Raw genomic sequence first — 139,656 nt, 5'->3', positions numbered from 1 at the left:
GGGGGAAGTGTGGGGGGGGGAGGGGGAAGAGTGGGGGGGGAGGGGGAAGAGTGCGGGGGGGAGGGGGAAGAGTGGGGGGGGGAGGGGGAAGAGTGGGAAGATTGGGGGAGGAGGGGGAAGAGTGGGGGGGGGGAGGGGGAAGAGTGGGAAGATTGGGGGGGGAGGGGGAAGAGTGGGGGGGGGAGGGGAGGGGGAAGAGTGGGGGGGGAGGGGAGGGGGAAGAGTGGGGGGGAGGAGGGGGAAGAGTGGGGGGGGAGGGGGAAGAGTGGGGGGGAGGGGAGGGGGAAGAGTGGGGGGGAGGGGAGGGGGAAGAGTGGGGGGGGGAGGGGGAAGAGTGGGGGGGAGGGGGAAGAGTGGGGGGGGAGGGGGAAGAGTGGGGGGGGAGGGAAGGGGAAGAGTGGGGGGGGAGGGGGAAGAGTGGGGGGGAGAGGGGAAGAGTGGGGGGGGAGGGGGAAGAGTGGGGGGGGAGGGGGAAGAGTGGGGGGGGAGGGGGAAGAGTGGGGGGGGAGGGGGAAGAGTGGGGGGGGAGGGGGAAGAGTGGGGGGGGAGGGGGAAGAGTGGGGGGGGAGGGGGAAGAGTGGGGGGGAGGGGGAAGAGTGGGGGGGGAGGGGGAAGAGTGGGGGGGGAGGGGGAAGAGTGGGGGGAGGGGGAAGAGTGGGGGGGGAGGGGGAAGAGTGGGGGGGGAAGAGTGGGGGGGGAGGGGGAAGAGTGGGGGGGGAAGAGTTGGGGGGGGGAAGAGTTGGGGGGGGGGGAAGAGTTGGGGGGGGAGGGGGAAGAGTGGGGGGGGGAGAGGGGGAAGAGTGGGGGGGGAGAGGGGGAAGAGTGGGGGGGGAGAGGGGAAGAGTGGGGGGGGAGAGGGGGAAGAGTGGGGGTGGGGAGAGTGGGGGGGAGGGGAAAGAGTGGGGGGGAGGGGGAAAGAGTGGGGGGGAGGGGGAAAGAGTGGGGGGGAGGGGGAAAGAGTGGGGGGGAGGGGGAAAGGGGGGAGGGGGAAAGAGGGGAGGGAGGGGAGGGGGAGAGAGGGGAGGGGGGTGGAGGGGGGAGAGGGGGGAGAGAGGGGAGGGGGGTGGAGGGGGGAGAGGGGGGAGAGAGGGGAGGGGGGTGGAGGGGGGAGAGGGGGGAGAGAGGGGAGGGGGGTGGAGGGGGGAGAGAGGGGAGGGGGGGTGGAGGGGGGAGAGTGGGCACGGGGTGGTGGAGGCGGGGAGAGACGGCAGGGGGTGGTGGAGGCGGCGAGAGAGAGGGGAGGGGGGGTGGAGGCGGGGAGAGAGAGGGGATGGGGGGTGGAGGGGAGGGGAGGGGGGTGGAGGGGGGGAGAGAGAGGGGAGGGGGGTGGAGGGGGGGGAGAGAGAGGGGAGGGGGGTGGAGGCGGGGAGAGAGAGGGGAGGGGGGGTGGAGGGGGGGAGAGAGAGGGGAGGGGGGTGGAGGGGGGGGAGAGAGAGGGGAGGGGGGTGGAGGGGGGGAGAGAGAGGGGAGGGGGGTGGAGGGGGGGAGAGAGAGGGGAGGGGGGTGGAGGGGGGGAGAGAGAGGGGAGGGGGAGTGGAGGGGGGGAGAGAGGGGAGGGGGTTGGAGGGGGAGAGAGGGGAGGGGGGTGGAGGGGGGGAGAGAGGGGAGGGGGTTGGAGGGGGAGAGAGGGGAGGGGGGTGGGGGGGGTGGAGGGGGGGAGAGGAGTGGAGGCGGTTGGAGGGGGTGGAGGGGGGGAGAGAGGGGAGGGGGGTGGAGGGGGGTAGAGAGGGGAGGGGGTGGAGGGGGGAGAGGGAGGGGGGGTGGAGGAGGGGGGGTGGAGGGGGGCAGAGAGGGGAGGGGGGTGGAGGGGGAGAGAGCGGAGGGGGGTAGAGGGGGAGGGGGAGTTGGAGGGGAGGTGGAGGGGGAGGGAGGGGGGTGGAGGGGGAGGGAGGGGGTGGGGGAGGGAGGGGGGAAGGGAGGGCTGGGTGGATGGGGGGAAGGAGGGGGTGGATGGGGGGAGGGAGGGGTGTTGGAGGGTTGGGGGTGTGGAGGGGGGTTGGAGGGAGGGGGGTGCAGGGCGGTTGGAGGGAGTGGGGGGTGGAGGGGGGTTGGAGGGGGTGGAGGGGGGGTGGGAGGGAGGGGGGTTGGAGGGGGAGGGAGGAGGGGGGAGGGGAGGAGGGGGGTGGGGGGGGGTGGGGGAAGGAGGGGGGAAGGAGGGGGGAAGGAGGTGGGGGAGGGAGAGGGAGGAGGAAGGAGGGTGGAGGTGGGGGGGGGGGTTTGGATGGGGAAGGGGGGTGGAAGGGGGGAGGGAGGGGGTGGATGGGGGGTTGGAGTGGGGAGGGTGGAGGGGGGTGGAAGGTGGGTGGAGGGGGGTGGAGGATGGGGGGGAGGGAGGGGGAAGGAGGTGGGGGAAGGGGGGGAAGGAGGTGGGGGGAGGGAGGGGGGAGGGAGAGGGAGGAGGAAGGAGGGTGGAGGTGGGGGGGGTGGATGGGGGAGGGTGGGGAGGGGGTTTGGAGGGAGGGTGGAGGGAGGCGGGTGGAGGGGGGAGGGCGGGGGCTGGAGGGGTGGAGGGAGGGGTGTTGAGGGGGTGGAAGGGGGGGGAGGGATGGGTTGAAGGGGGGAGGGAGGGAGGGGGTGGAGGGGGAATGAAGGAAGAGGAGGGGGGTGGAAAGGGGGGAGAGGGGATGAGCGGGGAGGGGATGAGCGGGGAGGTGATGGTGGAGCAGCGATGAGGCCAGAGGTTTCTCCTGGCGGGGCGGGCAGGGGTTAAGGGAGCCTGCAATGAGGCCAGTGATGTGGATGGGGAGGATGTGTGCGCCAGCAATGAGGCCAGCGAGGTGTTTGGAGGGTTTGTGGGGGCAAGCAATGAGGCCATGCTCTGTGTGTGGGGGGGTGGCGGGTTGCGCTGGCCAGCAATGTCTCTGATGGGGTTGCGGGACCCAGCGATGATTCCAGTGATTTTTGGGGATTTGTTGGCAGTGATCTGGATGCTGAGAGGTATTTTCTGCGATCAGCGAACGATGTGCGCATGCGTGAGTTCCCGCTTCCTCCCGCTGAGTTCAGGCTCTTTGGCCCCGCCCCCCAAGAGTTTAATGAGATACATGACTGGGCCCTCTGCATTGCAGAGACTGCAGAGATTCAGGTGAGAAGCTGAACTGTCGGAACAGTCACGATGTAGAACACATTTGCCGCAAATTCAGCACATTTGGGAGAATTGCCCCTAAAATCTCAAAGGACAGAGTGATCCCTGCCAGGCCTGTGACACTGAACACAACGGACAGATGAACACACACAGGCCTGTGACACGAAATCTAAAAGGGCAGAGTGAACCCAGTCAGGCCTGTAACACAAACTCAAGGGACACAGTGAAACCAGACAGGAATGTGACAATGAATCTCAAAAAACAGACTGAAACCAGTCAGGCCTGAGACCCTGAATCTCAAAGGACACAGTGTACCCAGCCAGGCCTGTGACACTGAATCCCAAAGGACACAGTGAACCCAGGTAGTCTTGTGGCACTCAATCTCAACGGACTGAGTGAACCAAGGCAGGCCTGTGACTATGAATTTCAAAGGAGGGAAGGAAAACATCCATCCCTCTGACACTGAATCTCAAAGGACTCCTTTAACTCAGACCCCTGTTTATTGACTACAGCTCAACGTTCAACACTATTATTCCCACGAAACTCATCTCCAAACTCCGTGGCCTGGGCCTCGGCACCTCCCTCTGCTCCTGGATCCTGAACTTCCTTACTCACAGATCATAATCAGTAATGATAGGGAACAACACTTCCTTCATGATAATCCTCAACACTGGTGCCCCACAAGGCTGTGTGCTCAACCCCTTACTATACTCCTTATACACCTATGACTGTGCGGCCAAATTGTCAGCTATGACTCTCAGCAACTTATACAGGTGCACCATAGAAAGCATTCTTTCTGGTTGTATCACAGCTTGGTATGGTTCCTGCTCTGCCCAAGTCCGCAAGGAACTCCAAAAGGTTGTGAATGTAGCCCAATCCATCACGCAAACCAGCCTCCCATCCATTGACTCTGTCTACAATTCCCTCTGCCATTGGCGAAGCAGCCAGCATAATTAAGAACCCCACGCACCCAGGATATTCTCTCTTCCACCTTCTTCCTTCTGAGGTCACGTACCAACCAACTCAAGAACTGCGTCTTCCCTGCTGCTTTCAGACTTTTGAATGGGATTCCCTTGCATTAAGTTGATCTTTCCCTACACCCGAGCTATGATTGGAACGCTAGATTCTGCACTCTCTCATTTCCTTCTTTCTGAACGGTATGTTTTGTCTGTATAGCCCGCAAGAAACAATATGTTTCACTGCATATTAACACATGTGACAATAATAAATCAAATCAAAGGACAGAGTCATCCCAGCCAGACCTGTGACACTGAATGTCAAAGGACAGAGGGAATCCAGCTAGGCCTGTGATACTGAATCTCAAAGAGGAGACTGAATACAGACACGGAATCTCAAAAGACAGAGTGAATCCTGCCACGCCTGTGACACTGAATCTCAAAGGACAGACAGAAGACAGCCAGGCCTGTGACACTGAATCTCAAAGGATACACTGAACACAGACAGGCAATTGACGGTGAACTCAATGGCCAAAGTGAACCCAGCCAGGCCTGTGACATTGAATCTCAAAGGGCAGAGTGAACCCAGCCAGGCCTGCGACACTGAATGTCAAAGGGCAGAGTGAATCCACTCAGGCCTGTGACACTGAATTTCAAAGGCCAGTGTGGACGCAGCCAGGCCAGTAACACTGCATTTCAAAGGACAGAGTGAACCCAGCCAGGCCTGTGAAACTGAAATCAAAAGGACACAGTGCACCCAGCCAGGCCTGTGACACTGAATCTCAAAGGACAGATTGACCCCAGAAATGCTTGGGACCCTGAATCTCAAAGGCCACACTGAACCCAGCCAGGCCTCTGACATTGAATCTCAAAGGACAGAGTGAGCCCAACCAGGACTGTGAAACTGAATCTCAAAGGACAGAGTGAACACAGCTTGACCTGTGACACTGAAACTCAAGGCAAAAATTGAACACAGCCATGCCTGTGACACTGAATTTCAAAGGACACAGTGTACCCTGCCAGGTCAGTGACACAGAATCCCAATGGCCAAAGTGAACACAGCCAAGCCTGTGACACTGAATTTCTAAGGACATGTTGTACTTAGCCAGGCCTGTGTCACGGAATCCCAAAGAGCAGAGTGATCCCAGCCAAGTCTGTGACACTGAATCCCAAAGGGCAGATGAACCCAGCCAGGCCTGTGACACTGAATCTCAAAGGACACAGTGAATCCAGCCAGGCCTGTGAATCTGAATGACAAAAGGACAGAGTAAACCCAGTCAGGCCTGTGGGACTGAATCTGAAAGGGCAGATGAATCCAATCAAAGGACACAGAGTGAATCCAGCCAGGCCAAGGACTCAGGAATCCAGCAAGGCCTGCGATACTGAAGTTCAAAGGTCGCACTGAACCTTGCCAGGCCTGTGACATTGAATCTCAAAGAACAGAGTGAACATAGCCAGGCCTGTGAGACCGAATCTCAAAGGACAGAGTGAATCCACTCAGGCCTGTGATGCTGAATTTCAAAGGCCAGTGCAAACGCAGCCAGGCCAGTAACGCTGCACTTCAAAGGACAGAGTGAACCCAGCCAGGCCTGTGACACTGTAAACAAAAGGGCAGGTTGTACTTAGCCAGGCCTGTGACACTGAAGCTCAAAGGGCACAGTGAAGCCAGCCAGCCCTGTGACTCTGAATCTCAAAGGCCAGTGTGAACGCAGCCAGGCCAGTAACGCTGCACTTCAAAGGCCACACTGAATCCAGCCAGGCCTGTGACACTGAAACCAAAAGGACAGGTTGTACTTAGCCAGGCCTGTGACACTGAAGCTCAAAGGGCACAGTGAACGCAGCCTGGCCAGTAACGCTGAATTTCAAAGGACACAACGAACCCAGTCAGGCCTGTGACACTGAATCTCAAAGGACACAGTGTATGCAGACAGGCCTGTGAAACTGAAACCAAAAGGGCAGAGTGAACCCAGCCATTCCTGTGACACTTTGTGTCAAAAGCAGAGTGAGCCCAGCCCGGGCTGTGACTCTGAATCTCAAAGGATAGAACGAACGTAGCCAAGCCTGTGACACTGAATCCCAAAGGGCACAGGGAATCCAACCAGGCCTCTGACACGGAATCTCAGTGACCACAGGGAACCCAGCCAGGCCTGTGAAATTGAATCTCAAAGGACACAGTGAACCCAGCCAGGCCTGTGACGCTAAATCTCAAAGGACACAGTGAACCCAGCCAGGCCTGTGATGCTAAATCTCAAAGGACACAGTGAACCCTGCCAGGCCTGTGACACTGAATCTCAAAGGACACAGTGAGCCAGGCCTTTCCTGTGACGCTGCGTCTCAAAGGACAGAGTGATCTCAGCCTGGCTTGTGACAGTGAATGTCAATGGCCACAGTGAACCCAGCCAGGTAGGTGACACTGAATCTCAAAGGACAGAGTGAGCCCAACCAGGTACGTAACAGTGAATCTCAAAGAACAGAGTGAATCCAGCCAGGAATGTGACACTGAATCCCGAAAGACATAGTGCATCCATCCAGTCATGTGACACTGAATCTCAAAGGACAGTCTGTACCCAGCCAGGCCTGTGAAACTGAATCTCAAAGGACAGATGAACGCAGCCAGCCCAGTGACACCGAATCTCAATGGATGAACCCAGCTAGGCCTGGGACACTGAATCTGAAAGGACAGAGTGAATCCAGCCAGGCCTCTGCATGACCACCTTCAAGCCTCCTGCGCTCCAGGGAAAAAAGTCCCAGTCTATGCAGCTTGTCCTTATTACTCAAACCATCCCTGTAATTATTTTCTGCGCACTTCCTAGTTTAATAATATCCTTTCTATAATAGGGTGACCAGAACTGGTCTTACCAATGTCTTGTACAACTTGAACAAGACGTCCTAACTCCTGTATTCAATGTTCTGACCAATGATACCAAGCATGCTGAATGCCTTCTTCACCACTCTATCCACCTATGACTCCGTTTTCAAGGAGCTATGAATCTGTATCCCGAGATTTCTTTGTTCTATATCTCTCACCAATGCCCTTCAGTTTACTGAGTAAGTGTTGCACTGTTTGATCTACCAAAATGCATCACCTTGCATTTACCTAAAGAGAACTCCATCTGCCATTCATCAGTCCACTGGCCCAATTGATCAAGATCCCGTGGCAATCCTACATAACCTTCTCCCGAAGTTAATTTGATTTCGTTTATTTGGTTAGTACACTAAAATAAGTCCGAGATAACCTTCATCATTGTCCACTGTGCCACCAATCTTGGTGTCATCTGCAAACTTGCTCACCATGCATCCTAAATTCTCATCCAAATCATTAATATAAATGACAAAAAAACACTGCACCCAGCACCGCTCCCTGAGGCACACCGCTAGCCATAGGCCTCCGGTTTAAAAAGAAAAACAAAACGCTACAACCACCCTCTGTCTTCTGTCATCAAGCCAATTTGTATCCATTTGCTACCTCACCCTGGATCCCGTGAGATTTAACCAAATCCTGTCTGCTTTTGATTTTAAACTTTTATCTTTTTAAACACTCAAACCTCTGGCCCTTGTTGGGAATATCAGTGCGCTTTGAGAAAAGCAAACACTGATCCCACATTCAACACCCCCCAACACAGGACCGAGCAGAGAGTGTGAAATGTGACTGGTGTGAGTGTGGATTGTCTTTTAAAAGTGGGGAAGAAACACCCCTCCATTTTCAAATCTTTATCTTGCTTATGTAGCGTCTCGGACTCCCCTGACACTCACTATCCATCTGAATTAATCTCTATTCCTCACTGTCTAACTGTTATTCTCTGCATTGCTCCCTCTCCCTATCTCTTTGTTACTCTGCATTACTCCATCTCTCTCTCTCTCTAGTCCTCTCATCCACCATGTTGTTTATCATTAAGGGGTCTAATCATGGAGAATTCAAACACTCTTTCTGTTTCTCTCTTGGCAGACGTAGCAAGATGAGTGCAAATTTCAAGATAGGATTCACACAATGTCGACAGAATGGTATTTATATAATGGCTTCTGCAAATGCTGGTGAGCCCAGTACATGTGGTACCTGAATATTACAAGAAGATAGACTCTGTATTCAGACAACTGTTACCCTCTGCATGGCTCTCTCTCATTCTCTTTGCCTCTCTGTTACTTTGCACCTCTTCCTCTCTCTCTCTATCCCTCTCATCCACCATGTTGTTTATCATTAATGGGTCTAATCACAGAGACAGCAGACACACTTTATGTTTCTGTCTTGGCAGAATTAACAAAACGAGTTGATATTTCAAGACTGGATTCACACAATACAGATAGAACGCTGGTGAGTTCAGTACACGTAGTACCTTAATGTTACAATGAGAAATAATTTGTATACAGACAACAGTAACCCCCAGAGTCCAAATTTCACCGTGTTAATTTGAGTTATTATTGTCACATGTATTGGGAAAAAGTGAAAAATATTGTTTCTTGCAAGCTATGCAGACAAAACATTCCGTCCATAGAGTACATAGGGGAGAAGGAGAGGAGAGGGTGAGGAATATAGCATTGCAGTAACCGATAGGGTGTAGATAAAGATCAGCTTAATATATGGTAGGTCCATTCAAGAGTTGACATTCGGGCCAAGCACTAAAGCTTTCCTGAAATCAAGGCTCACAAATTCAACACCACTTAATTTTCTCCGCTTTCCCATCATGCTGTGTTTGGAGTCTCTGATCGAGGCGAAGGGTCTAGTATTTGAGGTTCTGAGCTGAACCCACAATCTGTCTGATTCTGAGAGAAGATTACTGCCCACTCAGACACAGCTGGCTGCAGTATCCCCTTGAAATATATCTGTTGTGTAAAGAGTCAGTTCTTTTTTTCGCTGTGTCTGCTACCCTAAAATAATTACTGAATAATCTTTAAACATCTGTATTAATTATCACAGAATAGAGCCAACATGGGGGAACCCAGTATCAGGGAGGGCACAGTTTTAAATTCTTACAGCTCCCATTAAAAATGGAGTTGAGAAGGAATAGTTTGTTATCTCAGGGGGCGGTTAGTGTCTAGAATTCAAAGTTAAAATTAATTTATTGGTCACAAGTCAGTCTTACATTAACACTGCAATGAAGTTAATGTGAAATTCCCCTAGTCGGCGCCTGTTCGGGTCAATGAACCTAACCAGCACGTGTTTCAGAATGAGGGAGGAAACCAGGGCATCCGGAGGAAACGCACGCAGACACTGGGAGAATTTGCAAACACCACACAGTGACCTAAGCCGGGACTCGAACTCGGGTCCTTGGCGCTGTGAAGTAGCAGTTCTAACCACATTCCCACTTTCTCCAGAGAGTAGTGGGCATTGGGACATTGGACATATACAAGGGAGTTGAGGGTTATGGGGAGACAGACAGCAAAAAGGAGCTCAGGCCACAATCAGATCAGCCACATGAGGAAATCAGTGCTCTGCCACCGGCCTCTCCGGCTGGAATAGGCTCCGCCCTGGATTTTTAAGGAGATTCACGCGAGTGCATTCTGCAGTGCGCAGAGTGTAGAAGATTTGAACATCCCGCTAAAATAAACCCCAGCGGGAATTACTCCAGTTTTTACGTGAATTCTGCACTTCGATTTTTTCCCAGCTTTTTAAACAGTGTTGTCTTTAAAAATCTCTGCCCATTTTCCCAAGTCTCTCTGTTTTGGGGCTGCCTTTCAAATTGCACCACAAATTATCATGAAGGATTTCAGTTGGAAGTGAAGCTGGGAGCTGCAGTTGAATAAATGGAGAGCAGCGGGTGGATACGTTCTTCATTTGTATTTTGGGAAAGGGGAAGCTGATGATTGCGGATCAGACAAGGTGATGGTTTTTAAGACTGTCCACGCTCCGTTGTAAGATCTTTCTCTTTTCTGTTCCAGTCATTCCTAATTGGGTAAATGTGTGAACTTGACTGCCGCTTTGAACCTGACTACTTCTCCATGGACATTAATATCTTCTTTTCCTGTCTGCCAGTCAGTGAACTGTAATTGTTAATTTGTATATGACTGCCTTGGTCCCCAGTTGGCAAATGTCTGGCTTTTAATTTAAACACATCAGAAAGAGTGTCAGTTGTAGACTGCATGGCCCCTTGACCCTGCTCTGCATTGAATACAATCGTGGCTGGTCTTCTGCCTGAACTCCACTTTCCCAGCTGCTCCTCGTATCCCTTCACTCTATAAGAGACCAGAAATCTCAGTCCTGAATATTTTCAGTGCTGGATCATCCACCTTCTCTGAGGCAGAGAATTCCACAGATTCACAACCCTCTGAGTGAAAACATTTCTCCTCACCCCAATTCTAAACAATCAACTACTTATCGTGAGATTTTGCACTCCTGTTTTCAATTTCCGAACGAGTGGAAAATGGAAAATAATTACTTTGTGTCCACATTGCCCAGCCCTTTCAGATACTTGTATGTTTCAGTGCAATCACCTCTCATTCCTCTCAACTCAGTGTGTAAGCTGAAATTATTCAGTTTGTCATCCGAGGAGAACTATCTCATCCTGAATTTCATATTCCTTTGGGGTCTCATTTCTCTTCAGCTCTGTGTCTTCTTCTGGCCCTAGAATTTTCAACCTCCTGTTCACATAGGTCCATGGTTTTTCCCCTCTGAGATCTCAGCATTCCTCCACGTTTGGCCTCCTGTGTATCTCCACTCCTTTGGACCCTGGCAGTTGAATGCTGTGCCTTCAAATGCCAAGGCCTGCAGCTCTGAAATTCATTCCCTAAACTCTTTGCTTTTATGTCTTTTACCTGGAGACGGAAATCATGTTTTCATCCAACATCCCTCATAACTTCCCACAGAGAAAATACTCAGAACTGAAGTGGATGGCCTCACACTGCCTAGTCATTGATTTCCAGTTTTTTTATGCTGTAGCTTTACCAACTCACTTAGTCCCTCTGTCTCCCTGATTTCTAGGAATTAAATAGGGTCAAATTCTGATTCAATTACAGCTAGTAGGTCAGGAAAATTAAAGTATGAGCCAAGTAAAAGTTCTGATGAAGGGTCATCCTGACTCAAAACTTTGGCTCGATTCTCACTTCATTTGGAGGCCCACACTGTCTGTAATTTACACACAGTAAAACAACAACCTGAGTTGTTGTCTTGTCCTGCCAGGTTGGTGCAGCAGAACCAGTGGACCTCGCCCAACAGAGATGGAGAGTTGGAAGCAGTGTTAGAGTGCACACTGCTCTCACCTGTCTTACGGTTATCAATCTGACATCAAAATTGATATTTAACCTCGTGTATCCGATCTAGAACCCTCAGCATATTGGATCAGGTTATAAATCAGTAATTTCCAAATCTGTATATTTAAAATCACTAGATAGCAAATCTTTTGTTCAGAGATTTTGGTTGAACCCAGAATAAGTTTAGGGGCCTGATTCCATAACTGGCACAGGATGGAACATTGAAAATGTTTTCACGAAAGTATCGTTTCTCAAGTTTGCCCTTTGAAACCGATTATCTGATCATTCTCTGAATAAAAATGTTGCACCATCTGAAATAAACAATCCAAGTTCAACTAATTAAAAGGGACGTGCAAATCCTCCAGAGGTTTCACACATCATTATTCAAGCAACATTTAAATACAGTAACAGGAGGCAATTATTCTGCCCCTTGAGCCTATTCCTCTATTTAATTAAATTTTGCCTAATCTGCATCTTAACTCCATTTACCCTGAGTAGATGTCATCCTCGATAAGGACAGTTGACGATGACCTGCCATTGATTCATTTCACTTATCATCCTGAGTTAATGAAATTCTGAGCATCTTCTTGAGTAACTCCATTGGGTCAGAATCCACCCTGTTTGGTGTCTCTGTTGCTGGTTTACAAGAATAGATGTAACTGGAGTGTTCGTGCTCATTGCCCAGCAGCTGCAACCATTGTTGCTCAGAGATCATTCAGTTTGGAAGTTAAATGGTTAATCTCCATGTAGAGAAACAGTCCTTCTCTCAGCTCATTGACAAGGAACTGGCTCCTGGGCTCTGGGGTGAAACCACAAATATCAGGAAATCAATGTTTGCTCAAAATTCCGATGGCTCGGTTTGAATTTGTTTCTTATCATTTGACTGATTTACTGAACATCTCTGGAACAAGAAGAGTTAAAGTAAAATTTCAAGTGAAACTTATTGACAGTTGAATTAGCCGCAGGTTGTCAAACTGGTTGAATTTGATCCCTGGAATGGGGCCGCTCCCTTCTCTGCAGTAAGTGGGGAATGTTTAAATTGAATTCCATGCTGAGGATGGGCAGCAGCTTTCACACAGAGGGTAAAGCTGTGAGCCTCACTGAAAAGGGAGACAATCACATTTCCAATTTGTTTCATTTCAGCAAGTTGCAAGAAATTTCTATCTCATTGATGCAGAGAATCAGGGATATAACTTACACACACTACACGGAAATTAAGAGACAGGGATTTTGTGCAGACAGAAGAAACGATTAATGTAACTTCTTACATTTAATGCCTTGACCAATATTCTGTACATGCAGCTTGTCCTGGACTCCAACATATCTCTGTTTCGTTGGTCTCTCTTTCCCCAATCCATCCATTTACTGTGTATTTCATCGGCTTATTTGCCTTTTCTAAATGCATTACCTCACACTACTCTGGATTAATTTTATTTGACACTTTTCTGCCCAGCTGTTCAGTCCACAGACATCTTCCTTCATTCTAAAGCTTTCTGTCTCACTGTTAACTACTCAACCAATTTTCATATAACTTGCAAACTTCTTAATCATGGCTCCTATATTTAAGTCAGTGTAGGAGGATCATTTTCAATCTCAGGAAGGTTGTTCTTCTGCAATTCATTCCAGCCCCAATTAAGTCTCCCATGTCGGGTTTATGAGGCCTGGCCAAAGGTGATGGAACCAGTAAATGTTTGATCGCAATATTAGAAGTGCTGGAACCCCGAGGTACAATGGCTGCTTACGGGTGGAGCTCTCTTCAGGAAGAGGACTTGTGTTTAGTTTACAGGAAGTCAGGAAACTTCTTCACGCCTTTCACTCGGATTATTGCTCGTTGACTTTGGAAATGGAATGCTCTGACGAATAACTACAGAGGAATATTCAGAACTGTGAAGAGTGGAGAAATAAGCAGAGGACCTTCCTTGTGCCGACCACTGCTATATTTAAGACTGAATTATTGATATTTACCACAAACATCAAGGCGACGAGTACGGAGTTCTCACTGGATAGTCATTCAATTACAAAAAATATCCATCCACCATTGCAATTTGATTCTAGCCATTGAGCCAGTTTTGGATCCAAATGACCACTTTCTTTCCCTTGGATCCAATGGCTTTTACTTTTCTGACCAGTCGTCAGAAAAACCTCACTAAAACCCCACGTAGACTGCATCAAACAAGTGTCTCTCTAATCTGAAAAAAATTCAGTGAGGATAGTCAGACATCACCTTTCCTTAACGAATTGATGCCTTTCTAAAGGATCATTTGTAATAATTGTCGGAAGGTCTTTGAATAATTTGTCCACCAAAATCAACCTGACTGACCTGTAATTACCCCTTGCTGCTTTTTAAATAACTGTACAACATTAGCAGTTCTCCAATCTGACAACATCGCGCTGTAGCCAAAGAGCACTGGAAAGTGATGGTTAAAGCTTCTTCTTTTTATTCCCTTACTCATCTTGGCAGCCTGGGATGCATTTCATCCAAATCTTTCAAAGATGGTAAATATCTGAACACTTCATCCCTCACTCAGTTTAACACATTCAATATTTCACAACCCTCATCTTTAACTGAGAAGTCTGCTTCGCTTCCCTGTTTTGTGAAAACAGACACACAGATCATTAAGAACCCTGTGCATTTCGTCTCTCTCCATCCACAAGTTTCCATTTTGTTTTTTTATGCTTGGTATTCTTGTCTTAGTTATCTGTTTGCATTTTTTGTCTTTACAAAATATATTTTGTCTTTCCTTTTTTTACTGCCCCCTTATTGTTTCCTGCCCTCTCTTTGCTTTTCCAAGTTCCTTTTTAATTCCACCTCTGTAATTGCAGACTGACACATTCCCAGGTTCAGGATAACGTACTGGGGGCCACAGTAAAATCTGGGGCAGCGACCACAAAGGGAAACGGCTGCTTTTTAAGACCCCTCACCGAGAGAATGAAAACTCAAAATAAACCCTTAGGCTACATGTTTGACATATGTTCACTATAAATGTTAACTGTGATTGTGAATGGAGTGAATAACATACAGAATTGGGAGAAACGTATTTGTTTTGCACTTTGTGTGCTGTCAGCTTTGAGTAGTCTTGTAATATACTTTTGTACACTTCATGTGTAGAGTATATTGTTGGACAAATGCATTTTGATTGCTCTTTGCCCCCTAACCTCAATTCATCTCAGTTAATTTTGGGACAGTTGAAATCCACTTTGATCGCTGCCATTTTGTTTCTGCACTTGGAAAGGCCAGGCCTATTCGGGAAAGTCAGCATGTGCCTGTGTGGGGCAGGTTATGTCTTACTCACTTGATTGGTTTTTTTGAGGGGTGATGAAGGTGATCGATGAGGGTAGAGGAGTGGATTTAGTCTACATGGACTTTAGTAAGGCTTTCGACAAGGCCCATCATGTTAGGCTCATCCAAAAGATTTACAAGCATGGGATCCACGGTGACTTGGCCACTTGGATTCCGAATTGACTTGCCCAAAGAAGTCAGAGTTGTGGTAGAAGGGTGTTTTTCTGGCTGGAGGTCCGTGACTAGTTATGTTCCACAGGGATCCGCACTGGGACCTATTGCTTTGGGATATATATAATTGACTTGGATGATAATATGGATGGGTCAGTAGATTTGCAGACAACTCTAGGTATGTGGAGTTGTGGATAGTACAGAAGGTTGTCAAAGGATACAGCGGGATATAGATCAGTTGCAGATATTTGCAGAGAGATAGCAGATGGAGTTTAATCTGGGCAAGTGTGAAGTGCTTCACTTTGGAAGGTCAAATGTTAAGGGTAAGTATACAGTCAATGGCAGGACCCTGGATAGCATTGATGGACAGAGGAATCTTGGGGTTCAAGTCCATAGCTCCCTGAAAGTGTCTATACAAGTAGATATGGTGGTAAAGAAAGTGTATGGCATGCTTGTCTTTATTGGTCGGGGTATTGAGTTTAAGAGTTCGGATGTCATGTTGCAGCTTTATAAAACTTCGGTTCGGCTGCACTTCGAGTATTGTGTTCAATTCTGGTTGCCACGTTGCAGGGGGGCGTGTGGAGGCTTTGGAGAGGGTGCAGAAGAGGTTTACCAGAATGCTGCCTAGATTACGGGATATGAGCTATAAGGAGAGGATGGACAAACTTGGGTTCTTTTCTCTGCAGTGGCAGAGGCTGAGGGGAGACCTGAAAGGAATCTATAAAATGATCATAGGGTTGACATTTACTCGAAGATTTTCTACCGAGAGTTACTACTAAGAGGCCTGCACTTAACGTGAGAGTGGGAATGTTCAACAGAGATGTGAAAGGCATATTTTTTACTCAGAGTGGTAGGTGTCTGGAATGCGTTGGCAGGGTTGTCAGTGTAGGTGTCTGGAGCGTGTTGCCAGGGGTGGCGGTGGTAGGTGTCTGGAACTTGTTGCCAGGGGTGGCAGTGGTAGTTGTCTGGAACGCGTTGCCAGGGTTGGTGGTGGTAGGTGTCTGGATCACGTTGCCAGGGGTGGTGGTGGTAGGTGTCTGGAGCGTGTTGCCAGGGGTGGCGGTGGTAGGTGTCTGGAACTTGTTGCCAGGGGTGGCAGTGGTAGTTGTCTGGAACGCGTTGCCAGGGTTGGTGGTGGTAGGTGTCTGGATCACGTTGCCAGGGGTGGTGGTGGTAGGTGTCTGGACCGCGGTGCCAGGGGTGGCGGTGGTTAGTGTCTGGAACGCGTTGCCAGGGGTGATACGATAGGGGAATTTAATAGGCTTTTAGAGAAGCACATGAATATGCAAAAAAGAGAGTTATGCGGACCACGGGCAGGCAGAAGGGATTAGTTTAATTTGGCGTCATGTTCAGCACAAAATCGTGGGCTGAAGGGCCGTTTCCTGTGCTATGTTCTATGCATAGAAACATAGAAGATAGGAGCAGGAGGAGGCCATTTAGCCCTTTGAGCTGCTCCGCCATTCACTACGATCATGGCTGATCGTCCAACTCAATAGCCTCATTCTGCTTTCTCCCCATAACCTTTGATCCCATTTGCCCCAAATGCAATATCCAGCCGCCTCTTGAATACATTCTTCTCAGCAATGTCACTAGATATTTGCTCTTTGACTTCCTTTTGACTGTCTGGGATAGATGTTATACTCCCAGAACTGTCAGTGTCCCTTTCTTGTTCTTCAGTTCAATCCATAATGACCTGATTTGATGATACCTTTACGAATGAAAATATTATACATTGATGTTAATATTAGTAGAAGAGTGGTAACTACTTTCACCTCCTACAGTGTTCATTGGTCAACTGTTGACACAATGAGAAATTTGGTAACTATATTCAAGTTAGAGCTTCAACCAGGGCACTCATCTCATGGAGATTGTCACTGTCCAGAGGAATCATATCCACGTATAATGTATAAGTGCAGAAATATAATTCATACATTACCAGAGCTTAATATCAAAACTTCATCAAATCAATCACATCAAACATAAATGCTAACATAGTACAACCCTGCCAGGCTGTTAAAAACCAAGTGAAGGATTATTTAATTCACCATTGATCACCAAACTCCACATTTCCCTTGAGAATATTCCCTGCCATGGGAATTAATCTGGTGTCATCCTGCACTGGGAGTAAATCTTTAACCAATGGGATTTCCCAGTGTGGAGTCTCAGTGAACAGGATCCCACCTGGATCCAGGTTGTGGAGACCAGTGGGACTCTCTGGATTTCACTGGGCAGCTGTCTGTGTCACACCGGCTGTGGAGAGTTAATGATAACTCTTGGGAAATGCCTGATCCCAGAGCTAACAGATGTTGTGTGATGGAGAGGTGTATTTATTCACTGGTTCGGCTCAAGGCAACACTTCACTCAAATTGATCTTAATCGTGCTTATCTCCAGATGAATGTGGATCTAGATTCACAACAATATTTGACGATTGTGACATACCAAGGGCTATTCAGATATACAAGACTTCCATTTGGCATCATGTCTGCACCTGTGTTGTTCCAATGTGCCATGGATCAAATTCTAAGCGGATTAGAAAGAGTCCAGTGCTTCATAGGTCATATCTAAGTTACTGGAAAGAATGAGGAAGAACATCTCCACAACCTAGCTGCCACACTCCAGAGACTAGAAGATCATGGATTAAGAGTACGGAAAGATAAATACAGAAGATTTCCAATCTTCTGTCGATGCAAAGAGACTGCACAAATTGCCTTCAAAAGTCAAAGCCATTTCTGACGCACCTGCACCTCAACATCAATCATCTTAGTTCTCCTTTGGGCTTATTAACGTATTATTCATGAAAGGGTTGTCACTAATCTAGCGACTATTCTTAAATATTTACACAACGTTTTGTGTCATAAGAGGAAACGGAAATGGAAATGGGTGGATCTGTGTGAGAAAGCCTTCGTGCAAGCTAAAGAGGTACTAGTAAAGTCAGAAGTCCTGGCACACTTTAATCCAAATTTATCTTTGCAACTGGCACATAACGCATCATCTTATGGGATGGAGGCAGCAGTTTCTCACACAATGCCCGATGGGAAAGAGAAACCGATAGCTTTTGCACCAAGACCTTGAACAGAGCAGGAATGAACTATGCACACAAACAAAAGGAAGCTCCAGGAATCATTTTCAGAATCAGGCCAACACCGTTGTGGAAGGAAATTTACTGAATTCATGGATAATCGGTCACTAACAATGTTTTTTGGGCCTCACATGAGGATTCCATTTTTCACAGTCAGTCAGACATACCATAAAATATCGTAAGTCAAGTTTCCAGAGGAAAGCTGAGTTATTAAAGAAGTTATTTTTGGTGGTCAGGGCTCGATATCCAAATCGAGGAGAGAGCAGCGATGTGTTTGTCTTGTTGCAAAAGTTCAGAGCCTGTTGCCACGAGCTCCATTTCACCCCTGGGAATGCCCGCAAGGAGCATGGTCAGCTCTGCTGAGGGCCGTTTGGCTCTATTCACTCTCCACAGATGCTGTCAGACCTGCTGAGATTTTCCAGTGTTTTCTGTTTAAGATTATTTATTTGTGTCACAAGTAGGCTTACATTAACACTGCAATAAAGTTACTGTGACAATCCCCAAGTCGACACACTCCGGCGCCTGTTTGGGTTACACTGAGGGAGAATTTAGCATGGCCAATGCACCTAAGCAGCACATCTTTCGGACTGTGGGAGGAAACCGGAGCAACGGAGGAAACCCAGGTCAACACGGGTTGAACGTGCAAAGTCCACACACAGTGATCCAAGCCGGGAATCGAACCCGGGTCCCCAGCACTGAGAGTCACCGGTGCTAACCACTGGGCCACCCGTGCCACCCTTTGTTTCAGATTCCAGCATCCACAGTATTTTGCTTTGATTTCAACAAAAGCAATTTGTATTCTTATAGCTCCTTTAATGCTATAAAATATTCCAAAGTCCTTCACTGGAGCAAAATCAGGCAAGGTTATGGTCTTACTGTCCTGACTGGGCAGGAGAGTAAAAGCTTGATAAAAGAGGCAGATTTGTAAAAGATTTCTAAGGGACAGAAGGGAGTAAATTCTGGAGCTCTGGACCCAGGCAGATGAAGGCACGGCTGACAATGGAGGGATGAAATAAATGAGGTACGCAGAATTGAAAGAACGCTGAAACTTTGGATGGTTCCAGCGTTGGAGAATGTTAAAGATATCGGAAGGGGTGAGATCATTCAGAAAATTGAAGATGGGAATCAGAACTTTAAAATCAAGGCATTTCTGGACTGAATCCCAATGTCGGTCAGTGAACACAGGAGGCAGGGTCGACAGGCAGCCTGGAGTGAATAAGATCCAGTTTCATGATATGAGTGAGCATGGGGAAATACATTTCTCTCTGTGCAGCCCCACTTCCATTCAGCAGTTAAACAGTTAATGTGTTCAGCTTTTAAGTTATCAGATCCTGCATTGAAACATTATGAGCGGCACGGTAGCACGGTGGTTAGCACTGCTACTTCAGAGCTCCAGGGACCTGGGTTTGATTCCTGGATTGGGTCACTGTCTGTGTGGAGTTTGCACATTCTTCTCTTGTCTGCGTAGGTTTTCTCCGGGTGCTCCAGTTTCCTCCCACACTCCAAAGATGTGCGGGTTAGGTTGATTGGCCATGCTAAAATTGCCCCTTATTATCCTGAGATCCGTGGGTCAGCGGCTAAATATGTAGGGATTTGGGGGTGGGATTGTAGTCGATGCAGACTCGATGGACCAAATAGCCTCTTTCTGCACTGTAGGGATTCTAAGATTCTATGATCTGACACTGGCTCTTAGTTTGAAAGTCCAACCATGAGAAAATTGATGGAGTTTTTAAACAGTTTCAGGTAGACACACAGTGATTCATTCCAGAGGCATGATTCCTATTGAACTGACTGTGTGACAGCAATTAATTACAAATTGTTTGTAACTAATTTTGTTCATAGTTCAAAGAGATTTTAAACTGGCTCAATAATGTATTTTCTAAATCGCAACTTCCAGTCGGAGGACGGGGACAGAGTCAGAGTCGTTTCAGCACAGCAGGAACCATTCAACCCATCGAGAAGGAATACAAATCTCAAATTACAGAGATCAGATCCAATTACTGAACTGTGATTTGCTGAAAGAAAACCAGGTACAACATCCCGTTTGGTGGCAACGAGTTTACATAGAGAAAACTAGCAGACTCCACGCGGAAGCAGAGAATCTGCAGGTCAAGGTAAGATTTGTCTGCTCCTGTACGTTATGTATGTCTTTATTTTAAACCATTTTCTCAGTCAGATTGTGCCACACGGGCTGTTGTAGCCATTCCCTTTCCTTGTGGTTTTATACAGTGACTGAGCTGGAGCAGTGATTAAGGTGATCTGTTTAACAGTGAGGCTCCCAGAATCAGACCACTCCTGTTCCACACCATTATTTTTCATTTTTTAGAGGGATGGAATGAGGTGAATCAGAACATTCCCACATCCCAGTTCATACCGGGCTGGGCCCTGGACCTTCCTCGATATGGGTTTTACCAGAACATTTACTGTATCTTTTGGGGTAGGTTTCATTTTTGAAATTACAGGTAATTAATTTTAGGATTTCTGGTGCCCTCAACATACAGAGTTTAGCTGCACAGTCTGCATCTCCCTGCTCCAAACAATTACTTTTGTAATGACAGCACACTCAAGTGTTTGGCTAAAAGTCAAAATATCAGATGAACACTGTGACATTTTTGTAATGTTACAGATAGAAATTCACTGCACTTACTGAATTGGAAATGATAACCTTTCTAACCAGCCTTAAACTTTGTTTCCAGCTGAATTGGGTGCGTACTTGTCAAACTGGTTCAATTGGCTTCTCTCTCCAATAAATATAATCTCTAAATATCTCATAACAGCTTTTACCAGAGGGTGAAACTCAGACACAGGTATTATAAACAGGGTCAGCTCAGATGATCGGTCTGATTTCTACTGAGATAACCAGGAATTGGCTGCAGTGAATTAACAAAGGCAGGACCTGCACAGTGACAGTAAAGCCGGTGTGATTGAGGTAGAGTGGGAATGTAGTTTCTGAACTGATTGTGAAGTATCTCTTTCTTTCTTACATTTAAATGTGTTGCCTCCCAGGGAGAATATTCTCCTCCACTCCTTGCAGTGAATCCATCCTTTGCGGCTGTAGTTATTATCTAACTGTGAGCTCCCCGCAGTGAATCCATCCTTTGCAGTTATAGCTATTGTCTAACTGTGAGCTCCCTGCAGTGAATCCATCCTTTGCAGCTGTAGCTATTATCTAACTCTGAGCTCCCCACAGTTAATCCATCCTTTGTGGCTGTAGCTATTATCTCACTGTGAGCTCAGGCAGTAACTGAGAAACAGTTTATTCAACACTGGGACCCCTCACAGCTCAACTTGTTTCTATTCCCCACCATCTCTCTCATTTTGAATAAGAGGTGATGCGATTAACCAGGGACAGGGAGCACAGGGTCTCCAGAGGCAGAGTGACGAGATTGTGGGAGGAGCTTCTTGGGGCACAACGTGAGATATTGCACTTTAGATTTAAAAGCGACAGATTTGAATTGAGTAGGAAATGAATGACGGATGGTCATGCTGAGACTGATTCTTGATACAGAAATCAGTAAATGTTGGATTCTGTTTGAATATGTTTTTACAGGCCACTATAATGAGGTTAGTTGTAGCTCTGTGTGTTCCGCTTTGAATTACATTCCAACCATCCACAATGGCTCCAGATGGAGATGAGCTGTAATTGTTAGGTTAATACCTGAGATGAAAGGACTGAGCTGCTGATAGACTCGTTCAACTGGTTATATTTCTGAGGATAAATCAGCATTGGTATAATTTAATATGCTGCCCCCATTTGTTGATTTACCTCAACTGATAATTCCTTCTCTATAAGATCCTGTCAATTCCATTCATTAAAATGATAATAAATCCTGTTAAAGGAAAGAAAGCACTGTTCATGTTCTGAAGGATTGTGTGGTTAGGAAACAAATACCCATTCAGTAACACACAACGGGTTACTTGTGGTACCATCAGGATTTAATTGTTAGATCAAACAGTGCGTTAAACTGGGAGGGGATGGTTTGGGCAGCGGTTCAGAACAGAACCCGACATCCTTCAATGGAATTAGATAAATGATTGAAGAAAAAATACGCAGAGTAAGAAAACTTTAACCTTGTTCTCATAAAAAGCCAATGCAGATATCGGAGCCTGCTCATTGAATTTAAAACTATTTTACTATCCATGATAATAAATAATATCAAGGTGTAGTAATCCTACCAAGGCCAGGTTTCCATCACCAAACACCCATTTATTTACAGTGGCAGTTGAGTGCTGTTCGACTGCTATAAAGTGTAAATAGGCCCTGAGTCTACAACTGCTGGCCTGAGTGGAGGCAACTGATTTTCAACCCCCCCCCCCCCCTCCACCCCGGCTGATCTCCATCTGTGGCTCGTCGCTGGCAGTGGCCATGCCTGTGACTGGTACTGACGCCTGTACTGACACAGGTTCTCTATTCCGGTGATGGTTCATATTTTTCCTGATTATCTTGACCTGCACTTGGACATTGTACAACATGGGCCCTGTCTTTTCTGTTATAATCTTGAGGACCCAATAGATGCCGTCCTTCAAGTACCTGACATGGACTGGGCCACAGGTCTTAAATGCTCTTTCTGTTTGCACAGAATCCTGGTTCGTCGTCTGGGTCTTCTGTTGGGACTCCACCCTCCCTGCCAGGTTTGGGAAAATAAAACTTTGTCTTGTTTGAAGCCTCCGTCCCATTAATAATTCCACTGGGGCGATTCCAGTTGTTGTATGAGAGGTTGGCCTGTAGTTGAATAGAAATCGCACCAGTTTGGTCTCTATGGACACCGCAGGTTGCTTCTTAATGCCCAGATTAAAAGTCTGCACCATTTGATAATGGGTGATAGGGGGCTGTCCTAATGTGTTTGATGCCATTGGAAAGCATGAAGGTGTGAGAGTCGATGCTTGTGAAGGCAGTGCCATTGTCAGAGAGCAGGATTTCGGGTATCCTGTGTGTGCTGAAACTTTGTCGTAGGTTCTCGGTGGTCGCCTGGGAAGTGGTGGAGTTCATCTGATGTATCTCCAACCATTTGGAATGTGCGTCGACCATGATCAGAAGCATAGAGCCCAAAAAAAGGTCCAGCGAAGTCTAACTGGACCATACCCAGGGCCTAACAAACCACTCCCATTGATGTAGGGAGTCTGAGGGGCAGTTTTTGATTCACCTGGTACAACTCGCAGTGTTGAACCAAGTCAATAATACCCGTGTCAAGCCCGGGCCACCAGACGTAGCTCCAGGCGAGCGTTTCCATCTTTGAAATCTCGGGGGGCTGCGATATCTCGGAGGGCTGCTAAATCTCAGGGTCCTGCGAAATCGTGGGGTGCAGCGATATCTCGGCGTGCTGCTAAATCTCGGCATGCTGTGGTGTAATTCCATAAGGATCCGATATCATTCTGGGTGAGGGACAACTATGTGGAACCCATAGGGTGATGCCATCCTCAACACTTGAGTTTGTCTTTCCTTGTCCAGTAATGTATCATATCGTCTCAGGGCTGCCGACTGAATCGCCCACAGAGGATTATGCTTTCAATTCTCAGGGAACTGGGTCTTTTTGTGTCCAGTCCTGGATACCGGCAAAGGCATTGTGGTTAAGGGAAACCATCGCATGTCAAAGTAAGGTCCTATTTGGAGTCAAAATGAATTGGAGGGCAAAAGTTGCTGTTTAACCTCCAGCTGCATCGCCGCCACCTCGCACCCCCGCCCCCCCACACCCCACCCCCCCCACACCCCACCCCCTCCCAGCCCCCAGACCACCTTTGATATGGTCAGACATTCAGGGCCCAGCAGGGAAGTTCAATTAGGAATAAACCTCCTGTAATAATTCACTAACCCCAGGATGGAATTCAATTCTATGGGGTGGACGGAGTGGGGGGCGGGGGGGGGCGGGGCTGGGTCAGCGGGGGGGCGGGGCTGGGTGAGCAGGGGGCGGGGCTGGGTCAGCAGGGGGCGGGGCTGTGTCAGCAGGGGGCGGGGCTGGGTCAGCAGGGGGAGGGGCTGGGTGAGCAGGGGGCGGGACTGAGTCAGGAGGGGCACGGTGTTGGGTCAGCAGGGGGGGCTAGGAATGCAGGGGGCGGGACAGCAGGGGGCGGGGCCGCTTTGGCAGGGGGCGGGACCGGGTCAGCGGGGGGCAGGGCTGAGTCAGGGTGTGAGGCCGGGTCGGCGGAGGGCGGGGCTGGTGTGTGGGGCTGGGTCGATGAGCTGACTCACTTTTACATTTCCACAACAGTGGAAGGAGAGGACAGAGACTGAGTTTGAATGGGTTGCAACTATAGGTCTAGACAGTGACACAAATAGAGAAAATGCAACAATTTGCATTTGTATAGCACCTTTACCGTAAACGTTATGTCACCAGTGGCTGTGTGTAGAAGTGATGTGGAGAAGGCATGGTATTTGCTACCAAATAAACCTGTTGGACTTTAACCTGGTGTTGTGAGACTTCATACTGTGTGTAAAAGGGCAGTACTTTCCCATAATATTCTCCAGTTTATTGACAGGATCCACTGCCAAGATGCCCACTGAATTCAACCTGGAAACCACATGGCAGACTGAAGAAGCATCCCTATCAGGAATCAGTGCAATGAGGATTCGCTGTGTTGCCTTGCTGGACTATATAAGCAGAGCACGGAGTCTTGCTAAAGAGGTAGGAGACTGAGTGAATGTGAGGAAGGTACCTGGGAGAGTGAAGAATTTGCTGTGAGCGGAATGTGTTTTGTTGCTGACCTTGGACTATGTGAAAACCCTCATTTGGGTTAAACTTTGATCTGAATGAGAATCCGCTCTGGTAATCTGACTGTCCATGTTATACACTGTGTTGAAGATTTCCCTGGGAAACTGCTTAGCTGTCCCAGTTTAAATAAGGGTATATTTGGGGGGATTTTACACCCTGGCTCGGGCGAGATTCCGGGGCGGGCGAGGCAGTAAAACTCCGGCCATTGTGTGTAAAGTTCGGATCAAAGAAGAGCTCGGTGTTTATTTCCTTTCTTTTCTGTTTTGCTGAGTACCTGAATTCCTTTCAATAAATGTTCATATTTATTATTGGATGTTGATAACTGTGTGAGTTGTTGAAATGAGTGAATTCCACTCTGCCGATCACAATCCCCACCCTCTTTAGACATCAGAGTAGTAAAATGATCCAAGTCAGTTACCAAGAGAAAGTTCAATGGGAAGCAAAGGCCCCGGGACAATTAAAGGAGCAGCTGGGCAGGTGACCAATTTTGTTCATTTTGTTCATCTTTTTAAGGCAAACCTGAGAGGAGGAGGGAAAAGAAAAGCGGCCGCGATATTTAGGGAGTGAATTCCAGAGCTCAGGATTTGCTCTCAGTTGTGGACAAATTATCCTCAACATGTCAGATTGGGGAAGTTGGAGGGCAGAGATGTCGCTGGCTTACAGGGCTGATGTAGGTTACTCTTGTATATTTATAATATTTTTAGTTGTTCCTTGTCAGCACCTTGCAGCTGAACAAGGGCACTTTAAGTGAGGGATTGCATGACGTCATTGGGATGATCCTGTCTGTCGTTTGCACAGGTAACTGGGCAGTGTAACATTACGACCTATCGTGTTAACAATTCCTGAATAAAGCTCTGAAGTGTTATCCAAACTCGAAACGTTGGCTCTATTCTCTCTCCACAGATGCTGTCAGACCTGCTGAGATTTTCCAGCATTTTCTGTTCATATTACGTGAACAGGAATGGATTTGCCGTGGAGAGATTTGAACATTTAAAATTGAAATGTTGTCAGGCTGTCAGTCGGTGTCAGTGGTGTATAAAGGTGAAGGGAATGAGACTTAGTGCGAGTTAGGATTCCGGAAGCAGAGTTTCAGAGCAGTGAGAACGTAGAGCTCGATATCAGCAGGTTACTTGTGGAACCTGCTTCCAGGTTGATGAGAAATAGAAGAGGGCCAATGATAGAGATAATGGTTTGGGAGAGACCAGTGTTACTGATTCACTGGATGGAAAGTAACAGGTAAAAATTGAACCAAGTGCCTTTGATGCATTTCTACTCAGCTGGACGACAAGAGGCAGGAATTGGAGAAGGTTGGCATGGTAAAGGCTGCAGACAGGTGAATGAAGATATTTCATTGACTTTTGTCAGAGTCGGATACGATAGTATTTGTGATTTTAAGAGGAGTGGTGGCATTGTGACAGGGTATAAACATGACTGCGTGGTGCTATTGCAAAAATAGCCATGGATTTGGGAGGTAACAACATGTTCAATTACTTGGAAGAGGGAAGGGGAAACTGGAGATGGGACAATGGCTTGTCAGGGTGAAGGGTGGATTTTTCAAGGAATCTGATGAGAACGACTGGTATTTTGTGAAACTGCTGTCAAATCTCAGAGTTTTCAAAGTTTATTTATTGTTGTCACAAATAGGCTTACGTTACATTGTAATGAAGTTACTGTGAAAGTCCGCAAGTCAGCACACATCTTTCGGACTGTGTGAGGAAACCGGAGCACCCGGAGAAAACCCATGCAGACATTGGGAGAACATAAAATCCCAATAGTGTAGAAGGAGGCCATTCAGCCCATCGAGCCTGCACCCTGGCCCTATCCCATATTTCCCCCGCTAATCCCCCTGACACTATGGGGCAATTTAGCATGGCCAATCAGCCTAACCCATACATCTTTTGGAGTGTGGGAGGAAAATGGAGCACCCGCAGGAAACACATGCAGACACGGGGAGAATGTGCAAACTCCACGCTGTCACCCGAGGCCGGAATTGAACCCGGGTCCCTGGCGCTGTGAGCACTGTGCCACCGTGCTGCCCAGGCAGCCGTAAATTGTACCGGTTTACAGGTTCTCAAGAAATCTATCCTGCACATCTTTGGAGTGCAGACCGTGCAGTGACCCAAGCCGGGAATTGAACCCGGATCCCTGGTGCTGTGAGGCAGCAGTGCTAACCACTGCGCCGCTACCACTGCTACTAATATCGCGGTAACACGTAAGATTGTAATATTCTGAAATATATCTTACACACCAGTAAAGATCTCAGCCCTCTGCTTCTGATTTCGTATTAACATCTGACCCTGACATTGATATTATCCTCATTACAGAGTCTCAGAATCAGGGAACGTCTGTCAATATCATGGCTGAAGGTTCAAACAAGGGAGAATATCCAACATCTTCAACAAGAATCAGAATGGACACAGGTAGGATCACAAAAAAATACAAATATCATTCCGATCCTGCCTGCAGTTCACACAGCAAGAGGGAATGTGACAGGGACTGAGTAGAAAGTTGGTGTGAGTGACCATCTGGAGCGGGTTTAACCAAGGTTTGGCCCGGGGGCCGGGTGTGACCCGTGAATCTCCTCTACATGGCCCCAGAGACCATTTTCAAATTGTTGTCAAACAGCTGAGTTCCAATTCAAATTAAGAGGTTGTTTCTCTCCCCCTTTTGCTGCTGATAGGCCGACTAGTGAGAGTATCAGCAGCTAATGAAGGAGAGAAGCAATCTATGATTGGTGGAGCAGTGAACAGTGTGCTGAAGGCTGGTGTTGGGCAGGCGCGGCGGGGCCGGGAGGATAAACTCACTGAGCTATTCGTGTTTAGAAATCCACATTCCCATCTATCCTCAATTACATTTGGCTCACTTGCAGAACAACAATCTATCCACCTCCAATTTAAAATATCTAATGACCCGCCACCTCCAACCTCTTCTGAGGCAGAGAGTTCCAGAGGGCCACATCAGCTCTGAGAGAAAAAATCTCTTAATCTTTGACCTAAAAAGGCAGATCCTAATGATAAAACAGTGCCCCCGAGTTCTGGACTTCTCCACAAGATTAAAAATCATTTTCATGTCCTTGTTGTGAATAGTGTACAGCATCTTAAATACTTCAGTTAAGTCACTGCTCACTTTTCTGAACTCTGATGGAAACAATCCCAGTTTATGCAACGTTTCTTCATAATACAACCTGCTCATTCTGGGAATCACCTCTTCTGAATCGCCTCGAATGCATTTACATCCTTTCCTTAAATAAGGAGCCCAAAAGCTGCATGCAATTTTCGAGATGTGGTCTTACCAATGCCCTGTATGACTAAGGCATAATATCCTTTTGGAGTTAAATTCCCTTCGTAATGAAGGAGAACATTCCATTAGCCTTCATTATTTGCTGCACGTGCATATTAACTTCTTGTAACTCATGTCTGCAGCTCTGAATTTTGCAACCGTTCTCCTGTTTAACAATACTCTGCTTTCTTATTCTTCCTGCCAAAGCAAACATCTCCGAATTTTCCCACATAATACTCCACCTGCCAGATGTTCCCCACTCACTCAATTATACGCAACCTCCTTTGGTGGAATTTTCCCGTGCTGCCTGCCACAGGAATCGGAGCAGGCAGGACATGGATCATGCAAAGGTCCATTGAACTCAGGCGGGATTTTCCGGCATTGGGGCGAGCATGGCAGGAAAATCCTTCACGACATACTTTCCCACCAATCTTTGTGTCTTCTGTAAATTTAGCCGTGATGCCTTCACTTCATTTATTGCATGATCTGAATTGTATCAAGTTGAGGCCCCAGAACAGACCCCTGCGGGACTCCACTTGCCTCATTCTGCCAATCAGAAAAAACACCCATTCATAAATATTCTATGTTTTCTGCCAGCCAATCTTCTGTCAATACTAATATGTTCCCCCTTCAACTGTGAGCTTTTATTTTCTGCAAAGCATTGACATGGCACCTTAGGAAATGGCCTCTGGAAATCCAAGTGCAGCGTGTCTACAGGCTCTGCTTTATCTACAGAGCGCATTACTCCTTCATAGAATGCCAATAAATCAGTTAAACCACAACTTCCTTTGTACAAAACCATACTGACTTTTTCAAATTTCCTTGAGTTTTTCAAGTACCCGGCTACAATCTTCTTAATGATCGATTTGTACGCCTTACCCATGACAGGCGTCAAACTAGCTGGCCTATCGTTTCCTGTTTTCTGCCTCCATCTTTTATTGAATACACAGGTTAAATTTACTGGTCCTTCAGCCTGATGGAAACTTTCCAGAAGCGAGGGAATTGTAGGAAATTAACAGCAACACATCTACTACCTCATTAGCCTCCTCTTTAAGATCCTGGGATGAAGTCCATCAGGACCTGGAGAGTTATCAGTCCATAGTTCCTGCAGTTTGCTCAGTACCAATCCTCCTCGTGACTGTAACTTCATCAAGTTCCGCTCTCTGTTCAACCTCTTGATTTAAAGCTGTTACTGAATGGTTTTTATACCCTCCAGAGTGAAGAAAACCGCAAAATATTTGGTCACTTCATCTGCTATTTAATTATTATCTTCTATTAACTCCCAATTCTCACTTTACACAGGACCAGCACCCACTGTACCTGCTTTTTCTTACTTAAATAATTATAAAAACTCTTGCTGACTGTTTTCACTGTCTTTAATCTGCTATCTGTTTAAGTTTAGAATAAAAGTCTCAGACCCACTGTTCTCCCCGAAACTGGCACTGGGCAGGAAACGTTCTTTTGCACTCTTGCTCTTTGCATCAGTGAACAGTGTCAATCCCCCTCACTGTATTCTCCTGGAACAAAGTGTCAATCCCCCTCACTATATTCTCCTGGAGCAAAGTGTCAATCCCCCTCACGGTATTCTCCTGGAACAAAGTGTCAATCCCCCTCACTATATTCTCCTGGAACAAAGTGTCAATCCCCCTCACTATAATCTCCTGGAACAAAGTGTGAATCCCCCTCACTATATTCTCCTGGAACAAAGTGTCAATCCCCCTCCCTATATTCTCCTGGAACAAAGTGTCAATCCCCCTCACTGTGTTCTCCTGGAACAAAGTGTCAATCCCCCTCCCTATATTCTCCTGTAACAAAGTGTCAATCCCCCTCACTATAATCTCCTGGAACAAAGTGTCAATCCCCTCACTATATTCTGCTGGAACAAAGTGTCAATCCCCCCCTCACTATATTCTCCTGGAACAAAGTGTCAATCCCCCTCACTATATTCTCCTGGAAGAAAGTGTTCAGCTATTTATTTCTCTGCCTGATGGTGCACATTGCCTGCAGTTCGGCTTCCAGATCAATAATCCTGATCCCGATTTCCTCCAGCTGCTTACACTTTCTGCAGACATGTTTGTCAGGAATCGCCAATCCACCTAATCCCCAACCCTTCCAGGGATTATTTCCCTCTATTCCCATACTATTTATGTATTTGTCCAAATGTCCCTTAAAACTCACTATCGTATCTGCTTCGATGACCTCCCCCAGCAATGAGTTCAAGACACCCACCACCCTCTGTGTAAAAATAACTTTCCTCACACATCTCCTTTAAATCTTGCCCCTCACACCTTAAACCTCTGCCCCCTAATAATTGACTCCTCCACCCTGGGAGACAGCTTCTGACAATCCACTCTGTCCATGCCCCTCATAATCTTGTAGACTTCTATCAGGTCGCCCGTCAACCTCCGTCGTTCCAGTGAGAACAAACCAAGTTTCTCCAAACCCTCTTCGTAACTAATGCCCTCCATACCAGGCAACATTCTTTCTGTACCCTCTCCAAAGACTCCACATCCTGCTGATAGTGTGACGACCAGAATTGAACACTATGTTCCCAGTGCGGCCTAACTAATGTTCTATAAAGCCGCAACATGACCTGCCAATTTTAAAACTCATTGCCCCGATCGATGAAGGCAAGCATTCCTTTGTCTTCTTGACTACCATCTCCACTTGCGTTGCCACTTTCAGTGACCTGTGTACCTGTACACTCAGATCCCTCGGCCTATCAATACGCTTAAGGGTTCTGTCATTTATTGTATATTTCCTCTCTGTATTAGACCTTCCAAAAGGCATTACCTCACATATGTCCAGATTAAACTCCATCTGCCATCTCTCCACCCAAGCCTCCAACTGATCTATATCCTGCTGTATCCTCTGATGGTCCTCATTGCTATCCACAAATCCACCAACCTTTGTGTCGTCCGCAAACTTACTAATCAATCCAGTAACATTTTCCTCCAAATCATTTATATATATTACAAACAGCAAAGGTCCCAGGACTGATCCGTGAGGAACGCCACTTGTCACAGACCTCCATTCAAAAACACACCCTTCCACTCCACTGTTACTCTCTGTCTTCTTTGACTGAGCAAGTTCTGGATCCAGCTTGCCAGTTCACCCCTGATCCCATGCAACTCCACCTTCTGCACCAGTCTGCCATGAGGGACCTTGTCCAAGGCCTTACTGAAGTCCATGTCGACACCATCCACTGCCCTACCCTCGTCAATCATCTTCACCACTTCTTCGAAAAACTCGATGAAGTTAGTGAGACATGACCTCCCCTTCACAAAACCATGTTGCCTCTTGCTAATACGTCCATCCTCCCCGTGTTACACACTGTCTGGTCACACTGATGAAGTTTCAACAAAATAATAAAATGTTGAATAAACAAGGAAAGAGGAACTTTAATAAACTGCTGCACTCCAACTATACCTTTCGAGGTATATAAATATTTACAAAGTAACATGTTATGAAATCCATTTAACACATTGATGTTCTCGATAAGTAAACAGTACATGTAAATCAGTAGGCAAACAGTGGGCAGATATACCACTCTCTGTAGCCAAGTGACAGATGTCTCCCAAGCAACTCTGTGGATTTTCTTTTATCAATCCTTCATTCTCAATGCTGATCACACTGAGGCAACTTTTTTTTTATTCATTCGTGAGACATGGGCGTCGCTGGCTGGCCAGCATTTATTGTTCATTCCTAGTTGCCCTTACTGAGTGAGTTGCTAAGGCATCTCAGAGGACAATTGAGAGTCAACCACATTGCTGGAGTCACATGTAGGCCAGACCATGTAAGGATGGCAGACTTCCTTCCCCAAAGGACATGAGTGAAGCAGATGGGTTTTCCTGACAATCAACAATGTTTCCATGGGCATCTGTAGATTCTTAATTCCTGATTTTTTTAACTCAAATTTCGCCAGCTGCCATGGCGGGATTCGAACCTGGGTCCCCGGAACATCAACTGAGTTTCTGGTTTAATAGTCTAGCAATAATAAAACTAGGCCATTGCCTCATTTGGACCCTGTTTTCCATATGCGTGATTCCAATCTTTGCTGTTGAAGAGTACGCTTTGGAATCTTCTCTAATTGATGCTTCTATTGAATGTCTTCATCAAGGATACACTGCCAGGATTTCAGCCTCTCTTTATTGTATCCATCTGCCCTGGATCAACAAATAGAGTAAGAAGTTTAACAACACCAGGTTAAAGTCCAACAGGTTTATTTGGTAGCAAAAGCCACACAAGCATTCGGAGCTCTAAGCCCCTTCTTCAGGTGAGTGGGAATTCTGTTCACAAACAGAGGTTATAAAGACACAGACTCAATTTACATGAATAATGGTTGGAATGCGAATACTTACAACTAATCAAGTCTTTAAGAGACAAAACAATGTGAATGGAGAGAGCATCAAGACAGGCTAAAAAGATGTGTATTGTCTCCAGACAAGGCAGCCAGTGAAACTCTGCAGGTCCACGCAACTGTGGGAGTTACAAATAGTGTGACATGAACCCAATATCCCGGTTGAGGCCGTCCTCGTGTGTGCGGAACTTGGCTATCAGTTTCTGCTCAGCGACTCTGCGCTGTCGTGTGTCGCGAAGGCCACCTTGGAGAACGCTTACCCAAATATCAGAGGCCGAATGCCCGTGACCGCTGAAGTGCTCCCCAACAGGAAGAGAACAGTCTTGCATGGTGATTGTCGAGCGGTGTTCATTCATCCGTTGTCGCAGCGTCTGCATAGTTTCCCCAATGTACCATGCCTCGGGACATCCTTTCTTGCAGCGTATCAGGTAGACAACGTTGGTTGTCCATTTGCATTGTTTTGTCTCTTAAAGACTTGATTAGTTGTAAGTATTCGCATTCCAACCATTATTCATGTAAATTGAGTCTGTGTCTTTATAAGCTCTGTTTGTGAACAGAATTCCCACTCACCTGAAGAAGGGGCTTAGAGCTCCGAAAGCTTGTGTGGCTTTTGCTACCAAATAAACCTGTTGGACTTTAACCTGGTGTTGTTAAACCTCTTACTGTGTTTACCCCAGTCCAACGCCGGCATCTCCACATCATCACCAAATAGATTCAAGCTTCACTTGCCACAGACTCTCTGTGGCACCTAGCCATGTCAACAGAACACAATTCTTTCTTAGGCCTCAATAAGTTGTCACCAACTTCTGATTATATCCGAGGTCCGGCTTCTTGTAAAATGAATTTAAGTTTCTTGCAGTTTTCTGTACCTCTTGGGACTTTCACTGCTCCTTTCGTTAACAACACTGAACATGACCTTGTTCACATTCCCACTGTTCGGTGGCAGAGTAGTTAGCACTGCTGCATCACAGCGTCAGGAATCGATTCCAGAATTAGGTGTCTGTGTGGAGTCTGCACAATCTCCCCTGTCTGCGTGAGTTTCCTCCAGATACTCCGGTTCCTCTCACACTCCAAAGATGTGCATGTTAGGTACACCGGCCATGCTACATTTTCCCCTAAGGACATGCAGGGGTGTGGGCGTAGTGGAATGCTCTGTCGGACGGAGGGTGCGGGGGTGGGGGGGGGGGTTGGGGTGCTGCAGACTCAATGGACTGAATGACTTCCTGCACTGTCGGAATTCTATGATTCGTTCTTACTTTGAGAATACAATCTTCCTGGAACTTTGATTGGTTCTGTTCCCTGGTTTCCAAAGAACATTTTTTTCTTCATCTTGGGACCAGCCACCCTGCAATCCCTATTCATGTTTTCCCTATCCTAGCAGTTTACTTGAAAGCTGCGGACCCGTGAAACATCAATATTTACGTCAAATCTATGCCCAATATTCGGCAGCACAATCACACTCAGACCTCTCTCTATCCCCAGCCACATTTTGTTCATTTTATTTCAGACCTAACAGTTCATCCCGCCCGAGACCCAGGTTATAGCCAAAACATAAATGCTGCCCGACCAATCAGCTTGCCCAGTACATGTAAAGGCAGATGAGCCATGTAAAACTGTATTCAATTGGCCCCTTAATGGGCTAAATTGACAGCTTGATTTGTGGCGAGAGTCAGAGGTGTGTCTGGCACTGGAATATTGCATGAGCAAGTAATAATGCTGAAACGCGCGCCCAATGTCTTCTCCCATGATTTCACACGCGTCTGAGTCAGGCACGTACCCACCTGCTCAACGTAAAATTCTGGCCAATGTTCATTGGTTATCGAAGTGAGGATGTGGAGATGCCGGCGTTGGACTGGGGTAAACACAGTAAGAAGTTTAACATCCTGTTGGTGAACAGAATTCCAACTCACCTGAAGAAGGAGCTTAAGGCTCCGAAAACTTGTGGCTTTTGCTACCAAATAAACCTGTTGGACTTTAACCTGGTGTTGTTAAACTTCTTATTGAACTGAGGTCAGGGGGAAGGGAGGGGACGGCCGCCATGGCCTGAATCTACCATCAACAACTCATTTACCGATAAGGTGAAGAGAACACTGTGAAGGATATCAGCTGATGTGACTGGACAATGAGAAATATCCAGATTTGAGACGATAAGCAGCATTAACCATCCAATTGGAATATAAACTAATGAGTACTAATTTACCACATGACGGTGGCCCTGTAGCACAAAATAAACGATGATATATATCACTATTTGGAAGCTCTGTCACTCAACTGGAGATGATGGTGTCCCCATACTTTCCCCACTTGTCCTGGGTAGTTGGATCTGTTAGCTCGGAGGCAGCTAGTTTTCAAATGGATTGAATTAAAATAGCCCTCTTGACCTTTTCGGGAAAGCAAAAAAATTCAGGAACATTGAAATTAAATAACAATAGAAACCAGTGAATCCCCAGAGTGCAGAAGGAGGCCATTCATCTCATCGAGTCTGCACCGACTCTCCGAAAGACCATCCTTCCCAGGCCCACACCACCACCCTATGCTCATAACCTTGCACGTTTATCATGGCTAATCCTCCTAACCTACACATATTTGGACACCATGGGGTAATTTTATCATGTCCAATCCATGTAACCTGCACAGATTTCGGACTGTGGGAGGAAACCGGAGCACCCGGAGGAAACACACACCGACAAGGAGAACATGCAAACGCCACACGGACAGTTGCTTGAGGCCCGAATTGAACCTGGGTCCCTGGCGCTATGAGGCAGCAGTGCTCAGACAAGAAATTCCCAGTGTTACATCAAAATAGAAATCTATCTGAAGCCAATAAACTGAAGCTGGGTTGTGTGACAAATTGTACATTTTTAATGAATTGATTATACAGATTAATGGAAAGTAGCACATGTGTTGTATCTGCCTTTCCACACATTGATTCTGGTTCTGGTTCTGCCATTCTCCTCTCTTCCCCTCTATGGAATTGACCCAGCAGCGAGGGCCTGCATGCAGAGTAGCAGAGAAATGTGAGAAAAAGTTTGAATGAAGTGGGGAAATGGTAAGGATGGTGGGGGAACTGCAAAGGCGAGTGGGGAAGCGGCTGTCAGGAAGCCACTTGGAAATTCTAACGAAACTCTTAGTTTTTCATATGTTTACCAATTACCGGTTCTTAATGCAGCATTGAGCTGGGACCGTGCCTGCATTGGGATTCTCCAGGTTAACTTGGAATTAAAGTGTTTGATACAGGATCTCCCAGGGATGTCACTCACTATGATGTCACAGGCTCTGATACCACATCTGAGCATGTGCAGGACATGTTTCCCCCAGGTGTTGTAGCAAAGCAAATAAACACAGCTTTAATAACCTTGTTCACAGGAGGACTCGGTTGTTCGGAATGAGAGGCAATGTGGCCGTCTGGGTAGAAAATTGATAATGTGTTGGTATTTCTTTGGTTTCACAGATCCAGACTCTACACTCACTGAGTTCTTCACAAATTGCGACGATTACCTGTTGTTCCAATTCACTAAATTTTACCGGGATAGACTGGAACAGGCGATTGAAGAAGGGGTGGAAGGTTTGGCTCTCATGTTAATCGGCGAGGACCATTTCAGTGGACAAGAATATCAGGTAAGATGTAGATTGAATTCCATCTCTTCACACATCACAAAACCTACAGAATAGAAACAAAGAAATAATGTGGAATAAATACCTCAGTCTGTCTACTACATCTTCCTACATGTTGTCGTTTGCATGATGTACTGAAAATTGAATAATCATGCCAATCGGTAGGTCTACAGCCGTCCCATGTTTGGAATGAGACAAACCCCAGTGTTTTAGAACTTTTGGAGCCATAAAAAGGCCAGAATTATTTTGTAAGTGGCAAGATCCCACTGACAGGAACCTTGCTTCAGCAGGTGGTGGGGATCCAGGAAGCTGCTGTCCTTATTAAAAGTGGCAGCTTCTACCCAATCCTGTCAGCCCAGTCAGAGAGCCGGTATCTCAGCAGCAACGCCATAAGCTGCATCTGGAGGGTGAGTGCAGATCAATGGCCATGAGCCCTGAAATTCAGATAAGTTAGGTCTGGGGGCCAGAGAGAGACCAGACCCCAGAAAGACCGGGTTTCTTTGAGGGCAGGCAGCACCGATGCCTTGGCATACCTATTGCCCCAGAGGATAGGCCCATCTGTGCACCAAATAGTGTCCAAAAAGAGGCCTTCCCGGAGAATCGATTTTGAGACCACCATCTGGAATGCCATCAAATGTCTTCCTCTGCCATTTTGCCACCATTCCAAGGTTGATCCTGCGTTTACTTTCCCCTCCAGCAATCACTTATTCTAACCCGAACCTTATGCTTACTATCTGTTAGTTAATATCCCATCCAGTTGGACCAGTCCTGCTTCTTGCTCTCCTTTGCTATTAATTAATTATCCAATATATCAACAAAATAAAATTAACTTCTACATCACAACAACATATTTTAACCACTTTACACGAAAAAAAATATCCAGTCTGACCCATAAAACTGTAAATGTGTGACCTCTGACTGAATGTTGGAAACAATCCGTGAACATGTCCTTCAGCGTAAGGCCACAATCGATTTGCCATTAATCTTCACAACTCTAGTCTAATTCTCAAATCTCTGTTATAACATCAATCCATTCATCTTCAGTAACATCTGGATATATTCTCAGGACAGTTTTCTAATTGCTTTTATTTTCCTATAATGGAGGGTCCGAAATAATCCGTAACTGAGTGAAACTCTGACCATGTGCTCTGGGTTTGGATGGCACTGCTCCCCAGGGAAACATCAACATCTTGAGCACATCTACTGTGTAGCTTTTTTCTTTAAACTGCTGAAGAACACCCTAAAGCCAGAGGGCATTGTGTGATAAAGTTACTGGAATATTATGGATCACATCTATAAGGAATGTTGTCACCAACAGTCTGAGTTTATTTAAGCAAAGCTCTTTAGGAGATGTTTAACAATTCTATTAAGTGTATTCTTTCCCTTATTTGAATCATTTTTTAACCTTAATGCAGCAACATCCCAATTGGCCTGAGCTTTTTCAGAAAACCTTCGCAGAATAGAAAAATTAAAGAAAACATTTTGACAGCTGTTTAAAACTTCCCTTTGCGGTTTGTGCAGCCTTCCATGTGCACTACCTCATTCAGATCGCCACTCACGGCTGAGACTTCAGATGTCTTACTGTCCCTTCTGCCTCTCGACTTTCCTCACCTCCTGAAGACATTTCTGTACACCCTGCTTTGTATTGGGTTCATGGTCCGATTTCTCCTCTTTTTGTATGTTGTAAACTCTGAATGTAAACTGGTGATGAATGTTAGAACTTTGTGAACATGGTTAGTGACATTTCACACTCACTGTAAACATGCAAAATAATGGTTTCAGATATTTCAGTTAATGATGTGAAAATGATTGAATTGTTATCTTTGGTCGATTCTCCTGACGGAGAAATCAACAATGTTTCGATTCATCTGTGGGAACTTCTGAGACAGCTGCAGCACGGGATTACTTGTGTGCCAAACTGAGAGCGGTATTCCATCTATTAAATTTAGTTTATTCTCATTAATTTGAAGGAATGATGGAATCAAGATATGTGAGGAATATACATCAATTTTCAGAATGACATTTCACCTAAAGAAGTCGCGGCTTCCTGTCCTCAAAACAACTGGGAAATCCCATCCCTGAGCATGTCCTTTCCTTCTCTTTCCCAGTGTTTATCTTTCACACCTCTCATCAATATCTTCATTATTATTCTTTACAGAAAGTCAGTGAGCTCGTGGAGAAGGGAAACAGGGCGGGAAGTTCCAAACTTCTCCTCAATCTGGTTATGGAGAAAGGATCTCGGGCTCGAAGGATGATGTGGGAATCCTTTGTGAAAATGCACCAGAGCTGACGGAAATTGGGCACAATACTGAGAGAAATACAGGAACTTGGTATGGTAAAATCACACTGAATTCAGTTTCAGACCCAAACACTGCAAACTTTACTACAATATTACACAGACCTGATTTCATAAGTTAATTCTTTTCAACAGGTTCTGATCCAATTAATTATATGAATGTTGGACAAGAATTATCAGAAATACCCAGCCACCTGAAAGGTAAGGGAGGAAATGGGGATTTCAGACAATTCATTTGACTTGTGAGAAGCTGGGTATTTGAAAATGCATCTTTGCCTCGAGGTTATCAGAATTAGAGATACAGAAATTCATAGGGTCGAGAAGAAATTGTTTGGAAATCATCAATTCTTGTAAATTCAGCATCGATGTAAGATTCAATCCTTGTGACTTCTGACATTTATTGTAATTATAGGGATATTGCTTCACTTCCTTAAATTCACAAAACCGCGTACATGCTTGGCGGGACCCTGATAGAGTTTTAAACCCTGTACTCACCTGGCAGGATCCTGATTCACTGAGAAACGCTGTACTCACCTGGCAGGATCCTGATTCACTGAGAAACCCTGTACTCACCTGGCAGGATCCTGATTCACTGAGAAACCCTGTACACACCTGGCAGGATCCTGATTCACTGAGAAACCCTGGACACACCTGGAAGGATCCTGATGCATTTAAACCCCTGCACACACCGGGCCAGAGCCTGATACACTGAAATGCTGTACACACCAGGCAGGATCGCGATACGTTGTACACACTTGGCAGGATCTGCACATGCTGTATGCACTTGGCAGGGTCCTGAAGCACTCTGCCCACCCGGCTGGGTCCTGAGGCGCTGTGCCCACCCGGCTGTGTCCTGAGGTGCTGTGCCCACCTGACTGGTTCCTGAAGCGCTGTGCCCACCTGTCTGGGTCCTGAGTCGCCGCACCCCCTGGCGGGGTGCCGAGATGGAGGTGCATTTCCATACGGTCGCATGTGGCATACAGTTTTCTCCCTCCGAGAGTAAACAGCACCACAGGTAAAAATAGTAAAAATCTGCTATGCTAGCATTTAGCCGCTGAGCAATCTGTGCTCCAACTCCTAACAATATCCAGAACTCTGCTGCAGAAACATCACTGAAGGATTCAAACGTTGAACGACTCGAATCTCCATTCTTGTGCAATCAGGATCACGTGGGGGTTTGTATTGTCTACAATACAGGGCAGCTTGGATAGTATTCACCATTAGAGAGAAAATATTACCTGCAAAGAAATCTGCATTCAGTAAATATAGAATCAAGTGAGGATATGAAAATTTTCCTGGCTTTTGTTCACTTTCAAATGAGATTTCCATTAACTTTTCAATCAATTAAATCTGTTTTCAGCAAAGTGGTCTTGAGAAGTTACTTATTAACGCCAAGAACAATAATAAACATTTTTTCTCTGTTCTGATTGAAGATGTTCAACAGAAACACAAGGAGACACTCCGGGTACAAACTGAAACACTGACAGTGAACACTATCCTCGTAAAGGAGAAGGTTAAGATTTTCCAGCTGGTTGATCGATACGCTGAGCTAACGGTTATTTCTACTGTTCGAGATCGGACACTTGTCGAACATGAACTGCTGGCAAGGGGCCGAGACCATGAAGAATGGAGAGAGAAACATCTCCGGAGAGAACTGGAAAAAATCCGAACTGATCAATTGTTCCAGAGCAGCTTTTCCCAGAGAAAATCCAAATCTGGGAATTCAGCAGCAGTGAGCGGAGTGCCAGGAATTGGAAAAACAACAATGGTACAAAAGATTGTTTATGACTGGGCCACTGGGAAAATATACCTACACTTTCAATTTGTTTTCAGTTTTAAATTCCGGGATTTGAACACTATTAACTGTAGAATAAACCTGAGGAATCTGATATTGGATCAGTATCCCTACTTTGGGAATATTCTGGGAGAGCTCTGGAAGAACCCAGAGGCATTGCTGTTTATATTCGATGGTTTGGATGAATTCAAGGACAGTATTGATTTTGCTGACAATCGGAGAAATACAGAACCTCAGTACATGTGCACAGATCCCGAATGCTGGTGTGAAGTGTCTGACATTGTGTACAGTTTAATACAGCACAAGCTGCTCCCAGGATGTTCAGTGCTAGTGACCAGCCGCCCCACTGCATTACATTTATTGGAAAAGGCTGAGATCAGTGTCTGGGCTGAAATCCTGGGATTTGTTGGTGATGAACGGAAGGAATATTTCAACAAGTTTTTTGAAGATCAGACGGTGGCAGCAGCTGTTTTCAAACACGTGGAGGAGAACGAGATCCTGTACACCATGTGTTACAACCCTTCCTACTGCTGGATCCTCGGTCTGTCACTGGGTCCCTTCTTTACACAAAGAGCCAGCAAACAGCAACAAGTTCCCAAGACCATCACCCAACTATATTCCTACTATATTTACAACATTCTGAAAAACCATGGCCGAGAGATTGAAAACCCCCGTGATGTGTTACTGAAGCTTGGTGAGATGGCCTTCACAGGAGTCTCCGAGAAGAAGATTGTGTTTAGAAATGGAGATTTGATTGAGTACAATCTGCAACCTTCCCAGTTCCTGTCTGGGTTCCTAATGGAACTTTTGGAGAAAGATGATTCTGCCCAGAGTGTGGTTTACACATTCCCACACCTCACCATCCAAGAGTTTGTAGCTGCACTCACACAATTCCTGACTCCAGATCCCGGGGAGATCGGGAAACTCCTCAGTGAAGCCCACAGCAAAGAGGATGGGCGATTTGAGTTATTTCTTCGTTTTGTTGCTGGTCTCTCCTCCCCACAGTCAGCTCGACCCCTGGAGGAATTTCTGGGTCAATTTCTTCATCAGGCTACCTGCCGAGTGATTGACTGGGTGAAGGAGAAGGTTGAAGGGCAGATTGGAGACACACAGACTGAAACTGGGGCGAGGAAGCTCCTGAACACATTCCACTATCTGTTTGAGTCTCAGAATAAAGCACTGGCTCGGAACACAGTGGGATCTGAGGAAACACTTTCATTTAGCGGATTGCGACTGACCCCGATTGACTGTGTGGTCCTGTCTCATGTCATTGGACTCTGTGATACAATAAAACACCTCGATCTACGGCAATGCTACATTCAGTATGAAGGAATCCGGCGGCTGGGACCCGTTCTGCACAAATGTCAGGAGTTGAGGTAATTGTTTGGTTTCATAGCGGATATTTTCATTGTTGAGAAGCCATTTCCTTTGTTCCAATAAAACAGAGGCATGTTCATTCGAGGACGTCAAGAGGGAAACAATGTCCAATGGTCACAAAGTGTGGGAGAATGGCACAAAGTAATAATGCTCATTTCAGAGCAGATGCAGATATGATGGGCCGATTGGCCGCCTTCTGAACCTGTAATAAATCTATATTCTCTGATAAAACTACGTCATTTCAAGAAGGCAGATTCTCGTGGGCAAATAGGTAAAATGTTGGCAAAACCACATTTCTTGAATGAATAAAAACATTATTGGGATGAATTTTAAATAATTATTGCTGTAAAGACCTCCCTCCAAAATCTGAAAAAGGATCATTCCCTCTCCCAACAGAAACCATCTCATTATGTACAAAGCTATACAGAAATTAGTTTCACTTGCTCGGTCTGTGGTTAATTATGATCAGGATTATTTTACTGCGCTCTACCTGTGTTATGTATTACAGTCGGTGTGTGTTATATTGGGACAATGTCCCTTTATAAGTCACGTGATCACTGGTGACATCATCAGTTCGGGTTGCTTTCTGAATGCCTGCATTGCGCTGCCTCTACTGGCAGCCTCTGTGAACTCCGTCTTGCTTCTTGGATTAACTGGTTGTAACTGAAACTCAGTGCTTCTATCATTCATTGTGGGCCTCTGAGTAGAAGCAACCATTCTTTTAAACCTCCATAACTCTTACAACGTCGTAAACCTTAAATTAAAATGCAGGGACAGTTTAAATTGAAACCAAAAACCCGCAAGCAGGCAGCTTTGTTTAACATGAAGTGAAATTAAAGTTTTGGCCCTTTCTGAGCTCACAAGCACAGAAACACAAATTAAACTTAAACTCATGAATTACTGTGTAATGCCCACAAACATAAATTATTTCATAACAGTAAAGCTCAAGATGCTGTACTCTTTATTAATTGCTACCTACACTTGCTCTGTCAACGGCAATGATCGATGCACATATGTGTTCAGTCCCTCTGCTCCTGCAATCCGTTAACAATTCTACCGATTATTTTATATTGCTTCCTCATGTGCACGTTTCCTGAAAGTATCACCTCACACGTCTCTGCATTGAACTTAATCTGCCACCTATCTGTACACTCCACCATGGTCTGTTTTTCAATCCCAAGCTTTCCTCCTCACAGTTTCCGATGCCTCAGACTTTTCTGTGATCAACAAACTTTGAAATTTTTCTCTACACTGCAAATACCTAGATGATTCATATATATCAGGGAAAAGCAAGGATCCCAATACTGACCGCGAGGGTTCTCCACGACCGACAGCCTTAAAAATACCCATTATTCATTGCTCATCCAATTTTGTATCCACGTTGCTACTTTCCCATTTATTTTATGAGCTTATGCCACAAGTCTGTTGTGTCACTGCATCAGATGATTTTTGAATAACCATGTATACCACATCAACAGCAGAACCATCATTGACCATTTCTGTTGCTTCCTCCAATTCACAGCAATATAAAGCCAGTCGAAAACGGCAATTTTTTTTACCAACCAATGAATTTAGTTTCCACTGCGTCAGTATTAGCTTCAGCATTTCCCTTTTGAACTCAGCGTGGGCCGGCTCAGAGTAGCTGAATGATCAACTGACCCTCCGACCCTCAGCTAAGTTTAACACTACTGCTCCAGGCTGGAGCCGTAGACTTGACTAAATTGGATTGACCCAGTCTTTTCGGTTGTGGTTACTGCCTCCTGGCCCTCTCTTCATCCACTCTGACAAACTGAGATAGCTGGGAATTAAACCTGTATCAACTGCTTGGAAAGCAACTATGCTCACAATTATATCACCGTCATTGCATTTAGGGACTCCTGTGGTGTAGGTGCACCCACAGTGCTGTGAAAAAGAGAATTCCAGGACATTTGACCCAGTCACTGTGAAGGAACGGCGATATATTTCCAAGTCAGGATGATGTGTATCTTTGAAGGGAACTTCCAGGTGGAGATGTTTCCATTTATCTGCTTGTCCTTCTTGGGATAGAAATCACAAGCTTGGAAGGTGCTGTGTAACGAGCCATGGTGAGTTGTTGCACTGCATCTTGTAGATGGTACACACTGCTAGCTCTGTACCTCTGTGTTGGATGGAATGAATGTTGAAGGTGGTGGGTGGAGAACTAGTCAACAAGCAGAGTTATCCTGGATGGTGGTGACCTTCCTGAATCTTGAGCTGCACTCATGCGGACAAGTGGATGGTATTCAATCAAATTCCTGACATGTGTCTTGTGGATGGTGGAAATGTATTTGGAAGTCAGGAGGTGAGTTATTCTGTGCAGAAATCCTGGCCTTTAACCTTCTCTTCGAACCATAGAACCATAGAAAATTACAGCTCAGAAACAGGCCTTTTGGTCCTTGTTGTCTGTGCCGAACCATTTTTTGCTTGGTCCCACTGACCTGCACTTGGACCATATCCCTCCACATCCCTCTCATCCATGAACCCGTCCAAGTTTTTCTTAAATGTTAAAAATGACCGCGCATTTACCACTTTATCCGGCAGCTCATTCCACACTCCCACCACTCTCTGCGTGAAGAAGCCCCCCCGCCCCCCGTCCCCCTAATATTATCTTTAAACTTTTCTCCTTTCACCCTTAACCCATGCCCTCTGGTTCTTTTCTCCCCTGGCCTCAGCGGAAAAAGCCTGCTTGCATTCACTGTATCTATACCCATCAAAATCTTATACACCTCTATCAAATCTCACCTCAATCTTCTACGCTCCAGGGAATAAAGTCCCAACCTATTCAATCTCTCTCTGTAACTCAGCTACTCAAGTCCCGGCAACATCCTTGTGAACCTTCTCTGCACTCTTTCAACCTTATTTACAGCCTTCCTGTAACTAGGTGACCAAAACTGTACACACTACTCCAAATTCGGCCTCACCAATGCCTTATACAACCTTAACATAACACTCCAACTTTTATACTCGATACTCCGATTTGTAAAGGCCAATGTACCAAAGGCACCTTTCTACGACCCTATCCACCTGTGACGTCACTTTTAGGGAATTCTGTACCTGTATTCCCAGATCCCTCTGTTCAACTGCACTCTTCAAAGTCCTACCATTTACCCGGTACATTCTACTTTGGTTTGTCCTTCCAATGTGCAATATCTCACACTTGTCTGCGTTAAATTCCATTTGCCATTTTTCAGCCCATTTTTCTAGTTAGTCCAAATCCCTCTGCAAACTTTGAAAACCTTCCTCACTGTCCACTACACCTCCAATCTTTGTATCATCAGCAAACTTGTTGATCCAATTTACCACATTATCATCCAGATCATTGATATAGATGACAAACAACAATGGACCCAACACCGATCCCTGCGGCACACCACTAGTCACAGGCCTCCACTCAGAGAAGCAATCCTCCACAACCACTCTCTGGCTTCTTCCATTGAGCCAGTGTCTTATCCACTTTACTACCTCCCCATGTATACCTAGCGACTGAACATTCCTAACTAACTTCCCATGAGGGGCCTTGTCAAAGGCCTTGCTGAAATCCAGGTAGACAACATGCACCTCCTTCCCTTTATCCACTTTCCTGGTAACCTCCTCGAAAAACTCTAATAGATTGGTCAAACATGACGTACCACACACAAAGCCATGTTGACTCTCCCTATTAAGTCCATGTCTATCCAAATATTTGTAGATCCTATCCCTTATCACACCTTCCAATAACTTGCCCACCACCGACGTCAAACCTACTGGCCTATAATTTCCCGGATTTCTTTTGGAACCTTTTTTTAAACAACAGAACAACATGAGCCACCCTCCAATCATCCGGCACCTCCCCCGTGAATATTGACATTTTAAATATGTCTGCCAGGGCCCCTGCAAGTTCTTATAGCCACAGAATTGATATGGCTAACCTGTTTCTGATCAATGGTAACACCCAAGATGTTGATGGGTTGGGGATTCATGGGATGATAGTCCCATTGAATGGAATGGGAAATGACTGTATTTTTTCGTGGTGGAGATGGTCATCGCCTGGCACTTCTCAGCCCTTCCCTTTATATTGGTCAAGCCTTGCTAAATATGGACACGTCCTGCATCACTATCTTGCGGAGTCGAGAATGGTGCTGAACGTTGTGCAGACTTCAGCAAACATCTCCACTTCTGACCTGATGATGGAGGAAGTGTAATTGATGAAGCAGCTGAAGATGGTTGGGCCGAGGGCACTCCCCTGAGAAATTCCTGCTGTGATTTCCTGGAGATGAGATGACCCTCTGTTCACCCACTCCGACAAACTGAGATAGCTGGGAATTAGACACACATAAACTGCGTGGAAAGCAACGATGCTCACTATTATATCATCATTGCATTTAGGGACTCCTGTGGTGTAGGTGCACCCACAGTGCTGTGAGAAAGAGAGTTCCAGGATTTTGACCCAGTCACTGTGAAGGAACAGTGATATATTTCCAAGTTAGGACGGTATGTATCTTGGAAGGGAACATCCAGGTGGTGATGTTTCTGTTCATCTGTTGCCCTTGTCCTTCCAGGGATATAAATAACCAGTTTGGAAGGTGCTGTGTAACGAGCCATGGTGAGTTGTTGCACTGCATCTTGTAGATGGTCCAACAACCACAACTATCTTCCATTGTGCTGGTGTTACTCCAACCAGCAGAGAGGTTTTTCTCTCATTTCCATTGACTTCAGTTTTTCTCTGGCTCCTTTCTGCTACATGTGGTCATATTCTGCCTTGAGTTCAAGGGCAGACACTCTCATCTCACATCCTGAGTTCATCTCTGTTGTCCGTGTTTGCATCAAGGCTGTAATGAGGTAGGGGGCTGAGTGACCCTGAGTAAGCACAAACTCAGAGTCAGCGAGCAGATCATTGCTAATTCAATGCCACTTGCTAGTTTCGTTAGCCTTACATTACTGTGCTGATGATCGAGAGTAGACTGATGGGGTGGTAAATGGACAGATTGGATTTGTTCTCTCCTTTTTGCTTCCAGTCATATCTCGGCAATTCCCCACTATTTTGGGTAAACATCAGTGCTGTAGCTCTACTGGAACAGCTTGGCAAGGAACAGAGCAACTTCTGGAGCAGTAATCTTCAGTACAGTTACTGGAATATTGTCAAGACCTATGGTCTTTGCAGTATCTAATGCCTTTAGCTATTCCTTGACATCATGTGGAGTGAATCGAATTAGCTCATGATATATCTGTGACGTTGGGGACCTCTGGATGGTTCAGCCACTGAAGTTAGTTACTAATATTTGAGCCATATCGTTTGCACTGATGTGCTAGTCTCTGCATCATGAGGATGGGATATTTGTGGAGCCTTCTCCTTCTGTTGTTTCATCATCCACTACCATTCACAGCTAAATGTGGCAGGGCTGCAGAGCTTACATCTGAGCCGAGGAAACCAGAATTTCTTGAATGAGGAAACCTGCTGCTGGAAAATCTTCAGTCAAACAGTCAGTGATATGAAACTGGATTTTCTGATAATCCTTTTCCTATGTGAGGATCTACCGGGAAGAGGGAACTCCCGGTAATTCCCGGAGATAGAACACTAGCCATACCTGCAGAAAATGTAGAGCCTGTTTACTGTGGAATGTAGCGGGAGACACTCCTCCCCTATAAACTATTCAAACAGAAATATTTCAACTTTCTAATGGGAGAATAATCTTTCCTTGTTGTATCAAATCTAGGGAATGAATCTTAAAGCAACAGTTAGCACAGTTTCACACTTTAACTCACCCTGAGATGCTATACAGATGATACAAAGTCAATAGTTAAGAAGCACAGGGAATCCCGAGGGATCCACTCTCACAGCTTTATCATTTAACTCTCAGTAAAATGTACAATTCTCAGAAAATCCTGGATTTATGTAACAGCAGAAATGATTTGAATTTCCGGAAACTTAGCAGGGTCAGTGAGATTCAGGAGGGTAATTCTGATGATCAGGAAATGAGACCAGAATGTGGGACATGTTTAAAAATTACTTGCTTGTTCACAGGATGTGGGCATCACCTCCTCTAGGGACCATTAGCAGCAGGAAATAAATGCTGGTCGAGCCAGCGACACCCATATCCCAAGAACAATTAAACAAAATATACATTTTGAGAGGTGTAAAAGTGATTTCCCCCAGTAGGCAAACCAGTGAGAGTGAATTGTTCATCATTTTCCAATGCTGACGATTGCCTTTTCCATTCAACAGAAAAGGTTTGATATCTGATTTAATATTGTCACATCTATTAATGCCAAAGTATACCGTACATCGGGAAGGAAAGGAAAGAGTCCAGAATGTAGTGTTACAGTCACAGCTAGGGTGTAGAGAAAGATCAACGTGGGTGAGGTATAGTGTCATAACTTGAATCAGTTCACCACTGGTGCTAAGTTTCTGACACAAAAATAGATCCAGCTATTTTTTCTGCTGAACATTAATCTGAATTTAATGTGTTTCTCACTTTCTCCATTTAGTCTGGGTCGCAATGCAGTGGGAGATTCAGGAGCGAAACTATTGTCTGCAGCTCTGAGGAATCCAGAATGTAAAATACAGAAACTGGAGTAAGTATCAAACTGTGTGAGATTGTGTTAATAATCAGTGGATGCCTGACACTGTAAATTATTATCAGTGTCAGTAATAGTGTCATTAATAACCATTCCACATCATTCCTGTCAGTATTTGTGTTCAACACCACGGATTCACTCTGATTCCTGAAATCCTTCTCTCTCTGATCTCCAGTTTGGAGAGTAACAGCCTCAGATATCCTCACCTCTGCTCTCAGTACAAACTAGTCAGTGAGGTGTCTGAACCTGAGTTACAATAAACTGCGAGATTCAGGAGTGAAAGATTTAACTAATCATTTATAATTATTCTCAAAACCATTCATGAGAATAAAAATGATGGCAAAACAATTCAATGTTTATAGAATTGCCAGATATGGCTGGTCGCATGTTCAAGTTAGTTTAATTTGTCATTCAGATTATAGATGTTTATGTTTGTCGGCTTCTCAATTTGATTAAACAGAGAAAACTGCTGTATATTGGTAAGGCAGATGACAAACTACATTGAATTCTGATCAGTTTTATGCCGAGGGATCCACTCTCAAATTTATGTCAAACGGAGCTTAAGGAGCACCTGAAAAGAGAATGCAGAGATCGAGGTGGGGAGGGTTATGAAGAGAATTCCAGTCCTTACAACCCAGCAGTTCAAGGCAGAGCTCAGGTGGCAATGGCAATAATCACAGTGCAGAATAGTCTGAATGATGTCCCTATTAATAATGGACATCGTTTTTAAGAACACAAATAATGACACAAAATATACCATTGCTATCAGTATTCGTGTTATTAAAAACATTATCCGCTCTGAGTGGACACATAATAAGCTTGGGTGCAAAGCTGGAGACTCAGGGACAGGACTGGATACTCCAGGTGACGGGATTCAGATGTTTCAGGAAGGACAGGGAGGGAGGCAAGAAAGGGGGTGGAGTGGCACTGCTGATCAGGGATAGTGTCACAGCTGTAGAGAAGGTGTATGCTGTGGAGGGATTGTCCACAGAGTCTCTGTGGTGGAAGTTCGGAGTGGGAAGTGGTCGATCACTTTGCTGGGAATTTTCTATAGGCCGCCCAATAGTAACAGGGAGGTGGAGGAGCAGATAGGGAAACAGATCCTGGAGAGATGCAATAATAGCAGAGTTGTTGTGATGGGAGACTTTAATTTCCCAAACATAGATTGGAAGATCCCTAGGGTAAGGGGATTGGATGGAAAGGAGTTCGTTAGGTGTGTTCAGGAGGGTTTCCTAACACAGCATATGGACAAGCTTAGAAAAGGAGAGGCTGTACTTGATCTGAAACTGACCAATGAACCTGGACAGGTGTCAGATCTATCAGTGGGAGATCATCTTGGGGATAGCGATCATAACCCTATCTCCTTTATGCTTACATTGGAAAAAGAGATGATCAGACAAGCTAGGAAAGCGTTTATATGGAGGAAGGGGAAATTTGAAGACATAAGGCAGGAAATTAGAGGAGTAAATTGGAAGGAGGTATTCTCGGGGAAATGTACTGAAGAGAGGTGGCAGTTTTTCAAGGAATGCCGGTCTAGAGTTCTACAGGACAACGTTCCGAGCAGACAGGGAGGTGTTGGTAGGTTAAAGGAACCGTGGTGCACGAAAGCTGTGCGGGACCGAGTCGAGAAGAAAAGAAAAGCATACAAAAGGTTCAGAGAGCTTGGCGAAGATCGGGATCTAGATGAGTGTACTACTTGTAGGAAGGGACTAAAGAAGGAAATTAGGAGAGCCAGAAGGGGTCACGAGAAGGCCTTGGCAGGTAGGATTAAGGAAAACCCAAAGGCGTTCTATAAATATGTGAAGAGTAAAAGGATGAGACGTGAAGGAATAGTGCCTATAAAAGGTGAAGGGTGGGAAAGTCTGTACGGAACCAGTAGAAATGGCAGAGGTGCTTAATGAGTATTTTCCCTCGGTTTTCACAGAGGAGAAGGACATGGGTCGATGTACAGCGGGCTTGTGGTGGACTGAAATGATTGAGTATGTGGACTTTAAGAAAGAGGTTGTGCTGGAATCTTTGAATGGCATCAAGATAGATAAGTCGCCGGGTCTGGATGGGATGTACCCCAGGTTACTGTGGGAGGCGATGGAAGAGATTACAGAACCTCTGGCGATTATCTTTACGTCGTCGATGGAGATGGGAGAGGTGCCAGAGGATTGGAGGATTGCGGATGTGGTTCCTATTTTCAAGAAGGGGAAGAGGGATAGCCCAGGAAATTACCAACCGGTGAGTCTAACCTCAGTGGTTGGTAAGCTGATGGAGAAGATCCTGAGGGACAAGATTTAGAGAGCATTTGGAGTGATTTAGTATGCTCAAGAATACTCAGCATTGCTTTGTCAAAGGCAGATCGTGCCTTACGATCCTGGTGGAGTTCTTCGAAAATGTGACGAAAGACCTTGACGAAGGGAAAGCGGTAGATGTGGTTTATATGGATTTTAGCAAGGCGTTCGATAAGGTCCCCCATGCAAGCCTTCGAGAAAAAATGAGAGGGCATGGGATCCAAGGGGCTTCTGTCCTGTGGATCCAGAACTGGCTTCCCCAAAGGAGGCAGGGAGTGGGTATAGATTGGTCTTTTTCTAAATGGAGTTCGGTCACCAGTGGTGTGCCCCAGGGATCTGTTCTGGGACCCTTGCTGTTTGTCATTTTCATAAATGACCTGGATGAAGAAGTGGAGGGATGGGTTGGTAAGTTTGCCGACAACACGAAGGTTGGTGGGGTTGTGGATAGTCTGGAGGGATGTCAGAAGTTACAGAGGGACATAGATAGGCTGCAAGACTGGGCAGAGAAGTGGCAGATGGACTTCAACCCAGATAAATGCGTAGTGGTCCATTTTGGCAGGTCAAATGGGATGAAGCAGGACAATATAAAGGGAAAGACTCTTAGTACTGTAGAGGGTCGGAAGGAACTTGGGGTCCGGGTCCATAGGACTCTAAAATCGGCCCCGCAGGTGAAGGAGGTGGTTAAGAAGGCGTATGGTGTGCTGGCCTTTATCAATCGAGGGATTGAGTTTAGGTGTCTGGGGATAATGATGCCGCTATATAAGACCCTCGTCAGACCCCACTTGGAGTACTGTGCTCAGTTCTGGTCACCTCATTACAGGAAGGATGTGGAAAAGATTGAAAGGGTGCAGAGGAGATTTACAAGGATGTTGCCTGGATTGAGTGGCATGCCTATGAGGATTGGCTGAGGGACGTCGGTCTTTTCTCCTTGGAGAGACGTAGGATGAGAGGAGACCTAATAGAGGTATATAAGATGTTGAGAGGCATAGATCGGGTGAACTCTCAGAGGCTTTTTCCCAGGGTGGAAATGGCTGCTCCGAGAGGACACAGGTTATAGGTGCTGGGGGGTAGGTACAGGGGAAATGTTGGGGGACGTTTTTCACACAGAGGGTCGTGGGTGAGTGGAATCGGCTGCCGTCAGTGGTGGTGGAGGTAAACTCAATAGGGTCTTCTAAGAGACTCCTGGATGAGTACATGGGACTTAATAGGATGGAGGGTTTTTGGTAGGCTAGGAATGGTAGGGATATGCTCGGCACAACTTGTGGGGCCGAAGAGCCTGTTTTGTGCTGTCGTTTTTCTATGTTCCTATGTTTCTCTGAAATAGAAGCGACAAAGGCTGCCTGGATATGAAGTTATCTGAGTGACAGGAAACAGGCAGGAGAGGTGAACTGTACCTTTTCATTTATAGGAAGCTGACAGTGGCTTTCCCCAGCAAACAGTACTGTGTTACTACGACTAATTTTCTTTACTTATACTATCAAATTAGAGTTGGGTTTATCTAAAAATGAGATGTGAACCTGGTGAAGCTCCAGCACACGGCCACCAGACCAGAGAGCGGACGCAGCATATGATCGACCGAGCTCAATCACACCAAAACCAATAGATCAGATCAGAGATCTGCTGTCTTGCCATATCCAGTCACAAAGTGTGTTAGACATGAAACAAATATTGGACAGGCCGGTTACATTAGGCGACACGGTGGCACAGTGGTTAGCACTGCTGACTCACAGCGCCAGGGACCAGGGTTCAATTCCGGCCTTGAGTGACTTTGTGTAGAGTTTGCACGTTCTCCCCGTGTCTGTGTGGGTTTCCTCTGGGTACTCCAATTTTCTCCCACAGTCCAAATTGGTGAACACTCGATGGGCCAAATGGTCTCCTTCTACACTGTGAGAATTCTATGATTCTATAAACATGCCACAAGAATTCCATCATTACTGACGAGGGAACCCAGCGCATCAGTGCCACCTTCAGCCAGAAGTGCTGAGTAGAATGATTAATCTCGGCCTCCTCCTGAGGTCCCCAGCATTACAGATGACAATTTGATTCACTGCATGTGAGGTAAAGAAATGACTGAAGGCACTGCGTACTGCAAACTCTGTCAGCCTGGCAGTACCTCTGCAATGGTACTGAAGAATTGAGCTCCATTACTAACCATTCCCCTAGCCAAGCTGTTCCAGGACAGCTACAACACAGGATCTACCGGACAATGTGGACAAAAACAGGGCAAATCCAATCTGATGAATTGCTGCTCCATTAGTCTGTTCTTGATCATCAGAAAAGTGTCATCCTTCCAGTGCCTCATGAACATCACTGCAGGAGTTCCTGAGGGTGATGTCCAAAGCCCAACCACCTTCAATTGCTTTATCAATGACCTTCCTTCCATTATAATGTCAGAAGTGAGGATGCTCACTAATGATTGCACAATGCTCAGTGCTGTTCACAATTCCTCAGAGACTGAAGCAGTCCATGTCCATAAACAGCAAGACCTGAACAAAACAGAAAATGCTGGAAAGGCTCAGCATGTCTGACAGCTTCTGTGGAGAGAGAACAGCTAACGTTTCGAATCTGGATGACTCTTCATCAGAGCTAACGTCTTAAGGTCTGAAGAACGTTCAGGCTTAACCTGATAAATGGCAAGTAATGTTTCACTACGCAAATGCCAGGCAAGGACCATCTCCAACAGACGGGAACCGAACCATAATTCCCTTTACATTGAATGGCAGCACCATCGCTGAATCCTCGACCATCAGCATCCTGAGTGGTGGGGGCGCACTGGGACCATTGAACAGACACTGAACTGTAAACACTATGGCTCCAAGGGTAGATCACAGTTTGGGAATTCGGAGATGAGGAACTCGCCTCCTGTCTCGCAAATTTTTCCCACCATCTCCAAGGCACAAGTCAGCAGTGTGATGGAATCCGCTCATCTTGCAGGATTGAGTGCAGCTTCAAAAACACTGAAGAAGCTCATCCATGGAAAAGGAGCCCACTGGATCAGCTGGCCATTAACCAAACTAAACATTGACTGTCTCTACCACTGACGCACAGTGGCAGTATTTTACCACATACAAGGTGGAATGTAGCAGCTCACCAAGGTTCCTGAGCCAGCATCATCCAAACAGGCACTATCCATCACCGAGATGGGCAAGGATATCAGAAGGATGGAACACCAACCAACTTCAGATTTCTTTCCAAACCACACACCATTCTGACTTGGAATATATTGCTTTTCCATCACTGACGCGGGATCATAATCCCGGATGTCCCTTCCTAACGGTTTTAAGAACAGAAAAACATAAGAAATTGGAGCAGGAGTAGGCTATTTCCCCCTCGAGCCTGCCCCGCCATTCAATAAGATCATGGCTGATATGAAGTGGATCAGTTCCACTTACCCGCCTGATCCCTATAACCCCTAATTCACTTACTGATCAGGAATCCATGTATCCGTGATTTTAACATATTCAACGAGGTAGCCTCCACCACTTCAGTGGGCAGAGAATTCCAGAGATTCGCCACCCTCTGAGAGAAGAAGTTCCTCCTCAACTCTGTCCTAAACTGACCCCCCTTTATTTTGAGGCTGTGCCCTCTAGTTCCAGCTTCCTTTCTAAGTGGAAAGAATCTCTCCACCTCTACCCTATCCAGCCCCTTCATCTTATAGGTCTCTATAATATCCCCCCTCAGCCTTCTAAATTCCAACGAGTACAAAGCCAATCTGCTCAGTCTCTCCTCATAATCAACACCTCTCATCTCTGGTATCAACCTGGTGAACCTTCTCTGCACTCCCTCCAAGGCCAATATATCCTTCCGCAAATAAGGGGACCAATACTGCACACAGTATTCCAGCTGCGGCCTCACCAATGCCCTGTACAGATGCAGCAAGACATCTCTGCTTTTATATTCTGTCCCCCTTGCGATATAGGCCAACATCCCATTTGCCTTCTTGATCACCTGTTGCACCTGCAGACTTGGTTTTTGCGTCACATGCACAAGGACCCCCAGGTCCCTCTGCACAGCAGCATGTTGTAATTTCTTTCCATTTAGATAATAATCCAATTTGCTCTTATTTCTTCCAAAGTGAATAACCTCGCATTTGTTAACGTTATGCTCCATCTGCCAGATCCTCACCCACTCACTCAGCCTGTGCTAATCTCTCTGCAGACCTTCTACGCCCTCCACACGATTCACTTTTCCACATCTTTTTGTCGTCTGCAAACTTTGTTACCCTACACTCAGTCCCCTCCTCCAGATCGTCTATATAAATGGTAAATAGTTGAGGCCCCAGTACCGATCCCTGCGGCACGCCACTAATTACCATCTGCCAACCAAAAAAGCACCCATTTATTCCGACTCTCTGCTTCCTGTCGGATAGCCAATCCCCAATCCATGCTAACACCCTACCTCCAACTCCGTGTGACCCAATCTTCTTCAGCAAACTTTTGTGAGGCACCTTATCAAACGCCTTTTGGAAATCCAAAAACACCGCATCCACCGGTTCCCCTCTGTCAACCACACTAGTCACATCTTCATAAAAATCCAACAAGTTCATCAAGCACGACTTTCCCCTCATGAATCCATGCTGCGACTGCTTAATCGAACCATTCTTATCCAGATGGCCTGCTATTTCTTCTTTAATGATGGATTCCAGCATTTTCCCAACTACAGACGTTAAGCTAACCGGCCTGTAGTTACCTGCCTTTTGTCTATTTCCTTTTTTAAACAGCGGCGTAACATTAGCTGTTTTCCAATCCGCCGGCACTACCCCAGAATCCAACCAATTTTGATAAAGAACCACGAGATGTACCAGATGCTCTGCAGAATTTAAGAAGATGGCTCACCACCTCCTTCTCAAGGGCAATTGGGGATGGGCTGCACGTGTTTGCATTGCCAGTGATACCATCATCCCATGAAAGAATTAATAAAGACAAGCGTTATCCACTGTAGGGATGGGTAATTGTGCCTGTGTGGAACCCAAACCCAGTCACAGAAGAGAGAAAAAACAGCTGCGACAGGAGAATTTGTGTGACCACTGAGCAGGCCAGAGGAATTCTGAAGGAAGATCTGGTGGAACTATTCAATATACTCAGCGAAGGTCTCAAATGTCCTGGTGTTTTGCTGTGCGCTAAACAACCTGGAGTTAGAGTGGAGAAGCTTTCAACAAAGTGTGATGCAATATAATGTTGATCAGATGCTTCGTGCTGAGGAACCCCATGGACCACTGACCAGGGACATGGGATATGTGTCAGGGAGGATGGAGATTCAGTAATACAGACATGTTTTCCATGAACCTTAACTCACACAGCCATTCAGTGTAATAAATCTTCCACCATCTCCAGCACTGTTGCTGTTTCTGTGAATGTTTTATAATTTCCCTGGGGCCGTCATTACATGAAACAAAGGTATTGGAATTGTATTGACCTCATTCAGTGCTGTACTTCCCGTCTCTCATTCCCAGTGAACTGTTAAAGACCTAGTAATGTGGTGAAGGATTTTTTTTTAGTGGTCCTCCATCTCTGGATTTATTAAAAAGACACACATTACAAAGTGACAGCTGACAACAAAGGAGAACCCTGTGAAAACCAAGGAAGCAGCCCCACCATGACAACCACCCCCATCCCCGCACTTTCCGCTGAGCGAGGGGCAGGATCTTTATCTCTCTCAAAGAACAAAGAACAATGCAGCACTGGAAAAGGCCCTTCGGCCCTCCAAGACTGCACCGATCATGTGTTCCTAACTGGACAATCCGTTTGTATCCCTCTATTCCCAGTCTGAACATGTGGCTATCTAGATAAGTCTTAAATGATCCTAGCGTGTCTGCCTCAACCACATTGCTTGGCAGTGCATTCCACGCCCCCACCACCCTCTGTGTAAAATACGTCCCCCGCATATCTGTATTGAAATTTCCCCCCCCCCCCCCGCCCCTTACATTGAACATGTGACCCCTTGTGTTTGTCATTTCTGACCTGGGAAAATGCTTCCAGCTGTTCACCCTATCTATGCCCTTCATAATTTTACAAACTTCTATTAGGTCGCCCCGCAACCCCCGTCTTTCCAGGGAGAACAACCCGAGTTTACTCAATCTCTCCTCATAGCTAATATCCTCCGTTCCAGGCAACATCCTGGTAAACCTTTTCTGTACTCTCTCCAAAGCCTCCACGTCCTTCTGGTAGTGTGGCGACTAGAACCGGATGCAGTTTTCCAAATGTGGCCTAACCAACGTTCTATATAACTGCAACATCACATGCCAACTTTTATGTGGGGGTAGGGCCTGGGTGGGATTGTGGTCGGTGCAGACTCGATGGGCCGAATGGCCTCCTTCTGCACTGTAGGGTTTCTATGATTTCTATGATTTCTATGATACTCTATGCACCGTCCAATAAAGGCAAGCAAGCCATATGCCTTCTTCACCACTTTTAACAGCTGTGCTGCCACCTTTAAGGATCGTGCAGACCCAGATCGCTCTGTGTGCCTATACTCCTGATGGTTCTGCCATTTATTGTATAGCTACCCCCTGCATTTGATCAACCAAAATGCATCACTTCGCATTTATCTGGATTAAATTCCATCTGCCATTTCTCCACCCAATGTGCCAGCCTATCTATATCCGGCTGTATTCTCTGACAATGTTCATCACTATCTGCAACTCCAGCAATCTTTGTGTTGTCCGCAAACTTACAAATCAGACCAGCTACATCTCCTTCCAAATCATTTATGAATGTCACAAACAGCAGAGGTCCCAGTATAGAGTCCTGTGGAACACCACTAGTCACAGACCTCCAATCAGAAAAATACCCCTCCACTGCTACCCTCTGTCTTCTATGGCCAAGCCAGTTCTGTACCCATCCAGCCAGTTCACTTTTGTTCCCGTGAGATTTAACCTTTTGCACCAGCCTGCCATGAAGGACCTTGTCAAATGCTTTAATAAAATCCATATAGACGACATCCACGGCCCTTCCCTCGGCAATCATTTTTGTCACCTCCTCAAAAAACTTAACCAAATTTGTGAGGCATGACTTCCCTCGTACTAAAGCATGCTGCCTATCGCTAGTGCGACTATTCAGTTCTATATGTGTGTAGATCCTATCTCTAAGAATCTTCTCCAACAATTTCCCTACTACGAACGTCAAACTCACTGGCCTATAATTACCCGGGTTATCCTTGCTACCCTTCTTAAATAACGGGACCATATTTGCTATACTCCAATCCTCTGGGACCTCGCCTGTGTCCAATGAAGAAACAAAGATTTATGTTAAAGGCCCGGCAATTTCATCTCTTGTCGATGACCGTGGCCTTTGTCCTCGGATTTCCTGAGTCCTGGAAGGATCCGGCCGACTTCGGCTCCTCTGCACAGATGCTGGAGTTGTCTCTGTCATCATAGCTTCGTAAGGTGCTTGTGTCACAGGCGCAGCAGAAGAGGACCCACTGCCCACACTAGGGGCCTCCTGAGAGGAGCTCCCAAATGCTGCAGGCAGCCGCTCCTATATTTATTCATGGCAAATTGGATCTTACCTGCTCAGCTGGGGAGGTCCTGAAAGTTACTCCAGGCACATTTTCCCACCCCTCCCGCAGCCTGTGTTCCACAGAGCTCATAGAGGTGATGAGAACATGCAGCCCATGTGTATTTCCTGTAGGCGATAGGCTGGATGTAACTCTCCATAAGGTCACCAATCTCTCTGTGGAGGATATTATTTGTGCTCATACCGGAGACATGGTAACACTGCTGGCCTGGATTGACTCCTCCATCCTTTGTGTATGGATACACACAGCCTTTGGAAACTCCACCGGATGTTAAAATACCTTACGCTGCAGCTCCAGTATCTGCCGCCTTGTTAAAGACTCCAGTCAGATTTAATTTTCCTGAGGCTGATTCTGACCTATCCTCTCGAGTGTGAGTGAACTCAGCTATTACTGCCTCCATCAGCTGCTCGGGTTTGTATTTGATACCCAGTGCTGCCAGATTGTAACCCCTTTGCTACTCGTGTGAGACAGTATCTGCTCTGCTGGACATTATGGGGAATAATATGACAGTCCATCCTCTGAAGACCCCTCCTCATCTTCAGAGGTGCACGCCCGTCACCCGCTCACAGCAGCTATTGTTTTTGTGTGAGAGAGTGAAGAATGTTAGAGGGTAATGCACATTTCAACATGTCTTGCAGACTGTTCCTAACCCACACTCCATGTGACCAAAGGTGAATGGACAAGCACCAGGTTTTGTACTCAGCAGCAGTGTCCCGGCTGTGCATATCCATTCACTCAATCTCCCTGGATCCAAAACCCATCTTACCATCAGCGATTGCCCACCCAGCCTCCAGGTCTCCCAGCTCCAGCACTTCATCTTCCATTGGCATAAGGATGGCACAATACAGACACTGTCAGTCTTGGCTCCTTCTCTGACGCTGTGTGCCCTCTTCGACAAGCACGTAAATATCCATTGTTACTCTCCCATCAAAGACACACAAGCCTATCGTGCTGCCAGACTGCCCATCATGGGACCACCAGGATGCTCACTCAGTGTCGGCCGTGCAGCAGTCATCTCTGACTGACCGGAACCCTTCACAGAGCGGATGACATTTTCCTGAAGATTAATGCTGCTGTTTGGACATTGCCAGTGTCTGGGTGGCGGTGTTGTTTTGACAATTTCTCTTTCATCCTTATTCACATATCAGCCTGTAAGTTTAACGCTCACCTTGTCAGAACATATCAGGTTATTGATCCTTTTGCCTCACTGCAGCCACGTGCTGCCTGCTCTGGCCCTCGGCAGTTTCTAACCAGACTTGCTTGGGTTGATGTGACAGGTCCCGTCCTCCACTCCTGAGGGAACAAAACCTCCCTCCAAACCGATATAGCCCTGAGAATTTCCAGGGAACTGTCAGTGAATTGGGTTTATCTGCCTTCTGCAATTTCAGCCCTTTGTTCGTTAACCAGGACTCCCTCACTGCTCCCTTCAGAGCCTTTAAAAGTGCAGGTGGCTGCCTTTAAATCTGGTGCCAGCATTGCCTGAATGGGGCCTTATCCTGCAGCGAGTAGTTACGCTCTGGAATGAACAGGGTTTTGGGGGAAGGTGGGGGAATGACACTTAACGAATTGCTCATTCGGAGAATCAGTGCAGACAGAATGGGCCAAATGGCCTCCTTCTGCTCTGTAATAATCCTGTGATTCGGCCTGTGCTGCCTGAGTGGACGGATTCCCCTAACCTGTCAGATATTAATGTGCCCGTTCTGGCTATGTGTGGAGTTGATTAGTCCATTTGGTTTGATGTAGAATGATGCTAATGTGGAGGGTTTGGTCTTCGTACCGGCTGTGGGGTTCATGGAGTCCCACCTCCTCCCATTGCCTCACGTTTACTAAGTTGTGTCCCTGAAGCTACATGTAACAAATTGTCACTCTCTTTTGGAGAGAAATATTAATATTCCATTGAGGACTAAGGCAAATAACACTGTCCACACTGCGACATCACTAACTTCGAGTTGAAATATCGACACATTTCCAATCATTATCTCCATAGACTTGTTACGGTGCACAATGAGGCCATTTGGCCCATCGTGTCTGCACCAGCTCACCAAATTAGCATTAGGAATTTGTGTCATTCTCCATCCTTTTTCTCGTATCCTCGCTCATTGTTTCTATTCAAATAATCATCTAATTCTTTTTTGACTGCTTCGATTCAGCCGACCTCCACCACACTTCCCGGCTGGAATTCCACACCCGAACCACTGGCAGTGTGAAGAAGGTTTCTCTCACATCATCATCAACCCCACCACACACTCCATTCCTGAGGCACTGATCATCCCATGTCCCTCCCTGTGACTTAGGGTAAGGACATGGGAATCCTGTGCTCTTCCATTTCACCATCATCCTTTTTGTCATTTAGTCACTCCGGCACTTCCAGTTTGTTCTTTCCTTGTCACCTGCCCATCCCAGCTCCCTGTCACTTAAAACAATTTAATTCACTGCTATTTCCAAGTTCTTATTTTAGCTAATTGAACTGAAGCTAATTCTGTTTCTACCTTCACAGATACTGCCTGTCCTGTTGAGAGTTTCCATCATATTTTATTCATATTTCTAATTTACAGCATGAAGAGTATTTTGCCTTCTGTATGAAATGAAATTGTGTTTCTTGATTGTCTCGCGCTGTACATTATTATTGTTAATGATCTTATTCTTCAAAACACTGGATTTACCCTGATTCCTGTTATTTTTCTCTCTCTGATCTCCAGTCCAAATGGTAATAATCTCACCGATTCGTGTGCCGAGGACCTGACCTCTGTTCTCTGTACAAACCAGTCACTGATCGAGCTGAATCTGGGTTACAATAAACTGGGAGATTCAGGAGCGAAACTGCTCTCTGTGACACTGAGGAATCCGGACTGCAAAATACAGAGACTGTAGTAAGTAGCAGGCTGTTTGAGATTGTGTTTATAATAACTGAATATTCAACTATATAACTTGACCATTGGTATTTGATTAAGAAACACTGCCCATTACTATTGGCGTCAGTTATGAATCAGGAAAATTGCTTTTCCTCTGACTCTTGTTGTTTGAAATGTGCCACCGAGTCAGGCTTAAAGGTTTCAAGAATACAGTTTTATTTTAACGAAACTTCGTGGAGAAAAGGCACGAACAAGCAGCAACCCTTCTCTCAATGAGACAATAAGAGCGGTCCACCTTTACACCCTTTACACAATAGATGGACCGGACACTAGCCATTATCACATCGTTGAAATCAAGCCGGTGATCGATCGTTAACACTTCGTTGTCGACAAATACAGACAGATACAGACATAAGCATGTTAACATCGCATTGTTCTATGAATGGGTACATTTTCTACGTCAGTGAACATCAATGGTTTTAGTTTCGGTCTATTCACATAATAATTTACAGTAATTGGTTTTCCTGCAGTTATGTATTCCCGATCCCACCTGTAGCTAATCTCTTTACCGAACCCTATTGTCCTTATCCTATAGAGTGCCTCAAGCCCTGGCTGGCTTCCTGCAGGATTTGATTCCTGCATGTTTAACTTTGAATAGCTGTCTGTCCTTTATGTTTTAATCTCAGGTGTCTGTCCGCAACAAGAGTCTGTGCCCCTTTAATGTCTCTTTCCCAGGTGACTGATTATGTGCCAGGCAGTTATTATTTTTTAAGTGTACTCATCTGTATATTTTTCCCACTTCACTCCTCTTGCTTCTCTCTCTGATTCCTGAGCAATGGTATGTCAGTCCCACAAATCCATATGTCCACAGTGTGGGGAAATAATGTCATGGTGCACCCTCTGAGGTGCTCTCCTCCTCCTCAGATGCGCACAGCTCATGCACACTTCTCCAACATTAGTTTGCACAAGAACAAGCTCACATGTTGCCGACTTCCAGCTTTTTATCATTACTGGACAGCCAACCGACAATTGTTTTCAGAGAAGGATGTCGTCTCCGCACAGTCCAACGGCGGAGAGGTAACCCCAGTCTCTGACAGCTTCCAACACAGCAACACATAAACAGCAAAAACTCCAAATTCAGAGGGGGAAACAGCACTGCTGTTTGTCTTAACTTCAAGCAGTTTCTGAAAGCAAAATTAAAACTAGAATGCTCTATGAAAAATAGCTGTCCCTCAGTCACATGACCTGTCAATCACCCGCAATCGAGCTCTACTCTGCCATCCCAGGGGAAACACTGAAACAACAGAACACTGAATTAGTTGAGATTAAAATCAACATGATGTCAATTATAGTGCTTCAGTAACAATAAAGGAAACCGGCGACAGATAGCACGGTGCCGACAACATAACCTGCAGAGAAACATGATTAAAATAGGGCGGCACGGTAGCACAGTGCTTGGGGCGGCACGGTAGCACAGTGGTTAGCACTGCTGCTTCACAGCTCCAGGGACCTGGGTTCGATTTCCAGCTCGGGTCACTGTCTGTGTGGGGTTTGCACATTCTCCTCGTGTTTGCGTGGGTTTCCTCCGGGTGCTCCGGTTTCCTCCCACAGTCCAAAGATCTGCGGGTTAGGTTGATTGGCCAGGTTAAAAATTGCCCCTTAGAGTCCTGAGATGCGTAGGTTAGAGGAATTAGCGGGTAAATATGTGGGGGTAGGACCTGGGTGGGATTGTGGTCGGTGTAGACTCGATGGGCCGAATGGCCTCCTTCTGCACTGTCGGGTTTCTATGATTTCTAGAAACTAGTAGCAAGAGTTGGCCATACGGCCCTTCGAGCCTGTTCCAGTATTCATTTTGTTCCTGGCTGATCATCGAATTCAACATCCTTCAATATTCAGTATATTTCTTCAAGACATAGTTTGTAACAATATGTACATTCCAACACGTCCTTCAGCCGGTTCCATGTGACCAGTGATGGGCAAACAAGCTCTATGTGTTGCGGGTACCAGAGAGTCTCCTGTGCCCGTCCATTCGACCGCACACTCTCAGCTCCAGAACCAATATCACATTCAGCGATTTTCCACCCTGTCTGCTGTTCGCACAGTTCCAGCGCCGCTGCTTCTAGGTGTAAGGATGGCTGTATGTGGACGCTGTCACCATTTTTAGTTCATTTTCTGACCTTTCGTGCTCTCTTCTACAGGCACATCATGTTCCATTGTTACTCTTCCATCAGAAAACACAAGCCTATGGTGGTGACAACCTGACTGACCATCATGTCTACATAGGGAAAGCCTCTTGCCTGTGACCAGCCCATTAACATAGTGAAAGACTTATCTGACTAACCAGAACCCTGCAGAGAGAGGCTCACATGTCTGATAGTCGATGCTGCTGTCTGGGGATAGCCTGTGTCTGTGTGGGGATGATCTTTCCACAATTTCGCTTCCATTCTCATTCGACCCCATATGCCTCAGCTTATATGTGATAAGATGCTTCACCATCTTGTCAGAGCATAGCAAATTATTCACCCATTTGTCTCATGCAACCACATAAACCACGCCTGCTCAGGTCTCCAGCAATCTCCATCCCGATATCCTTGGACTGATCTGGTAGATATTCTCCAGTCATGAGAGAACAGAAATTTGCTCCAAACTCACGTAGCCTGTGTTCAGTCACCAGGTCTTCCTCACTGGTCTCTCCAGAGCTGCTGCCTATGAAATTGCTGCTGGTGCCGGTATTGCCTGAACCGGAACGTCCCCTGCAGCGAGCGGTTAGTGGCTGGAATTCACTGTCTGAGAGTGAGGTGGAGACACGTTCAGTTGAAAATTTCCAAAGGGCACTGGATTATTATCTGAAAAGGAAGAATGTGCAGGGTTATGGGGAGAATTTGGGGGAATGACACTATTTAAATTGCTCATTCAGAGATTCAGTGCAGACACCGTGGTCCGAATTTGTCTCATTCCACTGCCTTCTCCTCGTATCTTTGCACATTGTTTCATTCGAATATTCATCGACTACCCTCTGTTATGCCTCGAATCAGCCAGCCTCCACCACACTTCCAGGCTCGACATTCCAGACCCGTACTACTGGAAACGTGAAAAAGGTTTCTCTCATATTATCTTCAACAAAACCACTAAATGCATTCCTGAGCCACGGGCCATCCCATGTCCCTCCCTACGTGGGAATTCTGTACTTTTCTCTTTTGCCATCATCCTTTTTGACATTTGATCACTCCGGCGCTTCCATTTTGTTCTTTCCTTACCAGCCGCCCATCCCCAGCTCCCTGTCACTTAAAACAACTTAATTCACTGCTACTTCCAAGTTCTAACTTTAGCTAATTACTCAAACTAAATCTGCTTCTTTCTTCAAAGATATTGCCTGACCTGCTGAGATTTTCCAGCATATTTTATTCATATTTCAGATTGTGGTATTTTGCCTTCTCCATTAACTGAAGTTGTGTTTCTTGAATGTCCCGCATTGTAGATTATTATTGTTAAACTTATTCTTAAATACACTAGGGATTTACCCTGATTCTGTTATTTTTGTCTCTCTGATCTCCAGTCTGTTTGGCAACTATCTCACCGATTCTTGTGCCAAGGACCTGGCCTCTGCTCTCAGAACAAACCAGTCACTGATAGATCTGAATCTCGGTAACAATAAACTGGGAGATTCTGGAGTGAAACTTCTTTCTATGGCCCTGAGGAATCCGGACTGTAAAATACAGATGCTGCAGTAAGTGCCAGACTCTGTGAGATTGTGTTTATAGTAACGGAATATTCAACAATGTAATTTGACCGCTGGTATTTGTACAAAAACACTGCCCATCACTATTGGCGTCAGTTATGAATCAGGAAAATTGCTTTTACTCTGACTCCTGTTGCTTCTCTCTCTGATCCCTGAGCAATGGGATGTCAGTCGCACAAATCGTTATGTCGAGGGTATGGGGGAATAATGTTATGGTGCACTCCCTGAGGTCCTCCCCTCCTCCTCATATGTGCACAGCTCTCCCCTGACACAGCATTTGTGAAAAGGGGGAAAGTGAGTGGATGACAGTTACTGGAGGACAGGACATGGTGTTGGAGTCTCGCTGTTAGTATCAGATGTCAGTACAGCAGCGAGAGGTGAACTTAGTTCCAATGATCAAGATGCAGAATCAGTTTGGATAGAGATAAGAATTAACAAAGTTAAAAAGTTACTTGTGGGAATCATTTAAAGGCTCCTAACAATAGTCACAATCTCCGACACATGAAAAATAATGGGGTCTTGTAAAAACATACTTCAATAATCATGGGTGATTTTAATCTTCATTTACAAAGAAGAACAAAGAACCATAAAACACTGGAACAGCCCCTTCGGCCCACCAAGCCTGTGGCGACTCCTAATCCTTATTCGGGCCCAGTACGTACTGCCCATTCGCGGTTTCTATTCCTCTGTTCGGCTCCTGTTCATGTGTCTGTAAAAATGCATGTTGGCCATTGGTAACATGCCTGCTTCCACCACCTCCTTTGGCAGTGCATTCAAGGCACCCACCACCCTCTTTGTGAATATGTTCCCATAATTGTGTGTACCTCCATCAGGTCACCCCTCAGCCTCCCTTTTTTCAGTGAAAACAATCCGTGTTTATACAACCTCTCCTCAAAACTGAACCATCCTTGACCAGGCAACACTCTGGTAAACCTTCTCTGCACCCTCTCCAAAGCATCCACATCCTTCTGGTAGTGTGGCGAACAGAACTGCAAGCAATATTCAAATGTGGCCAACTAAAGTTTCATACAACTGTAACATAACTTGCCAACTTTTATACTCGATGTTCCGGTCGACAAAGACAAGCATGCTATCTGACTTCTTGACCACCTAATCCATCTGTGTTGTCACTTTCAGGGATCTGTAGACTTGCATGCACAGATCCCTCTGCAGGTCATTGCTCCTATGGCTTCTTCAACTTACTCTATAAATCGCTCAGATTGTCAAAGGTTGAATAGAAGATTCGTTCACAGAATGTATTCAAGCAATTTCTTGGAAAAGCACGTTCCAGTGCCAAAAACACAACAAGCTGTTTTAGGCATGGTGATGTGCAAATGTCTGGCATTTCCAACAAAAATAGATTCCTTTCATTTGAAAAACAGCAGCACAAGTGTTCCAGCCGTTGCTAATTCAAGGACTGTATTAGGTTAGGCGAAGATGTGGCACCGGGGTTGGCACTGCTGCCTCACAGCGTCAGGGACCCGGATTCAATCCAGCCTTGGAGACTGTGGAATTTTCACGTTTCCCCGTGTCTGTGTGGGTTTCCTCTGGCTGCACCTGTTTCCTCCCACAGTCCAACAAATGTGCAGGTTAGGTGGATTGGCCATGATAAATTGCCCGTTAGTGTCCAAGATATGTAGCTTAGATGGGTGAGCAGTGTAAATATGTGGGGTTACGGGAAACCGGGCAACTGCAGATCTATTAGTCTGACATTGATAGTATGGAAAATCCTCTAGTAATCTGGAATAAAGGCAGTGATAACAGAACACTTCCAAATTAATGACAGGATTTGACAGGGCCAACATGGATTTATGAAAGGCTGGCACGGTGACACAGTGGTTAGTATTGTTGCATCCCAGCCAGGGGCCAGGGTTCAATTCCAGCCTTGGGTGACTGTGTGGAGTTTCTAAATTCTCACCGTGTCTGCGTGTGTTTCCTCTGGGGGCTCCTGTTTCATCCCACACTCTAAAGGTATGGCTGGTAGATGGACTGGCCATGGTAAATTTGCCCTTAGTGTCCCAAGATGTGTAGGTTAGGTGGATTAGCCCGAGCAGATTTGTGAGGTTATGGGGAACGGACCTTGGGAAGTTACTCTGTCAGTGTGTCTCGATGGGCCGAATGACGACTTCCTACACTAGGGATTCTATAGTTACATGATTCACACACAAGATGTTATGAAAGAAAATTGGAGCACATGGGATTGGGATGAATATACCAGCATGGATTGAGAACTGATTAGTGGACAGAAACGAGGAGTTGGAATAAATGATTTATTTTTGGGTTGACATCCTCTAACTAGTGGAGTGCCGCAGGGATCAGTGTTTGGGTCTCAGCTATTCTGAAGCTATATCAAGGATATGGATTTGCGGATCAAATATAATATTTCCAAATTTGCGAATAATAGAAAACTAGGTGGAAATCTGAATTGCGAGGAAGATGCAAACATGTTTCAAGGGGATGTGGAGACGCTCAGGGAATGGCCAAACGTTTGGCAGCTGGACGACAAGGTGGAAAAATGTGAGGCTATCTAATTATGTAGAAAAAACAGACATTAAGACAACTCCAAGGTATTTTGATGTCCTTGTTCATGAGGCAATGAAAGCTAAGCTGAGAGCAATTAAGAGAACAAATGGTATGTTAGCCATTATTCTAAGAGCATTTGATTTGAGGAACAGGATGTCTTCCTGCAATTATATGCAGCCTTGCTGAGACCAACCTGGAGTATTGTGTACAGTTTTGGTCTCCTGACCGAAGCAAAGATGTACTTGGCATGTAAAGAAGTTTCACTAAAATAGGTCCAGGGACAGATGTGTTGTCCTGTGAGGAACAAAAACACTTTATTCTCAGGGTTTTACAGGAATGTTAGCTGAACTTATTTAAACCTACACAATTTTACAGGGTTCAATAGGCCAGATGCAGAAATGATGTTTTCCCTTGCTGGAGGGTCTGAAACCTGGGACACAGTCTGAGAATAAGGAGCAGTTATTTAGGCTGAGATGAGGGGTATTTGTTTTCCATTAGTATTCTGGTGAGTCAAGGAATGCAGGGATAATGCTGGGAATGGTGTTGAAGTAGAGGATCAGCCATGGTCACATTGAATAATGGAGTGGATTTGAAGAACAGAATGGATGGCTCCAACTCCTGTTTCTTAATGTTCTTATTGCAATAGGAATGGAAGGTAAGAGTAAGAAGGTTTTGCTGCAGGTTTACACGACCTTCATTAGAACACAACTGGACTAATGTGTATAATGTTGAGCTCTTTACTTAGAAAAGTATAGAATTGTATTAGAACCAGTTCAGAGAAAGTTCACTCGGCTGATCCTGGGATGGAGAGGTTTATTTTATGAGGAAAATTTGAGCAGATTGGAGCAATATCTATGAAAGTTCAGGAGATTAAAAGATGATCGCATTGAGGGGATGAGACAGGGTAGTTGCTGAGAGGCTGTTTCTTCTTGCAAGATAGACCAGAACAAGGGGACAGATTTTAAAATGTAATTGTCAGTCCCTTAAGGCTGAGATGAGGAAAACATTATTTTTTAGATGGTGGCTGGTCAGTGGAATTCTCTCGAATATATTCAAGGCTGAGTTAAGAATGCTTTTGGATTGAGAAGCGAATCAAGGGTTACGGGTGAGCGACAGGGAGAAGAGTTGAGACTATAATTAGATCATCCGTGATTGTGTATGCTCGAGGGGCTGAATGGCCTTCTGCTGTTCCTCGTTATTTTTTTCCAATCTCAATACGTCCTTCAGACTGCTCTCTCTGACCTGTAATGGATACACAAGCTCTATGTTTTGTCCTCACCAGAAGCTTTCCTGTCCCCATTCATTAGGCCACACACTCAACCCATCTCACCAGCAGTAATTACCCACCCTGCCCCCAGACCTTCCTGATCCAGCACTTCATCTTCCATTGGTGTAAGGATGGCAAGACCTGGATGTTTCCACTCTTCTTCACTCATTCCCTGATGATGTTTGCTCTCTTTCCAAACACATAAATTGTTACTCTCTCATCAAACACATGCAGTAGCCCAGGGTTGTCCAACGTGTGGATCAAGGGGCGAATGTGACCCTCGAAGCCCCTCAATGCGGCCCCCGGAGCGAGTTTCCAGAATCTCAGTCACACAGTTCAGTTTGAATGGAAGAATCTGCATGGAGCTGCTCCTCCAATCACATCCCGTTTCTTTCCCATGTTTGCTGCTGATAGGATTTTGAGCCAATCTGCAGCAAATGTGGGAGAGAAACAATTTGTAATTGATGAGGATTAAACTCTAATAATCATCTTTATTTATTACTCATTATTGTGCTCAGCAAGTTGTTTCTTTTCATATCTCAGTTTAGTTTTCAATTGAAATTTCTGCTGTGCCAAACTTTATCATTCTGAAATTTACTCATCATTTACTTACTTGAGTGAGAAAAACATTGACATGTGTTTGCCCACGTGAACATGTTGGTCAACGCTGCTCTAGCCTATGCTGATGCCAGCCTAACGGACATGTCTCTGACAGTCAATGCTGTTGCCTTTGCATTGCCAGTGTCTGGGTGGAGATGTTCTTTCCACAATTTCCCTCTCATCCTTATTCACATATTAGGCTGTGCTGCACTCACCGTGGCAGAACACATCAGGACATTGATCATTTTCCACTCTGTAACCACGTGTCTCAAACCTGCTCACCTCCCAGCAATCTCCATCCAGACTGGCTTGTATCGATGGGATAATCTCCTCCCATCCTGAGGGAACAGGGCCACTCTCCAAGCCCGAACAGCCGGGAAGAGTCCCTCCAGGGAGGAATTAGTGATTGGAGAGCAACCCTTGCTCTGCTTTCTGTAATTTCAACCCCTCATTCAATAAGCAGAGCTCCTTCGCTGCTCCATCCTGAGCTGCTGTTTGAAAGTCCTGCTGGCTGCCTTTGGAGATGGTGCCAGCATTGGCTGAACCGGGACTGCACCCTGCCCAGGCTGCCTCAATGAGCAGCTCCCCCTGCCTGCCAGCCGTTAATATCTGACAATATCACCTTCATAACTCTGCCTCTTCTGCCACATGGACACAGCACCCATTTCCAATCCCCATGTTGGCACTTCAGAGCTTCTGGTAAAATCAGAGCCATTAAATTCAACCTCACCACAAACTGCATTCCCAAACCACTGGCCATCCCATGTCCCTCCCGAGCCACTCCGAGTGAGGACATGGGAATCCTGTGCTTTTGTCTTGTCCCATAATCACTTTTATCATTTAATCACTCCTGTAATTCCAGTTTGACCTTTCTTTGTTTCGTCCTCAGCCACCCACCGCTGTCACTTCAAACCTGTCAATTCACTGCCATTTCGCAGTTCGAATGGAAGCTCAAACATTAACCCTGTTTCTATTTCCCTAACCTGCTGAGCAGTTCCAGTTTATTTATATTTCATTTTCAGCACTGAGTATTTACTCATTCTATAGATGCAAGTTGTGTTTTTGGAATGTCTCATACGTTATTATTGTTATTAACAGTATTATATAAAACACAGGGGATTTAGCCTGATTCGTGTTATTTCTCTCTGTGATGTCCAGTCTCAGTATTAACGCTCTCACAGATTTTTGTGCTGAGGATCTCGCCTTCGCTCTCAGTACAAACCAGTCACTGAGATTTCTGTCCCTGGGATCAAACTCCTTCACAGATCACTCTGTCCCTGCACTCCGCCGACTTATGCTGACCTGCAAGAGTCTGGAGACGATAGAGTGAGTGTTTGTATTAATTCGTAATGTAATAATTAAAATATAAATGGATTTAAGATATATATGGGCCTGAATTTTCCAAGCAGCAGCAATGGTCAGCAGATTGCGGGTATGTGTGAAAATTCCCCCAACCTGAAACTGCTGCATATTTCGCCTGGGGTTTTCAGCACTGCGACCTCGGGGGCTCCATCTGAGCAGACAAGAGTCGGGGAAAAGAGAGCACACACCCTATTTACAGCACAGTGACCCCGGGGAGCTCCATCAGAGTAGAGTCGGGGAAGAGAGAGCACACACCCTATTTACAGCACAGTGACTTCAGGGAGCTCCATCAGAGTAGAGTTGGGGAAGAGAGAACATACACCCTATTTACAGCACAGTGACCCCGGGGAACTCCGTAAGTACTCGTTGATTGGGGGAGTGAATGGCTTTGTTTGTCGTTAGATGAATGGTCAGTCAGGGACCTGGGGAGAGGTTGGAGGATTAGTTCTCTTGTCGGGATGGTGGTCGAGTTGTATTGTGTTGGGTTGGAGGGTTAATCGGGAGTTTGGATGGTGGCTGGGAGTTGGTAATGTTGTTGGGTGTCGAGTCAGATGTGGTTGTGTGATTGGGGGTTGGGGTTGGTTAATAGCTTTGAAGAGGGTAGTGGGATGGGTTGGTTCTGGGATTATGAGTTAAGTCTGAGGCTTAGTCAAGAATGTATTCAAGAAGCGGCTATATATAGCACTTGGGGCGAACGGGATCAATGGTTATGGGGAGAAAGCAGGATTAGGCTACTGAGTTGGACGATCAGCTATGATTGTGATGAATGGTGGAGCAGGCGCAAAGGGTCAAATGGCCTCCTCCTGCTCCTATCTTTTATGTTCAGGTCAGGAGAGGTTGGGTCAGGGTGAGGTCAAGTTTGGAGGGTTGGTTCCATTTTTTTAAGGGCTAGTCGGGAGGTCGTCAGGCTGGAGGGGAGGCTGGGGTAGTTCAGATGAGTTGGGTGGAGTGTGTCTACTCCGATTGTGCGAGGTGGAGTATAGGGATGAGTGAGAAGTGATTGGGGAACTCGATTCTGCGGTTCAGGTATTAGCCCAGGTTGTAAGTTGTCTAACATTACCTGAATAACTATCCAGGTAAATGTTGTGGCTCTGTCCCAAGTATCTGACTCTAACTGCAGCAGGGGAGTTCCCCAATAGTAGTTAATACCTCTGGGACAATTCCCAGGTAGATCAGTGCGTCAGGACATCCACAGAGTCCTGATGCTCATCTTCAGATGTGTGTCTGGCCTCTGGCGATCCAGAGACCAGAAGAGTTGTCCCATTTACTCCAGTCTCCTGTTATTTACTCTGTTGTTCAATCTGTTTATTTCCTGTTTCACCTTTACTCTGTTTCAGGCTGATGTACAATCAGTTCAGTCCAAATGGAAAGAGACAGCTGGAGTTGCTGCGGGGATGCAGACCGGGACTGAGAGTGCGAGTGTGAACATTTCAATCTATAAACATTGCTGCTCCACCGGTTACTGTGAAATCCTGAATTGTGAAGATCTTCGACAGCTCCTTCCAAACCCTTCATTCCTGCCCCTCTCTCTCCCTATTCCATCAGCCCCTCCAGCCTGGCAGTGATTTCCCTGCTTACCTGGTTTCCCAGCTGGAAAACTGTTGTAGTTTTAGTCTCCACATTGAAGGAAAGATTGCTGCAACCCATTGTTTAAGCAGCAATGTGTGGTGAGTGTTCTCAGCAACAGAGTCTTCAACCTCCTTTCAAAATGGACCAGCAAAGATCATTCTCCAGAGAGGGAACAGTGTGTGTGTGTGTGTGTGTGTGTGATTCTGACAGTACCCAGCAGAGGGCAGATTGGTCAATCTTGTCAGAGTTTCCTCTCTGTCCCTGTGAATGAATTAAAGACTCCACCAGCCTCTCCTCAAAACCTCACAGCTACTGCAGGCGGTGCTCTTTGTGAGCCTCAGACAAATTCAGTTCATCCCAAGTCTGCATCTGGGAACCGGTTACTGCAGTGTGAATATTGAACAATATTGACAGGGATTGAAGTTTGCTGTAGGAACCTTGCCTGGTGTATTAATCATTTTATCACCAGACACTGTACATGAACTCTGTTCCCTCATTCCCTGTGGGAGATATTGTCTGGAGATTGTATTTGGGGATGATATCAGACTGGAATGTGTACATTTGGTGCAGTTATCAGACACTAATCCCATTCAGAATGGGAGTGGGGAAACTGTGTAATCTGTAATTCCTATTTCCAAGGTAACACATCTGCGTATATTTCCAGACACATTGGCACAAACTGACACCCACACGCTCACAAATTCACACCCTTGCACACTCTTACCCATGTACTGACACACAGAGAGACTTGGAGAGAAACACATTATCTCGCTTAAATACACACAACATGCAGCCATAAACCCACAGAAAAACAAATCACAAACCACAACAAGAAACAAACCCATGCACTACAGCGGTTCATGAATTCTCAGCACCCTGTAACCAAAAGAAATTTAAGTTGGACAACAGTGATAACATTGCCTTTGAAACCGACATCCCTAGAACGAAAGCAACAAAGGAACACTGGCGCATCACTGCACAGGAACGGAGCCTTGGAAATGCAATTCCCTCTTTCTTTGTTCCTTGTATCTCACTGAGCAGATGCAGAGCGATAGCATAGAAAGCTAGAATTTACAATTTGTCTCTGTCCCCGCACAGTCACCTCAGCTTTATTTAATTTCTGAATGTCTGATTTATTTTGGATTATCCCAAAGATCTCAGGACAGATGCATGATGTCAGATATTGCCATTATTTATCAAACTTTTTTTTTTACCATGACAGATATTACCTGGTGTTTGTCAGATTGTTGCTTTTCATCCACTTGCAGTTGCAGATGCCGGCGCTGAAAAGTGGGTAGATATTCCATACCATTAAAAGCATCACATTGAATCGAGGAAATTCTTCAAAGACTATGAATTAATCACTTTCAAATCAGTATCATTTCTTCAGAACAAACTATTCATATCATCTATTATTTCAATTTAAACTAACTTTATTGTGTTGTCTGGTCTGTGCTAGTTTTAACTTAATAATGCTGAGGATGTGACATGATCTATGTTATTGAGTCTTGGAAGAGAAAGGGTTAATGCTGCTGCTCTGTAATTGTAATGGATATTCCTAATTTATCATCTGTATAAGTGTAGTTATTTGCAATTAGATATTTATTGGTTAATTAGTTAAATGCTAATTGGGAATCTAATATGCTAATAAAGAGCGGGGGCTAATGTAAATACTGTAGCTAACAGTGAGCGTGAAACCAAAAAGACCATAAGATACAGGCGCAGAATTCAGCTATTCTGCTCATCGAGTCTCCTCCACCATTTAATCACGGCTGATAAGTTTCCAACCGCATTCTCCCGTCTTTCCCCCTGAACATTTGATCCCCTGACCAATCAAGAACATATCTATCTCTGTCTTAAATACACTAAATGAGAGAGAGAGTGAGCAGAAAGAGTGAGGGGGAGAGTAGGTGAAGAGTGAGTGAGGGTGAGAGGAGAGTGTGAGGGGAGAGGGCGATGGGAGATATTGAGGGAGTGGGTGGGGAATAGGTGAAGAGCGAGTGAGGGGGAGAGATAGTGAGAGGAGAGAGACAGGGAGATAATGAGGCGAGAGAGAACGAGCTGGTGTGAGAGTGAGGGGGAAGAGTGAAGGGGAGAGAGTGAGGGAGAAAGTAATGCGGAGGGAGTGACGGGACAGGGGGCAGAGGGAGAAGAGAATGAGAGGTCGAGTGAGGGGGAGAGAGGGTGAGGGAGAGGGTGAGGGAGAAAGAGAGAGAGAGGGTGAAGTCAGTGACGGGAGACAGTGAGTGTGAGAGTGTAGGGGAGAGAGTGAGGGGGAAGAGATTTAGGGGAATAGAGTGAGATGCAGAGATTGAACGGGAGATATTGTGAAGGGTAGAGAGGGTGAGGAGTGATTGTCAGGGGGAGAATGTGAGGTTAGAGATAGTGAGGGGGAGAGCATTTGAAAAGTGAGTGAGGGGAGAGATAGGGAGGGGCGAGAGTGAGGAGAGGGAGCAATGGGAGATAGATTGAGTGAAGAGGGGGGAGAGGTAGTGAGGGGTAGAAAAGGCGAGGAATGAATGAGGGCGAGAGTCAGAGGAAGGAGAGTGACGGGGAGAGTGGAAGGGGAAAGGGCATGACGGGGAGAGAGTGAGAAGAGAGTGCGATGGGAGATAGATTTAGTGCAGAGAGAGGGGAGGGGAAGTGGGGGGGGGGGAGATTGAGGAGTGAATGATGGAGAGAGAGTCAGAGGAGGGGGATTGATGGGGAAAGAGTCATGCGAGAGAGATTGACGGGAGAGAGTGCGAGGAGATAGAGCGAGGGGGAGAATAAGTGAAGAGCGGTGGGGGAGAGTGTGTGAGGGAGGGGGGAGAGTGTGTGAGGGAGGGGGCAGAGTGTGTGAGGGAGGGGGAGAATGTGTGAGGGGGAGAGTGTGCGAGGGAGGGGAGAGTGTGTGAGGGGGGAGAGTGTGTGAGAGAGGGGGAGAGTGTGTGAGGGAGGGGGAGTGTTTGCGAGCGAGGAAGGGCAGAATGTGTGTGAGAAGGGAGTGTGTTTGTGTGAGGGGGGAGTGTGTGAGGGAGGGGGAGTGTGTGTGTGAGGGAGGGGGAGGGAGTGTGTGTCTGAGGGAGCGGGATGTGGGTGTGTGAGGGAGGGGGAGAATGTGTGTGAGGGAGGGGGAGTGTGTGTGCGAGGGAGGGGGCAGTGTATGTGTGAGGGAGCGGGGAGAGTGTGTGTGAGGGAGGGGGGACTGTGTGTGTGAGGGAGGGGGAGGGTGTGTGCGAGGGAAGGGGGGAGTGGGTGCGAGGGACGAGGAGAGTGTGTTTGAGGGAAGGAGGAGAGTTTATGTGAGGGAGGGGGAGGTGTGTGTGAGGGAGGAGGGAGTCTGTGTGTGGGAGGGAGGGGGGAGTCTGTGTGTGAGGCAGGGGGAGTGTTTGTGTCAGGGAGGGGGGTGTCTGTGTGAGGGAGGGGGGAGTGTGTGTGTGAGGGAGGGGTGAGTGTGTGTGTGGGGGGGAATGTGTGTGTGTGGGAGGAGGTGTGTATGTGTCTGAGGCAGGGGGAGTGTGTGTGTGAGGGAGGGGGGAGAGTGTGTGTGAGGGATGAGGAGAGTGTGTGTGAGGGAGGGGGAGAGTGTGTGTGAGGGAGTGTCTGTGTGTGAGGGAGGGAGAGACTGTGTGTGAGGGGGGAGTGTGTGTGTGAGGGAGGGATGTGAGTGTGAGGGAGGTGGTAATGTATGTGTGGGAGGGGGGAGTGTGAGTGAGGGAGGGGCCGTGTGTGTGTTTGAGGGGGAGTGTGTGTGAGGGAGTGGGTAGTGTCAGTGTAAGTGGGGGGGAGTGTGTTTGTGTGGGAGGGGGAGTGTGTGTGTGAGGGAGGGGGAGTGTGAGTGTGAGGGAGGGGGAGTGTGTGTGTGAGGGAGGGGGAGTGTGTGTGTGAGGGAGGGGGAGTGTGTATGTGAGAGAAGGGGGATTGTGTGTGAGGGAGGGGGGAGTGTGTGTGTGAGGGCGGGGTAAGTGCGTGTGAGGGAGGGGCAGTGTGTGTGTGAGGGAGGGGGGAGTGTGTGTGTGAGGGAGGGGGGAGTTTGTGTGTGAAGGAGGGGGAGTCTGTGTGTCAGGGAGGGGGGAGTGTGTGTGTGAGGGAGGGGCAGTTTGTGTGTGAGGGAGGGGGGAGGGTCTGTGTGAGGGAGGGTGGAGTCTGTGTGTGAGGGAGAGGGGAGTGTGTGTGAGAGAGGGGGAGTTGTGTGTGTGTGTGAGGGAGCGGAGTGTGTGTGTGTGAGGGAGGGAGGAGTGTGTGTGTGCGTGCAGGTGTGTGTGTGTGGGATGGGAAAGTGTGTGTGTGAGGGAGGGGGGAGTGTGTCTGTGTAAGGGGGGAATGTGTGTGTGAGGGAGAGGGAGTGTGTGTGTGTGAGGGAGGAGGCAGTGTGTGTGATGGACGGGGAGGAGTGTATGTGTGAGGGAGGGGGGAGTGTGTGTATGAGGGTGGGGGGAGTTTGTGTGTGAGGCGAGGGGTGTGTGTGTGTGTGAGGGTGGGGGTAGTGTGTGTGTGAGGGAGGGGGGAATGTGTTTGTGAGGGAGGGGGAGAATTTGAGTAATGGATGAGTGAGTGTGTGTGAGGGAGGAGGGAATGTGTGTGAAGGAGGGCGGAGTGTGTGTGTGATGGAGGAGTGTGTGTGTGTGAAGGAGGGGTGAATGTATGCGTGAGGGAGGGTGGAGTTTGTGTGTGAGGGAGAGGGGAGTGTGTGTGAGAGAGGGGGAGTTGTGTGTGTGTGTGAGGGAGCGGAGTGTGTGTGTGAGGGAGGGAGGAGTGTGTGTGTGTGTGTGGGGTGGTGTGTGGGATGGGAAAGTGTGTGTGTGAGGGAGGGGGGAGTTTTTGTGTGAGGGAGGGAGGAGTGTGTGTGTGAGGGTGGGGGGAGTCTGTGTGTTTATGAGGGATGGGTGATTGTGTGTGCGGGGGGTGAATGTGTGTGTGGGGAGGGGGGACTGTCCGTGTGAGGGAGGTGGGCGTCTGTGAGTGAGGGAGGGGCGAGTGTGTGTGTGAGGGAGGGGAGAGTGTGTGTGTGAGGAAGTGGGGAGTGTGTGAGTGAGGGAGTGGGGAGTGTGTGTGAGGGAGGCGCAGTGTGTATGTGTGAGGGAGAGGGGAGTGTATGTGTGTGAGGGAGGGGGGAGTGTGTGTGTGTGAGGGAGGGGGAGTGTGTGTGAGTGAGGGGGGAGTGTATGTGTGAGGGAGGTGGGAGAGTGTGATTGAGGGAGGGGGAGTGTGTGTGTGAGGGCGGGGAAGGTTTGTGTGTGAGGGAGGGGTGAGTGTGTGTGTGATGGAGGGGGGAGTGTGTCTGTGAGGGAGGGGTGAGTGTGTGTGTGAGCGAGGGGGGAGTGTTTGTGTGAGGGAGGGGGAATGTGTATGTGTGGGAGGGGGGAATGTGTGTGTGAGGGAGTGGGGAGTGTGTGAGTGAGGGAGTGGGGAGTGTGTGTGAGGGAGGGGGGATGTGTGTGTGAGGGAGGGGGGAGAACTTGTGTGAGGGAGGAGGGAGTGTGTGTCTGAGGGATGGGGGAGAGAGTGTGTGTGTGTGTGTGTGAGAGGGGAGTGTATGTGTGAGGGAGGGGGGGAGTGTGTGTCAGGGAGGGGGGAGTGTGTGAGGGAGAAGGAGTGTGTGTGTGTGAGGGGGAGAGTGTGTGTGCAGGGAGGGGGAGTGTGTGAGTGAGGGAGGGGGGATTTTGTGTGTGTGAGGGTGGGGGGAGTGTTTGTGAGGGAGGGGGGAGTGTGTGTGAGGGAGAGGGAGTGTGTGTGCGAGGGGGAGAGTGTGTGTGTAAGGAGGGGGAGTGTGTGTGTGAGGGAGGGGTGAGTGTGTGTGTGTGAGGGTGGGGGGAGTGTTTGTGAGGGAGGGGGGAGTGTGTGTGAGGAAGAGGGAGTGTGTGTGCGAGGGGGAGAGTGTGCGTGTAAGGAGGGGGAGTGTGTGTGTGAGGGATGGGGGAGAGTGTGTGTGTGTGTGAGGGGGGAGTGTATGTGTGAGGGAGGGGGGGAGCGTGAGTCAGGGAGGGGGGAGTGTGTGTGAGGGAGAGGGAGTGTGTGTGTGAGGGGGAGAGTGGGTGTGTAGGGAGGGGGAGTGTGTGAGTAAGGGAGCAGGGAGTGTGTGTGTGTGTGAGGGAGGGCGAGTGTGTGTGTGAGGGAGGGGGAGCCTGTGTGTGAGGGAGGGGGGAGAGTGAGTGTGAGGGAGGGGGAGTTTGTGTGTGAGGGTGGGGGGAGTGTGTCTTTGTGGGGGGCTAGTGTGTGTGTGAGGGAGGGGGGAATGTGTTTGTGAGGGAGGGGGGAGAATTTGAGTGAGGGAGTGAGTGTGTGTGTGGTTGCAGGGAGTGTGTGGGAGGGCGGAGGGTGTGTGTGTGGAAAAGAGGGGGGGAGTGTGTGTCTGAGGTAGGGGTGAGTGTGTGTGTGTGAGGGAGGGGGAGAGTGTGTGTGAGGGAGGGGGAGTGTGGGTGTGAGGTAGGGGGGGAATCTGTGTGTGCGGGAGGGGTGAGTGTGTGTGAGGGAGGGGGAGAGTGTGTGTGAGGGAGGGGAGAGTGTGTGTGAGGGAAGCAGGAGTGTGTTTGTGTGGGGGAAGTGTTTGTGAGGGAGGGGGGAGTCTGTGTGTGAGGGAGGGGGGAGAGTGTTTGTGAGGAAGGGGGAGAATCTGAGTGAGGGAGGGGGAGTGGGTGTGAGGTAGCAGGGAGTGTGTGGGAGGGAGGAGGGGGAGTGTGTGTTTGTTGGGGGGTGTGAGGGAGGAGGCAGTGTGTCTGTTGGAGGGGGAGGAGTACATGTGTGAGGGAATGGGGAGTGTGTGTGTGAGGGAGTGGGGAGTTTGTGTGTGAGGCAGGGGTGTGTGTGTGTGTGTGAGGGTGGGGGTAGTGTGTGTGTGACGGAGGGGGGAATGTGTTTGTGAGGGAGGGGGGAGAATTTAAGTGATGGAGGAGGGACTGTTTGTGAGGGAGGAGGGAGTGTGCGTGAAGGAGGGCGGAGTGTGTGAGTAATGGAGGGGGGAGTGTTTGTGTGAGGGAGGGGGAGTGTGTGTGTGAGGGAGGGGGGAGTGTGTGTGAGCGAGGGGGGAGTGTATGTGTGAGAGAGGGAGGAGTGTGTGTGTGAGGGAGGGGGTAGTCTGTGTGTGCATGAGGGAGGGGTAATTGTGTGTGAGGGGGGTGAATGTGTGTGTGGGGAGGGGGGACTGCCTGTGTGAGTGAGGCGGGCATCTCTGTGTGAGGGAGGGGGAGTGTGTGTGTGAGGGAGGGGGGAGCCTGTGTGTGAGGAAGGGGGGAGTATGTGCGTGAGGGAGAGGGGAGTGTGTGTGTGAGGGAGTGGGAGTGTGTGTGTGAGGGAGGGGGGAGTCTGTGTGTGTATGAGGGAGGGGTAATTGTGTGTGGGGGGGTGAATGTGTGTGTGGGGAGGGGGACTGCCTGTATGAGTGAGGCGGGCATCTGTGTGTGAGGGAGGGAGGGAGTGTGTGTGTGAGGGAGGGGGAGTGTGTGAGTGAGGGAGTGGGGAGTGTGTGTGAGGGAGGGGGCAGTGTGTGTGTGTGTGTGTCAGGGAGCGGAGAGTGTGTGTGTGAGAGGGAGGAGGGAGTGAATGTGTGTTTGAGAGGGGGGAGTGTCTGTGTGAGGAAGTGGGGATTGTGTGCGTGAGGGAGGGGGGAGTGTGTGTGTGAGGGAGCGAGGAGTGTATGTGTGAGGGAGCGGGGAGTGTGTGTGAGGGAGGGGGGAGTGTATGTGTGAGGGAGGGGGAGTGTGTGTGTGAGGGCGGGGGGAGTGTGTGTGTGAGGGAGGGGGGAGTGTGTGTGTGAGGGCGGTGGGAGTGTGTGTGTGAGGGCGGGGAGAGTGTGTGTGTGGGGAAGGGGAGAGTGTGTGTGAGGAAGGGGGGAGTGGGTGTGTGAGGGAGGGGAGAGTGTGTCTGTGAGGGAGGGGGCAGTGTGTGTGTGTGTCAGGGAGGGGAGAGTGTGTGTGTGAGAGGGAGGAGGGAGTGAATGTGTGAGGAAGTGGGGATTGTGTGCGTGAGGGAGCGGGGAGTGCGTGTGTGAGGGAGGGGGGAGTGTGTGTGAGGGAGGGGGGAGTGTGTGTGAGGGAGGGAGAGTGTGTGTGTCAGAGGGAGGGTGTGTGTGTACGGACGAGGAATGTGTGTGTGAGGGAGGGGTTAGTGTGTGTGTGAGGGAGGGGGGAGTGTGTGTGTGAGGGAGGGGGAGTGTCTGTGTGAGGGAGGGGGGAGTGAGTGGGTTTGGGAGGGTGAGTGTGTGTGAGGGAGGGTGGAGTGTGTATGTGAGGGAGGGGGGAGTGTGTGTGTGAGGGAGGTGGAGAATGTGTGTGTGAGCTGGGGGGAGTGTGAGTGAGGGAGTGTGTGTGTGTGAGGGAGGGGCCAGTGTGTGTGAGGGAGGGTGGAGTGTGTGTGTGAGGGAGGAGGTGTTTGTGTGTGAGGGAGGGGGGAGTGTGTGTGTGAGGGAGGGGTGAGTTGTGTGTGAGGGAGGGGTTAGTCTGTGTTTGAGGGAGGGGGGAATGTGTTTGTGAGGGGGGGAGAATTTGAGTGAGGGAGGAGGGAGTTTCTGTGAGGTAGCAGGGAGATTGTGGGAGGGAGCAGGGAGTGTGTGTGTGTGAAGGAGGGGGGAGTGTGTTTATGATGGAAGGGGGAGTGTGTGTGTGAGGGAGGGGGGGATTGTGTGTGTTTGTGAGAGGGGAGTGTATATGTCAGGGAGGGGGGAGTGTGTGTGAGGGAGGGGGACTGTGTGTGTGAGGGAGGGGGGAGTGTGTGTGAGGAATGGGGGAGTGTGTGTGTGAGGGAGGGTAAATTCTGTGTGAGGGGGGGTGTATGTGTCTGTGGGGAGGGGGGAGGGTATTTGTGAGCGAGGGGGGAGTGTGTGTGAGGGATGGGGGAGTGAGTGGGTGAGAGAGGGGGAGTGTGTATGTGCCATGGAGGGGGGAGTGTGTGTGAGTGAGGGGGGGAGTGTGTTTGTGAGCGAGGAGGGATTCTGTCTGTGAGGGAGGGGGGAGTGAGTGTGAGGGAGGGGGAGAGTGTGTGAGGGAGGGGGAGTATGTTTGTGAGCGAGGGGGGAGTGTGTGTGTGAGGGAGCGAGGAGAATTTGTGTGAGGGAGGAGCGAGTGTGTGTGTGAGGGAGGGGGGAGTGTGTGTGTGTGTGTGTGTGTGAGGGGGGAGTGTATGTGTGATGGTGGGGGGAGTGTGTGTGAGGGAGGGGGGAGTGTGTGTGAGGGAGGGAGAGTGTGTGTGTCAGGGGGAGGGTGTGTGTGTATGGACGAGGAATGTGTGTGTGAGGGAGGGGTTAGTGTGTGTGTGAGGGAGGGGGGAGTGTGTGTGTGAGGGAGGGGGGAGTGTCTGTGTGAGGGATGGGGGAGTGTGTGGGTTTGGGAGGGTGAGTGTGTGTGAGGGAAGGGTGTGTGTGTGAGGGAGGGGGGAGTGTGTGTGTGAGGGAGGTGGAGAATGTGTGTGTGAGCTGAGGAGAGTGTGAGTGAGGGAGTGTGTGTGTGTGAGGGAGGGGCCAGTGTGTGTGAGGGAGGGTGGAGTGTGTGTGTGAGGGAGGGGGTTTTTGTGTGTGAGGGAGGGGGGAGTGTGTGTGTGAGGGAGGGGGGAGTTTGTGTGTGAGGGAGGGGGTAGTGTGTGTTTGAGGGATATGGGAATGTGTTTGTGAGGGGGGGAGAATTTGAGTGAGGGAGGAGGGAGTGTCTGTGAGGTAGCAGGGAGATTGTGGGAGGGAGCAGGGAGTGTGTGTGTGAAGGAGGGGGGAGTGTGTTTATGATGGAGGGGGAGTGTGTGTGTGAGGGAGGGGGATGATTGTGTGTGTTTGAGAGGGGGAGTGTGTGTGAGGGAGGGGGACTGTGTGTGTGAGGGCGAGATTGTGTGTGTAGGGAGGGGGAGTGTGTGTGTGAGGGAGGGGGGTGTGTGCGTGTGAGGGATGGGGTCGTGTGTGTGTGAGGGAGGGAGGGAGTGTGTGTGAGGGAGGGGGGAGTGTGTGGGTTAGGGAGGGGGAGTGTGTGTGTGTCATGGAGGTGGAGTGTGTGTGAGTGATGGGGGTGTGTGTGTGTGAGGGAGGGGGGAGTGTGTGTGTGAGGGAGGAGGGATTGTGTCTGTGAGGGACGGGGGAGTGTGTGTGAGGGAGGCGGGAGAGTGTGTGAGGGGGAGAGTGTGTGAGGGAGGGGGGAGTTTCTGTGGGCGAGTGGGGTGAGAATGTGTGTGAGGTGTGTGTGTGTGTGTGTGTGTGTGAGGGGGGAATGTGCGTGAGGGGGGATTGTGTGTGTGAGGGAGGGGGGACTGTCCGTGTGAGTGGGACCTGTGTGTTTGAGGGAGGGGGGTGTGTGTGTTTGAGGGAGGGGTGTGTGTGTGTGTTAGGGAGGGGGGAGTGTCTGTGTGAGGGGGGTGGGAATGTGTGTGTGTGAGGGGGGAGCATGTGTGTGAGGGAGGGGGGAGAGTCTGTGTGAGGGAGGGGAGAGTGTGTGTCTGTGAGGGAGGGGAGAGTGTGTCTGTGAGGAAGGGGGAGTGTGTGTGCGAGGGAGGGGGGAATGTATGTGTGAGGGAGGGGCGAGAGTGTGTGTGAGGAAGGGGGGACTGTGTGTGTGAGGGAGCGCGGGAGTGTGTGTGTATGAGGGGAGGGAAGTGTGTGTGTGAGGGAGGGGGGGAGTGTCCGTGTGAGGGGGACGTGTGTGTGTGAGGGAGGGCGGTGTGTGTGTGAGGGAGGGGGGAGTGCGTCTGTGAGGGAGGGGGGAGTGTCTGTGTGAGGGGGCGAGTACGTGTGCGAGGGAGGGGGGAGTGTCTGTTTGAGGGGGGAGTGTATGTGTGAGGGAGCGGGGAGTCTGTGTGTGAGGGTGCGGGGAGTTTGTGTGTGATGGAGGGGGGAGTGTGTGTGTGAGGGAGGAGGGGAATGTGTTTGACGGAGGCGGGGGGGAGTGAGGGTGAGGGACGGGGGGAGAGTGTGTCTGAGAGAGGGGGGAATGTGTGTGTGAGGGAGGGGGCAGTGTGTGTGAGAGGGAGGGGGGAGTCTGTGAGTGAGGGAGGGGGAGAGTGTGTGAGGGAAGGGGGAGTCTGTGTGTGAGGGACGGGGGAGTGTGTGTGTGAGGGAGCGGTTGTGTGTGTGTGAGGGAGGGGGGAGTGTGTGTTTGAGGGAGGGGGGAGTGTGTGTGTGAGGGAGGGGGAAGTGTGTCTGTCAGCGAGTGGGGAGTCTATGTTTGACGGAGGGGGGAGAGTGTGTGTGCGAGGGAGGGGGGAGTGTGTGTGAGGGAGGGGGGAGTGTATGTGTGAGGGAGGGGGGAGTGTGTGTGTGAGGGAGGGGGAATTGTGTTTGTGAGGGAACGGGGGGCTTGTGTGTGAGGGAGGGGGGAATCTGTGTCTGAGGGAGGGGGGAGTGTGTGTGTGAGGGAGGAGGGAGTATGTGTGTGTGAGGGAGGGGGAGTGTGTGTGTGTCTGTGTGTGAGGGAGTGGGGAGTGTGTCTGTGAGAGAGGGGGAGTGTGTATGTGAGGGAGGGTGGAGTGTGTGTGTGAGGGAGGTGGAGTGTGTATGTGAGGGCGGGGTGTATGTAAGGGAGGGGAGGTGTGTATGTGTGAGGGAGGAGGGAGTGTGTGTCAGGGAGGGGGAGTGCGTGTGTGAGGGAGGGGGGAGTGTGAGTGAGGGAGGGGGAATTGTGTTTGTGAGGGAACGGGGGGCTTGTGTGTGAGGGAGGGGGGAGTCTGTGTCTGAGGGAGGGGGGAGTGTGTGTGTGAGGGAGGAGGGAGTATGTGTGTGTGAGGGAGGGGGAGTGTGTGTGTGTCTGTGTGTGAGGGAGTGGGGAGTGTGTGTGTGAGGGAGGGGGAGTGTGTGTGTGAGGGAGGTGGAGTGTGTATGTGAGGGCGAGGTGTATGTAAGGGAGGGGAGGTGTGTATGTGTGAGGGAGGAGGGAGTGTGTGTCAGGGAGGGGGAGTGCGCGTGTGAGGGAGGGGGGAGTGTGAGTGAGGGAGGGGGGAGTCTGTGTGTGAGGGACGTGGGAGTGTGTCTGTGAGGGAGAGTGGGGGGAAGACAGTGTGTGTGGGGGGAGGCGGGGATAGAGGAGGTGTGTGTGGGTGGGAGGAAGTGTGTGTTATCGGGGCAGAGAGGGATAGTGTGGGAGAGTAAGGGGAGAGAGGGGGGAGAGTGATTGAGGGGGAGAGTGATTGAGGGGCGAAAGAATGAGGGAGAGAGTGCGAAGGGCTGTGAGAGAGTGTGAAGGGCACAGAGCAGCGGTGGACAAAGTGAGGCGTACAGAGAGTGAGGGAGGGAGAGTAAAAGGAGTGAGGGGGAGCGAGTGAAGGGGAGAGAGAGGGTGAGGGGGAGCGAGTGAAGGGAGAGAGAGTGGAGGGTATAGAGAGAGAGTGAGGGGAGAGAATGAGGTGGAGGAGGAGGGAGGAGGGGAGAGAGAGAGGGAGAAAGAATGGGAGAGAGGGAAGGGGAGTGAGCGGGAGGGAGAGAGGGCGAGCGAGAAACGTGTGGGTCCCTTGTCCACTCAATTTCTCGCAGTCCTTCCCGCTCCTCCATCCATTTCTATCAATGTTACATCTTGCATAAATGTCTGAGAAAATCCCAATGTGATTTGTTGTTTTAATGGTGAGGTAAGGGGCGAGGGGGGGGGGGGGTGGTGAGGCGGATCTGGGGAGGGCTCCCTTTTCCCTCTCTCTCCTTCCAGTCGTGTCTGGGGCAGTTTCGGGGCTGGAGACGAGTGTCCTCATTCACTGGGGGAGGCGGGAGAAAACTGTTCTCTGTCCCCGAGGTTCAATGCAGCCTCTGTGACTAGGCCTCAATTCAAGGTCTAATCTCAGAGGGCCCTCAGAATGTCCTTTTGTATTTGCTTCATTCCCGAACAGTGTCAGTGCTGAAGTGGGAGAACTCGATGGTTAAAAAAACCACTTTAATTCATTTTATTCAGAATGTGATTGTGGGTTTTCCTGCTGTCTCTCTCTCTCTCTGTCCCTCTCTCTGTCTCCCATCATTCTCCTTTTATTTGTGAGTTATCGGAGAGAGAAATGGGAAATGGAGGGTAACAGTGAGAAGGGGTGGCGGGGGACTGGAGGTTAACAGAGCAGTTTGCTTGTGGGATCTTGCTGTGCGTATTTTCCCTGCAGCCTATCCTGCTGTGAGACCGTGGCTCCGCTCCCCAAATTCAGTGTACTGGCAACCGACTGTGATTGTTTCCATCTCCCACCACTGCCCCGAGCCTCATTTCTCAATGTGAATCGTGATCAACACAAACAGAGGTCACAGGGTGACATGATTTTAAATGATCAGACAGAAACCTTTCAGAGAGCATTTCAATCCAGATTCATCGTACTCTCTGGAATTTAGAAGAATTAGGGGGGATCAAATTGAAGTATTGAAGATGATAAAAGGTATGGATAAAGTAGCTTCCGCTGGTGGGGCATTCTAGGACGAGAGGTCATGGTATTAATCAGCGAATTTAGGATTTAGAGCAAGTTTTGAAATCAATAAAATGCAAAACAAATAACAGGTCAGGTGCCCTTGGGATTTATGTGTTTACGTCAGTTAAATCCAGAGATCGGCGCGATTCCACGGGCCGAGGTTAGCATTGTTTTACTGGAAGTAGCATCACATTGTCAATCCATTGTGGAGCAGTTTTCAGATATATCGGGGCAGCAGTTCTTTGTTAAGGCTAACCAGCAGCTGACTGCCTGTGAAGTGCTGATTAAAAGACTTTCCTAAAATGGGCAGAAAGTTGCGGATCGGGTTATTAAGTAACAGACTCATGCTGCTTTACAGCACAGAAGGAGGCCCTTCGGCCCATCTTGTCGCTGCCGGCCATCAAGCACCTATTTCTTCTCTTTTCAATTTCCAGCAATTGGCCTGCAGTCACCTCTGTTATGGCTTTTAAATTGCTCGTCTAAATGCCGAAACTTTGAGAGTTCCCCGCCTCATCCACCCTTTCAGGCAGTGAGTTTCCAGATTACCATCACCCTCTGGATGAAAACAGTTCTTCTCAAATCCCCGCGAAATCTCCTTCCCCTTATGTAAAATCTTCCCTCTCTTTTTATTGAATCCTCTACGAGGAGAAACATTTCATCCTATCTCCCCAAACTCTATCCCTCCATCTGTGCTCATATATTTCCTCAAGATCATATCAATAACTTCTTCAACCAACAATGCAACTCCACCATCTCTTCCTTTCTGGCGCCCCTTCCTAAACACCGAATACACCTCAGTGCTTATTTCCCATTCTTGGTCACCTCGGAGCATTGCCTCTGCAATATAAAATATATCATGCCCCGTTTACATCTATCCACACAACTAATTCTTCCATGAAGTTTGGGAAGCTCCGAGCGTCCAGGTACAACACCTTAAGGTAAACATTTCAACGTTTCTTGTCCCGTTCCTACAATTTTTACTGTGCCCTTCTCTGTCTCTGGCTCTTGATTTATCTGCCTCTCACTGTTATTATTCACCTTGCTGTATTTTCCACTTGTTTTTGTTTACCCAACCTCTGAACAGTCACATTGATTCCCATCCCCCTGCCAAATTAATTTAAAGCCTGGCCAATCATTCTATCAAGTACTTTCCAAGGACAGCAGTCCAGTCCTGCCCCGATGTAATTCATGTGGTTGTCTAAAATGATCAAAGGGTAAAAATCAATTGAAAATGAACTTTAATGTAATTTATAAGGAGCTCATTATGAGAAGGTATGGTTTGGAGTGATTATGAGTTCATCATAACTTCTTGTAGTTCAGAAAATAATGTCTGACATTCGGGGCACCCGAACTACGGAGTCATCTGAAGCTGTCCTCACCCGGGCCCAGAGGTGCTCAGATGAGCATTCCAGGCTAATATCCCAGGACGTTCAATTTTGATGCATTCCCTCTCAAGTCTCTGGTGGACTTGCACTCTGCAGGGATAGACATTGAGTAATTTCATTCCAAAACGTGTCGGCGTCAGACAAGAATAATAACAGAATATTGAAGTTAACTACTTGTAATATTACTGTTCAGAGCTAAGACTTAAAAAAATGAAATATCGCATGTAACGAAATAGGGACCATCTCCAGGGCATTCCAATCATTACTCTACTGTTAGTTGTTAAACTAATTTATGAAGGAAACTGCACATATTCAAGACTGTATAAATGAGGTAATATAATAGATACCTGATACCGAGATAAATCGAGCCAAGATGCAAAGATGCAAAGAGAGATAAAATTGTAGCAAAATAGAATGAAAAGTCTAATGCTTAAAAGCAAAGGTTTTTTTATAGCACGCATTTCAACCATTTCCTACCTTCTGATGTTTGAACAAAATAAAGGAACAATTTATTTGCACATTGCTCTCTCTGGATGTTTATATCCAAATAATAAAGACATTATACAGTGGGTAATAAAATAAGGAAAACTTCAACTCTAACAACTGCGTACTGTGTCTCTGTAGCTCTGGTAGTGCTGGGGAAGGTATCACTGCCAACAGGCACGCAAAATGACTGATTTTGTTTAAACTGATCAGTGAATTATCAGAATAAGTTAATATAAATGAGAATATGAGTGATTCAGACCCAGCACTAAATTAGGGAAAAATGTGATGAGGAATTGTACTGAGCAGGCTGAAGTTCATGTTTATGACTCACCTGTGTGACAAACATTATCAAATTTTAAAGTAGCGACATTGTGAAATATTTGACTTTCTGGTACAGTCGTTATCTATCTATCTATCTATCTATCTATCTATCTATCTATCTATCTATCTATCTATATATCTATCTATCTATCTATCTATCTATCTATCCATCCATCCATCCATTTATCTATCCATCGATCTCTCTATCTATCTATCTATCTATCTATCTATCTATCTATCTATCTATCTATCTATCTATCTGTCTGTCTGTCTGTCTGTCTGTCTATCTATCTATCTATCTATATATCTATCCATCTATATATCAATCTCTCTATCTATCTATTTATCTATCTAACTATCTATCTATATATCAATCTATCTATATATCTATATATCTACATATCTATCTATATATCTAAATATCTATCTATCTATATATCTGTCTATCTATCTATATATCTACATATCTATATATCTATCTATCTATATAACTATCTATATATCTATATATCTATCTATCTATCGATATATCGATCTATATATCTATCTGTCTATCTATCTATCTATCTATCTATCTATCTATCTATCTATCTATATATGGCCTAGTTTCGGGAGCAGTTCGGAGGAGGAGGAGCAGTCTCTGGGTGAGTATAAAAACTCACTTTAACCCGGGGATCGAGGCCTAGTTTCGGGAGCAGTTCGGAGGAGGAGGAGCAGTCTCTGGGTGAGTATAAAAACTCACTTTAACCCGGGGATCGAGGCCTAGTTTCGGGAGCAGTTCGGAGGAGGAGGAGCAGTCTCTGGGTGAGTATAAAAACTCACTTTAACCCGGGGATCGAGGCCTAGTTTCGGGAGCAGTTCGGAGGAGGAGGAGCAGTCTCTGGGTGAGTATAAAAACTCACTTTTACCCGGGGATCGAGGCCTAGTTTCGGGAGCTGTTCGGAGGAGGAGGAGCAGTCTCTGGGTGAGTATAAAAACTCACTTTAACCCGGGGATCGAGGCCTAGTTTCGGGAGCAGTTCGGAGGAGGAGCAGTCTCTGGGTGAGTATAAAAACTCACTTTAACCCGGGGATCGAGGCCTAGTTTCGGGAGCTTTTCGGAGGAGGAGCAGCAGTCTCTGGGTGAGTATAAAAACTCACTTTAACCCGGGGATCGAGGCCTAGTTTCGGGAGCTGTTGGGAGGAGGAGGAGCAGTCTCTGGGTGAGTATAAAAACTCACTTTAACCCGGGGATCGAGGCCTAGTTTCGGGAGCTGTACGGAGGAGGAGGAGCAGTCTCTGGGTGAGTATAAAAACTCACGTTAACCCGGGGATCGAGGCCTAGTTTCGGGAGCTGTTCGGAGGAGGAGGAGCAGTCTCTGGGTGAGTATAAAAACCTCACGGTAACTTCCTGTTTTCCACTTTTTCTTCTTCATAAGTGACGTCAGAGGGAAGCTGTGATCTGATTGGTTGACAGCAAATCTGCCCCAAATTTAAAAAAAAACACAGCTAAACTCGTAAACTTAAATTAAACTAATTAATTAATTAGAGATGGCTGGTCAGGTGATGTGCTTGAGCTGCTTGATGTGGGAGCTGGCAGATCCCATTGCGAGCTACAGCGACCACATCTGCAGTAAGTGTTGGCTGCTTGAAAAACTCCGGCTCAGAGTTGATGAGCTGGATTCTGAGCTTCAAACACTGAGGCACATCCGGGAGGGGGAGACTTACCTGGACGCTGTGTTTCAGGAGGCAGTCACACCTGTCAGAGTAAATAGTTTAAATCCTGCCAGTGGCCAGGGACAGAAGGGTGTGACTGCAAGTCAGGCAGGTAAAGGGAACCAGCAGTCAGGAACTCAGGAGCCTCAGCCCTTGAACCTGTCCAACAGGTACGAGGCACTTGCTCCCTGTGTGGATGGCAAACAGGGCTGCAGGAAGGATGAGTCAGCTGACCAAGGCACCAGGTTTCAGCAGGCCATTCAAGGGGAGGAAGTAAATAGGCAAGTTGAAGTTCTAGGGGATTCTATTATCAGGGGGATAGATAGTATCCTTTGTGAGCAGGATAGAGTGTCCCACATGGTATGTTGCCTGCCCGGTGCTAGGGTGCGGGACATCTCTGACTGGCTTGAAAGGATACTGGAGAGGGAGGGGGAGGATCCAGTTGTTGTGGTCCATGTTGGTACCAACAACATAGGCAAGTCTAGGTAAGAGGACCTGTTTAGAGATTATAAAAAGCTAGGATTCAAATTAAAAAACAGGTCCTCAAGGGTCATAATCTCCGGATTTCTGCCCGAGCCACGTGCTAATTGGCATAGGGAGGCAAGAATAAGGGAAGTTAACACGTGGCTGAAAGAGTGGTGTGGGAAAGAGGGGTTCCTTTTCATGGGACACTGGCATCAGTTTTGGGGCAGGGGGACCTATACCGTTGGGATTGTCTCCACCTGGACCGAGCTGGGATCAGTGTTCTGGCGAAGAGAGTCAATAGGGTGGTCAATAGGACTTTAAACTAGAGATTGGGGGGGAAGGGAAAGTCAGGGAACCAAGAGGTGAAGGAATCAGTGGGAAGCGTAGCTGCTTAGGATTACAAAAAATCACGAAAAGACAGCGCTCAGGAGAGGTTGCGATAGTCCTCATCTCACAAAATATGACACAGTGTCTGGAAAGGCTCAGTAAACCAAGGTCCACCACACTACGAAAACAAAAAGGGACGGTCAATAGGGAATTAAAGGTGCTATATTTAAATGCCCACAGTGTCCGGAACAAGGTAGATGAGCTTGTGGCCCAGATTGTGACTGGCAGGTATGATGTGGTAGGCATCACAGAGACGTGGTTGCAGGGGGTTCAGGACTGGCAATTAAACATCCAGGGATTCACAACCTATCGAAAAGACAGAGAGGTGGGTAGAGGGGGCGGGGTTGCCTTGTTAATTAGAAATGAAATTAAATCAATAGCTCTAAACGACATAGGGTCAGACGATGTGGAGTCTGTGTGGGTAGAGTTGAGGAACCACAAAGGCAAAAAAACCATAATGGGAGTTATGTACAGGACTCCTGACAGTGGTCAGGACCAGGGGCACAAAATGCACCACGAAATAGAAAGGGCATGTCAGAAAGGCAAGGTCACAGTGATCATGGGAGATTTCAATATGCAGGTGGACTGGGTAAATAATGTTGCCAGTGGACCCAAAGAAAGGGAATTAATTGAATGTTTACAGGATGGCTTTTTGGAACAGCTTGTGATGGAGCCCACGAGGGAACAGGCTATTCTGGACTTAGTGTTATGTAATGAGCCAGACGTGATAAAAGATCTTAAAGTAAGGGAACACTTAGGAAGCAGTGATCATAATATGGTAGAATTCAGTCTGCAATTTGAAAGAAGGAAGGCAGAATCAGATGTGAAGGTTCTACAGTTAAATAAAGGTAATTACAGGCGCATGAGGGAGGAACTGACAAAAATCGACTGGAAGCAGAGCCTAGTGGGAAAGACAGTAGAACAGCAATGGCAGGAGTTTCTGGGAGTAATTGAGGACACAGTGCAGAGGTTCATCCCAAACAAAAGAAAGGTTATCAGAGGGGGGATTAGGCAGCCATGGCTGACAAAGGAAGTCAGGGAATGCATCAAGGCAAAAGAGAGAGCCTATAATGTGGCAAAGAGTAGTGGGAAGTCAGAAGATTGGGAAGGCTATAAAAACAAACAGAGGATAACAAAGAGAGAAATAAGGAAGGAGAGGATCAAATATGAAGGTAGGCTAGCCAGTAACATTAGGAATGATCGTAAAAGTTTCTTTAAATACATTAAAAACAAACGGGAGGCAAAAGTAGACATTGGGCCGCTCCAAAATGACGCTGGTAATCTAGTGATGGGAGACAAGGAAATAGCTGAGGAACTTAATAAGTACTTTGCGTCAGTCTTCACAGTAGAAGACATGAGTAATATCCCAACAATTCAGGAAAGTCAGGGGGCAGAGTTGAATATGGTTGCCATCACAAAGGAGAAAGTGCTAGAGAAAGTAAAAGGTCTGAAAATTGATAAATCTCCGGGCCCAGATGGGCTACATCCTAGAGTTCGAAAGGAGATAGCTGAATAAATAGTGGAGGCGTTAGTTATGATCTTTCAAAAGTCACTGGAGTCAGGGAAAGTCCCAAAGGATTGGAAAATCGTTGTTGTAACCCCACTGTTCAAGAAGGGAACAAGAAAAAATATGGAAAATTATAGGCCAATTAGCCTAACCTCAGTTGTTGGCAAAATTCTAGAATCCATCGTTAAGGATGAGATTTCTAAATTATTGGAAGTGCAGGGTCGGATTAGGACAAGTCAGCATGGATTTAGTAAGGGGAGGTCGTGCCTGACAAACCTGTTAGAGTTCTTTGAAGAGATAACAAATAGGTTAGACCAAGGAGAGCCAATGGATGTTATCTATCTTGACTTCCAAAAGGCCTTTGACAAAGTGCCTCACGGGAGACTGCTGAGTAAAATAAGGGCCCATGGTATTCGAGGCAAGGTACTAACATGGATTGACGATTGGCTGTCAGACAGAAGGCAGAGAGTTGGGATAAAAGGTTCGTTCTCAGAATGGCAACCGGTGACAAGTGGTGTCCCGCAGGGTTCAGTGTTGGGGCCACACCTGTTCTCTTTATATATTAACGATCTAGATGACGGGACTGGGGGCATTCTGGCCAAGTTTGCCGATGATACAAAGATAGGTGGAGGTGCAGGTAGTATTGAAGAGGTGGGGAGGCTGCAGAAAGTTTTAGACAGTTTAGGAGAGTGGTGCAAGAAGTGGCTGATGGAATTCAACGTGGGCAACTGCGAGGTCGTGCACTTTGGAAAAAAGAATAGAGGCATGGACTATTTTCTAAACGGTGACAAAATTCATAATGGTAAAGTGCAAAGGGACTTGGGAGTCCTAGTCCAGGATTCTCTAAATGTAAACTTGCAGGTTGAGTCCGTAATTAAGAAAGCAAATGTAATGTTGTCATTTATCTCAAGAGGCTTGGAATACAAAAGCAGGGATGTACTTCTGAGGCTTTATAAAGCACTGGTTAGGCCCCATTTGGAGTACTGTGAGCAATTTTGGGCCCCACTCCTCAGGAAGGACATACTGGCACTGGAGCGGGTCCAGCGGAGATTCACACGGATGATCCCAGGAATGGTAGGCCTGGCATACGATGAACGTCTGAGGATCGTGGGATTATATTCATTGGAGTTTAGGAGGTTGAGGGGAGATCTAATAGAAACTTACAAGATAATGAACGGCTTAGATAGGATGGACGTAGGAAAGTTGTTTCCATTAGCAGGGGAGACTAGGACGCGGGGGCACAGCCTTAGAATAAAAGGGAGTCACTTTAGAACAGAGATGAGGAGAAATTTCTTCAGCCAGAGAGTGGTAGGTCTGTGGAATTCATTGCCACAGAAAGCTGTGGAGGCCGAGACGTTGAGCGTCTTCAAGACAGAAATTGATAAATTCTTGATTTCTCGAGGAATTAAGGGCTATGGGGAGAGAGCGGGTAAATGGAGTAGAAATCAACCATGATTGAATGGTGGAGTGGACTCGATGGGCCGAATGGCCTTACTTCCGCTCCTATGTCTTATGGTCTTCTGAGGATAGGGCAGTGAATGTTTTCTACATGAACTTCAGTAAGGCCTTTAACAAGGCCCCTCATGGCAGACTGGTGCAGAAGGTGAAGTCGCATGGGATCAGAGGTGAGCTGGCAAGGTGGATAAAAAACTGGCTCGGTCAAAGAAGACAGAGGGTAGCAGTAGAAGGATACATTTCTGAATGGAGGGCTTGACAAGTGGCGTTCCTCAGGGATCAGTGCTGGCGACTTTGCTGTTTGTAATGTATATAAATGATTTGGAGGAAAAAGTAACTCGTTTGATTAAAAAGTTTGTGGATGACACAAAGGTTGATGGATTTGCGGATAGTGATGAGGTCCATCAGAAGATACATCACGATATAAATCGGTTGGAGACTTGGGTGGAGAGATGGCAGATGGAATGTAATCCGGACAAATGTGAGGTAACGTATTTTAGAAGGCCTAACACAGATAGGAAATATACAGAATATGCCAGGATCCTTCAGATCATTGATAGGCAAAGTGATCTGGGTGTATGGGTACACAGGTCCCTGAAAATTGCAACGCAGCTGGAGACGGTCGTCGGGAAGTCATCGGGCATACTTGCCTTCATCGGCCGGGGTATTGCGTTTAAAAATTGGCAAGTCATGTTGCAGCTTTATAGAACCTTAGTTGGGCCGCACTTGGAACATAGCGTACAATTTTTGTCGCCACACTACTAGAAAGATGTGGAGGCTTTGGAGAGGGTACAGAAACGATTTACCAGGTATGGTATGGAGGGCATTAGCTATGAAGAGAGGTTGGAGAAACTTGATTTGTTCTCACTGGAACGACGGAGGTTGAGGGGCGACCTGATAGAAGTCTACAAGATTATGAGAGGTATGGAAAGAGTGATTCGTCAGAAGCTTTTTCCCAGGGTGGAACAGTCAATAACTAAGTGGCGTAGGTTTAAGATGTGAGGGACAAGGTTGAAAGGAGAGGTACGAGGCAGATGCTTTACATAGAGGGTGGTGGGTCCCTGGAACTCGTTGCCGGGGAGGTCGTGGAAGCAGATTGGCTTTTAAGGGGCGTCTTTACAAATACATGAATAGGATGGGAATAGAGCGATATGGTCCCCGGCAGGGTAGGGGGTTTTAGTTAAGTCGGGCAGCATATTCGGTGCAGGCCTGGGGGACCGGAGGGCCTGTTCCTGTGCTGTAATTTTTCTTTGCTCTTTGTTCTTTGTGTAATGGAAAGTGTGTGTGTGGAAACGAGTGAGTGACTGAGTGCTTATCAGTGTGGGTGAGTGGGACTGAGTTAGTAACTAAGTGGGTGCGTGTGAGTGAGCGAGTGACTGATTGGGTCTGTGGTATTGTGTGAGTCATTACCTGAGTAGGAGTTTGGGAGCAACCTTGAGGATTTGTGTGAATGAATGTTCGACAGTGTGTGTGTGTTTAGTCAGTGGGTGAATAATTGAGCTGGAGTTTGAATGCGAATGAGAGACCAAGTGGATATGTAGGAGTGAGTGAGTTACTGGATGTGAGTTTGGGAGTAATTAGTGGGTGTGTGGATGTGAATAACTGTCTGCACGGATATTTGAGATTGAGTTAATGACAAACTGAGTGGGCGTTTGGGATTAAATTTGTGTGTGTGTGGCAGTGAGTGGATGAGAGATTTTGCAATTGTGTGGGAATGAGTGATTGAGTAACTGAGTGTGTTACTGCAACGAATGATTGACTCACTGAGTAGTTGTGTGGAATGAGAGCGCGGAAAACTGAGTGGGTGTGTGCGAGTCAGTGATCCATGAATGGATATGTTTCATTGAGTGACTGAATAACTGAGTGGAAATGTGGGATAAATGAGGGAATAATTGAGCGGGAGTGTGGGAGTGAGTGTGTAACTCCGATGGAGTGTGGGAGTAAGTGAATGGGTAACCAATTGCGTCTGCAGGAGTGAGTGGGTGAGCAGATGAGTCGGTGTGTGGGAGCGAGTGACTGAATGAGTAATTGAATGTGAGGAAATAATTGAATTAGCAATTGACTGGATGTATGGCGGGGAATGAGTGAGTGAATAATTTGTTGCTGTGAGGCAGTGATTAAGTGAGTGAATGACTAAGTGGGTGTGTGGGAGTGATTAATTTTTTTGTGGGGGTATCTTTTGTATGTAAATAAGTATCTTTGGGATTCAATGAATGAATAACTGCAGGTATGTGTATGTTCGTATGTTGGAGTAAGCGACTGAGTGTTGGATTAACTGAACAGGCGGCACGATGACACAATGGTTAGCGGTATTGTCTGCGTGGATGACCCCTGGGTGTTCCGGTTTCCTCCAATAATGCGAAGATGTGCAGGTCCGGTGGATTTGTGGGGTAAAGGTGTGGGCTTACGGGGATAGGGTTGTGGGTAGGTGGGCCTGGGTAAGATGCTCTTTCGGAGCGTCGTTGCAGACTGGTGAGCCAAATGGCTTTCGTCAGCACTGCAACAACTCAATGATTCAAATTGCGTTGGTATGATTTTGCTTACACGGAATCAAAGTTTTTTCAATCATTCTCATCATTGCACACCAACAGGCCAACAGCCTCCAGCCACATACATAACCCTCTTATTGTCTGGTTACATGTATTGCTTATTCGTTCGTACCTCAAGAGTTCATTTCCATGACGTTGCTTTAATTTTGTTCAGAATTTTAGCTTCCTTTACAACATCCACGTTTTGAAGTTCAGGTTATTGATGTGCCAAACCTTCTCTTCCTGAAATGTGTTTATCGGCCTGTTTAGTGAGAAATAATCATTATACATTGGGTCTCCAATTGAAATAGTTGGACACGAATCTAACCTTTCTTAGTCAACTATCAGTACGATATTGTTGGAATCATCCAAACGAATAGCATCACTTTTACAGATGTTTCCCATCACAGGAAAATTGCGAAGGAAATGTTTGCTCTTCCCGACACTTGCTGTGCCCAACATTACCTGGACAGCTCCGAGAATGACTCCGCTAAAAGTGACTCAGCTAAAAGCTCCATCTCACACCTGGGAACATGTGATTGTAACTGCCTGTACAATCTGCAGGTAGTGCAGTCACAGGCAGTGTCCCAACAACTTCCTGAATGCCGAGGCTGGCCAACATCATCCTCACAGCCATATAGCCAGGGAGTTGATCATCCTGTTTTCGTCCCCTCTGAGGGGACAAGGGGAACAAAACATTGTGCTGTGCCTGCTTGGAGGACACCGCGGTGGGTCCAGCACTAATTGGGTCAGAACGGTGTTTAGGTAAGTTATGTATTGACCAGAAACAAATCTAGGATCTATCTGATGAAAAATAAACCTTCATGTGAAATCATTCTAAGTATTCACAAAATTTCTTTGTTGGCACAGTGGCATAGTGGTTAGCACTGCTGCCTCAAAGCGTCAGGGACCTCGGTTCAATTCCTGCATCGGGTCACCGTCTAACTCCCAGCTCTTGGTTCACATTATTCCAAGTCGGTGACCATGTGAACTGATGCTGGCACAACACGTCTCAAGCCCCGATGATTGACTCTGGTGCCCATCGAAATGTCATGCACTTGATCTTCTGTTTTCTTCCCGTTTGCCTCTGTCTTCACTGTCCACGGCTCCATCCTTCTCCTCGACTTCCTCTTCCTCTTTCGAGGATAATCTCCCTAACTCGTGCTGCTACTTTCCAATGTCAGAAACTTTACTGACCCAATTAGACAGCAAGCTACAATCACGTGGAATAGCATGGAAGCTGCAGATGGATATAGCTTCTGATTGTTGAAGAATCTGAACCATATAGTCATTCTATGACCTATTCGGTGAGCCATTGTATGAAGATGGTTTTCATTATCTATTCACTGGCTATCGTCTGCAAGGCTTTGTAATGATGTTTGATTAGATTAAAATTTGAACATGTTCTGATTGATGCATCTGAATGCAATCATAAAGTAGTTACTAATTAACATCAAATGAAGAGGGTTCTCCAGTCTCTAACCCTAACAGCTGGACACTGAGAAATGAATGACGAAATTTAACGGAATTGTTATTGCCAGGTAGAGAAAAAAATGGCGAGCTATCAAAGATTCCTGATGTAAATAAATGGTTCACTACGATGTCAAAGTTGCAGAATATTTTATACATTCTGAGTTCTGCATTAAATAGGGAAATTAAATGTTGAGGGTAAAGCCCAAATATATTAATTTTGGTGTAAAATAAATATGAAATATGATGCACCAATGAATGAATGTCATCAGGTCTGCAGTTACAATGTAGCTCGATCGACATAGGTTGTTAGAGGGAATACATCTATCCGTCTGGTAACAGCAGCTAATGAAATAATGTGGATAGTGAAAGTAATTTTACCCCTTTGAAATTGCGAAGATCCGTTTACTTTCACTTACTGATTGTTTTGTCAATTCACGGATGACGAACATTTCCTTTAATCCAGTTACTTTGCCTATCATTTCTGTACATGTCCCCCAGAATTAAACGAAAATTTGTCTGCTAACCTTTCTGCGCAGTTTCAAGTAGTCAGACCGTACCATCACAGATACCCCTCATAGAAACATTTATTCCAACAAAAAAATTTCACCACCCAGGCAGCGATATGCAAATAGCATCCTCGAGTGCCTGTGTGAAAGGGAGATTTTGGATCCTGCTACATGGTTCACGGAGCAGATTACGATTTCCAAGTGCATCCAAACAAGCTTCAACATTTAGCCTGGCTGTTGGTGAGAAAGGCACTCGTCGTTGGATTCTTCATGTGCACCAAAGTTTCACCCGTTCTACATGTCGCCTTTGAGGTGTCTGTGTTGGGAATGAAATCGTGCCATATCTGTTTCTGGAATGTCCCGTTGCAATGTAGAGATGTTGAGGCTTTTATCGTTGAGGTTCACACCGAGCAGCTCCAGTTGGTCTGTGTGGTTTCCACAGTGACATACACCGTGATACACATAAGCAACAGATCATGGATCAGCAACTCGGTGAAAGACATAATTTAGTGTGCCTGAAGCGTGCTGGTATTCAAGTGAACCGGGAGCCGTGCCATGAGCGTGTGTTGCAGCCTGGCAGATTCCAAACTTGAGGGATACCTGCTGACGGACTCACTGAAGCTCATGGCAGCCGCACAGAGGAGCATTGGGAAAAAAATCATTGTCTAGGAGCTTTCAACCAGAGTACACTGAGGGAAAGGAACATGTGTAAAAACTCTTAAGTTAAAAAACTGATTGGCACGTGTTTCTGATCATGGCGCATTAGTTTTTGTCTTCAGAGAACATGCTGAATTTTGTTTAACTGTCCGGAGGCATTAAGATCAGTGGAAAATAATTATAGGTAGTGTAATTCATGTAAGACTGTTATTGTTACCTCAATAAGGCAGTTTGCTGTTTGTTCCCTTTTTTTCCAAAGTCCCTGCACTTAAGATCTCTCTGATCTCGATTATCCAACTGTGCAACTTTGGAACTGGTTGGTGAACATTGAAGGTAGTCCCAATTCTTGAGAAAAAAATGAGTTGCGAAAACTGCCAAGGTAAGAGGGACAGACATGAAGGATACTCTTATCCTATGGAATTACCTTGCATTAAGTTGATTTTTCTCTGCATCCAAGCTCTGACTGTAACACTGCATTCTGCACCCTCTCGTTTTCTTATCTATAAACGTTATGCGTTTTCTGTATAGCGCACAAGAAACAATACTTTTCACTGTATCCCAATACATGTGAAAATAATAAATCAAATCAAATAAAATCAAAATATCATGATCACAGAGCAGCTCGACACTCAAATCATGGCAGCATTTTCCGCTAATGTAGCAGTCTGCCCTCTGTGTACAAGTCCTGATCACAACGTGAGAGCAGTGCATATTTCCTTTGTCTGTTGTCAGCCGGATAAGGAGACAAACCGTGTCAATGTCCGAGATTAACTGGGCCAGCATGGAGAAAGGGACATCGGTCACAGTATGCATACACCTGTGAACAGCTGTCTGAGAGATATCACACAAATCGGACATGGAACCTTGGAAGCAGCTGGTTGTGAAACCTTTAGAGCCACAGTGAGCTTACATGTCACTGACCGTGCAGGTCTGTGGAGTAACAACAACACCCAACCATCCGTCCGTCCATCCATCCGTCCATCCATCCGTCCATCTATCCATGCATCCATCCGCCCGTCCATCCATCCATCAGTCCGTCTATCTATCTATCTATCTATCTATCTATCTATCTATCTATCTATCTATCTATCTATCTATCTATCTATCTATCTATCTATCTATCTATCTATCTATCTATCTATCTATCTATCTATCTATCTATCTATCTATCTATCTATCTATCTCACTCTCTCTCATGCCTCGGTAACTGCAAATGTTTCTGTGCACGTTTAGCGGTGGTTACAGCCTGCATCTCCATTGCATCGCCGTTGAGCTCCCTCCACACGTCCACCCGCTAACAAAATCTGCCACGCTGCTTCCGCTTCTGCTCCAGAACGTCCAGGAATTTGAGGCGGCTTTGTGTCATACACATGACGAAAGGGAGAATGGTGACTGCTGTAGAATTTCAGGCGGCAGTAAAACCCTGTGGCTGGCAGCTATGAGGCTGCGGGTGGACTCAACTGAGCGATCGGCCTCCCTAGCCCCTCCTGTGGCACAGAGTCAGTAATCTTGTGGAACAACTGAGAATTCTGGTGACCATTCATGAATTATCCCTGACCTGGTGGAACTGTTCCCCACTGGACGAAGGAGGATGGTTCCCAGAATCCTTCAGATTAGCACCCAAGCAGATGTAAACACAACGGCAGAGTGGATAGAAATCAAATTTTCATGGTGACCATCGACATCATTGTGTGGGTTTACAAGTGAACCTTCTCCCAACACTCCCCTCCCGCTCGACAACTGGTAATATTAAGAAGACTAATATTCCCCTCATATTAAAATTTGCAGCAATGCAGGGATTTTGGCTAGCATTTTCTGATGGTGGTGTTTCTTAGCTGTCACACGAAGTGTTGAGGGTGAATACATTGTATTGGATGTTGACTGCCCGGCCGCCACTGTCTGTCCTGAGTATATGCACCAACTCACTGCATAGACGGTGAAAACCCATGCGTAGCACCTCCATTACCTTTGTTTTAGATTCAGAGTCACCTGGGTGATGTGGAGACTGCTTTATTTTGTTATTCCCAATTGAGATGTGGGCATCTTTGGCAATATCCACCCATAATTGCCATGGAATGTATCTGCTCGGTCGGCTCTTGAAGAGGGCTTTTGTCATTTATCTGGAGTCACATGTAGGCCAGAGCATGTGGGGATAGCAGATTTTCCGCCCTAAAGGACATCAGTGAACCAAATCGTTTTATTTACGATAACCAATATTGCTTCATCGTCACCATTAGACTTTTAATTCCAGATTCATACTCAATACAAATATCATCACATATCTGTTGTGGTGGAATTCAAATCCAGGTTACGATAAAATTACTCTGGGTCTCTGGATGATTAGTCTCACGTTAATGTGATGAAACCACCGTCGCCCATTAGAATAGCAGGTATGGGTAGGCGAGTGCCTCCCATCCACACACGTCTGCTTCCACCTTTACAGAGCTTCCCTCTCTGGACACTGTGCTCCATTGTTTTCTTAAGGAACAGACAGTAATACGCTACAGTTACAATGCCCGTAGTACTAATGGTTGCCATTGACTGTGACACCCAAACAATTGAGAAAACATCCCATCCAGATCTGGTCAACAAATACTCTATCCTCCCTGAATGTGCAGGACCTCACAACGCTAGTTTGCAGGATCAGGGGAAAGTGGTAGGCTGCAGGGAATATCTAGAGGATTAAATCGTAAAATTGAGCTGCTACCAGACCAGGAACAAAAACAAGGTCAGGGAGCTCAGTGATATCGAGCGATCCGGATTTGGCGTGACATAGGATACAGACAACAGAGTTTGAATGAACTAAACCTTAACAAGGTCTGCAACAATAATAGTTTAACCAGGAAAGCATTAGAATAGCGAGTCTGTGTTGACCGAAGTGACAGCTGGGCTTTTATTCAGTGGAGGGTTGAAGTAGAGGGGGAGATGCAATATATTACTGAGGTGGTAGTGTGCAGGATTGGGAGTGGAAAAAATACGAAATCAGAAGCCAGATCAACATAAAAGGAGCGTGGAACTTGTGAACAGGTCCAGGTATGTATCAGAGAAAAGAACGGAGATATAATGCGTACACAGTCACGTACATAGAATAAAACATGATCAAGGAGACTTACCAGGGACATCAATAATAGCCAGGATGGGATAGTAACCTCCTTGAATAACGTGAAGTACAGCTTCGATGCGCCATGGTAATGAAGGTAAGCCATGTGAAAGCCAGAAAAGCGCTGACGATAAACTCCTGTCCGTTGTTGTTATACTCAAATCTATGCTTCTCAATTCTTGATCTATTGTTGAAACATTCCATTCCATTGCGCTCAGATTCTGATCCATTGTTGGAACAATCCAATCCATTGTTCTTCGGTACTGATTCTTTGTTGGAACATTCCAATCCATCGCTCTCAAATGCTGTTCCATTGCTGGAACATTCCAATCTTTTGTTCCCAGATTCTGATCTAACCTTTCCCGTTCTCTGGAGCCACTGACACCTGTCACTGCTGGAGTTCATGACCGGCTGACACTATTGGATAACACAATTAAAGTAATCCCTTATTAATAGCTGAGGAAACATCCTCCAGGGACACAGTTAGAATCCATGGAGACTGATACTAATTACAGTCACGAAACAAACAGCTTCAATTAACCGATTTGAATTAGTTGTGGCTAGTTACCTTCCTCAGTACAGAGATTTCGTTTCATGTCCGGGAACGTTTATTGCAGTATAAATGCAGGAGCTCAAGATGCATAAAACCAGTGTCCATGATCTCTCGCGGCTTAGTCATGCATCATATGCAATTAGGCCAATCAAGCAGCCAAGCTTACATAGAAAAATAAAGCATCAACTTTCGTGGATAATACTGATCGCTGCTGTTTCAGATTAACCACAAGGACACCCTGTTCTATTTAGTTTTATTCTGCCCATTCTAAGCTCAAATAGTCATCTTGAGAATATGTCAATTATGCCAGCAGAGCCACACTCACCCTAACACTCCCTTTTGTTGGTGAAGTTCATTTGTTTATCTCCAAAACAAAGCACAACATTCCAGCTTTCCTTATACAGTGATTAGCTTTTATGAAGTTATCTTCTTGTTAAACTATTCCTTTTACACCACACCAATCCCGATTGCAAATAAGTCTAATGTGGATCGAATATCACAAATCCCCTCTAAATATCGTGTGCTTTACCCTAGGAGGAACACCTTCGAAATCTGGATGCTGCTCCACAGAGCATGAAAGGCTGTAGTCCGAGAATCTGTAAAGAACTGGGATAAATTGCGTGTATGGCTACAAATTGCCAATATGTTGTCAAATGGTTAGAAAAGGCCAGCGGCACTGTGGCACTGTTATTAGAACTGCTGCCTCACAGAGCCAGGGACTCTGGTTCAATTCCAGCCTTCAATCACTGTCTGTGTGGAGTTTGCACCTTCTCCCCATGTCTGTGTGAGTCTCCTCCGGGTGCTCCGGTTTCCTCCCACACTCCAAAAGTATGAGGTTTATTTGGATTGGCCATGCTAAATTGGCCCTGATCAGCAGAGTAAATGCGTGGGATTACAGGAAGAGGACATGGGTGGGATTGTGGTCGGTACAGACACGGTGGGACGAATGGTTTTCTTCTGTGGCGTAGGGATTCTATGCTTCCATAATTTTCTTGATGAAAGTGATCTTGGCTGGAATTTCTGTCATCAACTTGCCTGATGCTGATTGAATCTCAAACATGGCTCCATTACTCGACTGACAACAAAGACAAAAAAGTTTTAGGATATTAACTGCAGATGGATGATACACGATTCAGTCTGGATCATGGCAATGGTGCGAATGAATCAGACAAACAGTTTTTTTCTTCCTCACTGCCATTTGGGACTTCGTGTGAAAACTACAAAGCTTTTGCAGAGCGGAGTAAAGCCACATCTGTCAATTTTAAGACTTCTCTGGTAATATCACCATTCTTTGTCTCGTCCGCCCCGATGTGGAAGTGGCAGAATAGTATTTCCAAGGACTAAGTAATCAGGAATTCACCATTAATGATCTGAAGTTCCGTCTTCGAATGCTGTAATGGGAAGTTGGAAGAGAGTGACACTATTGAAGTAAAGCATTAAGTGACCATGAACTAATTGTTTATGATGGAAAAAAGCCCATTTGATTCGCTGGTTCATTCACAAATTAGATCTGTTATTCTTTACCAGTTTTTGCCGACATGTCACTGAGTTGCCAATCATAGAACATAGAACATTACAGCGCAGAACAGGCCCTTCGGCCCACGATGTTGCACCGACCAGTTAAAAAAAAAAAAAACTGTGACCCTCCAACCTAAACCAATTTCTTTTCGTCCATGAACCTATCTACGGATCTCTTAAACGCCCCCAAACTAGGCGCATTTACAACTGATGCAGGCAGGGCATTCCAATCCCTCACCACCCTCTGGGTAAAGAACCTACCCCTGACATCGGTTCTATAACTACCCCCCCTCAATTTAAAGCCATGCCCCCTCGTGCTGGATTTCTCCATCAGAGGAAAAAGGCTATCACTATCCACCCTATCTAAACCTCTAATCATCTTATATGTTTCAATGAGATCCCCTCTTAGCCGCCGCCTTTCCAGCGAAAACAATCCCAAATCCCTCAGCCTCTCCTCATAGGATCTCCCCTCCATACCAGGCAACATCCTGGTAAACCTCCTCTGCACCCTCTCCAAAGCCTCCACATCCTTCCTGTAATGTGGGGACCAGAACTGCACACAGTACTCCAAGTGCGGCCGCACCAGAGTTGTGTACAGTTGCAACATAACGCTACGACTCCTAAATTCAATCCCCCTACCAATAAACGCCAAGACACCATATGCCTTCTTAACAACCTTATCTACTTGATTCCCAACTTTCAGGGATCTATGCACACATACACCTAGATCCCTCTGCTCCTCCACACTATTCAAAGTCCTCCCGTTAGCCCTATACTCAACACATCTGTTATTCCTACCAAAGTGAATTACCTCACACTTCTCCGCATTAAACTCCATCCGCCACCTCTCGGCCCAACTTTGCAACCTGTCTAAGTCTTCCTGCAAACTACGACACCCTTCCTCACTGTCTACCACACCACCGACTTTGGTGTCATCAGCAAATTTGCTAATCCACCCAACTATACCCTCATCCAGATCATTAATAAATATTACAAACAGCAGTGGCCCCAAAACAGATCCCTGAGGTACACCACTTGTAACCGCACTCCATGATGAATATTTACTATCAACCACCACCCTCTGTTTCCTATCCGCTAGCCAATTCCTGATCCAATTTCCTAGATCACCCCCAATCCCATACATCTGCATTTTCTGCAGAAGCCTACCATGGTGAACCTTATCAAACGCCTTACTAAAATCCATATATACCACGTCCACTGCCTTGCCCCCATCCACCTCCTTGGTCACTTTCTCAAAAAACTCAATAAGGTTAGTAAGGCACGACCTACCTGCCACAAAACCATGCTGACTATCACCTATCAATTCATTACTCTCCAAATAACTATAAATCCTATCCCTTATAATTTTTTCCAACATCTTGCCGACAACAGAAGTGAGACTCACCGGTCTATAATTCCCGGGGAAGTCTCTGTTCCCCTTCTTAAACAATGGGACAACATTCGCTAACCTCCAATCTTCTGGTACTATACCAGAGGCCAACGACGACCTGAAGATCAGAGCCAGAGGCTCTGCAATCACTTCTCTTGCCTCCCAGAGAATCCTTGGATAAATCCCATCCGGACCAGGGGATTTATCTATTTTCAGACCCTCCAGAATATCCTGCACATCCTCCTTATCAACTGTAATACTGTCTATTCTACTCCCCTGCAACCCAGTGTCCTCCTCAGCTATATTCATGTCCCCTTGCGTGAACACCGAAGAGAAATATTGGTTCAATGCTTCACCAATCTCCTCCGGTCCACACATAACTTCCCTCTGCCATCTATAACTGGCCCTAAACTTGCCCTAACCAACCTTCTGTTCTTGACATACCTATAGAACGACTTAGGATTCTCTTTAACCCTATCCGCCAAAGTCTTCTCATGTCCCCTTTTAGCCCTTCTAAGCTCGCTCTTCAACTCCCTCTTAGCCAATCTAAAGCTTTCTAGTGCACTACCCGAGTGCTCACGTCTCATCCGAACATAAGCCTCCTTTTTCTTTTTAACCAACAAAGAAACTTTTTTGGTGCACCACGGTTCCCTAGCCCTACCAATTCCTCCTTGCCTGACAGGGACATACCTATCACAGACTCGCAGTAGCTGCTCCTTGAAAAAACTCCACATGTCGGACGTTCCCAGTCCCTGTAATCTCCTAGTCCAACCTATGTTTCCTAATTCTCTCCTAATAGCCTCATAATTACCCTTCCCCCAGCTAAAACCACTGGCCCGAGGTTCATGCCTATCCCTTTCCATCACTAAGGTGAACGTAACCGAATTGTGGTCACTATCACCAAAATGCACACCAACTTCCAAGTCTAGCACCTGGTCTGGCTCATTCCCCAGCACCAGATCCAATATAGCCTCACCTCTAGTTGGCCTGTCTACATACTGAGTCAAAAAACCTTCCTGCACGCTTTGAACAAAAACTGACCCCTCTAACGAGCTAGAGCTATAACAATTCCAGTCAATATTAGTCAAGTTAAAATCCCCCATAACAATTGCCCTATTACTTTCACTCCTAAGCAGGATTGACTCCGCAATCCTTTCCTCAACCTCTCTAGAACTTTTAGGAGGTCTATAAAAGACTCCCAACAGGGTGACCTCTCCTCTCCTATTTCTAATCTCCGCCCATACTACCTCAACAGATAAGTCCTCATCAAACCTCCTCTCTGACACTGTGATACAATCTCTGACCAATAATGCTACCCGTTGACATGGTCCAGCAAGTAAAAATGAAACAAATTAAATAAATCTTTCCCTTCTATATCAGTTTTTTAAAAATTATTTTGTCAGGTGGAGAAACGATATATAGTTCGATTGGAGTGATTGATTGGGCTTCTTCCCTGTATTTGCAGTGGTTTAAACTCAAAGTCAGTTGAAACATCGACGAAGTATACATTTTACACCCATAAAGGTAGTGAAGTTTTAGGCTTCCGTGAAGTGTGTTCTAGGAGGATGTACAATAGGATCAGCAATAGCTTTTCGGTGCTATAACAGATAGCTCTGTTCCTATCATTAAACGACGTAAGACCAACTGTCAGGCTGCTCTTCTGTCAAATATATCCGATGACAGATATTGTTCATGATTCTAATTGTGCAGACGTCTTTTCCTACTCCTTAATAGCAGTCATGATTGTAAAATATTTTTGGTTCAACGGATAGACTCTTTATCAAGCCTTTGTTTCTCTTATTGTGTTATGTGAGCTTTACTCAAACACGGCCTTCCAACGCCAAAGTCAGCATCATTCAGACGCTTTGCAACATGACAGGCAGAATTGCATTGAACATCGATCTCTATTCTCATCCCTTGTTCTGTCACTCACACCAACACCGACATAAACTAGAAAAATATCACGGTTTCAGCAAGGAATGTGAAATAGAGTCCTTGGAGAAGAATGTCACAAATTAAGACACGTTTTCCAATAACTAGAGAAACATACAAAACTTTACAGTTATTCCACATCAATTCACGAAAAGGTTATGACAAATTATGTGTGGAAATGTAAAAAGAGCCACAAGTATCAGAAACCCAAGTGTCGGACTTGCAAAGTGAAGTTCGAGTTGTCCATCAAGTTATTTACTTACCACTATGCTGCGAAAGAGTTATCTGCCTTGACTGAGGCGTCCTTCATTGTGAATTCTAATTTGCAACTAATGTCTTTGCTTTGACGTGCTGTCCAGAGACCGTGCTGTACAACTGCTGGTGAAACTGTTAAATATAACGCACTCATCCTTCTGAGCACATATCGTCATGTTTCAAAACAAATGGAAAGTTGGTCTTTCCAGGACAATGGAAAAACATGCCTTGTTACATGTTGGGGCCTACCAATTCCACTGTGATCAATCACTTTCCATTCAGCTTAACCAAAACCACCAGAAACCTGATTAGATGAGTGATGGACGCTGCAGCAGAGTAGCACAACACGGACACATGTGGAGGCAATGACCTAGCGGTATTACCGCTAGATTACTAACATAAACTCAGCTAATGTTCTGGGGATCAAGATTCGAATCCAGCCCTGGAAGGTGCTGCAATTCGAATTCAATATACATAAAGAAAATCTGGATTTAAAAATCAACTGATGACCGTGAAACCATTTGTGATTCTCCGAAAACGCCATCTTGTTGACTGTTGTCCATAAGGAAGGAAATCTTCCGTCCTTACCAGGTCTGGCTTACATGTGACATGGCTTACATCAATTCTGTAAATTGAGTTTGTGTCTTTATATGCCCTGTTTGTGAACAGAACTCCCACTCACCTGAAGAAGGCGCTTAAGGCTCCGAAAGCTTGTGGCATTTGCTACCAAATAAACCTGTTGGACTTTAACCTGGTGTTGTTAAACTTCTTACTGTGTTTACATGTGACACCAGAGCCGTAACAGTATAGTTGATTCTCAACGGCCCTCTGAAATAGCCTATCAAGCCACTTAGTTGTATCAATCTCTACAAATTCTCGACAAAGAAATGAAACCAGGCGGACAACTGGCATCGACCAGGGCACCGGAAAATACAACAGGAAAACAAACAGCCCTGTCGACGCTGCAATGTCCTCCTTACGATTTTCTGCAGGCTAATGCCAAATTGGGAGAGCTGTCTCACAAACTAGTCAAGCAGCAGCCAGAAATACTCATTCTCATGGCATCATACTTTACGGATAACACCACTGACAACAGCATTACCCTCCCTGGATATGTCCTGTCCCACCAGCAGGACAGACCCAGCAGGGGTGGCCGCTCAGTACTATACAGTCGGAAGTGAGTTGCCCAGGGAGTCCGCAGCATCGACGTGGACCTCATGAAGTCGCATAGCTTCACGTTAAACAGGGGCAAGGAAACTTCTAACTGGTTACCATTTACCGCCCTCCTTCGGCTGATGAATCAATATTCCTCCATGTGGAACAACACTTGGAGGAAACACTAAGGGTTGCATGGGCACAAAATACACAGTGGATGGGGGATCTCAATGTCCAGCATCAACAGTGGCTTGGCAGCAGCAGCGCTGATCGAGCTGGCCGTGTCCTAATGGAAATAACTGCTCGACTGGGTCTGCAGCAGATGGTGAAGGAACCAACAAGAGGGTAAAACATACATGACTCATCCTTACCAATCTTACCAAATCTTACCAAATATACTTGACCTCATCCTTGCCAATCTGCAGACTGCAGATGCATCTGTACATGTCAGTATAGTTAAGAGTTACCACTGCACAGTAATTGTGAAGACAAAGTTCCGCGTTAGCATTGAGGATACCTTCCATGGTGCTGTGTGATACCATCACCGTGCTAAATGGGGCAGATTTCGAAAACAGCTCGCCACTTAAGACTGGACATGAAGCGCTCTGGGCCTTCAATATCAACGGAACTGTATTCCAGCACAATCTGAAGCATCATGGCTTCGGATATACCCCACCCAACTATTACCATCAAGCAGGGGATCATCCTTGTTTCAATGGAGCGTGTAGTAGATCATGCCAGGCGCAGTACCAGGCATACCTAAAAATGTGGTGTCAACCTGGTGAAGCTACAACACAGGACAACTTGCATGCCAAACAGCATTAGCAGTAAGTGATAAACAGAGCTAAGCGATCCCATAACCGTTGGATCAAAACTGAGCTCTGCAGTCCCGCACATCCAGTTGTCAATGGTGGGGCAGCACGTCGCACTGTGGTTAGCACTGCTGCCTCACAGCGCCAGGGACACGGGTTCGATTCCCGGCTTGGTCAATGTCTATGTGGAGTTTGCATGTTTTCTCTGTGTCTGCGTGTATTTCCTCCAGGTGTACCGGTTTCCTCCCTTAGTCGGAAATACATGCTTGTTAGGTGCATTGACCGAAAAGGCACCGGAATGTGGTTGCTAGGGAAATTTCACAGTGATTTCATTGCAGTGTTCAGGTAAGGCTTACTTGTGACGAATAAATCAAATTTAAACTTTACTTTGTTGACGGAAAGTTAAGCAACTCACGGTATTTGTGGAGGAGGCTCCACAAATATTCTCATCCTCAGTGAACAAAGAACAAAGTACAATACAGCACAGGAACTGGCCCTTCGGCCCTCCAAGCCCGCGCCGCTCCCTGGTCCAAACTAGACCATTCTTTTGTATCCCTCCATTCCCATTCCGTTCATATGGCTGTCTAGATAAGTCTTAAACGTTCCCAGTGTGTCCGCCTCCACCACCTTGCCTGGCAGCGCATTCCAGGCCCCCACCACCCTCTGTGTAAAATATGTCCATCTGATATCTGTGTTAAACCTCCCCCCCTTCACCTTGAACCTATGACCCCTCGTGAACGTCACCACCGACCTGGGGAAAAGCTTCTGTATTCCCTATCTATGCCTTTCATAATTTTATACACCTCTATTAAGTCTCCCCTCATCCTCCGTCTTTCCAGGGAGAACAACCCCAGTTTACCTAATCTCTCCTCATAACTAAGCCCCTCCATACCAGGCAACATCCTGGTAAACCTCCTCTGTACTCTCTCCAAAGCCTCCACGTCCTTCTGGTAGTGTGGCGACCAGAACTGGACGCAGTATTCCAAATGCGGCCGAACCAACGTTCTATACATCTGCAACATCAGACCCCAACTTCTATACTCTATGCCCCGTCCTATAAAGGCAAGCATGCCATATGCCTTCTTCACCACCTTCTCCACCTGTGACGTCACTTTCAAGGATCTGTGGACTTGCACACCCATGTCCCTCTGCGTAACTACATCCTTTATGGTTCTGCCATTTATCGTATAGCTCCTCCCTACATTATTTCTACCAAAATGCATCACTTGGCATTTATCAGGTTTGAACTCCATCTGCCATTTCTTTGCCCAAATTTTCAGCCTATCTATATCCTTCTGTAGCTTCTGACAATGTTCCTCACTATCTGCAAATCCTGCCAATTTTGTGTCGTCCGCAAACTTACTGATCACCCCAGTTACAACTTCTTCCAGATCATTTATATAAATCACAATCAGCAGAGGTCCCAATACAGAGCCCTGCGGAACACCACTAGTCACAGGCATCCAGCCGGAAAAAGACCCTTCCACTACCACCCTCTGTCTTCTGTGACCAAGCCAGTTCTCCACCATCTAGCCGCCTCCCCCTTTATCCCATGAGATCCAACCTTTTTCACCAGCCTACCATGAGGGACTTTGTCAAACGCTTTACTAAAGTCCATATAGACGACATCCACGGCCCTTCCCTCGTCAACCATTCTGGTCACTTCTTCAAAAAACTCCACCAGGTTAGTGAGGCATGACCTCCCTCTCACACAACCATGCTGACTATCGTTAATGAGTTTATTCCTTTCTAAATGCGCATACATCCTATCTCTAAGAATCTTCTCCAACAACTTCCACACCACGGACGTCAAGCTCACCGGCGGAGAGCAGCACATTTGTGCAAAATAAGAAGGCCAAAGAATTGCCAGCAATCTTCACCCAGAAGTGGCAAGTGGATGATTCATCTCGGCCTCCTCCAGTGGTCTCCTGCATTTCAGATGTCAGTCTCCAGCCAATTCAATTCACTCCACGTGATGACAAGATATGTTTTGAGGCACTTGATAGCGCAAAGGCAATGTGCCCTGATAATATTCCTGCAATAGTACTGAAGACCTTGCCGGTCCCCTTGCCAAGCTCTTCCAGTAGTTACAGCATTGGCATCTATCCAACAATGTGGACAATATCCCAGTTATGTCCTGTGCTCAAAAAGCAGGATAAATCCAAATTGGCCATTAACCACTGCATCAGTCTACACTCGATCATCAATAAAATGATGGAAGGGCTCATCAACAGTTTTACCAAGCAACAGCTGCTCAGCAATAAGTTGTTCAGTGACGCCCAGTTTAGGTTTCGCCAGGGTCACTCAGGTCCTGACCTAAATAGAGCCTTGCTTCAAAGATGGACAAAATTGCTGCATTCCAGAGGTGATGTGTGAGTGACAGCCCTTGACAGCAATGCCGCATTTGACTGCATGTGGTTTCAACGAGCCCTCGTACAACTGAAATCAATGGGTATCAGGGGGCAAACTCTCAAGCTGGTTGGAGTCATGCCTGGTACATGGAAAGATGTTGCGGTTGTGGAACGTTAATCATCTCAGCTCCACAGCATCTCTGCAGGAGTCTCTCAGGTTAGTGTCCAAGGTCCAACCATCTTCAGCTGCTTCATCAATGAACTTACCTCCGTCATAAGGTCAGAAGTGGGGATGATCGCCAACGATTGCACAATATTCCAATGCAACAAGGTCCGGAGAATATCCAGGCAAGGGCTGACAAGTGGCAAGTAACATTCGCGCGATAGAAATACCAGGCAATTACCATCAACAGCAAGAGACACTCTTGAGATTCAATGTTATTACATAACTGAATCACCCGCTGTCAACATCCTTCGAAATAGCATTTCCAGAAAATAATGTTGACTCGCTGCATCAACACAGTGGCTACAAGAGCAGGTCGGAGGCTAGGTATTCGGCAACGATTAACTCACCTACTGACTCCCCCAAAAACGGTCATCTATCTATAAGGCTCAAGTCAGGTGTGTGAGGGAATATTCCCCAATTATCTAGATGGGTAAAGCCCTAACAACACAAAGGTTTGAGGCGATCCAAGGCAAAGCAGCCCGCTTGCTCGGCATCACATTCACACACATCCTCCCCCCCCCCCCCCCCGCCCCCCACCGATGGTCAGTCGCAGCAGTGTTTAATATCTCCTGCAGCAATTCACTAAAATATCCTTAGATAGCGCCTTGCAAACCCACCACCACTTCCATACAGAAGGGCAGGGGCAGCAGGTATATAGGAACACCACCACCTGCAGGATCCCCTGCAGGATCTCCTCCAGGCCACTCATGGTCCTGACTTGGGTTTTCCCACAGGACGTGGACCGCAGCGTTTCAGAAGGCAGCTCACCACCATTTCCTCAAGAGCAACCAGGGATGGGCAATAAATGCTGGGCAGCCACCGATGCCCATGTCCCACGGATGGATATAAAAAAATCAAAAGAAAATGCGCACAAACTACAAAATCCGCTGCAGGAACCAATCAAGAGCGGTTGCATGTTTCTGCACTGACTCGTATGAGGGCCGAGGGTCCGTTTCCTCTGATCTCTGTGTTATCTCCGCAGTGTGGTTTCTGTATTCTAATTCCCTCACTCTCTCCTGCAATACCTTAATTTGTTCTGTCTCTTCGTGTCTCTCCTCCATGGAGGCATTTACCTTCTCAATTAGTCCAGCTAACTGGGTCACCAACATTACTCCCATTACTTTTGTTTTGTCCCGTTTAACTCCGTCTACCCACTTTCTCTGATCTTCTAAAGTTTGTGATGCGTTCCACCCGTTCCGTTTCATCTTTGCAACAACCTGGCTAACAGATACTTAAAAATGAGAGCTACTGCAGTTTCTCCCTCAATAACGTGGTCTGCCATTTTTCTGTCTAGCAGTCCTGCAACCGTCGTATGCTGGTTCCAACAGTAAAAGTGCCCCAACTCTCTCTCTCTTATCTCCTGTCACGGATACTGGTCCAGCACCGTCTGCATTGCTGTAGGGTCTCGTAGTGGGGTCCCAGTGGGTCTCTGCCCCTGTGCTCCCCCAACTATTCCTGACACCTCACGCTTGGTCTATTTTATGTTGTCTTATTGGAATGTGTGCTGGTCTTTAGTGGGTTTGTCGGCCCCTGTCCCCAGCCCCTTTAAGTACAACGCCTCCCGCTTGGCCACCACCTCCACTAGCAAGATTGATCCGTTACCCCAAAAAGGGAGTTTCAGCTCCCTGGTACCCTGCTATGGACTGTGGTGTTCCCTACAGATGAACAAGGTTATCAACCTCCGCCCGGGTCCCTAATGGATTCTCCGTCGCCGTGTCTCTTGGTCAGGATGGATCGGGTCCCCTCTTCCTCAACACTTACAAATATGTATCTGTTATCAAAGCCCCTGTTATAATTAGTAACTGTATCGACTCTGAGGTTGTTCGTCCCTTCAGAGTCTGTGTTGTTACCCGATTTACACTGTCCGTGCCTTGCACCCTGAGTGCCTGTGCCTCTTAGCGCCCGCTTCAAAACCCAACCTTAGCGTGGGAGATTTCTCCTCTTAACGTCCAGTTTAGGGTAGGGCACCTTGAGTCAAGCACTCCCTTGTCCTATTGCCTTTGCACAGACAGCGGTTTCGTTTCCACTCCTTGGTTAGTTACACCAATTCGTTCTGCATGCGGTTCTTATCTGTATATCAGTCTTAATTCCTTATTCCCGTTATCAAATAGCCCAAAACCTGTTATCTTTACCTCTGGTCCTCTATTTCTATTAAAGTTACGTACCTTCTTCCACGCGGTCGTTCTGACCTTTACTTCTGTAGTTTAGAATTCTGTTTCAATTTTTAAAACTTAGGCAAGATTATACAGTTCTACAAGACAATATTTAACACAGACAAACCCTAACCCTTAAAGGTACCTCACTTTGAACGGAGACTTGTACTCGCCCTTGACTGCTCTGGATTTTTATCAGATTCGTTTAAATTTGACCCCGGCTTCCAGACCGTGGCCACCAGTCAGAAGTCAGATATCAAATCCTGCCGAGTACGCCATTTGTTGTAGGGAAAAATCCCTTGTACCAGTGCATTGAAGGAGGTCGAGTCGCAAGGCAAGGTTCAAAGCGTTTTTCTTCATTGTACAATTACTGTGATCCCAGGGAGACCCCCGTAGCCAGCTTAGGAACAGTGGCTTGGCCACGCTGATCTCAATAGTTACACATTCGCTCTGGATATTTATAGGAATCCAAATTCGAGCGGGAACATTTGCTCATACATTTTACAAATACCTAAAAAGTGGCCAGATTCTTTAATTGCTGCCCTGAAGATTTGGCGGGCAGTTTCGATTCGAACAGATTAACACTAAGAATATGTATCCTATCCGGTCAGGAAGTTCCCTGGTAGACTTTGTCAATTTGCATCTGTATGGTGTGTGTCCGTGTTATTGGGACTGCCTGTTCTTGCCCCGGTGTTTTAATGTGTTTCCCATTATCCTCTCGATGTGTGTCTTAATCTTATGTGTGCCTTATCTAAATCGACCTCCGATGTTTGTGTCTGTATTCTATGCTTGCGAGATTAGATGTTAATGTTATTTTGTCCTGCTGTGTGTTGGGGGATTTGATCTAATCTTTTACTCTTTTTATCCTGGTTTATTAAGTTTCTTTGCCTGCCTTGGCCATTGTGTTCCCATACTATTTTATTTACAGTACAGTTGTGCCATATATCCCACTGCGAGGTCTTGACTCGCAGATATTCCGATCTTCTGGCCAAGGGCCATTTTAAAATGCAGCTTCCTGCTGTTGCTGGGCAGAATAAGGATCTTCCATCGGCTTTGAATTAAAGGTCTCTCAGCTGTGCAGAGGGGGATTTAAACGAATGTCCATTTGGGTGTTCCCCTCTGCATTGCGGGCACGTTATGAATGGTGCCAATCAGTCCAATAAATGAATATGTTTAATGAGGTGAATATTGATGAGATAATAATAAAAATATGGCTTTGGAAAATGGCCTACTTCAGTGGTTTGAGGTGGATCATGCAGGTGATGGTATGTATTCACGTGTGTCTGTTACCCCTGTTCTCCAAGATGGAAGTGGTCTTTGGTTTGGCAGGTGTTCTCTGAGGATATTTGATGAATTGCTACATTGATTTTTTTTTTGATAGTACACACTACTGCTGGTTAGCGTCGGTGGTGGAGGCAATGGATGTCTACGGATGTTGTACCAATCAAACGGGCTGCTTTGTGCTTAACGGTGTCAAGCTTCATAAGCCTCGTTGGACGTCAATTCATCCAGGCAAATGAGGAATACTCCATCAGAGTCCTGACTTGAGCCTTGTAGATGGTGGTCAAGCTTTGGGGAGTCAGGAGGTGAGATATTTGTACAGTATTCCTCGCCTGTAATTTGCTCTTGTGGCCACTGTGTTTATCTGGCGAGTCCAGTTCAATTTCTGGCCAATGGCAACCCCAAGGATATCGACGTGGGGCATTCAGTGATAGTATTACCAGGGAATATCATATGGCTGTGTTTAGATTGTCGCTCATTAATGATGGTAATTGCCAGGTATTAGTGTGGCACGAATATTACTTGCCACTTGTCAGCGCAAGCCCTGATATTGTCCAGATCATGTTGCATTTGAACATGGACTTCTTCAGTATCTGAAGAGTCACGAATGTTGGTGAACATTGGCAATCATCGGCGGGCATCCCCACATCTGACCTTATGACCTTTCAGATAAAGCTCGACACAACATCGTGGGCCGAAGGGCCTGTTCTGTGCTGTACTGTTCTATGTTCTATGTTCTATGACGAAGGGAGGTCATTGATAACGCAGCTGAAGATCGTTGGGCCTCGGGCAGTACTCTGACAGATTCCAGCAGAAATGACCTGGAGCTGAGATATCTGACCCTCCAAAACTAAAACCATCTTCCTATGTGCCAGGTATGACTCCAACAAGCGGAGTGATTGCCCCCGATGCTCATTGATTTTAGTTGTGTCAGGGCTCCTCGATGCCACACTCAGTCAAATGGGGCCCTGATATCAAGGGATTTCAGTCTAACTCACCTCTGGAATTCAGCTCATTTGCCCATGTTCGAACCAAGGCTGTAATGAGGTCAAGAGCTGATTGACTCTGGCGAAACCCAAACAGGGCTTCACTAATCAGGTTATTGCTGAGTAGGTGGTGCTTGACAGCACTGTCAATGACGCCTTCCATCACTTTGCTGATGATCGAGTGCAGACTGATTGGGCGATAATTGCCTGGGTTGGATTTGTCCTGCTTTCTGTATGCACGACATACCTGGGCAATTTTGCACATTGTCGGTACATGTCAGTGTTGTAACTCTCCTGGAAGAACTTTGTTAGGGGAGCGGCACGTTTTGGAGCACAAGTCCTCATTCCTATTGCCGTAATGTTATCAGGGCCCATTGCCTTTGCAGTATCCAGTGCCTCCAACCATTTCTTGATAGAACGTGGAGTGAATCGAATTGGCTGGAGACTGGCCTCTGAGATGCTCGACACCAATGTAGGAGTACGAGATGGATCGTCCACTCAGTACTTATGTCTGAAGATTGCTGCAAACACTTCAGCCTTATCTTTTGCGCGGATGTGGTGTGCTCCTCTATCATTGAGGATAGGAATGATTGTGGAGCCTCCTCCTCCAGTGAGATGTTTAATGGTGTAGGGGAATCACAGAAATGTCAGGTAGAATTAGATCAAGAAGCGATAGATGGAATAAGGGATGAAAAGCTGGAAAACCCACTTTTAACCCTTTATGAGGATGGGTGCCGACAGTTCATGAATGAGGAATTTTGCACAGGATGGACCGTCATAAACCGCAACAGAACGATCATCCATAAGGGTGGGATAGCTCAGGGATGTACCAGACATGTGGAAACATTTAGCAAGGACAATAGACTGGTTAACCGATCGATTGGAGGGAGTCTGAAATATGTCAGGTTGTTTCAAAGGGCAGGTGTTGAATAATGACAGCTGCAAGGACCTGTGATGGGGCCGCAGCCATTTATAACGCATATTACGGATGTCGAACATAAACACTCATGCATCAACGTTTCATTTTAATAAAAGGGCGGGAATTTGCGATTGGGAAGACAAAGAGAGGCATCAGTGAAATAGGGCAGAATAAATGAGTGGCCACCGGGATTCCAGAACGATTCCAATGAGCTGAAGAATCGAATGTACTTACTTGGTCATTGGAATGGAAAAGCATTAGGCAGCTATGAAACATGGAATACTATATGTTCAAAAATATATGGATATTCTTGTGCAAGGCAGGCAAAATGTCAACAGACATATGCAACTTTCAGGCAAATGTGTTTTTGTTTGTCTTTTATGTTAAACCCAGGGACCCAGGTTCAACTCCCGGCTTTGGTCACTGTCTGTGCGGACTCTGGTTGTTCTCCCCATGTCTGCGTGGTTTTCTTCCTGGTGCTCCAGTTTCATTCCACAGTCTGAACGGTGTGCTAGTTAGGTACATTGGCCGTAATAAATTCTCCCTCATTGTACACAAACTGTGGCCAGTGTGTGGTGACTCGGAGATTTTCGCAACAATCTCACTGCCGTGTTAATGCAAGCCTACTTGTGACACTAATAAACATTACTATGTGCCACAAGTCCGCCATAAGCAAAGTGAAATGTAACCTTTCAGCCCTCACTCATATCATGCTAACGTCTCGCTCACAGTGATAGTTGCCATGTCCCACATCTCTCCAAATTCATAGAAACTTGAACAGGCATTAAAAGGCTATTACCTGAGGTCCATGTGATCGTGCTGGCCCTATGAAGAGGCAGTGCGGGAAGATTAGTCAACCGGTTCAAAGGCATGCATCCAGGGTAAGGAACAAACCTGTTTTGCAGCTTGGGAAGAGAAGAGAGTACAGGTCATTGCAATTATTTGAGACCAATTTTTGTACGTGTGCAAAACGATAATAAAACTTATCAAATTTGAAGCCAGAACCAGTCACATTCTGATTTAATACACCGGCGATGAGGAAACACTTTCCTCCAGCATTGAAAGATGGCGGTGTGCTGCTAGATAGGGGGGGGGGGGCGTGAGCCTCGTAAGTACAACATAGTGTGTTATATACGCCAGTTAAAATGTGGTAACATGGAAAGAACAAGCTGTTTGGCTCAGAAGAGAAGTGAGGGCAATAAACTGAAATGTTTTGATATTTCGTTGGAGCAAATGGAAAGGTAGCAGAGGAAAATCGAACGATGATACTGTCCATAACTCACAAATTACAGCCTGGATAGAAGCTTAACATCTGTCGCTCCAATTGTTGGAACTTTAGCGCCAGGCCCCTCACGGGAAGCAGAGCGAGCGTGGGGCGGACAATGGGATAGCCCCTCGCTCTCCGGTGGGATTTTATGGCCTCGCTCGTCCCAAAAACGTAAAATCCCACCGACGTCAATGGATCTTTCCATTGTCCGCCACTCGCCTGCTTCTATTCCTGCGCAAGGTGGGGTGGTAAAATTCTGGACAATGTCTTTGGAACAGACAGTCCATTTGGCCGTACGTCATTTTGAACCCAAAACATCAATCGTAATTTAAATGTACGAATTCCATTTTCCAGTGTGTGAGTAAGTCGAGAGAATATCCGTTTTCCTGGCCGGTCTGCTTCTTCAGGGGAGATGTTAGGAGGGCATAGAATATTAGGGAAAAAAAGCAGGAGTGGACCATTCGATCCTTCGAATTTGTTCCTCCATGCATTTTGATCACAGATGATCATTCTATGCAATGTTCGAATTCGACCTTCCCCCATATCCCTTGATCTCTTCAGCCAAAGAGATATATCTAATTTCTTCTTGAAATCATGCACTGTTTCGTTCTCAAATATTCAATGTGATAGTGAATTCCATAGGTTCACCAACCCTTGGGTTCGGTCTGTGAAACAAACAGCCTTGTAATGGAGAGGAATTTACAGGCTGAGCTCAAAGTCTCCTGAGAAAAAACTGTGGCGATGACCCAGGCGACCTAAAACATTGAGCAGATCGCCAGGAAACGACACGGCGCGCCCAAAGCGGTGAAATCCCTGTGGTGGGATTTGGCCACTGCGAGCAATAGCCCGAGTGAGAACGCAAGAGATCCAAGTAAGTGGAGTCATGCACTGGGGATGTAAGATTGTTTCCATTCTGGAGGGGGATGGGTGCATTCCAAAGAAACGATTTGGTGCCGAAATTAGATATTTTCGCAATGTAATCGGAAGCGTCACTTCCAGGCGTGATGCAAAGTGAAGCAGTCAGGGCAGAACTTGCGAAAAAAAAGGGAGTCCGACACGGGGCACGATTGCATGCCTTGAACGAGGTACAAATCAGGAAAGTGACTGCAAAATATCGTAAAATCATAGAATCTACAGTGCAGATGGCCATTTGGCCATCCAACCTGCACTGCCAACGATCCCCACCATAACCCCACACATATGCCGTCCTATTCCCCATGACATCAAGGGCCGAACGCCTGCCCCTTCACTCTTCCATGCTTACCATCCAAGGTCCAAAACATTCATTCCAATTTAAGCAGCATTTCACTTGCACCTCTTTCGATTTGGTCGACTGCATTCGATATTCCTAACGTGGTCTCCTCTGCATCCGAGAGATCAAACGTAGACTCAGTGATTGCTCTGCTGGGTACATTCGATCTGTGCACAATCAGGACCTTGGCCTTCCCGTTGGCTTGCCATTTTAACACACGATCTTGCTCCCATTCCCACATGTCTGTCCGTGGCCTGCGGCAATCTTCCAGTGAAACTCAATGCAAACTGGAGACACAGCATCTCACCTTCCGGTTGGGCACATTACAACCTTCCGGTCACAACATCGAATTGAACTTCAAATCACTAACTCTACCCCACCTCGAACCCTTTGTTATTATTTCACTTAATTTTTATCTGTTCTCTACCTTTTATTTCTTTATTGTCTTTCTTCATTTTTCTTCCCACCCACTCTTTCCCCCTATTTCATCCCTCATTTTCTTACGTATTCTCCTTCTTTGTTTCCCTTTTTTTCTTAATTTTAGCTGTCTCCCACCCATCTCCCCACTCCCCTCACATCATCATCTCTGACAGCTTATCTTATGATTTCAGCTTCTCTGCCATTTGGCCATTCACACATTGTATTCGCTCTATGTCTGCTATTAGTAGCCATTTACCTTATTTTAGTTTCTATGGCTCATCCTTCATTCCCTCACACTACTGTATAAATATCTCCCACTTTCTATGAATTTTGGCTTTGTCGAAGGGTTATCGGTATTTGAGACGTCAACTTTTTGCCCTCCTTAGACTTGCTAAGATTTTCCAGCATTTTCTTTTTTGGTTCCAATCCCACACTCCCCCAATTCCCATTACGTCTGCTGGCCAATTTATGTTGTTTCTCCTTTACCCATTTTGGAAGGGATATATTGAGAGGGATTTTTAATGCATGGTTATATCCGAATATTTAACTTGTTCCCATATTATGTGCACAGATATGTTTTAAAATTACCAAAGAAATCGAAATTCTTAAACAGATCATTATGGAGCAACCGATCTTTAGGCCCACGTTGTGGGCCGAACGTGACACCAAATTAAACTAATCCCTTCTAACTGCCTTTGATATTTCTCCCTCTATTAATTGCATAATCGTGTGCTTATCTAAATTCCCCTTAAACGCCCCTATCGTCTCTGTCTACACCTCCAATCTTGGCAGCGCGTCCCAGAGTCTTACCAATGTATTAAAAAAAACTAACGTCTCTTTTGAACTTTCCCCCTCTTATCTTAAGTCCAAGCATCCTCGTATTAGACATTTGAACTCTGAGAAGAAATATTTTGGCTTTCAACCCGATCTACGTCTCTCCTCTCATGATTTTAAACATTTCTATCAGGTCTACACTCAGCCTCCGCCGCTCCAGAGAAATCAACGCTAGTTTGTCCAACTTCTCCTTTAACTCGCACACTCGAATCCAGACAACATCCTGGTAAAAATCTTCTGCACCCTCTCCAAAGCCTGCACAGCCTTTTTGTAATGTGGAGAACAGAATTGAACGCAATAGTCAAAGTGCAGTCCAACCAATGTTTTAGAAAGCTGCAACAGGACAACTTGAGTTGTGCATTCAATCCTTGGAACAATAAAGGCAAGCATGCCACACACCTTATTTAACATCCCATCTACTTGTGTGGCCACTTCCATGGAGCAATGGGCTTGAAGTCCACGCTTCGTCTGTCCATCAATAAGGTTCAGTGTGCTGTCATTAACTATACATTTACCATTAACATTTGATCTCGCAAAGTGCATTGCCTCACACCTGCCTGGTTATACTCCATCTGGTAAGAAGTCTCACAACACCAGGGTTAAGTCCAACAGGTTTATTTGGTAGCAAAAGCCACGAGCTTTCGGAGCGCTGCTCCTTCGTCAAGTAAGTGGGAGTTCTGTTCACAAACAGGGCATATAAAGACACAAACTCAATTTACAAAATAATGGTTGGCATGCGAGTCTTTACAGGTAATCAAGTCTTAAAGGTACAGAAAATGTGAGCAGAGAGAGCGTGAAGCACAGGTTAAAGAGATGTGTATTGTCTCCAGACAGGACAGTTAGTGAGATTTTGCAAGTCCAGGCAAGTCGTGGGGGTTACAGATAGTGTGACATGAACCCAATATCCCGGTTGAGGCCGTCCTCATGTGTGCGGAACTTGGCTATCAGTTTCTGCTCAGTGACTCTGCATTGCGGTGTGTCGTGAACGCCGCCTTGGAGAACGCTTACCTGAAGATCAGAGGCCGAATGCCCATGACCGCTGAACTGTTCCCCAACAGGAAGAGAACACTCTTGCCTGGTGATTGTCGAACGGTGTTCATTCATCCGTTGTCGTAACTGGGAGACTCATGCATTTACTCCTGACACAACAGCTTAGCTTTTCGGACTCCCGCAGGGAAACATTTCACTGTGGGGATATTCGACCCTTCCCTCTCCAGGATTCGATTACCCTGCGCTCGGGTACATTCTGTGACGTTTGGAATTGTATCTAACTGCCAGCTGCATTCTAAGCCGTACCACTGAAAATAAAAGTAACTTCTGAATGGAGAAGCAAACAAAAACAACAAGTATAACGTGTGGAATTCAAATTCGAAATCTTTTCTCGACCGAATACATGGAAAACTTTGCATCTCCCCACAACAACCCATTCCCACCCTGAGACTGAACATTACCTAAATGAAGAGCACTGTTCATGTCCAGGATCATGTATTTTATCCAATTTTTGAAATCTGAGAATGTTGTAAATTTTAAAACAGAAACCCAAAAATGGAGCGGCATGAACATGTTGGGCTAACGGGCCTGTTTCCATGCTGTAAACCTCTGTGACGAGTTAACTTCAGAAATCTGGGAAAAAATTTTACTCACCTCCTGAATGCCGCAATCCTATTGCCAAATATAAGGACGATTCGGATGGATAAGTGCAATTCCAACACAACTCTTGGAATTCGTCACCATCCAAGAAAAGGAGCCCCGGTTTATTAGCACTCCAGCGCCCCACCTCTATTATCCATCCTCCAGGTGAGAACACATTGGCAGCAGGGAGCATCAATAACAAGAACAGGTAGAACAGCTCACACATATTTTTTTCAGGAGAAACCAGTGATCTCTACCCCTAGCTTTTAGAAGCTGGAAGATTAAAATGAGTCTCAGATGTTAGATGTTAAAAATCTGAAGCAAATCTTTTGTCAGGAGTTAAACATTTAGAAATCAGCAGGATGTCAGAGAATATCCTGCCGGGGGTTTGATATTGCAGGGAACAGATCTGTACAGCAGGAATAGCTAAGAAAGAAAGTGAAGGCCTCGCAGAAGAACCAATCACAAGCGAAGGGCCAATTAATCTGTATGCAAATGGGGATAGAAAGCACATCAATGGAGAACCTCACACCCCATGGCAGTGGAATATAATGAAGTACACTGACTGCAGGAGACCGTATCACAGCGAGCAATTCAGCACAGGTAGCAGAGTTGCTGGCTTTGAACAATGCTTTAGAATGGGGTAAATAAAAAAAAGGTAAATGTCCACACAGACAACTGTTACGCTTTTGGGGCTGTCTATGATTACATGTCAGCTTGGGACCGGCGTGGTTTTATCACATCCATTGATGGCCATGTGGAACTTGAGAATCTAATTAGAAACCTAATCCAAGCGGCTCACTTTCCTTTCGAAGCAGCTGCAACAAAAGTACAGGAACACGATACAATTAAGAATCGATCTGAAAAGGGAAACGCCCATGCGACAGGGCAGCCAAAGAATTGTTAGAAGAGGAATTGGTCACAACAGAAAGAGCGGAGGTAGCAGCATTACAAGCTAATGAGGTTCCAGATATTGACGCAAAACAGGTACAAGAACAGGCCTCAGACGAGGAGCAACAGAATTGGAAGATGAACGGGAGGCAAAAGAGTCAAGATGGAGTTTAGAGAAGTAAAGGGCCAAAGACATTCGCAGAAGAAATACAATAGACATATTACAGGTATATCATGGAGTTGCCCACACAGGACGGGACAAAATGGCCAGCTAAATTGGGATGTTTTTGTGATGGAAGGGAATGGGAGAGGATATAGCCAAATTCTGTTGGAGGTTCATTCAGTGTGGGCAAGTAGAACCAGGTCAACGTAATATGATCATGATGAAACCAACCAAAAACCAAAGGACAATGGGAATACTTGCAAATGGATTTTGCAGGAGCATTGCGGGGAGCAAAAGAGGAGATTTACTGTTAAATGGTTATTGGTCAGTTCACTCGATGTGTCGAAGTAGTTCCATGCAATGGTGCCACAACCAAAACTGTAGCTATGAGATTGACATATAAGAAAATATCAAGGTGGGGAATGCCTCTTCAGTTAGACTTAGATCAGGGAACTCACTTCACAGGACGAGTTTGAAGGGAAGTCTATAAGATGCTAGGGATAAGAAAGAGGTTTCACATACCACATCACCCCAGAGTTCAGGGATGGTAGAACAAATGAGTAAAACAATGAAAAACAGCTTAGCCATGATCATTCTGGATGGCTGTTCCGGCATATCTGACTTGTACTGGCAAACATCCATTTAAGAAAGAGCACAGGATGATATTATATTTTCCCTTACAACTTTGTTTTAATTCAAAAGGGATATTGATTCAATGCAGTTCAGTACAGTCAATCAATGGCATAGCTAATGCAGCATTACAAGTATCCATTGCCGTGGGGTTAAATCAGTTATAGAGTTGAGAATAGTCCTTTGGATGCATTGATAGCTGGCCGAGTATTGGTCTAGCCAATTCGGCGAGAAGGGGGGAATAACTGAAAATGATTGTTTTAATTTATGTTAGTGTAGACAGAATTCAGACACCAACAAAGCTAACGGTAGGTAGATCAATGATGTTTTATCCACGTATCAGTGCCGTAGGAGAGTTAAAGCAAGAACTATGATTTTAAGACATATAAGACCCTATATAATATTTTAAGACATATAAGACCCTCGTCAGACCCCACTTGGAGTACTGTGCTCAGTTCTGGTCGCCTCACTATAGGAAGGATGTGGAAAAGATTGAAAGGGTGCAGATGAGATTTACGAGGATGTTGCCTGGATTGAGTTGCATGCCTTATGTGGATAGGCTGAGGGAGCTCGGTCTTTTCTCCTTGGAGAGACGAAGGATGAGAGGAGACCTAATAGAGGTGTATAAGATGTTGAGAGGCATAGATTGGGTGGACTCTCGGAGGCTTTTTCCCAGGGTGGAAATGTCTGCTACGAGAGGACACAGGTTTAAGGTGCTGGGGGGTAGGTACAGGGGTGATGTTAGGGGTACGTTTTTCACACAGAGGGTTGTGGGCCAGTGGAATCGGCTACCGTCAGTGGTAGTGGAGGCGAACTCAATCGGGTATTTTAAGAGTCTCCTGGATGAGTACATGGGACTTAATAGGATGGAGGGTTATAGGTAGGTCTAGCAGGTAGGGATGTGTTCAGCACAACTTGTGGGCCGAAGGGCCTGTTTGTGCTGTAGTCTTTCTACGTTCTATGTTCTAAGTGGATACTTTAAATGTATTTTAAATATCTTATTATGATCGAACATTTTCAGTCAATGCAAGGTACCAAAAAGCATAATGAGAACATATAAGTAATTTGACCATAAATCTGAGGACCCTCTGCGAGATAGCAAAGGACCACATTCTGAAACGTTTATGAATATTTGGTTCGCAGACCAGACATGAATTGGACATAATCTCGGATGCGAGAACAAATGTCTAGTCAATGTTGGCAGTGAGCCGGTGGGAAAACTTCACTTTGGCCATTATAGTAATGGCTGCCATATCCAGGCAACAGAGAAGTAAGCAGACGAGATTGGGAATAACATCCGGTTATTTACGGACAAATAAGGGACCATTATGTTGGAAAGTACTCAGTAATTGGCTGGATTGTCTGACAGAGATCAACATTGATATATTAGCATTAAATTAAATTACATTTACACCAATGTCAGGCAGTGAATTTGATTAAGAAAGGGCACAACTGCCTTGATTTTTAATGATAATATCAAAGTCTTTTCGAAGTGTCCTGGTTTTCGGTATCGGAGACCAACGTGCATATTCTCTCCCAAGGATCAATGATGTTAATAAACTTTAGCATTTACATTGTGACATTGGCTTCCTGAGTATATTTGCCATCTCGTCGGAAAGCCCTCGAACAGCAGACAAACATATTAAAAAGCACACTCGGAAGATGCCAGGATATTGCCTTCCCTTGACACAAAGGCACTGGTCGACAGTATAGCATCAAGGAATCCGAAGAAAAATTGGAAACAGGAATCAGGGGGAAAGGTGAACATTAGTTGGAGTTAAAGTCAAAAGCGAGGAAATTAAGTTTGGAAATTGCTAACAGGAGAAATGTGTGTCAAAGCTTTTCGGCTTGCACTGATCAGGACAAAGCAAATAATGCCATAATTCAAACCATCACATCAAATATAATTCAGAAGAAAAGTTGCTGAGTATTTTGCGTGAAAATTTCATTGGTTGAGACATTGCTATGCCCAAATAAATTGTCCACCAGATTCTGACCACTTGGATCACTAAACGTGTTTCTCCTTTCTTGCAGAAAAAAAAAACTTGTCCTTTGTGTATTGGAACCACAAAATCTTTCCTCAAAATCATGCATTTGTTTGTTCAGCAATGAACATACTCAGGGTTGTTCAATTTGTATTGCCCAAACAGGGAATCACATATCGAATTAAATATTTTACAAACGGATCCATAAACGTGGGTTTCTTTACTGCACTCCCCAAACGACGTATTACGAACTAATGAAGAAAAACTCTGTAGGTTTAATACGGCACTGTTTGAGAAGTGCCGAGAAGGTACTTTGCATCACACCAGCATGTTGTGGTCATTTCTCAATGGTTTGAGTTACTTTGCCTTTCCATGACGTATTCGGGGAAATCTGGACGTTTTCGCGATTGGCAAGTGGTGACCAGCGTCTGATCTTATACTGGACATCGTGTTCTAAACGTTTAAATATTTGAAGAAATGATTATACAATATAATGAAAGGTTATAAAGATTTTGAATTCTTGCAAATTATTATAAATAATTATAAACATTCATAATGAACCATTGAGAATTGAAGATTAAATTATGAAGAATTTTGCAATTGTTCTAATTGAACATACACTTCTCATAATTTCAGGGGAATTTCACAGTAATTGCATTGCAGTGCAATGTAAGCCTTACTTGTGACTAATAAATAAACTTTACAACTTTTCTTGATCTGGGATTATACATGCCTGCAATGTTTTTTGGCAATTTTGTGAATTATTCTGAAAAAAACCAAATGTGCTTTAATTAATTACAATGGACGATTACCAATTTGTATTGACTTAAATTGTTCAACGGGAAAAAAATTGTGAATATTTACATAGAACATAGAACATAGAACAGTACAGCACAGAACAGGCCCTTCGGCCCACGATGTTGTGCCGAGCTTTATCTGAAACCAAGATCAAGCTATCCCACTCCCTATCATCCTGGTGTGCTCCATGTGCCTATCCAATAACCGCTTAAATGTTTGTAAAGTGTCTGACTCCACTATCACTGCAGGCAGTCCATTCCACACCCCAACCACTCTCTGCGTAAAGAACCTACCTCTGATATCCGTCCTGTATCTCCCACCACGAACCCTATAGTTATGCCCCCTTGTAATAGCTCCATCCACCCGAGGAAATAGTCTTTGAACGTTCACTCTATCTATCCCCTTCATCATTTTATACACCTCTATTAAGTCTCCCCTCAGCCTCCTCCGCTCCACAGAGAACAGCCCTAGCTCCCTCAACCTTTCCTCATATGACCTACCCTCCAAACCAGGCAGCATCCTGGTAAATCTCCTCTGCACTCTTTCCAGCGCTTCCACATCCTTCTTATAGTGAGGTGATCAGAACTGCACACAATATTCCAAATGTGGTCTCACCAAGGTCCTGTACAGTTGCAGCATAACCCCACGGCTCTTAAACTCCAACCTCCTGTTAATAAAAGCTACCACACTATAGGCCTTCTTCACAGCTCTATCCACTTGACTGGCAACCTTTAGAGATCTGTGGATATGGACCCCAAGATCTCTCTGTTCCTCCACAGTCTTCAGAACCCTACCTTTGACCCTGTAATCCACATTTAAATTTGTCCTACCAAAATGAATCACCTCACATTTATCAGGGTTAAACTCAATTTGCCATTTTTCAGCCCAGCTTTGCATCCTATCTATGTCTCTTTGCAGCCTACAACAGCCCTCCACCTCATCCACTACTCCACCAATCTTGGTGTCATCAGCAAATTTACTGATCCACCCTTCAGCCCCCTCCTCTAAGTCATTAATAAAAATCACAAAGAGCAGAGGACCAAGCACTGATCCCTGCGGCACACCGCTAGCAACCTGCCTCCAATCCGAAAATTTTCCATCGACCACCACCCTCTGTCTTCGGTCAGACAGCCAGTTACCTATCCAAGCGGCCAACTTTCCCTCTATCCCGCACCTCCTCACTTTCATCATAAGCCGACCATGGGGGACCTTATCAAACGCCTTACTAAAATCCATGTATATGACATCAACTGCCCTACCTTCATCAACACACTTAGTTACCTCCTCAAAAAATTCTATCAAATTTGTGAGGCACGACTTGCCCTTCACGAATCCGTGCTGACTATCCCGGATTAATCCGCATCTTTTACGACAAATGATAAAGGAGTTCCACAGCATGCATATATTATATACAGATTTAGAAACATTGGGAACAACGAAAAGCTTTAGATAGTATTGGAGAGCATTCAAAGTGCATATACAGTGTGACAAAGGTACATGAGAGATTTAAAAATATTCTAAATAATTGACCTTTGTTATAAACGTTGCAAATTGTCATAATGCAAAATATTCTAAACCAATGGAAGGAATTTCAAATTTCGATGAACATTTATCATTTATTTTAAAGAATTACTATATTGAAGTTCGTTAGAGGCCAAGTTAAAATTAACATCTTGTACAGATAACCAATAAATGGGATAACTGATACCATCCAACGACCAGCCAATGGATAATGCACAAAAGGTCATCTAAATAATGATGAAGCATTTAAAAAGAGCACAGATTATTATACAGGATTACAACCGATAAATAATGAGTGTACACGTTGACAAGCTGCAACAAAATGCAATACAATTATAAATAACTGAATGTTAATATAAAGTATCATGAAGCGTTATAAATGCTGGAATGTTTTCTTAATTATTACGAACTAAAATAAAGTGTTTTAAAGGGGAACAGTTGAGATAGAAGTTTGATAGGCAACATAAGCATGATAATAATTTTGTTTGAAGATGCCCACCAGCCTGTCTCTTCCTCTTTGTTGCTGTGGATCACGTTGTCATGAAAAGCCAAACTTGAGGTGATGCATTTCCTTTGTGTTCTCTCTTTCCAAATTGATGTGTGTGTTTGACACGGACAATGGGTGGCAACTCCCACACAAATTCAATAAAACTTTCCATTGGCTTTTCCCACTCTGTTGCTGTATTCGCAGTGCTCCCACATTCAAGGCAAAAGGCGCCATGCAGTTTTGAATATATATTGGTACCAATATAGACAGTCCAGATGTTTTCTTTTCGAAAATCGACTGTCGTTTCATGGTGATCACTAGATTCTTAATTCCATTTTTTTGATTACATTCAAATTCCAACACCTACCCTGGCGGGAAATGGACTGCCGTCCCCATAACATTAGGGGAGCTCTGCCTCAATAGTCTAGCAAAAATAGTACTGGTCCATCGCCTCCTAACATTTGTTTCAAAGATGCCCTCGCCTTGCTGTTATCATCATACTGATCGGCTTCCCCCTGTCGCTCTGACAGCCTGCTCCATGACTGGGAAATTTAAAATAATAGGAATCATTGTAGGATAATATCAGTAATTAGAGTTGTTTTCAGTGATAACTACAGTCAACAATTTTCTTAAAAGGATATTTCAGCACATTCTTTAGCTGCTCTCGGAACTTAATCTGGATCACGGCATAAATCCCAGTGTTTGTGCAGCAACTCAGGAGTTGCAGCATGAAGCCCAATTCCTGCACAAAATAATCGACCCACGCAGCTCTATATCCCAGCCACCACATCCTGTTCCACACAGAAAAAAACATTAACGTTGCCCATAAGAGGATGAAATTTGCTGATATTACAAAAAGTAAAATTATTGATTTCCTCCGACTCTCCATCTCTGGGTCCCTGCGACTCTCACCACTGCTGTAAGCCCGAAGTCTCTTTCTGGCTCTGCTGGTCAGTAAGATATATCGGACAGTGAAAACATTAAGGAGCAAAATCATAGCAAAAGGGACACATGGTGTAAGAATGTGATGGAGGAACTCAATTGTTACCCAAATCCGAGATTTTAAAATCTCATTTGTCAGAGTGCAAAAGAAGGGATTATTCTCCAACCAATATTGGCTATTTAACATAAAATACCAGAAAATGTTCTTTAAACAGCTCAGCACAATCAGTATTCCCAGAACCACAGCAACTGTTTTCTCGGTGCAATATTTAATTTTCAGCTTCTGGCAACAAATGGCCACAAATCGATCAACGGTGAAAGAAACTGTGAACCAGACGGAACAGTCAGTTGCTGCATAAAGCAGAACAGCATGGATATTACACACAGGGATTTTCAGCAGGAAAATGAACTTTGCATCATAGACAATCGGAATGTGCCGAAATATCACATCGAGAATAACGACCAGTAAATCCGCAACTGCCATGGCCACAATGTAACAAGTGACACATTTGGAAAGGCCACATTTTCCCTGGAGCAGTATTATTATCGTCACTATGTTAACTGGTAGGAAGAAAAACAAATATTGAAATTAAACCTCAGTCTGGAGATTTGTGTCCAATTTAAATAGAGCTATTTTTTAAATCAGAAATATTAATTTTTAAATGTTTTGTTGAAATAATTTTGTCCTTCAAAATGAACCATGATGATCGAATACTCTGCAATGCAGCAGATAATAAATTAATAAGCTGGAAGTGTGGAAAGGGAGGCTGCAAATGTTGCGTAGGAGACAGGGTTGAGGAATCAAATGTACAGCGAAAGGGCGAATTTGTTGATGAAAGGGAGCCACAGATAGTGATGGGGTCTGGGCAAATAAATGTGAAGTGGCAAGAGTGGCGTGGAGTTATCGAGAGACACGGGAGATGGTGAGGAGTTTGGTTGATTTGGGCAGTCAAGAGTGAACAAAATTCAAAGTGGAGGTACTATGGGTGGCGACGTGGGACCACTGGGGAACTGAATACTATGTACCTGCGAAGTGATGCACTTTGCAAGAAGAACCAAGGTGAACACAAATTATTAAGTGGCAGGACACTTGGCAGCACTGTGGAACAGGTAAATCTTGAGGTAATTATTTACAGATCCCCGAAGGGCGCAGATCACGTAAATAGCAAAGCAAAGGAAGCACAATGGACACTTAATTTCATCTGTCGTGGCATAGAGTATAAGAGCAAGGCATAACGTTGGAATTGTACAGAGCGTTGGTTAGACAACAGCTGGAGAATTGTTTGCACGCTGGTCACCTCACTGCACATACGTGATGGCACCAGAATGGGTACTGAAGAGATTCACCAGTCTGGAGACTGGAATGGAGCATTTCAGCTATCAGGAGAGATTGGATGGGCTTGGATTATTTTCTTTTAGGGCAGCGAAAGTGAAGTGGTTGCAAACTTGAGGTGCATATGATTATGACTGTATGGACAAGACGAATAGAGAGTAGCTGCTGCTGTCCTTTTTAGAGTGTTCAATCAAATGGGGCATTGTTTTACGGTAAGGGGCTGGTGATGCTGAGGGGATTTTTGAAAAACAAATCACTCAAAGTGTGGTGGGAATCAGGAAAGTACAGCCTGATAAAGTACTGGAGGCTGGGAGATTTCCAACCTGTAAACTAATATTTCGCTGAGCACTTGGAATATCAGAATATTCATGGGAAAGGGAGAAGTGCAGGGAAATCCGATTAGTGCACTTTTCGTGGCAGGTGTTGTTGGTGAACACTCAGTGGGCCCATTGACCTTTTCTGCTCTATCTGACTGGCATAACCCCATGACTCTTTGTCTCTATCGCGCCTGGAATATTGTGTTCAATCAAAAACATCAAACGCTGACAAGAATGTAAGTGACTTATTGTTATGCAGAAATAGAGAATATTGGAATATCAATTATTGAGGGCGGTTAAATTTCAGTCGCAGCAAGACAGAAATTAAAGGTAGTTTCTAAAAAACTGGAGGGTGGAATAATGAAGTGAATTATCTTAAAAAACAAATGATCAAGATATAGAACACTATATTGTGCGACTGAATTCATGCTGTGAGCAGACGTAATTACATATTTCAAATGGCAAATCAATTAATAGCCTGAATGAAAAAATGCACTAGTCTATGGAATGAGGAGCTGATTAGATACAATTAGACATTTCTTAAAACGAGGCTGGACTGACACAATGTTTGGAAGCATGCCCTTTCTGCTTTGTGGACCCAGTTTCATACAGTAGTCGAGTTTCGCTGCACCGAAAAAGACCCATTGACCACCACCACCACCCCCCCCCCACGCTCCCCCCCCCCGCCTCCCCCCCCCCCCCACCGCCTGTCACTGTGCCAGCCATTAAAAACATATCCATTCTTATTCCATTTTCCAGCACATGAAAAATAGCATTGTATGCTGTCGTCTTTAATTGTTGATATCTATGCTTCTTCCACAATATGATAGTTACCGGCTCTCTGATCCATTCTGGCACTTGAGGTCCAGATGCCCGCAACCCTCTTTCCTCAAATCATCTCTAAATCTACTACTCCTTACGTTCCATCTTTTTCCGTTCGTTATTGACTCCTCTACGAAGGGTGAAGGTTTCTTCCTATGTACACTAACTACATGCCTGACAATTCTGAACAACTTGATCAAATCGCTGTCAGCCTTCTCTGCTGTCATGAAAAAACAGCCCCCATTCTTTCCAGCCTGTCCTTATAGCTACAACGCTGCAACCCAACTACATTTTGATGAATCTCTTCTGCACCATTACCAGTGCAAACAGATTCTTCCTACAGTGTGACCACCACAACAAAAAAGGTAAAGTTTATTGATTATTCACAAGGAGGCTTGCATCCACACTGCAATGAAGTTACTGCGAAAATTCCCCAGTCGCCACACTCCGGCGCCTGTTCGGGTCAATGCACCTAACCAAGCACGTCTTTCAGATATTGGGAGGAAACTGGAGCACCCGGAGATAGCCCTTGCAGTCACGAGGAGAACGTGCAAACTCTACACAGACATTGACCCAAGCCGGGAACCGATCCCGGGTCCCTGACGCTGTGAGGCAGCATTGCTTACCATGTGCCACCGTGCCGACCAAAACGTTCTAACTATAACCAAACGGGGGTGTTTCAAAACCTCTATTCTTACTTCCCTGTTCTGAAATCCAATATCTGGGTTATTCAAGAGCAAATCCACGTATAGGCAGGGAATTGAGGAATACGGACCACCGTGAAGGAAAATGTATTTAATTGAGAAGGTGTCATGTGTCAGTGCAGGCTTGCTGGAACAAAGGTCCTGTTCCTGTGCTTTACTGTGATTTGTTCTTGGTATTCCTTGTGCCTTATTAAGCATCCTAGCTACCTGTCCTGCTGCCTTCATGATTTTTTCACATTCATCCCAAAGTGCCTCTGGTCACCTGCACTTATTAACGCTCTGCAGTTCATACGTGTTCTCGCCTTGTCAGTCCTCCAAAAAGGTATCCACTTTAACTTTTCATGGTGAAAATCCATTTGGCAACATTCTGTCACCTGAAAATCCAATCTCTCTCATTCATTAACCTCAGTCTTTCGCCCTCCCTATTTACCACACCAGCAATACTCGTGTCATCTGTCGAAGTAAGGATCACAACCGCCACAATCACATCTCGATAATTAATCTGAACTACATACATCAAGAGTTCCAGCACCAAACGCTACAGCAGACCAATAGGCCCCAGCTTCCGGTCAAAAAACAACTTCCAATTGTTGTACACTGACTCAACCAAGATTCAATCTTAGATGCAATTTGTCAAATCTCCTGGATCCCATTGACCTTTTTGATCAATTTCCAATGTGATACCTTCTCAAGCGTCTAACTGAAGTTCATGTAAATTGCATCAATTGCAGTGCATAATCTAAACATCAATTCTCCTCCCCAAAAGTTTCCATCCAATTTGTGGCCTGATATACCCCCGGGTACGCCATGCCAACTACCCTTGGTTTACCCTAACCTCTATATTGACACAGTTAGCTTTGTCCCGCAGAAATGTTTTCCAGTAATCTCCCTGTCACTGACTTCAGGCTCACTCCCTGTGAATATCAGTTTCGTCCCCCACTTCAACTTTTGAATAATGGTGCTATATTGCCTGTGCCCCTCTGTGGCCAGAGAAGCTTTTACAATAGGCATAAGAGCCTCTGCAATCTCCTCCATGACCTCTCATAGCAGGTTGCCATACATACCACCTGGACCTTGGTAATCATCCAATTTTCAGTCTTCTTAGACCGCTAACATGTTCTCCCTCTCAATGTAAGTCCGTTCAATTATCTCAGTCTACTTTCCTGTTTTCTTCGTACTCCCCCATATTGAACATAGATGGAAGATACCCGTTTATCACCTCAGCTACGTCTTTCAAATCCATACACAACTTGCCACTGTTAGCGGGAAATAAAAATTATGCCTTGTTACAGCAATAGCTCAGGGCAAAACGTGAGTGTGTGTTAGGAACAGATCTCTAAATGGTTTGCGTAGAATCCCTGCAGTGTAGAAGGAGGTCATTCGGCCCAACTACGCTGCCCCAACTCCCCAACTGAGAATCTTCCCCAGGCCCACCCCTGCCCTATCACCTCACAAATTGAGCCCCGAACAACAGGGGCCAATTTACCATGGCTAATCCAAATAACATGCACATTATCGGACGGAATGAGGTTAAATATATCGTCACACGCTCTGATTTTAAACGCACCTTCACAGCTAATTCCCAACAAAAATTTCCATACACACAGAAATGGCAGTCAAGTCGCAAAAAACACTGCAAGGCAATCGCTGATCTCATACTCTATCATTCAGGAAAATAGAAGCCATGGTCACAGTTAGTGAGGGAGAACTGGGGGGGCTGAGTCATTTTTTTTTCAGTCACAGGGCCGCAAAGAAGGGATGCGTCTCAGCAAATAAGGCTGGCTATGAGCATCTAGCCACCTACCACGACATGGGATGTAGCCCACGTTCCAGATGTTGTGACCATTCACGTGTTACTTCACACTCCACCTCCAATCTTTCACCCTTATCCTCCAGTCAGATTTTAGACACTCCAATTGTAACAAAATAACTGATGGTTTCAAAGTCGCATTTCAAGAAGGCAAAGAAAGAGGGAAACAGATGGAAAGATTGTGAGGTCAGAAAATGGATTGCACAAATTATCATCAGGTTGGCTCATCCTCAAATATTACCCCGAGAAAAGAAGGGAATATCTGGATGTATAACCGATCTTATGGCCAGAACTGAAGACAATGACTTCCGTTTTCCTTAACAGTGAAATGAGGCGAAAGTTATACAGTAAATTTCTAAAATAGAATGTACTTACCAGGGACTCCAACCAGAGCCAGAATTGGATAGTATCCCGCTTGGATAACCATGAGTATATATTTAATCCGATCGTCTAATGTTGTCCAAGGGTAATCTTTAGACTTGTAATAAAGTGCCCAGGTTAAACTCCTGTCCATTGTTGTATTATTCCTGTCCATTCTTCTTAGTTTCTGGTCGATTGTTGTTATTTTCCACAACATTTCTCTCACATTTTGATCCATTGTTGTACCATTCCAATCTATTTTGGCCCGATTATACTCCATTCGTGTAATGTTGAAATATATTCTTCTTCAATTCTGAAATCTCCTCTCCCACTCCCTTGAGCGGCTGAGCCCTGTTGATGCCGGAGCTAGTGCTCTTGCTCACAGTATGGGATAATTGGACATAACTCGTTATTAATAAAAGAGAGAAACCCTCCAGTGGGAATAATGGTGTGCATAGAGACGTATGTTAATTACAGTCACTGAGCAAATAGCTTCTGTTAACCCCTTTCAAACCAATAGAATTTCATACTACACTAAAAAGGAGCACGTACCCGGTCTGCATAGGATATATGGTGTTGAGGACTGAAAAAGGTGCAGACGCTGACAATAATGTTTCCAACTTCCTCTGCTCTGGGTTTGCGAAAGAGGACTGGAGAGTTGCAAATGGAAGAGAGAAAAATCCAATGCTAACAGAGAGGTTTGCCTGACATCGGTGGTGGACAAGCTAATGGCTTCTTCATTTTCGTGTTATTGTTTCCAGAGTTTGCCAACTAATGTATAATTTTCTTGAATAATTTACCGGAAGGTGTGGGTTCCAATAGCACCCGCAATCCCAATACAAAGAGCAGTGCCTTCCACATGTTCCAGTGAAATCCAGAGAGTCACAATGAGGTTGCTGCAGAACGGATGTTCTTTATATCAACTGGGGGAGCTCTATGTGGTTAATAGTCACGCACACGCTGTGTGGATTTGTTCCATATTGTCCTCAGTAAAGGAGCAGCTCAGTAACTGAGATCAATAGCATCTGGAATCAATATCTACTCCAAACCATATTTGCCAGTATTGCTTTATCTCGATTAATCTATATGAATCTCCATTCAGCAGCAGAGAATCTGATCTGTTTGCTGATTGAACAAGTGAAAATTGAAGGCTTTTTATCTGCATCGAAACCTGCAATCATTCAGCTGAGAAGGAACTTATTTGTGACTTCATTTATTTGCTGGCTCTTTGGAAATGCTGCAGGATTTCACTCCTGATTCTCTTCCTTTTCGTCGTAGCACTGTCGTTATGTTTTCTCTTTCAATTATTGATGTGATTTCCCCTTTTGAAAGTTACTATGAAAACTATGTTTCCGGGAGCAGGTAGCAGATCGCACCATCTCGGTGCTTAAAATAAATAAAATGCTCATCCTCTTTCTCATTGTTTTGCCACTTATCTTCAATTGCTTTCTGTATCTGCCAATCTGCAAATTGCCCCACTGCCAACATTGGAAATAGAATTGGACGTGTTTTCCCTATGCCTTGATTCCAATACTTACTCATTATCAGCAATCATTAGACAGATTATAACATCAGTTCTTTGGCGAGCTTGTTGCGGACAATTGACTCATATGTGCCCCATAATGCAACGGTGATGACAAGTCTAAATATAATTGACTATAGATTACTCTTGGATTTCTGGGTGTTTCAACGATATCACAAAACAATCTTCCTTTCATTTGATTTCATTCATGTCATTGTCTTCTGCCTGGTCCTTTTCTCCATCTCGGTCTTTCTCTCTCTCTCTCTGGGGAATCTAGATGTCAATCAGGAGGAAATTCAATGGGACACCTGAGCTCAAAATTCCTTTGCTTTGCCCAAATGTATCTTCACCCTTTAATCATATCACAGTTTTGTGGCATGGAAACATAATCTGGGGCATTTAGAATGGAATAGAATAGAACATCTAAAGTGCAGAAGAGGCCAGTCGGCCCATCGAGTCTGCATCAAACCTCTGAAAGAGCACCCTACATAGGTGCAATCCCTCACCCTTAACCCAGGCATTGATCATGTCCAATCGACCAAACCAACACCTCCTGACGACAAAAGGACAATTTTAGTATGGCAAATCGACTGAACCTGCACACATTTGAACAGTCGGAGGAAACGGGAGCAGCAGAACGGAACCCACACTGACGCAGGGAGAATGTAAAAGCTCCACACAGACAGTCACCCAAGGTCAGAATTGAACCCGGGTCCTTGGAGCAAGCCTGATGTCAGAACAGCTTCCCAAAACACCACAGAGAGAGATAAATAGTCTGGTTACGAGCCAGAAAATCAGCAACAGCAGGATTTGCACTGCAGGAAGCCAAGGAGTCTCCCTCTTAGCGAGCCAGCAGAATTTCCAATACCAGTGAGAGGAAGAGAAACAACGCTTTCCAATTGACAAGCATGGCAGATTCCTAACAATGCAAGGTGATAAAACAAATCCCAAAAAGTACCTGAGTAGCGCAAAAAAAAATTAATTTAAGCCATTGAAGCAGCAACGAAAGGACATCAAGCCGACAACCCGGTAACAATGAAAAAAATAGCACAGCTGTTATAGTGAATTAAAAACAATTCTGAAAGGTCCACTAAGGTCAAACCTACCCCCTGAAGAAAAGAACTATCAACATTCACAGATGGTTGCATTTTTCAAACCCTTTCAGTTTCACGCTACTAGTACTCTACAAAAGAATGCATACATTTTACAAAATCCAAACATGCAAACATAACAGCTACACAATCCATTTCAGTCCTTGTCTTCCGCCATCGAACTCTCTTTCTTCCTGCTGCTCATTCGTGATAAAGCATCGGCAATCACATTCTCTCCTCCTGCCATATGTATAATTTGTAAATTAAATGGCTGCATTAATAGACTTCACCGGAATAGTTTCGCATTTTTAGTCTTAAATTTCTCTAAAAACGTTGCCAGGTTGCGATGAATATCTACCAGTGTCTCCAAAGAATTACTGGTAAGATAAACGTTAAAATATTGCATCGGCAGCACCAAACTCAAAGTCTCTTTTTCCATCATTGAATATTGCTTCAGGTGATCATTCATTCAAAAGAAATACCCAGTAAGCACGCTATTCCTTTGTTGTCTTCTTGGAAGAGCACAGCACCTACGTCCACATCACACGCATTGATGGACACCTTGAATGGTTTTGTGTAATTTGGCGTGGTCAACATAGGCGCACTGATAAACACAGCCTGCAGGCTATCAAATGACGCTTTACAATTACCACCCAAGGAAATATGCTACGCTTCTTCAGCAAGTCAGTCAGTGGGGCAACCACGCTGCTAAAATTCGACGCAAATTTACGGTAAAAAACACTGAGGCCTAGAAATCTCATTATTTATCTTCTTTTCGATGATATTGGGAACTCCCATAACTTATATTTTCACATCCCTTGGGGCCACCTGTCTATGTCCAATTATATGGCCGAGGAATGTGACTTGGGCGATTGCAAACTCACTCTTTGCCAGCAATTCCGTCTCCAGAAGTCGATCGAAGAATTCCGCCAGGTGCTTCAAATATTCTTTCGATGTCTGACGTCTATGCACACCGCACAATTGCGTAATACTGAAATGACCATTGATCCATTTGATCATCCTTCTTTCTCACTTCCATTCTTCGACTTCGACATTCCAGCTCCCCTTCTTGCCCCCTCCCTCACTCCTTCCTCCCCATCCTATCAGGGACAACTATCAAATTCGTCAGGCATTCATTTTACAGTCTTTACTTCTGTTCTGCTAATCACACATTCTGATCACTTCAGGGACTTTTAACCTGATTTACATTCCCTTTCTCCAATTCCATCTCCCCCACACCCTCAAAGTATAAATCTCTGCTGATTCTCTTTGCTCTCACCTCTGACAAAGTGTCATCTAGACTCGAAAGGTTGGCTCTATTCTATCCCCTCAGATGCTGTCAGACCTGCTGAGATTTTCCAGCACTCTGTGTTTTTTTTCGTCCAGATTCCAGCATCCGCAATGTTTTGCTTTCATCTTATTGCTTAACTCACAACATCTTTTGTTCTAGGAATGCCTTCCCTGCTCTTCTCTCCGACAGTATTTAAGTTTGTCTCTTTCGCCCTCTGTACCATCAGTTCTTTCAATTTGCCTCTTGGCGTTGAACAAGGTGTTAACCAAAACTTGCTTTCACAGCCATATTTCTTTCTTCAGCGACTGTCTCCATTTCTGATTCACGCCACGTGGATTCCAAATGAAGTTCCAACCCTCATCTTTCGTATCCAACCAGGATTACAGGTATCTCCAGGACATATACGCTTCTCGGACTGCTGGTCTCGCCGCATCCTGAGATCCATACTCAGTGATATACTCCGTCATATGCACACATTCGAAATCTCTCTCCAGCAGCACCGACTCACTCTTTCTCAAAGCTGTCCTGGTCCCGAGCTTCACTTCATTCCTCGTCTCTTCCGATGAATTAACAAGAAACGCTTTCTTTTACTTTTTGGTGTTAAGGGACAAACAAGCTCCAACAACTCATCGATACCAACACTTACCCATGACCTTCCCTTCCCTCGGATCGCATCCCTTCTAACCCCAACCCTTGCCGCTTATTCTCTATGCTCTCTTACCTTCCCCTCTCTAAGGCTGAATGTGCTGCCCTCAGCAACGGTCTCAGCTTCGTACCCTTATGTCCTCACCCAAAATAATTTGGGGCTTGATATGATGTTGAACTCTTCCTCCACCACTTTCGTCTCCGTGCTCACTTATTTGTGCAGGAGTCTTCCTCCCCCTGCACAGCAGATCCTTTCACCCACCTCCAGCATTCCCCCTCGACCTGCACACCTCTCTCTGGCCTCTTTCCTGCTGATTATCTTGGCATCGAGAACTCTCGGCGTGACATCAGCTGCCTCAATTTTTCCGCTCCTCTCAACCATTCAAACTTGCTTCCTTCTGAACTTGCTGCACTTCTCTTTCTTAGGAGAAACACTTACCTTGTCATCAAACCCGCAAACAAGGGCGGCATTGCTTTCGTCTGGCATACGGAAGTCTACCTCACAGATGTTGAGTTTAGACACTACCTCCTACCTTCCCCTGGACACGGACACGACCACCGAACATCACACCACTATTTATAGGACTGTAATTGACCTCATCTCCACTAGAGATCCACGGTCCACAGCCTCCCATCTCAAGTCTCCCAATGCAAGATATCCCGCTTCTTCCTCC

At 46.1% G+C, this 139,656-nt stretch overlaps 1 pseudogene across 1 annotated transcript; it reads left to right on the top strand.

Moving 5' to 3' along the window:
• The first annotated feature begins 20,564 nt into the window (after positions 1-20,564).
• LOC144482164 (NACHT, LRR and PYD domains-containing protein 3-like) lies at positions 20,565-73,120 on the top strand (annotated as a pseudogene). The gene is made up of 14 exons (XR_013495884.1): positions 20,565-20,680; positions 26,783-26,878; positions 35,549-35,715; positions 37,871-38,042; positions 38,144-38,209; positions 39,442-41,179; positions 47,664-47,764; positions 47,929-48,034; positions 50,071-50,088; positions 51,646-51,681; positions 60,247-60,417; positions 63,956-64,126; positions 69,687-69,854; positions 71,228-73,120. The product of XR_013495884.1 is annotated as an NACHT, LRR and PYD domains-containing protein 3-like (transcript).
• The last annotated feature ends 66,536 nt before the right edge of the window (positions 73,121-139,656 follow it).

This window comes from Mustelus asterias, assembly GCF_964213995.1.
Source record: "Mustelus asterias chromosome 26 unlocalized genomic scaffold, sMusAst1.hap1.1 SUPER_26_unloc_6, whole genome shotgun sequence".
Lineage (NCBI taxonomy): Eukaryota > Metazoa > Chordata > Chondrichthyes > Carcharhiniformes > Triakidae > Mustelus > Mustelus asterias.
The sequence above is the reverse complement of the archived record's forward strand: the minus strand, read 5'-3'. Positions and strand labels throughout refer to the sequence as shown.